Source organism: Petromyzon marinus, chromosome 5 (genome assembly GCF_048934315.1).
Source record: "Petromyzon marinus isolate PM22_M1 ecotype Great Lakes invasive population chromosome 5, UKy_Petmar_22M1.pri1.0, whole genome shotgun sequence".
NCBI lineage: Eukaryota > Metazoa > Chordata > Hyperoartia > Petromyzontiformes > Petromyzontidae > Petromyzon > Petromyzon marinus.
This window is the reverse complement of record NC_133671.1, coordinates 9,641,900-9,769,689: the sequence shown is the minus strand read 5'-3', so window position 1 is coordinate 9,769,689 and position 127,790 is coordinate 9,641,900. Positions and strand designations below refer to the sequence as shown.

Below are 127,790 nucleotides of genomic sequence, written 5' to 3'. Positions count from 1 at the left end.
TTTGAGTGCTGCACGAGCACAAACTAACAAAAATTCACACATTCCTCAAAAACATTGCCTTAAAAATAAAAATGTACTTTGTTTTTTTTCGGTAAAGTCACGTAGGTAAAATAAAATAAAACAACTAAATAAAATCACGACGTTTCGGAGGCAACACAAGCTTCCGTGACTTTACCGAAAAAAAACAAAGAGTATGAATCCTTGCAGTCACGAAAGCTTCAAATCTAGAATAAAAAAATGTATATAAGAGGCAACATTTTGGGCCAAAGACCCCTTTATAAATAACTGCCCCTTAATGAAGTAATTATCTTAAAAACAACACGCCTAAAATAATTTACACTTTACCGTCAATCACAAGGCCATATGGGAAGGAATCATTCGAGCAGCGTTGATTGAATACCTAACAAGCAAACCCTGGACCGATTTTAAAAGACTTAAGATGCCTCATTCAGAATGGCCAGACTTGCTTAAAGCAATGCGGGTGAACTGCCAAATTCTAGAGGCAAGGACAGCGAGGACAACACGAACAACTCGTTGCTCATAGCGTTGAACGGGGGCCCCCGTGGTTTATATTCGGTGTATATGATAATCCGACAACATTTGTTTGACAAGTCTTGACTGCTGGCGAGACCCAGAAGATTGAAAGCTGGAAGAGGTTTTGATTGCTTAAACGCGTGCTGTTGATTTTGTTGGTCTGGAGAGCCAATACAATAGTTGATGGACTGCAACATATTTGTATTCACACATGCAAACAAAACTGAGGTGTTGGTTATATTACCTTTGAAACAAAAATTCAAGTATATTCTCAGCTTGGTCACCAATTTCTGCACGCGCGATATAAACCCCGCACATTAAACGCGGTTGATCTTATACTAAATTTGGTGAATTCGAGGTTTTGACTCGCGTCGTGAATGTTACAGAGCACGTGGTAGACCTACGGAGTAAAATTTCTGAGAAACTGATCAAGTTGATATCGTCTGGTGTAAAATTATACCGTGGCAACCCGATACATTACAGTGTTGCAGACAGCTGCATGCGTTTCTATTATTTTGGCTGTGATGACAAACAGACGTCGGCGATTAGCTAAGACAGCTGTTTCGATCGCCTGTCTTGATTTGAATTAATATATATTCATACATTGTGGAAGTGAATTACGTCTTTGTTGAAAACAAAAAATGGTCTAGCGGTATATTGGTTAAAAAGTGCGGGTTTTTCTTTTAATTATTAGAATAGATCTTGACTTAAAGCTTGCCTGACTGCAGGAATTCATATCCTTTGGGTCTTTCGGTAAAGTCACGGAGATAGGTTAAAAGAAAATAACTAAAAACTACGACCATTCGATCGCTTGTGTTGTGATCGAAACGTCGTTATTTTATTTGAACCTACCTACGTGACTTTACCGAAAGACCCAAAGAATATTATTAGAATAGCTTATAGATAATTGTGCATAACCCTTTGTCGTGCCACTGCTCAATGAGGGTCTCATACTGTGCTGATCATAAGGGTTGTTTGACCATACTTCACCGTACTGGTTGATGCATGGTGGAGCCCAGGTCCAGTTCAGATATCACTTGCTACTTATGTTAGCTGTTAAGTGAATTGATTCACACGTCATAATTGATTAAAAAAGCAGTAATTAACACCATTGAACATAGACAATCTTGATGTTATTGGCCCACATTAAAATATACATTTACGTGAAAATATTTCCCCTTTAATGAACAATTATTTTGAATTCGCTAATAAGCTATGATATTTAAAAAAAATACGACTCGAAAGGAACATGGACAGCATATAAGATGTCCTTTTACCTTCGCAACAAAAGGCGATGCTGAGAATCGAATTCATGCCTTTATCTTTGCTAGAATTGACTTCTGCAAACCTGTGCCTTGCTGGAGTGCCCAATAAATGTATTTTTTTTATCTGCAGTATGTACGAAACTCAGACACCCGGGTTTTAACAAGATCCACGATTTTCGAGCACATTACTAATGTTTTATCATCCCTGCACTGACTCCCGGTGGAATTCAGAATAAAAATGTAATTGCTGCTCCTCACCTACAAGGTTCTAAATGGTCTTGCCCTGCCTTTTGTTTTTATGCACAAAGCTATTCCCATCCACATCAGGAAATCCGACTCTCATGGTTATTTTAATTCAGGCCTAAACACCTTTATTTTTATTCAATGGGTTTTCTTCCGGACTGATTTGATGGAGATCGTGACATTTGAACTAGTTTGTATTCTGCAGTAGCTTGCGTGGATTCCACCGATAGTTGCATATGTTTCTATTTTGTTTTTTATTTTTCGTTTGATTTGATTGTGATTGGGTTTTACTGGTGTGTCAGTGTTTTATTTTTATATAATATTCTTTTGACCTTTGATGTACAGCGCTTTGAGATTATAGTACCAATTTGAAAGGCTCTTTATAAAACTAAATTTCATGTTAGAAATTTATTTAACACGCCCCCTGCTGTTTATCGCCTCCAGGTCATGCTAATCAAATGCTTATTCTATCTTCAAATTATATATTTATTCATGCCGAAAATAAGCACGTAGAAAAACACCTTCAAACAAATGACTGAAACCCACCACCTGCCATCTCCAGCTCTGGGTTCCATCCTACGTACAGATCCATGCCCCGCTTACAGATCACAATCAGAATCTTTATACTGGTAGGAATCTGATGGGCTATAAAGCTATTTTTTTCACAGTAGGTCCAGTAGGGGCAGGTCAGTAAGTTTCAATACCCTTCTGTAAGACTGGAGACCTCACACTCACAGTGACATTGACACGCACCCAAACACTGACAGCACACCAGTCACCGAAGCTTAGGAGGAGATACTGACACTCACAAATAAACGTCTGAGCAGAGGGAAATCCACTTTATTTGTTTCCATATCTGTCACTACTTGCGTCTCATACGCTCTGTATCACGTTGTATCTTTGTGCCTCTGTATACTGTTTTGTAGGGAGGTCTTGTTAATTAATCTATTATTCGTTTTTTAGGGATTTTATTGAGTTACATTATACATGGGCACCAAAACCATACTCGAGAGTATGTCTTTCAACTATTTATTCTATGAAGGAAATCACGATAACACTTTTCTTACAATGCAAGCATTTAAAAAATCTGACCGAACAATGCAAAGAATGCAACGTCCACATGTAGGAGGCAAAGGTTAAGCGTTCACTTGAAAGTGGCTCTGTTTAGCTTCATAGCAAGTATCTTTCAGTAAGGTGACTTATTTAACTTTTGATAGCTTCAGTTTCGAGCTTATCACGTTTTGTGAGATATTGAGATGATATTTTCAGTGCAAACAGTTTGCTCAGGTTCCTTGTTGTTGATGTTGACGATGCACGATGCTCAACCGGACTGCACAAATATCTCTTGCCAAAGCTAAAAAGGCAATATTCATCTTTCGCGTGCTTGGTTTACCAGGGTGCAACCCGAAGACGTCGACACGCGGTCGAACGGACGATGACGGACAGTGTTGTTGGGCGTCTGTCGAGCCTCATGCTTCTCGTTGTAATTCTCGGTGTCACGCACAAAGATCTCTCTGTTGCACTCGAAACATTTCTAGAATCGCAGCTGTGTCGTGCGCTTTCGAGGGGTATCAATTGAGACTAGGCTCTAAAGAGACTAGGCTCTAAAGAAAGTTGTCTCTGGTGTGGACCAATCAATTTCAAGGACAATGCATATATTGTCAGTGTGTTTTTTGTTTGCATTTTGACTGCAAGTATTGTGGGTAATGCAGACATGAATCCATGTAAAAAAAGGTTTCAGTTTTGTTGCCAGAAAAAAAGGGGGAAAACCCCTATTATTATTATATTTTGGTACTGGCAAAGGAGGTCCAATGATGTACATTGGAACAAGTTTGTTCGCATTCCCTCCTCTGTCCACCAAGCAGTATAATGGTTTTCTGCACTTCGTCGATTGGCAGGTTTCATGCGGTGGGTTAAAAGTGTGGATACACCGACCTCTGCCAACATGTCGGGTCAGCGTGGAAGAGTAGAACAGATCCCCTTTAGAGGGCCCTCTATTGGAGGCCGTTCTGACAGCAAGCAATTGCAGGGTTGCACCTTTAGCCTTTTACCTTAACTGAGAAACGAACTCTACAGTGTGTGGATTTAATTAGGCTGCCGTAGGTGCTACTAAAGGTTGGTGATGGAGGAGCCGAGGTTTTAAGGGTGCGATTGACAGCTATTTGAATGGATTGAATGGAATGAAATGTCTTTTTTTTTAAAAAAACTCTCCAACGTCAGTGGAAAGCTTTAATACATTAGTTATGACCATGTGTCCGTAACATTAACAGTGAGATGTGGAGAGGGGTCACGAAAACTCTCAAAATGAATACCGGGGAGAGGAGGGCCGTATCTGAACGTGGCTCTTTCACTCCAGTGCTGTCCTACCAGACAGTCTCGCCCCCTTCACCTGATGAAGGCCGCTTGTGTTGTGGCCGAAACGTCGTGAGAATATTATTGTGTTATTTTATTTTATCAATTTATTATTTTATTATCATTCTACGTGACTTTACCGAAAGAACCAAAGAAGATTAATCATTGCAGTCACGAAAGCTTTAAATCGAAACGTATACATATTATTGGGATAGCCAGGAGGCGGATGGTGTTAGCCGCAGCAGCAGGCGCAAATATGTAAATCACTTGATATGCCGACGTCCTCTGCTTCCCTCCCTTTTGCAAATCATCATGGTGAAGTATGGTCAAATTCCGCCCCCCCCCCCCCGCGAACATGGAACGGCATAATTGAGGTTCTCATCCAGCAGTAGACGGACACAACGGCTGTCAATTTATAAATTTTCTGAGAGTTTTATATTAAAACAATTAACCTTGAGAATTACTTGGGATGGACCAGCTGGCTTGCACGGGTTGTTCATGTATACGTGTAATCCGTCTATTGCAATAGCATGCTAATTCAAGAAGAGTACGTTCTAGTTTTAAGAAATGAACACTAAACATCACCGGAGATGAGTACATTAGAATGCAGGTGGGGTTCCATCCTCATTGGTGGTCGTGGCGTTAATTCATTCGAAGTGGAGTTTACACCGCCACCACCACCAATAATTATAAAACATCCCAATCGCGTAAATTTTGTAAATTAATTTAAAAATAAACATCCCATAATTCTAAGTGGAGTTACATAAAATTTGCGCACGCATTTACAACAATTACCCGGTTGTGTTTATTTATCGGTTTCGTGGGGGGTCAAATGTATTATTTGTGATTACTGCGAATTTATTTTTCCGCCCCCTCCCTCCCTCCCCTCCCTCCCTCCCCACCCTCCCTCCCTCCCCTCCCTCCCTCCCTCCTCTCCCCTCCCCTCCCTCTCTCCCTCCCTCCCCTTCCTCCCTCCCTTTCCTCCCTCCCCTCCCATCCCTCCCCTCCCCTTCCTCCCCTCCCTCCCCTCCCTCCCTCCCCTCCCTCCCTCCCTCCCCTCCCCTCCCTCCCACCCACCCCTCCCCTCCCCTCCCTCCCTCCCTCCCTCCCCTCCCTCCCTCCCTCCCTCCCCCCTCCCTCCTCTCCCTCCCCTCCCTCCCCTCCCTCCCTCCCCCCTCCCTCCCCTTCCTCCCTCCCCTCCCTCCCTCCCCTTCCTCCCTCCCTCCCCCCCTCCCCCTTCCCTCCCCTCCCTCCCCCCCTCCCTCCCCTCCCTCCCCCCCTCTCTCCTCTCCCTCCCCTCCCTCCCTCCCTCCCCTCCCTCCTCTCCCCTCCCCCCCTCCCTCCCTCCACCCTCTCCCCCCTTTCAGTCTCCAACAGGCCAGGAACAGAACCCAGGTTGCAGGGTTCATAGCGCAGTGGTGGCGAACTGCTGCACCATCACTGCACCATCACTGCACCATCACTGCACCATCACTGCACTATCACTGCACCATCACTGCACTATCACTGCACTATCACTGCACCATCACTGCACTATCACTGCACTATCACTGCACTATCACTGCACCATCACTGCACCATCACTGCACCATCACTGCACTATCACTGCACCATCACTGCACCATCACTGCACCATCACTGCACCATCACTGCACCATCACTGCACTATCACTGCACCATCACTGCACCATCACTGCACTATCACTGCACCATCACTGCACCATCACTGCACCATCACTGCACCATCACTGCACCATCACTGCACCATCACTGCACTATCACTGCACCATCACTGCACCATCACTGCACTATCACTGCGCCATCACTGCACCATCACTGCAACATCACTGCACTATCACTGCAACATCACTGCACCATCACTGCACCATCACTGCAACATCACTGCGCCATCACTGCACCATCACTACACTATCACTGCACTATCACTACACTATCACTGCGCCATCACTGCACTATCACTGCACCATCACTGCAGCGGGCCCCCCCTGCCTCCTCCTCCTCCTCCGTGTCTGCGTGGTGACCGCTGATGCGCTGAGCTTACGAACCCGGTGAACCGGAGTTCGATTCCCCGCCCGAGAAACAATACATAACTTGTGGGGTTTTTTTAAAAAGTAGACTTTCGCGACCAATGTTATTCGTAATAAAACATGTTTTTTTATGTATGGGGGGGGGGGGTTAGATCACGTAACATAACCACGCATTGATATTTACGCGACCTAACCCCCCCCAAAAAAAACCTTTATTACGGGGGTAGACTTGGCCTTAAATGAGCACCTGGTGCGATGTGTATCAGCTGTTGGGAGACAAAGGTGGCCGGGTGGTGGTGGTGGTGGTCACCCGTCCACTCGTGTGCCCTGCCGGCCTTCATAGGGGCTCGCTAACAGTACTTGCCCCTGTTCAAGGCAGTGTTCACGTAGATTTATGCAACATATCGCTCAGCCGATATGAACATCCTTTGACGTAAACCTCAAGGGAGCTTCAATAGGCGGTACAGCAAGTAGGTTGTCGCCAGACTATGTACAGTGAGGGAAAAAAGTATTTGATCCCCTGCTGATTTTGTACGTTTGCCCACTGACAAATAAATGATCAGTCTATAATTTTAATGGTAGTTTTATTTGAACAGTGAGAGACAGAATAACAACAAAAAAATCCAGAAAAACGCACGTCAAAAATGTTATAAATTGATTTGCATTTTAATGAGGGAAATAAGTATTTGACCCCTCTGCAAAACATGACTTAGTACTTGGTGGCAAAACCCTTGTTGGCAATCACAGAGGTCAGATGTTTCTTGTAGTTGGCCACCAGGTTTGCACACATCTCAGGAGAGATTTTGTCCTACTCCTCTTTGCAGATCTTCTCCAAGTCATTAAGGTTTCGATGCTGACATTTGGCAACTCGAACCTTCAGCTCCCTCCACAGATTTTATATGGGATTAAGATTTGGAGACTGGCTAGGCCACTCCAGGACCTTAATGTGCTTCTTCTTGAGCCACTCCTTTGTTGCCTTGGCCGTGTGTTTTGGGTCATTGTCATGCGGGAATACCCATCCACGACCCATTTTCAATGCCCTGGCTGAGGGAAGGAGGTTCTCACCCAAGATTTGACGGTACATGGCCCCGTCCATCGTCCCTTTGATGCGGTGAAGTTGTCCTGTCCCCTTAGCAGAAAAACACCCCCAAAGCATACTGTTTCCACCTCCATGTTTGACGGTGGGGATGGTGTTCTTGGGGTCATAGGCAGCATTCCTCCTCCTACAAACACGGCGAGTTGAGTTTATGCCAAAGAGCTCGATTTTGGTATCATCTGACCACAACACTTTCACCCAGTTGTCCTCTGAATCATTCAGATGTTCATTGGCAAACTTCAGACGGGCATGTATATGTGCTTTCTTGAGCAGGGGGACCTTGCGGGCGCTGCAGGATTTCAGTCCTTCACGGCGTAGTGTGTTACCAATTGTTTTCTTGGTGACTATGGTCCCAGCTGCCTTGAGATCATTGACAAGATCCTCCCGTGTAGTTCTGGGCTGATTCCTCACCGTTCTCATGATAATTGCAACTCCACGAGGTGAGATTTTGCATGGAGCCCCAGGCCGAGGGAGATTGACAGTTCTTTTGTGTTTCTTCCATTTGCGAATAATCGCACCAACTGTTGTCACCTTCTCACCAAGCTGCTTGACAATGGTCTTGTAGCCCATTCTAGCATTGTGTAGGTCTACAATCTTGTCCCTGACATCCTTGGAGAGCTCTTTGGTCTTGGCCACGGTGGAGAGTTTGGAATCTGATTGATTTATTGCTTCTGTGGACAGGTGTCTTTTATACAGGTAACAAACTGAGATTAGGAGCACTCCCTTTAAGAGTGTGCTGCTAATCTCAGCTCGTTACCTGTATAAAAGACACCTGGGAGCCAGAAATCTTTCTGATTGATAGGGGGTCGAATACTTATTTCCCTTATTAAAATGCAAATCAATTTATAACATTTTTGACATGCGTTTTTCTGGATTTTGTTGTTGTTATTCTCTCTCACTGTCCAAATAAACCTACCATTACAATTATAGACTGATCATTTCTTTGTCAGTGGGCAAACGTACAAAATCAGCAGGGGATCAAATACTTTTTCCCTCACTGTATGTAATGGAATTTGAGTATTTGTATAGGGAATGTTTCATTTCAAATGAAAAATATAGTCTGTATATATAAACATTCAAGAAGGCCTCTTGAAAAAACATATTGAGAACTCAGGCTTTCCATAATTTTATCTTGGATTTTCAGTCATGATCAATCTACTGCTGGATAAATAAATAAAAACCTTGCCCAAGCCATCTCTCACGACCCTGCCATGTAATAGTGCTCCCATGCTTCGTCTACCACTCCAAAGTTTACAATAAGGACATTAAACTTCAAATCTAGATTTCAGGACGTTAAATAATTTTTGAGAAACATTAGCCCTTGTGAATTGCAAGGATATCATCGCTGAAGGTGCTCACATGGTCTATGAATTCTGATCGCCTTGTCTCCAAGGTGCTTATGAAGTCTATGAGTTATGAGCCCGTTCACAAAGGTTCACGCCAATGCGATCAATGAATTGTATCTGCCCCGTCTCTCCAACGCGCGCTCCTATATAGTCTACGAAATGCAATGTCTCGGTCATACGTATACTTATGCGGTCTATGAATTACACATACATTTCACAAAAGCGCGTATCCTGTCAGGTTTCAACCGGCTTCCTTCACAAGCGCCCCAATGCGGTCTACGAATTTGTAATTTGTATCAGCAGCCTCTCTCACAAAGCCGGGTTAATGATTTTGTGAGGGATTTTCCTGAGAGCCGTTTACAATGGCGCGTTCTATCGATCTCCATCGTGCCAGCCGTCTATGCAGTCTGCGGATTCCGTCGTTGACGTAACAACTCAGCTTATGCTGTGTACGAATTCTAATGGAGCTCCGTGACAAAAGCTGCTTATGCGATCTACTCATTCTATCCGGGCCGGCCACGGAGCTACTTACCCGCTCTACAGATTCTAGCGAGCCCCATCAGAAGGGCGCTTAAGAGGTCTATCAATTCTGTTGGTGATGTCATCGCATGCTAATACGTGTTGCGAATTCTAAAGATCAACGCCAAAAGGGGGTGGGGGGGAGGTGCAAGGCCTATGTTGTGTGCGGATTCTACCGGTGACGTCACCCCTATGCGCATACGTGGTGGTAATTCAAAGGGCGCCCTGACAAAGGCGCGCATCCGCGCTACGAATTCCAAAGCCGCCGTCCCGGGCTGCTGAATGTAGCGGCGGGCTCTGCGTCTCCTCCGCGCGCGATTCGCGAGATCGCAACGCGCGGCAACAATACAACCAGCAACAACCAAAAACAACAGCAACAACTGAGCGACAACGCCAAACGATAAAGAGAGCGATTATGCAAATAGCCTCGACGAAGATGTAAAGCTGCGCCCAAAGAACTAGCGGCCGCGCTCCCAAAAGGAGACGGAGCCGACGGGCCTAGGCAGTCGAGCCCTGCTTGGATTTGCACGGCTATTGTGGAGCTGGTTGATTGCGGTGGTGGTGGTAGCGGCGGCTGCTGCTGCTGATTGTTCTTGTTTCGGGCAGAGCGAGAGGGTGTTATCGTGCTTGCGGCTTGAAGAAGGAGGAGGAGGGCTCTGACGGGGAGTGCGGAGCCCGCATGGAGGCGGGAGCGAGGAGGGGAGCATCGCGGCTCGGAGCGCCCTCGGCGGAGAAGCTTCGCCTGGAGGGAGCGGTGAGGCGGCGATCGGGGACCGGGGTGTGGGTGGGTGGATGGTGGTGGTGGTGATGATGGTAGAGGGGTTATGGTTATGTTGGGAGAGGTGATGATAGAGGTGATGGTTTGGGGGTGATGGGAGGCAGAGAGGTGATGTTGATGATTTGGGTTGTGAATCATGGGGAGTGATGGTGATGATAACGATTAGGTGTTGGTGATGCTTGGGAGTTGATGGAGATGATTGCGGGTGAAGGCGGTATTTGGAGTGATGCTAATGCGGGAGGTGATGATGTCAATTATGGTGACAAATTGTGGTTGTTTTGCATGACTGCATGATGGGGTTGATGGTGAAATTGGGAGTGATGATAATGATTGTGGTGCTAAATGGGGGTGGTGATAATGGAGGTGATGGGGTCGGTGACGATGGGTGATGTTATGCTGACACTGAAAGTTATACTAATGTGATGGTGACAGTGGTGTGATCGTGGGAGGGATCGTGTGGGAGCAATAAAGCTGATGGGGTTGATGGTGATGATGGGGCTGGTGGTGGTGGGAGTTTCATGTTGAATGTGAGAGTAATGATGGGTGAGGATGATGATGGAACTTTTTGGTGATGGGATGATGATGAGGCAAATGCGAAGGTGATGATAATAGAAGCGATGTTCATATATTAAGTTGTCAGGGTAATGGTGAATATGGTGGAGGGGTAATGGAGAGCTATTTGTGGTGATGGTGATAGTGTTGATAGCAGGGATAATAATGGGAGATATGGAGGTGGTGACGATGATAGTGATGATGGTGAGGAATGTGATTTACCATATTGGTGATGGTAGGGGAACACTTTTGGTAATGATGGGGATGATGATGATGGGGTTAGTGATCATTAATATGGAGGTGATTATAATGGGGATGTTTCTGGTGATGATAGAAGAGGTGATGATAATGTGATGATGGTAATGCGATGAGGGTTGTGATGAGCTTGGAAATGGTTGATGTAATGGGGTTGGAGGTCGCTATCTATGATCATCGTGATGATGATGACGGTGGTAATGGTTGAAGTTGTGATGGTGAGAGGGAGATGGTTTGCATGGCAAACTAAAACTAAACATTTTACCGGGTAAGGCCCACTAAGCTATATAGCTCTTATTTAGAAACGACCTGACCACAAATGATCGCTCAACGACGTGGCTTATCATGTGGCAATTTATAGCAGCCAAATACTCCAAACGCATGTTTCTATATGTGGAGGGAAAAACCGGTGGACCCGGAGAAACATTCACGCGACCACGGGGAGAACATGCAAACTCCAAATATACAGGCATCATGGTCGGGCCCCAGGTGGTAACAGGGCGGTGATAATTGAGGAAGTATTGATTGAGGTATTTTGGCGATAGTGGGTGAGGAGGCGATGGTCATAATGTGAGAGTTGTGATAATGGCATTAAAGGAAATCATAATTATGGATTTGGTGGTGAGAGAGTTGATGAGAGGGTGATGTTGGAGAAGGCAGTGATGGAGTTTTCGGTGATCGTGGGATTGGATGTAAATGGTGATGAAGTTGATGATGGAGAAGGTAATGGTGGGGTGGTGCTGATAACGATGAGGAGGAACATGGTGATGATGAAGGGTGGTGATATGAGTGATTTATTTTAGAGTTTGTTACGTTGAAGGTGGTGGCGGAGGTTATTATGGCAGTGCTGATGGAGAAGATAACGGTGGTGGTAAAATAAAATTGTGCTTGTGATAGTGTTGATGATGGTAATGGTGGAGGAGGTAACAGAGGTGATGTTTGACGGGTGATGATTTGTATACCCTACCACAAGCAGCACTGATATAATTACCACTACGTATGTCTACTCCCATAAACAACAAACCTTTTCACCTGACTCCATCCCTCATTGAAGTCCAGGCTTAAAACCTTCCCTTTCATCTACGTCTTTAATTAGTTACGTTCCAACAACATCACCTTCTGCGTTCTTATCCCTCCACCATCACCCTTTCTCCTAGCGTGTCACTCACAATGTACAGCTTTACCACACATACCACTCATATAACCACCTCCATTAATACTGCTACTACCACGAACATTGCTACTAATGTCACCATTACAGCCACCAACAATAGCACTGCATCACCCCTATACTACCACAGCCACCAACAATATTACCTCCCCAACTGATTAGCTACTTGGCCACCCACACCACCACAAGTACCATCATCAACACCACTTTTACCTGAAACTACCAAGACTAACAATGCCGGTTCAGTGCAGTGCCAAAGCAAATACATATTCAATGACTGGCATGTGTGCATGTATAGTACAGTACCGTGTATTCTATAGTCTTCCTGTCGGGTGGAATTATCTTTTTGTTTCCATAGTGCTATATTTCGAAGGCTCTAATATTAACACCCCCCTTCCTCTCTCCTTCATATTATTATTCACATTGGCCATAATTGCATGTCTCTGTGGTTATATTTATAAACACACAAACATAAATAAGGGGGAGTGGTAGTGTAGTAATTACCACAATCGGTGGTGAATATCTGAACCAGTTCTGGGCCTCCCCTCGACCAACTCGGCTTTAGTTGAGTACCCCGGTGCGGTGTATAAATATCACCACTGAGGAGACAAAAGCGTCCGGACTTAATACTAGCCACACCAGCTTTCATAGGTGCTCGCTAACAACACTTTCCACAGAATCCCCCAAAAATCTATATTTTGGTATTTGTACAGTATTTATATATTGTTCATCCTCTTCACTAAACCTCAGTGTATATACTGTAGCATGTATTGTTATAAGAATGTGTTTACATATACACAGTGGTGCAATAGTTTGTGCACAAACTTCCAATTCCAGTCAACCAAGTTCAATCCCTCACTGTGATGCTCAACAAGCAGCTGGCTTCGGGAACCTGAAGCTGGCCTGGACCTCCGCTAGATCAAATTAGCCTAAATGAATGCCCGGTGCATTGTGTTCACATCAGCAATGGGGAGACAAAGGCAGCTAGGCAGACATGATGCTGGTGCCACCAACCCTTTAGGTGCTGTGAAAGTTGTATTAGGTGCTCGCTAACATCACTGGCCCTAACAGTATATCATGCTTAACTGGGGTGGTCTCTGTATATGTATATACCTTAATTAACAATTATTTACAGTCCTTTGTCAATCAACTGTTGGATGAAGGCCCTCGATGCCATGTAGGTCATGGGGGTTGTTTGACATACTTCGTAATGCTGTTCATTGCAGCTTGGTGAAGGGTGGGGGGATGTCGCCCAGCATTGGTTCAGATATTGCACGTCAATGACGTTAACTGTGGCCAGGAATCGAAATCAGGTCGCCAGGGTCATAGCACAGTGCAGGAAGCCACCACCACTCCACCCATTTCTTCCACATAGCTTGGACATAACTGCATGGTTAAGTGATACCCGTAAAACAATATGCCCTTTACAGTGTGTGTGTGTGTGTTATATATGTATGCAAGGCACACCTATACAGACTGGTGTTTTCTACTACCATGGCAAGTCGATAGCATTTGTGGGTTGGATTCACCCCTCTTTCTCGAGCAATGCTATTATCAAATCAATGCCTACATAAAAATTGTCTTGGTCGTCGTGCACTGCTGTTATGTCAAATTTAAAATAAACCATAATTGTTTGATTGTACACTCTGTCCACAATTTGTAAATCAGTTGGTCGCTGTTTTGATAACTGCTGGGTTTGGATTCGACAGTTGGATTCCTGCTCAACTGCCCATTAGTTTGTGCTGGGGGAGATTACTGTAATTACCATGGCACACCGTCCCGCTGCAAAGTGGACGTTAATGGTGACCCTCTGTGACATTAACATTCTTGAGAGCGTGCCATTGAGTGCTGCCTATTTCATAGCTCAATGCATAAATTGGAAAAATATGAGCTTTGCACACATGAATCGTAAATTACGTGAATTGTGAAGCGAGCACTTAAAATCCAGCTATGCATCAGAGACCAGGGGTGGCACATTTTTTTCAATGGCTTTGCAAATAAGTACAAATTTGGAGATATTAGCCCCTGCCATGGAAATATGGAATTTGCACCACTGCATTTTCACCACCAGTGGAAATTAATGATACCCAAATATATACTATTTTAGCATGTGGATACTATTATGTAATTGTCTACATACATTTCGAGTAACTGGTTGGCTTTAACTCTATTGTACTAGATTCAGTGATGTACTTGGTTCACTAATATTTATTATGAGGCTTACAGCTGATTACAAATTTAGGCCGAGCCTGCCCTATGACAAAAATCAAATGAACCTTAGATTCAATTATTGAGGACCAACAAAAAGTAATATTTGATTTGTCTATTTAAAGCCTCGACTTCATTGTTTTTCTGCCAAATCTCAACAATCAAGATCTTCTATAATGGCATTGGATTGTATCTGTCGGTGAGTTTGTGATGGTCTGTACATATTTGATAAGTGAACTGCACTGTCTCTTTAATGAAATTCCATTGGCTTGCTTATGTTTAAGTTGTGATGGAGCAATGACCGAGACAGGATACATGTCTTTAAAATATGTGAGATGTTCCAATCAATCAGTCCGATGCTTGATTTAAAAACAAGTAGTTACATGCCTGTAATCCATAAACTTCGAGATTGGTTTGGGATGAGAACGATTATAATGATATCGGTGTATTTGATGTTTGACTGCAGGGCAGTGATGTGCTTGTTGAAAGCAGTGCAGCAGGTCGTTTGTAGTGAGCCATGCTTAGAGGGTTTGAGAATTATATATCCTCATGTTGTGGGTTTCTTCCACGAATATTGTTGTTTATTTCCAGAATGATACCGAAAATCAAATCTCCTAAACATCTCAAGCAGAATCCCTCTAAAAAGTCTGAAGACTGAACATTTCCTGGGTAAACAAAGGACAGCATTATTATTAGGCATATTCATTAAAAATTATTTTTTAAAGATGGCATTGCATTGAATGTCATTTCAATGATCTTAAGTATTTTTGTGATGTGGGAAGAAATTGGGTGCCTGGAGAAAAATCCACACACGAGAACACTTGAAACTGTGCACGCATTGGTTGGAAACCTATTTGCTATATCGCTGTTGGCAAGCGCCAACAAATGGCTGGGTCATGGCGCTCCCTCGGTGCCCACCAGCCAACATACTGGGTTACATATCAACTGCTGCCTGAAGGAACACCGTTAAACATTGGTTTGCTTCCGCAGTGCTGGCAGGCTCAATGCTGCTGTGCAACCCCATGCTCGGAGCCGAACAGAGCTGAATTAAATGAAATTACTAGTTTATTATGGGGTGGGGAGAGGATATCCAGTCAACGGTGACCAAGGCTGAGACTGGTAAACTCGTTGCACATGGAAAAGGTTTTTTTAAAGCCCTCTAGGTCAACTCCTCCTTCAAACTCAGCATTTCAGCCATGTTGGCTCAGTGCCTTGACATGAACAATGGCTCCCAGAGAGACACCCGCCCCAGAGTTTGAACCTAGGGCCTCCAATATTCTGGCTCCGTGCCTAGATGCAGGCACCAGCTGCCTTAAAGAGAGGACGCTAGCCTTAGGGCTTCAACCCAGAAGCTGTGTTGTCTCAGTGCCCTGGCAACGGCAATAGCGACGTGAAGAGGGAGTGAAACACCCAGCCATGGGGCTTGAACCCAAGGCCTCAGAGGTGTTGGCTTAGTGCCCTAACGAGGGCATTATCTCTTGACAGAGAGACCCTGCCTCACGGTTTAAACCAAGGCTTCAGAAGAACTGCTTTCTGATTTATATAATATAGGCATCAGCCCGTGTCAGTGAACCAAAGGATGTTTTCAGAGCACAGTTTTGTACGGTGAACATTAAAAACTCGGCATAGTTTTTCACAAAAGTGTGGAAAGCATTTGTGGCAATGTAAAGTTTAAAGGAAGGGTGCTCGTATAAAGACATGAGGGCACTGATAGCAATAACAGTAAAGTGAAATTCCCATCACTTTTTCATTGGAAGCTATACAAGTTTCAGTTCTTCATACTCAATTCAGCTGTGAGTTCAACCTCTCAATAAAATCGGTTCTTACAGGATTTATAATCCCAGGTGGCTGGACATGGGGGTCAGGATTTATAATGTTCACATAGATAACTTCTACATTTAATCTGCTATCAGTGTTAACCACCACTTCAACCAAAATAATCATTAAACGTTTCTCCTACAAAAGCCGCACTGAGCCATGAAATAATATTTTTTATGAGGATTATTTGTGGAATATTTGGCCAATTCCTATTTGTAACACTTTCTGACTAATGTTGAAAGTGTTGATGTTTTAGCTGTGCTTGTCTTCCTTTCTGTTAAATATGCAGGAGGGCACAATATTAATCGTAAATATAATCCAGTACAAACATAAATGTTGGTATGAAGTTGTGTTGATTTTATGGACTTGGCCTCTGTAAAATCGGCCAAGTTGATCAAAACGTTACCTAAAACCTGGCTACAAAAAACAGTACTGAATGGATTCACTTGGGCGTTTGCACCATAATGGCTGAGGCGCATGGACCCCCTTGCTGCCTCCCTTCCCGATCACACGTTATGTCATCATGCGATGTCATACGCCGCGTGATGTTATCTCCTTGTGCGGCTTGAAACAAAACGTCAATGTTCAATTAAGTATTTTCATCGCGAGCGCATTTTGGAAAGATTTACAGAATCTATGCATATTTTTTCTTCCTTATTCAAGTATCCTTTTCATGGCGTGAAAAATCTAGACCTAACAGAGGGGAACACATAAGCTTCACTACACAGGCATTTCTTTGTAACAATCAGAACCTACTTGCTGCACTGCCACTGCATTAAGGTACCACTTCGTCATGTAGTAGATGTGTGCCTCACATCATCGTAATGGATTGAATCCTGGTGTGATCACCAACCCCTCCAAACTACCGGATGAAAAGAGTGTGGCATGTTGGGATTGACATCCCGTCCTGTAAATTTATTATGGAAATGTTTAAGCTTCCGATTCACCCCAGTGGACACTCACTTGACAAAGAGTTGATCGGTGTTGCTGTTTCCTTCTCTTTTCTTTATTTATTTCAATCAAATTATTATTCTTTGTCTCCACTCCCCCCCCCCCCCCCAAATTGATATGCCAATATTACTATTGGCATTATCATGCAAGATGATTAAATCAATGCGAACTCTTGTAGCCAGAGAACGGACCCAAAGGATCATGTCACTGAGCTACTTCTGAATTCACACTTCAGTATGTCTCTATCCACACCAAGAGCAGACTTAAATATGCCCTGCAAGAAGTGGTCATTGTTATTTCAACATACTGATTTTTTTTAAATCTCAGAGCTGAAATAAGAATAAGTGACAAACCACATGTAAATATGATGTTTTTTGTGTGTAGTCATTGGTGACCAGGTTGAAACTATCGCTAATACTTAAGAATTTGGTTTAATCATGATCCAAACGCAGCTGCTCAGCAGTGCTGGCTTAGTGCCCTAACAGAGTGTTATAGCTCCTGAGCCAACCAGCCACCACTATGCTACTGTTTGCTTCTGCCGGCTGGCCAGCTTAAAAAACGCACGACTGCTGCCACCACCGCTGTGCCGTCCGTTGCGCAACTCTTACCCTGTGATGCAACTCCCTGATAGTGCCTCAAGCCTGGACTATCCCTTGCCCCCTCAGTCCGAGGGTCATGTCCTCCAGGTGTGCACACTCGCCCCCACGGGCAGCACATGAACGTCAAGGCTTTTAATCGCACGTGGTGGTGGTGGCTTCGTTACAGTCTTCTGGTTTCATGGCTGTACCGGAGGAATTTCCATCTGGTACAGATACAACGGGAGGCTGATTGATGCCCGGGTGCGGTCGAGGGATGGCTCCTTATTGGTCAACCATGTTATGTATGCTGATCTGGTAATTGCTGCTCACTCAAAGGAGGAGTTGAAGGTGCTGCTGCTGAACCTGGAGTGTGCCACTAAGAGGTATGGGGTCTTACTATCAGTCCCACCAACACTAAGTACCTGCCTGGGTATTTTGTGCTACCAAACACTCCACCCCTCAACTCCCCATTGGTGATGAAGCAGTTGTGGAGAGAGTGGAGAGTTTCTCATACCTGGGCAGTGTGCTTCTGACAAGCTCCGGTTTGACAGCATAGGTCTCACTCCGAATCATTCGGGCGGCATTATCTTTTCATCGGCTGTGCAATGCTGTGTGAAAGCTACCTGGTTTGTCATTCCGCATGAAGCTTTGGGTCTTCTAGTCCACAACCATGCTCTCCCTTCTCTATGCTTGTGTGCAACATCTGTGCCAATTAGAAACATTCAGGCTGGCATGCCCAAGATTCATCCTGGGTGTAACCAGGCTGGATTGTGTGAGGAGCTCACAAATCCTTGAAAGATGTTGACATTTTCCCATCAGTGAGTGCCTCTGACAGGCAAGGCTGCATTGGCTGGGTCGTGTAGCCCGCATGCCCAGCCACCACATCCCCAAGAAGCTGCTGTTTGGCTGCATAGAGGGGGCTAAACGGGCACGATATGGGCTGGAGAAAAGATGTCCTGATGCGGTACGGGAGGATGTGCAGCTGAGTGGACTTGCCGACGACTGGTATCAGCGGTGTCAAGATCGGCCTCTATGGAGGAGGTTCGTGAAGGACGCTACTGGGCAGTTGGACGCAGTCAGCCTCCAGCAGCAACAGAGGGCAGAGGAGCAACGCTCACAACAACAAGCGGAGCGCCGGGCAGCTAAAATGCAGCAAGTTGGTGCATCTACCAGTCATCTCAGTCAGCCAACCCATGGTACCTGGGTCTCTCCCAAGACCTCCTGTCAGCAAGCCTTCGACACTTTTTTACGTGGCCTCAAAGTGCACCTCGCCTGGCATCGGTGCCGTGGTGATGTCACTGTCACTTAGTGGCGAATGACGGGTATTGGTATTGTTGGCTTCGGTGCACACTCGCCCTTTCTGAACCAGTACCTCTTTTCTACTGTAAAACCAAGCCAGGCCAGGGTAGTGCCAATCCAGCCCAGTGTGATAATTGTATTGTTTTATATTTTTATTATTTTATTGTTTCCCTTCTACGTGACTTTACCGAAAGAACCAAGAATATCAGCCCAGTGTAGTTTAGGAGTCGCCATGTTATTACACTGCAGAAAGCAAGCTGTGACATCAGTCACGTATAGTGAATGGACCAATGGGCCATTGTGATATCTTGATCTAGATTGTGATATCTTGGGAGGTCAGCAAATCATGGTCTGGTTCTGGTTCAGCCCCTCACAAATGGATAAACCACTCGGACATTCAGGGCGCCGTGCTGGCTCAGCTTGGATGTGTCAGTGGAAAAGGGATATTGGAGAATGGGTTGACTGGTGAAGAATTAGACAGGAACGCAGATCCAGTATCGCTGTTTCTGTGGTGATGATAACGACGTCTATAACACAACTATGTTGATCCTGTAAAAGGCAATAAAGAAAGTACGTTTCTAACCATATGTCCGTGTAATTTGAGTGTTCTTTATTATTTTTTAACCCAGGAAAATCTTAGATTATCAAGGCTTATTTTCAGGAGAGTCCTGCACGAGTATGTTTGGCCAATTACATTTTAAGGAGTGTTTTGGTGTGTGGGAGCAATTCGAAGTTGCGAAGAAAACCTGCACACACGAGATTATAACACTCAAAGGTTCTGCGAAGTCGGGTGTATGAACCCATGCTGACAACTCATGGCCACCTCACTGATGGCCACCTTGCAGCCCAGTGACTTTGGGAGTGGCACATATTGTGTTTCAGGCGTGTGCCACCTGGTAGTTATCTGTGGGCTTCCTCTGGATACTCGGGTTTCCTTCCACACATCCACACAAAAATTTAACTTAAACAGGGAGCTGGAAAAAGATCCCACTTTGAGACGTTACGCGAAAAAAGCTCTTGAAAACGTGGAGAAATGTTTTATATTCTTTGGTTAAAAGTGAAATATTGTAAAAGCAGAAAGTCATCACATGCCTATTGGTCATTCTTGGTGAGATTGTTTGCCTGCCATTTGTAATAGACTGGCGGTGTCGTCTTAACCTTGAACCATCGTGGTACAGGTCCAAATCACTCCTCTTTCACTTCTCTTTCTGCTTCTCCCCTCACACTGCTCCACTTTGGAATTCCTCCCCATCACTACTTTTCCCAAGTTCTTATAACCTCGCTCAATTAAATTGAACGTATTCACTCTTGTGTATTACAACTTTTTAATCATCCTGTTTGTTGCTAGCTGCTTGTCATGTTGTGCTTGTACTTAGCAACTGTGATATATATTTTTAATGTCATTTCCGGCATTTACTCAGAGCCGCCCGTGGAGAAGATTGCCGCCCCTAGAGCTCATTGAGTAACAGGCAATGAAACCCAGGCGGTGAGGATGGTGGCAGTGGCTGTGTCCCCTTCTGGGGACTGGGTCATTCGGCCAATCCCACGCAGAAGACAGCCCAGAGAGGCACTGAGCTCCCTCCCAGCAATAGAACATCCTTTGTGTCCGCAGAGAGGGCAGGGGTGAAATCGTTATGGTGATGGGTCGATCATTTACCGTGGTTCGTTTGTATGAGAGGGTCCCATTGTGAACGTATGTGCTGTTGCATGTACAGAGCAAAATTAATTGTGGATTTAAAAAAATATGCTTACGTTTGTTTTCTAGGCAAGCAATACAGCACAAATGTGGACTTCCCATCTGTTCAATCTGTATGGGATAGGGTTTCCTTCCTCGCACACGTGGCTTTTCTCTTGGTGCTCCGGTTTTTTCCTACATGTAAACACTCATGAATTGGACGATAACGCCTGAATATATAGAGGACCACAGAGCTTGGCCAATTGTTGGCACTGGCTCAATGCATCGCTACTCTCCTGCTTGTCTGTGGTCCATCACGCCTCTGGGTTTTTCTCTCTCTATGAGAGTGAGTAAATACTGTGGGCATTACAAGTTGAAGTTATTCTTATTAAAGGGTCGGTCTGTACATAGGACATTCACTGACAATGTGGTCGTTAATTTTATCGGCTGTAGAAGTGTGATGAGCGCAGTTATCCCTCTATTTGGATTGGAACACGTGAAATTCCGGTTGTGGGTCATGTAAAAATGTAATTACATATTACACTTTACAGTGTATAATACATCTGTTTTCTAATTGTTTACGATTATCTGTACATTATTTATACAAATAATAATCACCCAATCCACCAGAATGCACCCAATCTCATACAATTTCAGAAACTATTCAGGGTTGTCTGGACAATGCTTGGATGAGTGACCATCATAGATAAAACAGGTTTCATAGGCTGCTGCAGCTATATATTTTGGTTAGCAGAGGCCAGTGCAGCAAAATCCAATATTGTTCAGTACTTCTATGCTGCCACGTTAATACTTCCCATCTTCACCAACCTGCATTAACCAGCGCAGTGAAATATGGTCAAATAAGCCTGACGACCCACATGGATTGGGATGGCTGTCATCCAACAGTGGATTAACAAAGGGCTGTTTATTGCACAATTTCACATGCACATACGCTGCATCTACAGATAGTAGAGCATACAATGTATGAAAGCTCAAATGTCGATCACCCACAAGATAAAGATCCCCCAAATAGCCTAAACAGACTTTGGGGCATGCTGTTAGTGAGCACCTATGAAGGCGAACACGGCACACGAGGGGATGGGAGGCCAGCACCATGCCCGAATGCCTTTGTCTCCCCAGTGGTGATGATAGGGCATCATGGTGGCAAGATGTGAACTACTTCGCCTGGTTTACAGGAAGGTTTGGATTTGATCACGACCCCAACGCTTGTATAGATGGAGTTTGCATGTTGTCCACGTGGTCGTGTGGAATTTTTCCTGTTTTTCTCTCCATATTTGTAAACATTTTTAGAGTATTTAGCTGCTATATATCCACTTGATAAGCCACTTCGTTGAGCTATCATTTGTGGCTAGGTTGCTTCTGAAAAAGAGCTAAGTAGCTCATTGGACCATACCTGGTAAAATAAAAAATAGTTTACAGTTAGGTACTCATTTTGAGGCTGAGTCGACCTAGGGGATGCCCAGTGACCGATTTAGATAATCATAACCGGTGTTTGTTATGAGCGGGAATCGAACTTGGTTTGCTGGGTTCGTAGCATAGCGTGGTAACCGCTACCCTACCACTCCCCACAATCACACACACCCCTCCCCCCACACACGCATGTTTAATTAGGCATTCATGGCTGGCTTTTATGGCCAGGAAGTAGCTCAGTTGGTGGAACAGCAGGGCTCCCAATCATGAGGTCATGAGTTCAAATCCCGGTCAGGGTTGACTCAGCCCCATCATCTTAATCATGCCATCTCCATTCCTTGGGGGGTCGCTAAAATGAGCACCATCTGGTGGGGCTACACTGCTTGGCAAAAGAGGGTTTTATTACATCGAGGAGGTAATGGTACCAGCCACGGAAATGTGGAATTTCCACCACTGGCTTCGGACCAATGAAGTGTGATTTAGTCAGTGGGCGCTGGTATTGTTGACTGGTTTTATTTGCACATGAATGTGTAAATACGAAACCAATCCACGTTTGTTAAATAAAATGAATCCAAACGTTGCATATGAAAATACGTATATTTTATAAATGCAAATTACATGTAATATCCTTCAATTTGTATGTACTGTATGTGTTGTACGTATCATATTGAACTTCTTTCACACTGTATGTAGCTCTTTCGCACTGTACGTAGCCAACCGTGCTAATCGGAGGTGCAGGGTAAGGACGGCAAACCCTAACGGGGATGTCTTGCTCAAGCAACTGCTGACGGAAGGGCCTATACTAGAGGGAGCTCTACAGGGTCCTCTGCAGGGTGTTTTGGTCTACACTTCCACGCTGACCAGTGCCTCGGAAGCGGTGGGCATGCCCACACTTGACCCGACTATGCTCCCTACCAGTCAACTAACTGCAGAGCAGCACACCTTTATACTGCTGGGTAGACAAGAGGCGGGAGGGGAGGGATTCAATAAACTTCCCCATTGTTTCAACTGCCTCACCGAGAATTCAAACCTGCAACCTCTAAATTGCAAGTCCAGTGTGCGCTAACTAGGGCTGAACGATTTGGGGAAAATATCTCATTTGCGATTTTTCTGACAGATATTGCCATTGTGATAAATATTTTTTTAAGTCAAGCTTCAGTTCAATATTCACTGTGTAATAGATTTAAAATATGTGATGGACCATTACCACATGATACCGTCAAAATATGAACTGCTCGAAATATTCTTATTCAAGGATGAAAACTTAAAAGATATGAATTGCTTCCAACTAGTTTTTATTAAAATGTTTTAATTGAAATACAACAATAAAACATAGAACAATTGTTAAGTGAAATAAAAAAAGTTATAATAATACAAAATAAAACAATTCCAATAAGAAAGTAATAGGACTTTTCAAATCACCAAAAATCTCAGCCTTTGCGATTTGCTAATCGCATTGTTTCAAATTGCAATTTCGATTTGAAATCGATTAATCGTTCAGCCCTAGCGCTAACCATTACACCACGGCAGCATCACAGTTAAAACACGCGATACAGATTGTTTCAACAAGACAGCAAGAGCAAGATGACAAACAATCTAACCAATCATCAGGGCGGTGAATCGGTACGTGCCTTGTAAATGCAGTACAGTGGTCCCTCGTTTATCGCGGGGGATCCGTTCTAAAAATAACCCGCAATGAACGAAATCCGCGAAGTAATCAGCTTTATTTTTTACAATTATACATGTTTTAAGGCCGTAAAACCCCTAACCACACACTTTTATACACTTTTCTCAGACAGGCATTAACATTTTCTCACATTTCTCTCGTATTTAAACACTCTCAAAGTTCAAACTTTCGCAGATTTAAAAAAATAAGTACAATATTAGTAAATGAAACCAAAGATCAAAACCTGTTTTCAAGCCCAAACATTTTTGTAAATCTGGCTAGCCGAACGCATTCTGTACTCCCTTAGCTAATCAGGACGCAGAACACATGTGCGGTTCTCCCTTAGCCAATCAGGACGCTGAACACAATGCGCGTTCATACTGTACGCAGGAAAATAAAGCATGCAAAATTACACTAAAAAAAATCCGCGAAACAGCGAGGCCGCGAAAGGTGAACCGCGTTATAGTGAGGGACAACTGTATACACATTGAATGTATGTCCAGTGTCAAAAACCAAATCATCCGGAATGCATCCAAGCTCATCATAGTGTAATGAGCGACTTCTGCGACACGTCGTGTAGAGGGTACTTTTTTTATTTCTCACACTGGGCACAACACAGGCCAACACTTATTATACTCACTATGAGTGCAACACTTAGATATTAACGTCTCTACTGGCTAGACACCACCGATCACTCGGCGTGGTCCCACCACCCTCACTCGGCTACGCCGCTGGCTGGCGGGGTAACGATGATGGCGATGGAACCCCCGCAGGAGATCTTCCACGTGGGCGGACGACGGAGAGAGATGTCGGCGAGCAGCGACAGCCAGGACCCAAGAATCCCCACACGAACCCCGAGCCCCGGGTCTGCTCCCCCTTATATCCCCCCAGGCATGGCTAGGCCCCGCCTCCAGCCACGCCCTCTCGTGGAACCTTCGAGCATGTCCCGGGAGTCTCTCGGCTAACCCCACCTGTTACCTTTGCCCCAGATACCTCTCCTTCTCTGATTGGTTGTTACTTTTACCGTGCCCGTACCTGTGCTTCCCTTTCCCGGCCAGCAGATGTCACCATGTCATTACATTAGCTTGGAAGTTAAGCAAGGCTGAGCTCGAATTGTACTTGGATGGGTGACCACCATGCACAAAAAGGTTCATCATAGGAATGTGGGACTAAGTTATGGGCAGGAGAGAGTAGGTGCAGAAAAATCCATTGTTTTATCGTACTCTTATGTTCCCACGTCCATGCTCCCCGCCTTTGCCAGCCACCACTAATCGGCGTGGTGAAGTATGGTCAAATAACCTTCGCGACCCACGTGGCATTCAGAGGCCCTCGTATAGGAGTGGAGTGACAAAGTGGCTGTACATCTATTTATTTCTAATATTTAATAGACGCATGAAGACGTTACGTTTTATCTACCGTGTTGGCATTGGTGTAGAAGCAGAGGTTGGAAACACTGTACCAGTGTCATTACAAACACTGCCTTATAGCTGAAAAATACACAGTACATTAAGCTATAGTTTAGGGTTGAGTAGTTTTATTCATTGGAGCGTTTTACACATTTACGTAGACATACAAACAAACCACCACAAAGTCAGGTTTTTCCTGAAGCAGGTCTTATTGTATTTGATGATCAAATCTCACACTGGGGGAAACGTGAGCATAATAGGCGCTCACTAACATTAGCCTCCGTACCGGATCTGTAACCCGGCCGACACGGTTTAACTGGTGTAATGATATGTGTGGGTGTGTATACACATGTACGTGCTTGTGTGCGTGTATGTTCTTGAGCGGTAGTGTAGTGGTCAGCGCACTGTGCTATGAACCCAGCAACCCGAGTTCAATGCCCGCTCACGGCCAACACCAGTGACGATTATCTGAACCGGTCCTGGTCCTCCCATAGGTCGACTCAGCCTCACATGAGCATATCGTGCGGTGTGTCAACATCTCCACAAGGGAGACAAAGGCGGTCGGGCGTGGTGCTGGCCACCCACCCCCTCATGTACCGTGCCGTCCTTCATAGGTGCTCGCTAACAGCACTTGTACCAACAATCTGTTAAGGCTATACGGGGGGGGGGGATCTTCGTGTTTTTACGGGCTTTGTGCTCACGCATCTATTGCTCTCGCCCTCGCACAGGTGTGACGATGTCAGAAATGGAGGAGCACTACGACGGAGACATGGACGGAGAGACGTGGGAGGGAGCGAGCGTCATCCGCGCTGCACAGCGAGCGGGATATGCCAGTGAGTCACGGTGGAAAGGCAATACGCCTCTAATCTAGAACTCCGCAGGCCAGATTTGGTGGATTGTGCAGGCTTACTTAAACTTTTGAAAATGTGTTTTCCTACTTCTGAGCCCCCCCCCCCCAACCCTCCTCAATTACAATGAGACACTGAAAGAGGAACACATTTATTTGAAAACATTACCACGTTAATTCTGCCTTTGAAAAGTTTATAAAAGTAGGTGAGCTCCAATGGCCGGACGTGTCGCTGGAAGGAAAGATTGCCAAGGGTCGGGAATAATGAGAGAGCAGCAAGTGCTGGGTGGATTATTACATTGCAGGGTTATTGAGAGATGGCAGTAAATTGGGGAGGCCTTCATCCAGCAGTGGATTGACCCTGACTGATGATATTCCATGGGGTGGAGCACTGGTTCACACACTGCGCTATGAACCCGGCAACCTGATGTTTATCACTTGGAGACAACTTGGCATATTGGGTGCTATTGCAAAACAAATCATTATTATTCATCTGTGTTCATTTCCCAGCCGCGGCTAACATGAGTTGCGATTTAAATGCTAAATCAACCCACGCTAACCTGCCTGGTGAAGTATGGTTATAAAACCCTCATGGCCGACAGGGCATGGAGAGCCCTTTATCCAGCAGTGGATTGACAAAGGGCTGAACAGATACATATATATTTATAATTCATTTGTGCTCTCTGCATTATGTCCTGAGATGAAATTTGCAACTTTCATAGAAAGTGATGCATCACCCCACGTTAGAGAGCAGCCTCCTGTATTTGACATCACAAAGCTACTTCTGACATCTCTTAAATTGTTTCTTATGGTGACTCGGTGCATATTATCACACACCTGCCTGAGAGGTATATTTGTCATGGTAATCCAGAATAAAAGTTTTAGCTCTCATCAGCCAAATTAAGTAAAAATACAGATTTGATTTAATGAATTTACTGCACTTAATCTTGTTTGGTTACGGATGGTTGAAATGTGGATTTGAACCTAGGATCTTAGTAGTGCTGGCTGTGTGCTCAATATTAGGCCTCTGACCCACCCAGGCACATTATGCAAGTTAAAAAAGATCAAACTCACGGTGTCATGGTGGCCAAAGCTGTTTATGTCACCACACCTCGTACGCTTTCTGCCTTCTGCCAGACTGCACAGCTGTTGCTGCATAGTAGACATGCGACCTCCTTAGATCAGCCCTAACAGGATCCCACCATCTGGTCTTTCCCTTGGCCACTGGACTCGTCGAAACGACTCCATTGTCTGTCTCGGCAATTGGCTCTCCTCCATCCTTTACATTTGTAGTACTCCGCTCAACCATTTAATATATTCAAAGGCAAATTTGGGAGCTTCACAAACTGGCTGGAAAGCACTACTGCAAGTGGACATTTGTGTGGGCTGCCTTAAGTGAGAAAACCCATAATTTTATGACGAAAGTGGTGCTTTTTTAGTATCTATTTGCACTTATACACCACTGCCATGCAATCCCATAGTTTTTAATTTAATTAAAACTGATTGTCAAATATTAATGAGTTGGATAATAATATTAACCTGGTCACCAGAGACTGCACTCTAAAAAATATTCTTTCATTTTGGATTTGCTCTAAATGTGGCCTGCACAGGCTTTGCAGATATGCTCAGAGATAAGCGCTTACTCAGTACACAGCTAAATTTCAAAGTCTTAGCTTTGTCGTAAGATAGAACCCTTGAATGACAAAAGTCAAGTAAGGCCACTGATGTGACTAACAGTGCCGTGCGCCAATATGGTGTACGGTGCTGCAGTTTCTACGAACATTTGCAAATGAAAATGCTTTTCTCAGCGTGTGGATGCTGAGCATAATCGAGGTAATTGCTGCCAATTATAAGAAACACAAAGTAAAACTGAGCGACCACAGTGTTGCCTGTGTGAAGAGCTGCCCTTGCCAACACGAGCCAATGAATGACGATGACCATGGTAATGACGACGGTGTATTCATGTTCCCACAGTCAACAATGAGATGGACAACTCCTCCTCGCCATCACTGTCGCCAAAATACGAGCAAAAACCAGAGGACGACGACATGGAGAATGACAACGGGGAGGAGCTGGAGGTGGAGGAGGAGGAAGAGGAGGATGAAGAGGACGATGAGCAGCAGCAGCAGCAGCAGCAGAAGGCGGTGCACATGTTCCGCTCACGCCCTAAGATGCTCCCCTACAAGACGGTATCGCGCTCCACCAACGAGCGCCCCTTCAAGTGCAAGGAGTCGCACTGCGGGAAGACCTTCGCCAGCAAGTACAAGTTGCGGCTGCATGCGCGCATCCACACGGGTGAGAAGCCCTACGTGTGCGACATTTGCAGCAAGGGCTTCACGCAGGGCTACTATCTGACGGTGCACAAGGCGACGCACAGTGGGCCGCCGCCCAAACCCTTCGTGTGCGACGTGTGCGACAAGACGTTTGCCAAGAAGCAAAAGCTCGTGCAGCACAAGCGGCAGCACACGGGCGAGCGGCCGTACGTGTGCGAGGTGTGCAAGAAGGGCTTCGTGTCGTCCAACTACCTGATGGAGCACAAGGCGTGCCACTCGGACGTGAAGCGCTACGTCTGCGAGGTTTGCGGCAAGTCGTATAAGCACAAGCCTGCGCTGCGCGCGCACAAGCGCCTGCACTCCGACAACAACCCATACATCTGCAAGGAGTGCGGAAACATCTACGCGCGCAACGCTCAGCTCGTGGCACACCTGCGCTCGCACACGGGCGAGCGGCCCTTCCAGTGCGAGCTCTGCGGCAAGGCGTTCATCCACCGCTGCTCGCTCACCATGCACCTCAAGCGCCACTCGGGCGAGCGCAACTTCGTGTGCACGGACTGCGGCATGGCGTTCCTCGACGCGTACACGCTCAATGAGCACCGGCGTATCCACACGGGCCAGAAGCCGTACGTGTGCGAGACGTGCGGCAAGGCGTTCCGTGTGCAGCAGTGCCTGCAGAAGCACCAGCGGCGACACTCGCGCAAGCGGCCCGCCATGCCCATGCCCGAGGCGACGCTGGAGTGCCCCGTGTGCGGCAAGACTTTCCGGCGCCTGTCGAACCTGCGGCTGCACGAGACGGTGCACTCGGGCAGCATGCCGCACTCGTGCGAGGTGTGCGGCAAGTCCTTCCTGCACCGCGCCTTCCTCAAGAAGCACGAGGAGATCCACGAGCGTGAGCGCGAGTACCGCTGTGGCGAGTGCGGCCTCATGTGCCTGGCGGCGGCAGCGCTCGCCGCGCACAGAGACACGCACAGCGCCCATCACCCCTTCGGTAGAGAGCACTCTGTGTGTGTCGGAGTCGCTGTGTTGGTTTGTGTGGGTGAATGTGTTTGTGTGTGTGTGTTTTGCGCACAGAGACACGCACAGCGCCCATCACCCCTTCGGTAGAGAGCACTCTGTGTGTATCGGAGTCGCTGTGTTGGTTTGTGTGGGTGAATGTGTTTGTGTGTGTGTGTGTTTTGAGCACAGAGACACGCACAGCGCCCATCACCCCTTCGGTAGAGAGCACTCTGTGTGTGTCGGAGTCTCTGTGTTGGTTTGTGTGGGTGAATGTGTTTGTGTGTGTGTGTGTTTTGAGCACAGAGACACGCACAGCGCCCATCACCCCTTCGGTAGAGAGCACTCTGTGTGTGTCGGAGTCTCTGTGTTGGTTTGTGTGGGTGAATGTGTTTGTGTGTGTGTGTTTTGCGGTAGTGTAGCGGTTAGCACCGCCACGCTGCGAACCCGGCGACCCAAGTTCGGTTCCCTCTCACGGCCAACACCAGTGACGATTATCTGAACCGGTCCTGGGCCTCCCCTAGGTCGATTTATTATAAAATGAGTAGTGTAAACATCACCACTAGGGAGACTAAGGCGGCCGGGCGTGGTGCTGCCCACCCACCCCCTCATGCGCCGTGTCGGCCTTCAGGTGATTGTCAACAGCACTTTCCCCAACAGTATGTTAGGGCTATACAGGGGATCTTTGTGTTGGTGTGGATGAGCATTTGTGTGTGTTGGTTTGGAGCGATAGTGTAGTGGTGAGCGCACTGCGCTACATACCTGGCGACCCAAGTTCGATTCCTGCTCACGGCCAACGTCGGTGTTCAATATCTGAACTGATACTCGGCCTCCCTTAGGCCGACTCAGCCTCAAATGAGTACCTGGTGTGGTGTGTAAACATCCACATTTGAGCGACAAAGGCGGCCGGGCGTGGTACTGGCCACCCACTCCCCATGAAGAAGCCAGGGCTTTAATTTGAGATTTGTGCGTTCTGGGTTACTGACATGCTCACAGTCGTTAAAGACCTTGATGTTAGTGAATAGGCCTGGGTGAAGCTGCATGGCCAGGAGTCTTATACATTTTCTATTCACATTTGGGTGTGACTGAAATATGACTCCTATACTATTTAAAAAAAATGTTTTTACTATTTCAAGAAGCCTTCCATGGCTGTACTAATAGAATATCCATATGGTACAGATACATTGGGAGGCTGATCAATGGCTAGGTACAGTTAAAAAAGATCTCCCTGTTGTTCAACCATGTTTTGTATGCTGATGGCCTGGTAACAGCTGCTCACTGAGAAGGAGTTGAAGACTGCTCCTGAACCTGAAGCTTGGAACAAAGAGTTGAAGCTTGCCACTTTGTTGTCAAACCCTCCACCCCCTCAACTCTCCATGGGTAATGGGGTGGTTGGTGAGATGTTTGTTGAAGGAATAAACAAGAGACAGAGATGTATTCATAAGAGATATACAAACAGAAACAAGAGATGTGTTATGTATAAACTTAAAACCTGGGTTTTCGTCACCGATACAATAATTATTGTATTTCTTTGCTTCAGCCACGTGGTAAACGCGTGACAGCATTCTTGTAATTCTTGCCAAACGTCAAGTCTTGTCTTTTCTATTCATAAAAATACTTCTATGAAGGTCAAATGCAGATTGGAAAACCATGGGTAGATTCATAAGAGAATGAAGAGATTGAATGGAGGTGTATTCAGAAGGGATTGAAGATGTATGATGGAGATGTATTCAGAGGCGATACAAGGGAGAGAGATGTAGAGAGATAAAAACACATGAACGCCACTGAACAGATGTCACATTTTGATTTAAAGCTTTCGTGACTGCAGGGATTCATGTTCTTGGTTCTTTCGGTAAAGTCACGAAAGAACCAAGAATATAGATGTCACATTGTTTGTATTGAGTAGTGTCTTCACCCAAACCCCATATCACATGCCTAAGGCATGTTGAGCTGAATATCTTAATGATTTCACACGGTTGTGTCGGATGATTGAATTATTAGACTTAATATGAGTTAAACATTAATTTAAATTATTTGTTTTGCTCCTTTTACTCTTCATTAAGAAACAAATATTGAAAAATAAGCCAGATGGATACTGGCAGCATCCAAATTCCATCAAAATATTCTGTGCACCCTGAGCGTGTCGGTGAGGTGTGTGTATACATGTGTGTGCATATGTCTGAATGTGTGTAGCGGTTGTGGAGAGCGGTGGTGTAGCGGTTAGCGCGCTGCACTACGAACCTGGCAACCCGATTTGATATCCGCTCACGGCCACCACCAGTGATAATTATCTGAACCGGTCCTGGGACTCCCCTAGGTCGACTCAGTCTCAAATTAGTACCTAGTGCGCTGTGTAAACATCCCCTATGGGGAAATAAAGGTTGTTGAGCATGGTGCTGGCCACCCACCCCCTCGTGTCCTGTGCTGGCCTTCATGGATGCTTGCTAACATCACTTGCCCTTCCAGTCTGTTAAGGCTATACATGGAATCTTTGTCTTGTGTGTGTGTAGATATGTACGCGTGTATGTCATTTGTCCTATGGGATCAGTCTCTGCTGTTGTATTTGCTTCACCAAATGTTACATCCTTACTCCAAAGGGATGGTGTTTGCAAAGGTGAAACTGAGTTGGGTTGAACCTGGATGGAAGTTTTTTTACATTTGCAGCCCTATGATTGGGAGCCATGCTATGCCAGTCTGATCTGCATTTGTCCACAAACACGACCTAATTACACGTGTGTTTTTGTGTGGTCATGTTTGCAGTGTCAGTCATGTCAGACCCCGAGTTAACAGATTTATTCCAAATGAAATCCGAGGAAGAAGGATTTGGCCTGGATCAGGCTCCAATGGAAGGTTAGTGAGTGTGTGGTATCTGTGTTATTGAGTGTGTGTAGGTATGGAGAGCGATTTGCGTTTTTAGTAAGGGTGTACTAATTTGTGCTTTTTATTCTGCCGAATAACAAATACCTTATCTAGGTATTCGGAACTCAAAACCAAAAAGTATTTTTTTGTTTTATTTTTTGTATTTAATCACATCTGTCCCTCCCTCTTTATCTCTGTCTTCCCCTCTGTCTACAGTACTTCTGTCTCCAAGTGTATTTTGTCATGGGTCTCTCGGTTTCCCTCTGTCTTCCTGTCTCTCTGTTTCTTCCTCTCGTCCTGTCTTGCTCTATCGCTGTATCTGTCTCTCTGTTGATCTGTCATTCCCTCTTTCCCTCGGTCTCCCTGTGTATTTTTTTATCTGCCTCTCTTGATCCCTCCATATTACTTTATGTTTCCCTCTCTCGCATGTCTCTATATCTTTTGTTCTCACTGTGCCCCCATCCCATGTGTGTGTGTCTGTCTCTCCCTCACCATGTGCGTGTGGCCGGGGCTATAATTGTTGCTGTCACAGCCATTGTCCCCGGTGGCTCCTCTCCTTCCTTCCTGCCCGCTCCCACCTCTGGCGTGTTGGTCACATGATCTCCAGCAGCCCGCAGTTGTCAGCACTGATGCTTTGATTTTCATTTGTTCTTCCTTCGATTCGGCAAATTAAAACGTGATTGTAGGCACAGCTTTATTTGCATATCTGCATTCATGTGCCAGTGCGTAGATAGGTGTGTGCACTTGTAAGTTGTTTGTACACGCATTTGTGCGCGTGTGTGTTTGTTCGTCGGTTGCTGTAGTCTAGTAATTTGTGCACAGAATTTAATGAACTGGGCAACCAGAGTTTGATTTCTGGTCTCGGATAACATCAGTGACTAGTGACGTGTTATCTGAACCTATCATGGGCCTCTCCCCTAGGTTAACTTGGTCTCCAATGAGTAAGTGGTGTCTTTTGTCATTATTATCAATAGGAAGACAGGCATGGATCCAGTGCTGGCCCACACCACCCTATTGTTCACTAATGGCACTCCCTATATATAACGATAAAAAATAGGGGTAATCTTTGTGTCTACAGTTATGTGTGGATAGCTGGGTTTAAATTTGAATGTGTCCTAATACATATTGATTGTCTATGTGTGTGCGTGCGTGCCATTTTTCAGACGATGAAGACTTTGGCTTGGATCACGCAGACGGGGATGGGATACCTGATATGGGTGCGTCCAATACCTTTTCATTCGCCTTTATAAAAGCCACTTGTTTCAGGGCATAAATGTTCACTCTTGTATACAAGCCTTGTGTGTGGTGCTCTCATATCCACTCAACATCTTGTCCATTTTACTAGAATCTGCCAGCGATTGGGAATCCAAAAGGTTCAAGTCATAGTATTACATTACACACTTCCACATGTAATAACAGTTACCTCGTGTATAAAGCTCCCTGACCTTTTAAAAATGTAACCGCCTAATGGATAATTCATACAATGGTTCCTGCTGTCGAGGCGTGAACATCGGTAAATGAGATGGACATTTTCAGCACGTATACAACACCGTGACCAGATGTCACCATACATGATACCATACACGCCACCTTGTGGCGAAAGAAAGAACAGAAGGGAGGAAATATATAACGAGCAGTAAACATTTACACGTTTTAAAATGTCCATTGACAGACAAGGCGAGGACAGGCCACTGGAGATACTAATCACTGCACATATTTGCTCTACATTAACTAAGTTAAATATAAACGGCACACAACCCACGTGACTACCTGCTCAGAATGCACCGATTATTTTTTTTCCTCACAATGGGACATCAATTTTGAGAGCTCTTATGAGCTGGGATTCTTATTCATTTGTTCAGCCATTTGTGGGTCAGGGGCTAGCTTTTATTAATCATAGCACACTCGTCCACAGCCCTACCCTGTGTTTCTTACAAGTGCAGTTTCTTGTTATTATTTATGTACGATAATGGAATGGGCAGCAATGGCGGAGCCAGGATTTTCAGGTAGTGGGGGCAACCCCTCCAGCAATGAAAAAAGGTAGTGTTAGTAAGGACTTGTCCCTTGGTTTTTATTTGACGCGTGTGCGGCGATGGCGCAGCCATCGATCGAGGGTCGAATTCGAACCGCGTTGTGTGATCGGCATCGCTCTCGCTGAAGGTGTTGATGCCTTCAGGGAAGTCGTGTCCTGTATACGCAACTGCGCACAATTCTGTGAGTCACTTATAACTGCTTTGCCGTTACTTATTGCCAATTATGGACTCAGACTATTGTCCTATCATCTCATAGAGTCCCTGACACAATAATATGCTACAAAGTGGCAGTGGGGGTCGCAAAATACTGATGTATTACTAATAAACCCCAATGATCCGATCGAAATTAGGGATTTAGATCTGATCATTGGGGGGGGCACGTGCCCCCCCCCCCCCCCACTTTCTCCACCAGTGGTGACTGTTATTGGTTGTGAGCAGCATTAATACACTACGTAACACAATTTTTGTTCCTGGGTAGTGTTATTTCGTAATTGCTTATGCCTAAAAAGTATAGAAAATGGCTATTATTCCCCACAAACTTTGCTTTTGTGACCAGTACAGTGATATTTTGAAATTTACCTCTTTTCAATGAGAAAATGGGCGAATTTGTGTCTTTTCGTTCACATAAAGTCAGAAAAAACAACATACGAATCAAAATTTACACGTATGCACAAAGGTAGAATTTGCGAATGTAGACGCTATGTTTATACGGGAAAAGGTGGTTAGGTTCCCATGTCCGTCTGAACTCACGGGAGAAAATTAAAATGCTTCATCTTGTGGTGGGTAATTGTCGGGCGTAATACGCCGCCACCACTACGATTAAACATGTACCTCCAGTCAGGGCCCAACAGGGGGCAATAACGGGTCCGGTCTGTACTAAGCAGGACTCGTGTGTCAGGCAACCTGGGGGGCGGTTCGGAACCAGAGGGGGACACCCCAGGCCCCCAGTGGGGGCTGGGGGATTGCGCAACAATCCAGGTCCCTCTAGAAGGTTCCAGAGAGTGGGCGTGGCCAGGGGCGGAGTGACCCTGGGAGCCCCATAAAAGCCGGACCCCAGAGCGGCTCGAGTCAGTCAGCGTCAAGCCGAAGACCCAAGAGCTCGCCTGAAGACTAGGACCCTGGACCCCAAGCTCCGCCGTCCTTCTAAGGGCCGGAGCTCAGTGAGGCCAGTGGTCAGAAGGCTAGGACCCTGAGGATCCCCGGACCTGACGTCCTTCTCAGGGCCGGGTCTGAGTGGGCCAGTGGTCGGGACCCGAGGACCATGGCTGGGTCGGGTAAGCCTCCCCTAGGTCCCGTTAGCCGAAGGGCTAAGAGTGGTTGGTCCCAGTGGCTAGGGCACATTTGCCCGGAGGCTGTGCCTCCTTAGGTTGTTCGTTAGAAGGGGCCATTACCCCTTCGTGTTAGGGACCTTCTGTGTTACTGTTAAATAAATGCGTGTTGCCTCCTAAGAAGACTCCGTCTCCACCAGACGCACGAGTAAGTCTTTCCAACGATTCCACTTTTATAGCTAAACTCGTTCATTTGTTTCTGCCTTTTACTCTTGCTCTCACCTCCTCCACTCATTTGACGCTTAGATCCCATGATCGAAATAAAAAGGACCCACCACAACGAAGGCAAACGGAGTGCAAAAGGCAGCGGCACTTAAAGAGTAAAAAGCTTCAGCATTGGCCACAATCCGCTGCTGTATTTCGCGAGCACAGTACCCCCCCCCATGATGCAATGTTTATAATCGAATTTCGTGAGAGAGAAAAAATGAATGAATTTAGAGATTTCCACTGTATTTTGATTACAATCGCAGCAAGCCGGACTTTTCAGTTGGCTATCTGGGGTTTTACTGTATCGCTGGCCCAAAAATAAATAGTTTGCCCATACAGGTAGAACTTTTTTTCTTCGTCCTTTTCATTGTACGAGTCGAACTATAAGCGACTGCGTCTGGTATCGTCTGCATTTCCATATAGCAACATTTATAGTGAAACCACCAACCACTAACTCCCACACTTTGTCAAGCCCTCTTGATTAGCACGTAACTGGTCGAACAAAGGTTATTTTTCACCTACCTTGAGGTAGGAAGAGTCGGATTTCCACAATTCACTGATCCCACTAAATCCTGTTAATGTCTCCCTTGCAGACATGGCCGATCGGCGCTACCGCAAGTACTCGGGATCCTTTGTGCCGACAGACAGGCGTGCGATGACCCCTGTGAGGCGCGGCTCGATGGTCATGGACGACGGGCCCAACCTTTCTCCTGAGAAGCCTCCCAAGGCTGAGAAGGCGCACAAGTGCACAGAATGCGACCGTGCTTACGTGCATCTCTCCTCGCTTCTATCGCACAAGAAAAAGCACGAGCGCGCGGCCGAGGCCGCGGCAGCGGCGGCTGCGGCAGCTGCGACGGAGGAAGAGGAGACGCCCGCTGGCGACTCGGGAGCCGAGGCCCCAGGCTTCCGCTGCGAAGACTGCGGAAAGAGCTTCACGCGCGCCGCGTACCTGGCGAGCCACAGCCTGGAGCACGAGGCTGCGGCGGAGGAGGCCCGCTACCCATGCGAGGTGTGCGACAAGTCGTACTCGCGGCGCGACAACCTGCGGAAGCACCAGCGGATGCACGCGGCGCTGCACGGCTCGCCGCGGAAGGGCGGCCGCGGCGCAGGTTTCCTCGACAAGCTGTGCTTGAGCAACGCCGACGCGCCCAGCAGCCCGTCTTCGCCGCAGCCGCCCTCGTCGCCGCTTTCGCTGCTGCCGCCGCCCCCGCCGCCGCCCCCGCCGCCGCCGCCGCCGCCGCCGCCAGAATTCGAGTGCGAGGTTTGCGGCCGCTCGTTTCGCCGCAAGTCGCGGCTGCGCAGTCACCAGAAGCTACACATGGCGGCGCTGTGATGTGTGCCTGCGCGCTTGATGTCTCTCCCAAGGTGACACGGAATTCATTGGGGAAAATCTCCGGTGAGGCTCGGGAGTGGAAGCTTTTTAGAGTGTGACACAGTTTGGCTGCTGTGAGAGGAATTGGCGGCGGTGGTGGATGTGAAAGGATGAAAATTGTGAATCGGTGGTTTAAGCCAGATCTGTTATCATTTTATGATGATCATGATAATGTGTTTAAGACATTCGGCTGCATAGATTTCTGGTGGTTCGGTTAGGTGGTATATAGCCAGCAAGTTTATGACCCATTGTGGTGGACGTTTTCAATGACAGGCATAATGTGTGCGGTGGAGTTTGTTCTCATGAATGCTTTATTTTTTTTTTCCCCCAAGCACTGCGGTTTCCTCCCACACACTAAATAACAAAGTACTTTTGAGCAGGAATTATCCAATTCCAAGCATCCTATAAAATAGTACTTTCAAACTTAGCCTTTTTGAGTAATGAATTTCTAATTCTGTATTATTACGTTGCTCAAAAACCCACCCCATCATCTTTCATTACAAAATATACAAACGGTGCACTGTTGTGTGTTTGTGTACACACTTTGCGTTTGTGTTCGAATTTGTACACAAACACACGTATGTACGTACACATACACCTGTAGAGAAACACTGGCACCCAACAGGGAGGGGACTGCATTGCTACGTTTATGATTTCCACAAAAGTAAATCGAGGAAATTGGTGAAACGCAGCATGCAATCTTGATAACTCAAAGATGATCATTTTGAAAGGAATGGCAAACACATTTTATGTTCCTGTTATCATTTCACTTAGCTAGGTTTTACTATGAATTGTAATGCAGGCATCTAATATTGGTTGACATTGGATTACAGAGAGTGGATTTTATTATTTTTTAAACACTTCACCTTCATAAGTTGTAATGAATTGCCATGTCACACATTTTGCAGGTAGCCGGATGTTAATTTCATTGTTTCGATGATTAACACTGACCTGCCAATTGTTTACCCTCACGTGAATTGCACACCAGTCGTGATGTTTTGTTGTGTGTGCACGTGTCTGTATGTCTGTGTGTGCGCGCGTGCATGGGTGCATGTTTGTGGAAGTACGTGACTGCATAATTAGGGGATCATAGTTAAACCGAGCACCACATGTGTCACATTCCCATCCACCTGGATTAACTATCATGACATGAGACACATCAATTACTGGATTATTGATTGCCTGGGATGCTGCCATGGCGTGATGGTTCATACACAAGACTTGCAATCCAGATGCTGTCGGTTCAGTCTCCAGGTGTGACAATTGAAAGAGTGGGCAAATTTTCTTATCCTGGCACTAGCCTCTCTTCTATTGAGGTACCACCTTTTGTGCTATTCATCGTCAGCACTGGGGAGACAATAGTGGCTGGGCATACGTGATGCAGGTCATACTGCTCATCCGTGTGCTGTGCCAGCCTTGAGAGGTGCTTGCGAACATTATTTGCCCCGACAGACTATGTAGGCCAGAAGGAGGGGGGGTGGTGTGTGTGGGATGAGTGCGATTGATAATTTACCCACTGGAAAGTATGAGGATGTTATGCTGTTAATTGTATTATTAGTGCATGCGTGGGTGTTTTGATGCTGATTAGCAGGTGCATGTGTGATTTACCCAAGAATGATTCACTTGAGTGTGGTCTCATTGTAAATGTCAAGGTTAGGCATCCATTTTACTTGTCAATTCTGTGGGCCATGGGAAAACTGAAATTAAATTTGCCAGGGGCACTCGTGGATGCGCTCCCTCTTACTAACCGTGATTACATCTGGCTGCTCTTTCATGCAGCTTGCAAAGTATTGCGGGTATTTCCCAGGATACCCTGCAACCTAAACACCTGTCAAACTCGGCAGGCATCTGTAACACTGGCGAAAACACGTCATTCTATTCGGCATCTGATGCAATTATCAAGATTGCACGTGTCGTTTTCACACCTAGTAACGTTAGCGCCTGGGACGACATACATCAGCCATGAAATTCGGCGTGGAAGTGAAAAGACGACGTAAGTGCCATGCCGACCATTGCTATGGATTATAAATGTGTTATAAGTGGTTTCTATTTGTTGCGGAGTCCAGTGTGGTGTGCTTGATCCTCATAACGTCTTAACTGAGGGGAATGTCCCTTTGTTGACTGGCACCATCTCGTGACGGAAAATCTGTCGCTTGCGTGTGGCTCGCTATTGCCAAATGAATAGCTGGCTCGGGCAAAGAGATGTGATAGTGTATGCATACTTACAGCGTATAGTTTGTGTGTTTTTATGTATGTATGTGTATTTACTGTATATGTATGCATGTTTGTGCTGTATATGCATTATTTATACTGTATATACACATTGTACATGTGTAGAAATGTGTATATATGTACATTATACATATATATTTACAATATATGTGTGTGTGCATATATAGTTGATGTACAGTATTTGCTTCACGCATGGGTACATATGCCCACATTTTCATCCCCTTTCAGAAATGCGTGAAAGCTCTTTCGGTAGCACAATGGGATCACATGTTTGTTACCATTGTTTCTGCTCAAACATGAGCAGTTTAGAGGTAGAGTGGGTGACCTCATACTGGTGCCCTTGGAAGTAGTTTCCCCACGGGATGGGCATGAAGCAGCTGCCCACTGAGGCTGAGGATTTCCATCACTAAACGTGGGGATGGAGTGGTATTTCCCAGGCTGGTCCGGCCATTCACTTAGCTGGTGATCCGCAGAGGCGGATTCAACAAATCATGGATGAAATGAAAAATAATTAATCCGAATTTTGGCTGATCATGTTTGTCAAATGTAAAAAAAAAAGTGTACTTTTTTTCTCTATCTGGCCTCATTTCTGATGTTTAAGATTGCAGTATTTTTTGTGAGTTAATTGCGGCGGATTATTCGGTGACGTTTACGTGTAAACTGCGTTACGCTCGCAGGTCGGAGGACGTTGTAACTTGAAAATGGTTTGGGTGGCAGTGTGGGCAGCGAGTCCTGAGCCGAACCAGACCTCCCTGCGCTTTGTGATGCGTTTGAGTGCATTTCGTGGATAATAATAATGACGCTCCAATGAAACAACCGTTAAGCCACAATGCATTGTGGGAGAGAAACACAATACACTGCATGCACACTTTGGCATGCACGCACAAAAAAGTTACATTGTCTTTTTCACTTGATATTTTTATTAACTTTTATACTTTCAACTTTTGGTAATTTCTATCTGATCAAGCAAAGGTCCATTTGTTCATCTGTAAGGTTTTTATTTATTTATTTTGTGTGTACGAGTGCGTGCATTGACAGTCAAGAATGAGCAAGGCGCTAGCGAGAGCCTCGTGCTTTGTAAATAAGTCAATAGATTGTGTCTAAAGTAACCTTCCCCACATGGTGGAGTGTAGCGCAAACTCATACACACTTTGCATGTGAAGTTAGTCATGTTTTGGCTAAAAGGAGGTCAGGATGGTATTGTCACTACAACCCCAACAGCACCGCCACCATCACTACTAATACCACCTCCTCCAGTTCCATGTACTGTACCTTAACACTAATGGGGAACTTAACACTAACCCTATTCATAACTTTAGCTCTAAACCCAGCCTAACACTAACTCTAGCCAAATATTACCCTCACCTTATCCCGTTGCAATTTAATCCTAAACCTAACTTTACTCTGTCTTTAATTCAGATTCTGTCTCCACTTTAATTTTTCCTAAACACTGAATTTAACCCCTATTGTAACATCGTATTCGGAAAATATTGCTTCGATCCTTATCAGGAACAGCAAATTCCTCAACTATGCTTTTGCTTTGGGACGAAAGATAACTTCCTCCTTGTCCACAAAAATGTGAACGTACGAACCTGTGTGTTTGTATCACACATCGATGTCACCAATGATGCCCCTTCTCTGGAATGAGCGTGGTCAAGCGTGGTGACGCTATAAACATTGGTAAAACACTGATAAGACTTGCAATGGGGAGGAGCGAGACAGTTGCGTGGCATAACACACTAAACATCCAAACGATATTCCTGACTCTGAGCCAACCAGCCATGAGTACTATCCCACTCACTGCCCCTAACCCTGGCCAACCAGACGTCAATAATAGCCCTCTCCAAGGACCGTGGTTTTCTCTAGCATGCAATTTTATGTACTCATTGAGGAAATTGGACTAACATTCCACCGCAGGACCCTCCCAATGAATCATGTGACGCAGTGTACCTTCACTGGATAAAATTTCCGAGTATAAAAAGCCCTGTTTTCCCATGTTGGAAAACAACACCTAATTTAAACAACAATTGCTGTTCTGCAGAGGAGTTTAAAGACATTGCAGGTATACATATAGAGAGGTGCTGTAGTTTTCCACGTCAGCTATGAGAATTGGCTTGTTTCTGTACGAGGGTCGCTGCAGACTTCGTTGTCTGCCAATATAGTCACAGGTATGGAAATATGCACTGGAGATTTGGTGCTCGTTCCACCTGGCTGCTGATGCTGCTGTTGTTCAGTGTTGTAGTAAAGTGTTGCTGTATTCAGGGCTGCACTCATGGAAGACACTTAACTTAGAAGTGATTGGAGAACGACTGGCGGTGATACTTGCCCCACTCCCTTGTTTTGGTTTAACTTATTTGAGCAATACCTTTAATGACGTGGTGTTACAAATAATTACTCTATGTGAAAGCCAAGGCTGTTCGTGGCAGATTTTATCTTTCGAATTGGTCGCAAAGAGTTTCTGCCCGCAATTTCAGTCCCGCAGTGACAACTTTATAGAAGGAATGGGGACAAATTTAGATTTGGAACGTAGGGGTTGATTCAAACGACAACATTGCGAACCTGTCGGTGACACATTTCAATGCCCGAATAGTACCACAGTTAGTGATGCTTGCACACGAATGTTTACACCACCCGTGCATGTCGTGTGTGCATCTTGAAGTTGAACTGAGCGACTTTAGCACATACAGTTTTGTTTTGGGCTCGAGATGTTACGCAACTTTTTTTTGTTAAACTTTGTTGCTTATGTTTTGCAACAAACCTGTGCACACTATTAAAACTATATTAGCCAATGAGTGCACTTCTGTAACCAATTACCAACGCTATGTTAGGCCTGGACCCCACCTCTCTCATCTCGATAACCCCAACCTAAACAACCCAGTCAGTCTAGGCAGGGGAACAGGATGAGAAATTGCATCCGACATGCGTTATGAAAACTGAAAATTGTTAGCAGTTGTGGAACAAAAAACATTAAATTTAACTTACCATGTATTATTTGCATCGTTGCGTGTATCGGTTGACTTGCTAAAGATCGATGAAGGTAGCTTTCATTTTGACTTTCATTATGAAGTATTAGCAGAGCCTTTCCACTTAATTTGCAGCCCGATTCTTTTTGTTGGACTGGCATTGGCCCTTGACAGAAATTTCAAATATGTTTGATCCCAAAATCGGTGTCAGCATTGTGTCATATGCCATGTAGATATATTTAGAACTTATTTTAATCTTGACACACTTCTCATCCAAATCAACATTATTTTCACGGTGCTCCAGTCCTGTGTGAAATGGAGCAACATGAATATAATTGCTTTTGAAAGTTATATTATTCCAGAAGTTGTTGCATCATTTAACTTTGCCATGATGGATTCATTTATAAACGGAGAATACAAATATCAGATTGTAGAGTCTATCCATGTCAGAACATTTTGATTACAAATTTCGATTGGACTCCAGTTGGCGCCTTACCATTTGCGAGTGTTTTTGTTCAATCAAAGGGAGTCATGTCAATAAATTACTGGCGATGCATCGTCGGACACTCCATGTCACACCACTGATCCCCATCCCCCCACTTGTGTGTCAGGGCCATGAGACACATTAACATCTTTCCTAAGCTACATTTGTTAGTGAAGATTCTTATTGTGTTCCAGGAAAGTACCCCAGACGATAACAAAACTACTTGCCAAGTCGCATCTGTGGGCTTCTGTTGTGCAAACTTGGACATTATTATTTTATGTTGTGACTACCTATACTGAAAAAAATAGCAGGCATTCGGCATGTGGTGAACCACTCTTTATAAAGGATAAAGGAAAACCCATGCCGAGTCTTGCGTACCTCCGCTCTGCTTTCTTAGTCTATGGTAGGGAGACCAGCTAAGTGTTTTTGAATTGGATGTCTTAATCACATTTTTATTTCGAAAATGCCGCTATTGAAAAATGCAGCGCATTTAAGTTATTTGGCCAAAATGTTTAATGTCAGCTATTCCATAAGAGCAACCTGACCTAATTTTAGATGTTATCAGGTAATGTTTACGTATATAAATTGCAACGCCGAACAGTGTTACCACATCAGAGGTCTTGCTTTTCAGATGCTCGTTCTCGTTCATTTATTCAAATAGGTAACACAGGATATTTTAATTTTTGAAAAAGGGATATTCCACAAGGATATTTACTAGGCTGGAAAAAAATACTCTGATTGGTGCAAACCTGGCTCAAGAGCAACCAAACTTAGCGCTGTTCAGTGATGCTTTCCCTCAGAATTCACGAGACAATCTTGATAATCGGCAATAATGAAAACTTGGAAAAGATTAGCAGCTTATGCCAAATGTGCACAGTGCTGTTCTTTATTTAAGTTTTAAATTCTATTAATTTAGAAAATCAATGTATTGTTTGTAAAAGCGATGAAAAGTGTCAAGGTGTCCTTAATTGGCACCCGCTAATCTCCGTTTATGGCACCGAGTCAGTGGTGTATACTGTAGTGCAAATTCCTATGGCAGGGATAAAGTCGATACGACTTGACTTCGCCCAAAGTGGTACACATTTTAGCAATCCCAGTGAGGCGGTAAGAATGAAACCGAGTTAACCCCAGACTGAGATTTGAACTCGTAAACTTCGAACTGTAAAGCGGTGTTGTCGTCCACGTTTCACCGTTTTATAGTCTTGCTTTAATTCCTTGATTTGCTGACACTGTTTCGTGGATCATCCGGCGTGCGTGCAAATATCGAGACAGTGCTGGGGTCCGGGAACCACTTTGATAGTCCCAGTAGGGACAGGTGGAACTACCTGGCTGTGGTCACAAACCAGAACGCTTTCAAGACGCAGGCAGAAAGTTAAACGACACCACTGAAATTACCTCCCGTTTGCTTTCCAAGGTCATGCCCAGGTGAGTTTTGCAACCCAATCTCCCATGCTTATGGAGCCAACTGGAAGGTGTAAAAAGAAATAACAGTGATGCAAGTAACACCATGGTGGGAAACCGATATCCATTTTCAAAACTATATTATAACCTTCTTTGGTTCTTTCGGTAAAGTCACGTAGAATGAGAACAGCGCTGTCCGCCAGACAGTCTAGTCCCTTCACCTGATGAAGGCCGCTTGTGGTGTGGCCGAAACGTCGTGAGAATTTTATTGCGTTATTTTATTTTATCAATTTATTATTTTATTCTCATTCTACGTGGTGACTTTACCGAAAGAACCAAAGAAGATGAATCCTTGCAGTCGCGAAAGCTTTAAATCGAAATATATTATGACCCCTGTCGAATATTATTGTGCGGTCACAAGCCCAAATCCCGGTTTAACATTAGTATAAATAAATGTTTAGTAAATGTTTTGTGTGTGTGTGTGTGTGTCGGTAGGTATCGGACGAGCTTGTTAATGTAAACTTTTAACGATGACCGTGTGCGTGTGACTGCCTGCCGCAGTCTGCTGAATGCCCCTACATGAGCTGTTAAGCCGTGGGGCTTAGCTCTGGTCCTGTCTCAACGTGCTCGTTTCGTTAGGTTGCTGAATAAATTGTCTCAATTTGTACACCTCAGCGTGTAAACGCCACTGCCCTCTTAAGACATCCGGTTTGGGTTTAATGTCGAAAGTGAGCAACGAGGTCCTCTGGACCTTGTCCACCTCGAAGCCGAGGTGTTGGAGCCCTCGTTAGTGACTATGAAGTGAAGGTATACTTCTACTGTGTATATAGCGTGTAGCGTGCGTGCGCAGTGCTGAGACGCTCGCAGGCCGTTAAGGATGTTAACTGAAATATAAACGTGTACCCCGATGCTCAACGTTATTTATTTTTAAACACTTTTTAAAACTGACCACTGCCGTGTGCTCGTTACGAGTGTGCTTGTTACGAGCACACTCGACTCGTTTCTCGTACACCACAATTTTGAGTCCTTGTCAAGGAAATTCACATGGGCGTCTTGGCTCTGACACCCCCATGGCTTGTTCCGATAAAAGACGTAGCATGGAATTTAAAATGAACTTGCCAGTGGACGGATATTCCTGGGAGATACCTGCAAGTGTCGTATGCAAATGCTGGCATGTAATGATTCGGTTCGAATAAAAATCGATTCTTACACTCACAATCTATATATCGATTTGTACACTTACAATTTGTTCTGACAATATTCTAACTATAAAGTAATATGATATTACATTTCTGCCAGTGTAGTGAACAAAACTATACAAACAAGAAAGAAAAAGCGTTTAAAAAAACCAATGCGAATAATATGAAAACAATACAAAACATAAATTATTGAATGAAATCGCCTAAATTTGTAACAATTGAATCAGGCGCAGGGTGGAGATGTGAATTGTTACATGCCTATGTAATACCCACCACACAAATATAGACAAGCATTGCGATTCTGGAATTGTTTTTGCTATCATACCATTATCAATACTGTTGTTTAACATTGCCGGGTGATTCCAGTATTCCAATACATGGGGATTGGTTGTATCACAAGATATTGCCCAGTGTAGGCAATAGTTGCTATTGTGCTATACAGAGGTGTTGCTTGGTACCATATGCATTATGTATTCATCTGGATTGTCATTGTGAAAGCAACATTTAGGTGGGAATTGTGCATACGATAGTATGTACGGTTACCTCTGCACAGGAACATTTCAAATGGGGCCTGTAAGTACTGTGGATCGATGTGGCTGAATTCATTTGCAAATACCTGTAATGCAGTGGCTTAGGCGTTGGTGAATCGTGCAGCGATGGAGCAATAATGTGTGCTTGGTGCCTGCCTGCAGGACATTAGGTGCTTGTCAGGGGCAATGAAGCAAGTAGGTTTCTGGCTCATGTACGTGACAATTGGAGTGTTACCCCAGTATGTGCATACATTTTCTTTGGGCACTCCATTCTCCTCCCACACGAAGCAAGAATTCAGTGCTGGCGAAATGCACGAGCAAGCAGACATCTCCATGTCCATCTTCAACCTCCTTTTAAATCTATGTTATAACCGCGGCCCAGAAACATGCATTGACATTACGACGTTGGCAATGCCCATGCCATGTCGCATTAACACTGGTTCATAGGGTCATGTGTTGTAACCTATGTAACAAAAAACAATTAAACTTATTAAATTAAGTTGCATGTTGGGGAATCCCAGCCCTTTGGAATCTGATGGCATGTTACCAAGGGGAGCCTGTATGGAATCCAATAGCATTAAGCCAAGGCCTAGTTGTATGCAATCCGGTTGCATGTAAACAAGGATAACCATGTGGACTCCGTCATCATGCCCTCAACAAATGCAGCTGTAACTCAATATGAATTGTAGCAAGAGTGTAGCTGCTGAGCATAATAACATGGGATCAGATACAATGGGTATTTTTATTATTGATTTTAGTAAAAGCTACTTATTTGCATCACATTTTGCGAAGGTTCTCCTGCTTTAGTCCGTGTATAAACTGAGACTTGACCAGACTACATTCGCGGTATCGTGTAACACATATTCACCTACTGGAAAAAAATGCTGAAATGTACATTGTAATTATATTTAAAGTTCTTAGTAGCCAGTATGAAACGTATGACCGTACCATGTTAAGACGTAATCTTTAAAGTATTGTATCTATACAGGTAGAGTTGTAATTGGAATAGTTGAAATAAAACCAGTTTAATAACCTTTTGTGACTTGAATCTTTTGCTTATGTGTGTGCATGTGTGTGCTGGTGTTTGTGTCCACTCGCGCAGTGGTTCGCACACTGCTATGATCAGGGGACGACCTGGCTCTGATTCCTGGCTATGGGAAACGTCATTGGGAAGTGGTGTCTGTAGACCGTGGCAACACTGTAACAGAGGCGACTGGGCATGATTTGCTGGCCTATGCCGTGACAGCCTTTGTGGGTGCTCACAAACACCACTTTCCCCAGAACCTATACTCGAACTTATTGTATTGCACCATCTCCTCAGTGGATGTCCTCTTCGATGCCTTCCATTCTTTGGCTGCCACTCACTCCATTACTGGGGTTGCACGGTGGCGAGAAGTAAACTACCTCGCCTGGTATACAGGAGGCCGTGAGTTCGATCCAGACCCTGACGCCTGCTGCTGTATATTTGGAGTTTGCATGTTCTTCCCGTGGTCGCGTGGATTTACCCCCAGCTCCTCCGGTTTCTCTCCACATTTAGAATCAACGTGCATTTAGAGTATTTGGCTGCTTTAAATTTCCACGTAATGAGCCACTTCGTTGAGCTATCATTTGTGGCCAGGTCACTTCTGAAAAAGAGCCACAGTATATAGCTCGGTGGGCCTTACCTGGAAAAATAAAATCGAATTAAAAAAACCTACTAGTACTCCCCACCCTCTCACTATCCCGTGCCGTATCCAACCTGGTGGATGCGTCCGCGCTCGCGGCTCAGCACCTGCTTCAGGAGGTAGCCACGGCGCTGCAGTTCTCTGCCAGGGTACTCGGCCACGATGGACTTCCTGATGGCCACCACGGACTCCTCGCGTCGGCCGGGGCCTCCAGACGCGCACCGCACACAAAAAAAACCGTGCACAAGAAGAGCACGTTAAGCACACGCAGTCACTGCACGCATAGTCCGTGTGCGTGGAGGTACCATGCACCCTCACTACACACACACAGAGCAAAGACATGCATATTACAGCGATCACGCATCCAGCGGTAATGCATGCACATTGGTCGCTTCTGGACAGGCTCTCCAGGCACGAGCTAGGAGAGTGGCATCCCTGCAGCGCAACAGGTCCTTGGGCACCTAAGTCCCCAGCCCGTGATGATCTATGCCAGAAACTGTCGACGAACGCCCCCTTATCACGAACGACCCAAGCGTTCTGCTGGTTTATATAGTGAGCATATTACCGCCAGGGCAGCTCTATGACTGGCATCAATTTCCAGTCTTCCCCTGGACTGAGAGATTCTGCCGTTCGACAGATGATTAAAGTTTGCAAGCGAGCCACCGTGTTTGGGCTAGAGTCATGACTCAGCAGTGGTCGAATGCGTCGTAGAGCCTTGGTATCTGTAAAACGTTGTGATGGTTTACGCTCCTTGACGAGATCGGCGAGGTATCGCGGTTCATTTGTGGCAAGAACAACGTTGTGTGCAATGAGCGCGACTCTTTATAACATACTAGCGGTAAGTAACCCGGCGTTGCCCGGGCGAAAAAGTCAGACACACAACGTGGACTCGCACACAGACATCGAATTTCGTTGGGGATCCGGACGCCGTTGAATTTCGAGCACCATCATCACCACCACGATCCATGAGCAGGTGTCCACTGCACGTTTCGTCATGCGTTTCCACTTTCCTCTGTCTTGTGCCAACATGCTCAAGCCGTGCACATTTCTGAAACTAATTATAATTGACTAGCTTGACTACCCGGCTTCGCCCGGGACTTGGATTCACACCCCCCCCCCCCTGCCGCCTTTGCCTCCCCAGTGGCGATATGTTCACACACCGCACCAGTTACTTGTTTGAGGCTGAGTCGACCTAGGGTAGGCCCAGGACCGATTCAAATAATCGTCACCGGTGTTGGCCGTGAGCAGGAATGAAACACTACCGCTCCACCCCCCCCCCCAAACAGACACAAACACACAGACAGCACGCTAACCACTATACTACCCCCCCCACGCGCGCGCGTGTCCACAGGTACACATAGACGAGCTTGCTGCAGACACACCACGCAACTTTCAGGGTGCGTACGGCAGTAAACGACTGAAATAATCAACCAATGCTGCGCGAAGAACGCCTTAGACCTGCAACACATTTGTATTTCACTTTACCCGCTGAGATTAGGAGCACACTCTTAAAGGGAGTGCTCCTAATCTCAGCTTGTTACCTGTATAAAAGACACCTGTCCACAGAAGCAATCAATCAGATTCCAAACTCTCCACCATGGCCAAGACCAAAGAGCTCTCCAAGGATGTCAGGGACAAGATTGTAGACCTACACAAGGCTGAAATGGGCTACAAGACCATTGCCAAGCAGCTTGGTGAGAAGGTGACAACAGTTGGTGTGATTATTCGCAAATGGAAGAAACCAAAAGAACTGTCAATCTCCCTTGGCCTGGGGCTCCATGCAAGATCTCACCTCGTGGAGTTGCAATGATCATGAGAACGGTGAGGAATCAGCCCAGAACTACACGGGAGGATCTTGTTAATGATCTCAAGGCAGCTGAGACCATAGTCACCAAGAAAACAATTGGTAACACATACTCTTTGGTTCTATTGGGTAAAGTCACGTAGGTAAAAAATAAAATAACAAAAATCACGACGTTTCGGCCACAACACAAGCGGCCTTCATCAGGTGAAGGGACGAGACTGGAGGACAGCGCTGGAGTGAAAAAAGCCATGCTCAGATCACGACCTTTAAGCTGTGTGAGAAGAAACAAAGCGCCTTGACAAAGGAATTAGCATATAATTTAGCATTGAAATGGCTGAGTGATTAGCTTGTGACTGGTCACAGAAATGGCTACACACACATATACATGCCCGTCTGAAGTTTGCCAATGAACATCTGAATGATTCAGAGGACAACTGGGTGAAAGTGTTGTGGTCAGATGAGACCAAAATGGAGCTCTTTGGCATCAACTCAACTCGCCGTGTTTGGAGGAATGCTGCCTATGACCCCAAGAACACCATCCCCACCGTCAAACATGGAGGTGGAAACATTATGCTTTGGGGGTGTTTTTCTGCTAAGGGGACAGGACAACTTCACCGCATCAAAGGACGATGGACGGGACCATATTCCGTCAAATATTGGGTGAGAACCTCCTTCCCTCAGCCAGGGCATTGAAAATGGGTCGTGGATGGGTATTCCACCATGACAATGACCCAAAATACACGGCCAAGGCAACAAAGGAGTGGCTCAAGAAGAAGCACATGCAGGACCTGGAGTGGCCTAGCTTGTCTCCAGACCTTAATCCCATAGAAAATCTGTGGAGGGAGCTGAAGGTTCGAGTTGCCAAACGTCAGCCTCGAAAGCTTAATGACTTGGAGAAGATCTGCAAAGAGGGGTGGGACAACATCCCTCCTGAGATGTGTGCAAACCTGGTGGCCAACAACAAGAAACGTCTGACCTCTGTGATTGCCAACAAGGGTTTTGCCACCAAGTACTAAGTCATGTTTTGCAGAGGGGTCAAATACTTATTTCCCTCATTAAAATGCAAATAAATTTATAACATTTTTGACAAGCGTTTCTCTGGATTTTTATTGTTGTTATTATTCTGTCTCTCACTGTTCAAATAAACCTACCATTAAAATTATAGACTGATCATTTCTTTGTCAGTGGGCAAACGTACAAAATCAGCAGGGGATCAAATACTTTTTTCCCTCACTGTATGTCATCGTTAAGCCATTCTCTGCGAGGTCTTCCTCTCTTTCTGGTTCCTTCCTTTTTTTCCGAACACCACATTTTTAATGTTCCTGTTGTTGTCCATCCTACATAATGGTGTCCACACAGTGCCAGTTTCCTTCTCATCACTGCCTTGCCTTCATCATCAGGTCTCCAATGTGCAACCTGTCTCTCACTTGTTCTCACTTAATCAAAGTCAAAAATGATCTCTCGTACAGGACCCCTACCGTCGAACCTGCCCAGTTTCATCCTGCCACGTGGTCAATGGTCGACCATCGACCGGAATTGGTAGCGGGTATGGCCGACGCGGCCACCTGATGCACAAATGGTGCATCGAAGATTGCGGCGGCCTGCCAGTGCAGCCACGAATCTCAAAACCAACGACCACATTGTAATCACCTTCTCCTGTCTTCACTCCTTTAAAAGAGGAATGGGGCGATATCCATTCTGCTTATGAACAAAAATTGAGTGGATAACATACCTGTCAACCCTTTCTAAAGGACTTCCACGACGACTCTTGAATGGTGCTTCTTTATTAACTGAACCACTGCACAGCTCCGCTCCTTCCCTCTCCGGGTTATTTCCCTTTTGTCAAATGCCGTGGACGAGGCGTCCTCTCCGTCCCACCGTCGAGGTCCGCCACTTTCTCTCCGATCCCGCCGCTGGCTGGCGACGTGCCGGGGAGAAGAGGCGAGCTCCGCTGGGGGATCCGCCACGTGGTCGATGGTGAGGAGCAGATGAGCAGCGACGCAGTCCGGACCGAGGCTTCCCACACCGACCACGACTCCTCCCCTGCCTCTGCTTTTATTCCTCTAGCCACGCCCCCTCGTGGAATCTTCCCGATGGTTCCCGAACATCTTCTCCGACTCCGCCCGTCACCTTTGACCCAGATGTTATCCCTGCTTAGGATTGGATACCAATTACCCGATAGTGCCCGTACAGTTACCCCCTGATGCCCAATAGATGGCGCTCTCTCATTACAGGTGCATACCTTATTACAGACTAATTTAGACCTTATTGGTCACCCCCGTGTCCTTATAAATCTCAACGTTCATCTTACAAAATCCCATCACAAGCGAGAAACACAAATAGACAAAAACAGTTTTATTTATTTTTGCCGGTATTGAAACGGCTGTACGCCGTATGGACCTGAAACTCAAATTTCCCCGTACAAGAATACGGGTAAACCTATACAGGTTGACGGGTATGGGATAACATTTAAAATCACATGTTATAATTTGCTGTTATCCGTAGGAAAGAAGAAGAAGAAAAAAGACTTAATCGAAGCACCTAGAATGTTTTTGTATCGTTTGTCGTTGAAACGTTCCGGGCAGCACCGACTTGATATCTGTGAAAAAGAGCTGCACTACTCATCGGATTTCTCCAGGATAAATAAAGATTCTGATTCTATCACACGCACACAGTCATTCACATGCATACTGTTAGGCATACAAAACACTAAATCACATACAGTCGTATGCACTACACTTGCATGTATTAATTCACACGCGTAATGTTACACCCGAGCGGTAACACAGTCACACGCGGGCACATATGCCACCTCTGATGTTGATGGTGATACACACAGTGAACGCCTGCTAAGTCATTCTCAGTCGCATTCCATCCCAGTTGTATTCCCGCTCATGGGCAACATCAGTTTGAAAAAAGAGCTTTATAACTCATCAGATTACTCCTCAAGTCTAAAGTAATATCTGCGTGCGGTTCATCCGATTTGCGGATTATCTGGGCACCTGCGATTTTTGACATACATTAACAACTCGAGGAATTCCCTTGAAGCCCAAGTTAGAAATATGAAACAGTCCTACATTGTTATTCTTGGATATGTTTATTACAAGTCACACCGTGCTTAAACCGAACAAACATGTTTCTGCTCCTGTTAATCCGAAATCCACGCTATCGCCTCTACAGTACAGTAGTTGCCACATATTTACACGCAGTTGGCAGAGTTTGATTGACCCGGCTCTGCTGCCATAGCTGTAAACCCATCACGGTTTACCCCGTACTTTTGTACAGGGAAATTGAGTTTTCAGGTCCATTCGGCATACAGCCTTGTGATGGGACTTTGTAGGATGAACGTTGAGATTTATAAGGGCACGGGGTGATCAATAAGGTCTGAATTGTTTGGTAATAAGGTAGGGCACTCATAAAGGGGATGGCAGGTATGTAGTGGTGAGTGTAGTAATGGTGAGTGTAGTGGTGGTGAGTGGACTAGTGGTGTCTATGTGTTTGTGTTTCTCCCTTGTGATGAGACTTTGTAGAATGAACGTTGACATTTATAAGGGTACGAGGTGATCAATAAGGTCTTAATTGGTCTGTAGTAAGGTAGGGCACTGATAATTGGCAGGTATGTAGTGGTGAGTGTACTAATGGTGAGTGTAGTGGTGGTGAGTGGACTAGTGGTGTCTATGTGTTTGTGTTTTTCCCTTGTGATGAGACTTTGTAGGATGAACGTTGACATTTATAAGGGTACGAGGTGATCAGTAAGGTATTAATTGGTCTGTAGTAAGGTAGGGCACTGATAAGGGTTTGGCAGGTATGTAGTGGTGAGTGTACTAATGGTGAGTGTAGTGGTGGTGAGTGGACTAGTGGTGTCTATGTGTTTCTCCCTTGTGATGAGACTTTGTAGGATGAACGTTGAGATTTATAAGGGCACAGGGTGATCAATAAGGTCTGAATTGTTTGGTAATAAGGTAGGGCACTCATAAAGGGGATGGCAGGTATGTAGTGGTGAGTGTAGTAATGGTGAGTGTAGTGGTGGTGAGTGGACTAGTAGTGTCTATGTGTTTGTGTTTCTCCCTTGTGATGAGACTTTGTAGGATGAACGTTGACATTTATAAGGGTACGAGGTGATCAATAAGGTATTAATTGGTCTGTAGTAAGGTAGGGCACTGATAAGGGTTTGGCAAGTATGTAGTGGTGAGTGTACTAATGGTGACTGTGTAGTGGTGGTGAGTGGACTAGTGGTGTCTGTGTGTTTGTGTTTCTCCCTTGTGATGAGACTTTGTAGGATGAACGTTGAGATTTATAAGGGCACAGGGTGATCAATAAGGTCTGAATTGTTTGGTAATAAGGTAGGGCACTCATAAAGGGGATGGCAGGTATGTAGTGGTGAGTGTAGTAATGGTGAGTGTAGTGGTGGTGAGTGGACTAGTGGTGTCTATGTGTTTGTGTTTCTCCCTTGTGATGAGACTTTGTAGGATGAACGTTGACATGTATAAGGGTACGAGGTGATCAATAAGGTCTTAATTGGTCTGTAGTAAGGTAGGGCACTGATAAGGGTTTGGCAGGTATGTAGTGGTGAGTGTACTAATGGTGAGTGTAGTGGTGGTGAGTGGACTCGTGGTGTCTATTTGTGTTTCTCCCTTGTGATGAGACTTTGTAGGATGAACGTTGACATTTATAAGGGTACAAGGTGATCAATAAGGTCTGAATTGTTTGGTAATAAGGTAGGGCACTGATAAGGGTTTGGCAGGTATGTAGTGGTGAGTGTAGCAATGGTGAGTGTAGTGGTGGTGAGTGGACTCGTGGTGTCTATTTGTGTTTCTCCCTTGTGATGAGACTTTGTAGGATGAACGTTGACATTTATAAGGGTACAAGGTGATCAATAAGGTCTTAATTGGTCTGTAGTAAGGTAGGGCACTGATAAGGGTTTGGCAGGTATGTAGTGGTGAGTGTAGTAATGGTGAGTGTAGTGGTGGTGAGTGGACTCGTGGTGTCTATTTGTGTTTCTCCCTTGTGATGAGACTTTGTAGGATGAACGTTGACACGTATAAGGGTACGAGGTTACCAGTAAGGTCTTAATTGGTCTGTAGTAAGGTAGGGCACTGATAAGGGTTTGGCAAGTATGTAATGGTGAGTGTAGTGGTGGTGAGTGGACTCGTGGTGTCTATTTGTGTTTCTCCCTTGTGATGAGACTTTGTAGGATGAACGTTTAGATTTATAAGGGTACGAGGTGATCAATAAGGTCTTAATTGGTCTGTAGTAAGGTAGGGCACTGATAAGGGTTTGGCAGGTATGTAGTGGTGAGTGTACTAATGGTGAGTGTAGTGGTGGTGAGTGGACTCGTGGTGTCTATTTGTGTTTCTCCCTTGTGATGAGACTTTGTAGGATGAACGTTGACATTTATAAGGGTACAAGGTGAGCAATAAGGTCTTAATTGGTCTGTAGTAAGGTAGGGCACTGATAAGGGTTTGGCAAGTATGTAGTGGTGAGTGTACTAATGGTGAGTGTAGTGGTGGTGAGTGGACTCGTGGTGTCTATTTGTGTTTCTCCCTTGTGATGAGACTTTGTAGGATGAACGTTGACATTTATAAGGGTACGAGGTGACCAGTAAGGTCTTAATTGGTCTGTAGTAAGGTAGGGCACTGATAAGGGGTTGACAGGTATGTAGTGGTGAGTGTACTAATGGTGAGTGTAGTGGTGGTGAGTGGACTCGTGGTGTCTATTTGTGTTTCTCCCTTGTGATGAGACTTTGTAGGATGAACGTTGAGATTTATAAGGGTACGAGGTGATCAATAAGGTCTTAATTGGTCTGTAGTAAGGTAGGGCACTGATAAGGGTTTGGCAGGTATGTAGTGGTGAGTGTACTAATGGTGAGTGTAGTGGTGGTGAGTGGACTCGTGGTGTCTATTTGTGTTTCTCCCTTGTGATGAGACTTTGTAGGATGAACGTTGACATTTATAAGGGTACGAGGTGATCAATAAGGTCTTAATTGGTCTATAGTAAGGTAGGGCACTGATAAGGGTTTGGTAGGTATGTAGTGGTGAGTGTACTAATGGTGAGTGTAGTGGTGGTGAGTGGACTAGTGGTGTCTATGTGTTTCTCCCTTGTGATGAGACTTTGTAGGATGAACGTTGACATGTATAAGGGTACGAGGTGAGCAATAAGGTCTTCATTGGTCTGTAGTAAGGTAGGGCACTGATAAGGGTTTGGCAGGTATGTAGTGGTGAGTGTACTAATGGTGAGTGTAGTGGTGGTGAGTGGACTCGTGGTGTCTATTTGTGTTTCTCCCTTGTGATGAGACTTTGTAGGATGAACGTTGACATGTATAAGGGTACGAGGTGAGCAATAAGGTCTTCATTGGTCTGTAGTAAGGTAGGGCACTGATAAGGGTTTGGCAGGTATGTAGTGGTGAGTGTAGCAATGGTGAGTGTAGTGGTGGTGAGTGGACTCGTGGTGTCTATTTGTGTTTCTCCCTTGTGATGAGACTTTGTAGGATGAACGTTGACATTTATAAGGGTACGAGGTGATCAATAAGGTCTTAATTGGTCTGTAGTAAGGTAGGGCACTGATAAGGGTTTGGCAGGTATGTAGTGGTGAGTGTAGCAATGGTGAGTGTAGTGGTGGTGAGTGGACTCGTGGTGTCTATGTGTTTGTGTTTCTCCTTTGTGATGAGACTTTGTAGGATGAACGTTGACATGTATAAGGGTACGAGGTGATCAATAAGGTCTTAATTGGTCTGTAGTAAGGTAGGGCACTGATAAGGGTTTGGCAGGTATGTAGTGGTGAGTGTAGTAATGGTGAGTGTAGTGGTGATGAGTGGACTCGTGGTGTCTATTTGTGTTTCTCCCTTGTGATGAGACTTTGTAGGATGAACGTTGACATTTATAAGGGTACGAGGTGATCAATAAGGCCTTAATTGGTCTGTAGTAAGGTAGGGCACTGATAAGGGTTTGGCAGGTATGTAGTGGTGAGTGTAGCAATGGTGAGTGTAGTGGTGGTGAGTGGACTCGTGGTGTCTATGTGTTTGTGTTTCTCCTTTGTGATGAGACTTTGTAGGATGAACGTTGACATTTATAAGGGTACGAGGTGAGCAAGTTTGTGCTGTTCATTCATTAGGCGCACTCTTCAGGACTTTTGTAATACAAAAAAAACAAGACCAGTATATTCCTTACGGAGATTTCTAGTTTTCGTTCATTGACAAACTCAATTTCCTTCACTTAAGCATTATGTATAGCTATACCAGTGGGGGAGGGGGGGGGGCATAGAGATCTGGCGGGAAAGTAAAACATTAATTCAATAAAAATAATAAAATAAAATAACATTATTATTTTTTTTACAATCCGCGTGGGATCCGGGGGATCCGGATTCCACTTTGACGCGAGACCCTCATTCGCTTAACGCAGGGAACCGGATCCCACGTTACAACATGGGGTGGGGGGTAGTGGTGGGGGGGGGTTGGTGGGTGGGTGGTGGTGGGGGGTGGTGGGTGGTGGTGGGGGGTAGTGATGGTTGGGTGGTGGGGGGTGGTGGGGGGTAGTGATGGTTGGGTGGTGGGTGAGTGGGGGTTGGTATGGGGGGCTTGGTGGGGGGTGGGGTTGGTGGGGGGTAGTGGTGGTGGGTGGTAGTGATGGTGGTGGGGGAGGGGTAGTGGAGAATGGTGGGGGGGGGGTGGTTGTTTTGGCGCGATCCGGATCCCATTGATAACCCGTACGATCCGGATCCTCACTCCTGCAAGGATCCGGATCCGCGTAGCGCTCCTGACTCAGGTAACGGCGGGCCCCCCTCCCCGTCTCCTCCTCGGCAAAGGTTTCTCGCGCTCCGCGTCTCCTCCTCGGTAGCGCCGTGCAATTGTCGGCGGCGTTGTGGGGGAGGGGGGGGTGACGACGAGGAGGAGGAGAAAGGCGCGGGCGAAACAAGCGGCGGTGGCAGCTCCCCTCGCTTGCGGGCCGCCTCGCACGGGGAAAAATGGCGGCGGCTGTGGCGACAGCGCGCTTCGTCTCTGCCACCACCACCACCGCCGCCGTCGCTTCTCTCTCCTCGCTCCCTCTCCTCCTCCTCTCCTCCTCCTCTCCTCCTCCTCTCCTCAAGTCACTCCGCGCTATTCAGTCTGGGTCCCGAGTTTTAACAACAGCAGCAGTAGCAACAACAAAGAATACCTCGTCGGGTTTGCGACGCGTCAGCCCACAGTTGGCTCCCTTCACTTTCCTCCCATAGGGACGACATCGTCAGCGCGCGCGTGTGAGGAGGAGGACAGTCGCCACGCGTTTCAAACACAATTGTTGGCTTTGACAGAACGATGATGCTGACGACGACGACTGTAGTCGTGGTGGTGATGGTGGTGGTGGCGGCGGGGGTGGGGGGATGGGTATTTTCAAATTTCTGTGTTGTCAGGCCGCACTAAAGGCCACCTGGGGCTATCAGTGGCCCTCTGGCCTTGCAGTGAGGAACGCTGCTTTAGCAACCTCCTCCACCCCCCACAACACAACACTCGCTTTGTGAGGCCAGGGGTAGTGGGGGGGGGGGCACCGTTAGCTAAGCGAGAGGTAGGTGGAATGCGTCCCGATTCGGGATGGTGTGGCATTAATGACTTCGTGGCTGACGATTCGATGAGCTGGGTTCGATTAGGCGGGATTTTGTTTCTTAGGGCGAGCGGATGTCTGGGTTTTGGTTTGCGTGCTTCAAAGCAGTGCGAGGGGGGAATAGGGATTGAGGAGAGTCGATTACTCGGGGTGGAAGCGATTAATCGGAGGTAATTGAGAAAGAAATCGATTGGCCTCGATGCGTTAATCGAGAAGGAAATTGACCCTTGACATGGGGTCAACTTAAGCTCAGCGATTAGGGTTGAAAAGGGCTCTGGTCGATGGAAGTGATTAATCGAGGGATTAGTACATTAATCATGACACGATTAGTCGGGCAGATATCAAGTACGGTGCAGTCGTTTGGTAATCGAAAATGATCGATTGATCGTGGAGATGTAAAGTGGAGAGCGGTTGTCTATGAGAGGAATTGTCTGGGATTAAGTAAAAATGATTGGCTAAGAAAATGCATTGATCGTGAGGGAGTTCAGTTATCACAGGAAGGGAGCGGTCGGCAAATAATCAAATAAGATTAATATGAGAACCCCTCTTGAGCAAATAACCAAAAATGCACCCAAATCGCGTCACATCTCGGAAGCTAAGCAAAGTTGATCCTAGATAGGGCCTGGATGGGTGACCACAGTGCACAAAACATGTTATATCTCATATTCTTGGTTCTTTAAACCAAAATGTTATATCTCGTTTACGGGGCTACATGGTGGTCAGCAGAGGGCAGTGCAAAAACATTAATTATTGTACTGTACTTTTATGCTCCCAAGTCAAATACTCTCAGCCATCAGCAACCCACACTGCCCAGCGTGGTAAAGCCATTGTCAAACAATTCTCCATTGCCCTGCTAGATGGGGAAGCCCCCATTTAGTAGTGGCTTGACCATGGTTTTGGAGGAGGCAATGAATCAAGAGGCATACCTATTGGACTTAACATTGGTCAATGAGAGTCAACGCGTAATTAAAATCGTTAACATGTCAAAGATGTATGCAGTCGTGTGCAATGTTTTGGGGTTTTGTTTATTGGCCAAGTTGCACCTCTGATGAGGCCCAATTTGGTTTCGACTCATTTGAGACGTTTGTATTATTGTCATCAGCAATTCACAACTGGCTGAAGGCCTCGCATCGTCGCCATCCCACATGGTCTTGCGATGCCACAAGTCATCTTGTTTGTGTGCATGAGTTGATCTAGCCACTCAGTCTCTGTTGTGGCCGTTCTATTTGTCTGGCATGTATCCTTTGGCTGCCATTCCATCACCGGTCTCGCCCATCTGCTATCATTCCCTCCAGCGGTGCATCCCACTTGAGACATGATGTCTCTATTTTGCATTCATTCTCTGATTTTCATTTTTTTTTCTGCTCAGCATACATCCCAGCATACATTTATCCATGATTATTTGCATACGTTTTCGCTTTTGTTCCAATGATCACTATTATTGTCCATGTTTTAGATATAACATGTCATCACAAGACATTTACACTGATCGAACATCGTAGTATGTTTGTCATTCTTAATATGGTTCCACCTTCAGCTGTGACATGTCACCCCACAATTAATGCTTTTCCCCACAAGCTGTTCAGGCTTTAATAGGCAATCGTCACCCTCTGGGTTTGGTAATTTCATTAACACGGTAATTGTGTATTTTACATGTAGTCATGCCTTCTTTGAAGAAGAGACAAAAGCAAGGACAGTCCAAAGCAAAAGGTAAATGCTGGCATGCACATACACTGCTGTGCAAGTGTCTCAGTGTGCTCAGGATTGTGCCAACCCATAACTACTTGGTTTAAATAGTACTGTGGCTGAAATACGTGTGTGTACACACACCTTTGGTGGACTGTAGTCGCAAATATGAAGTTCGTAATAGCGTTCGCCCTTCTTACGCCAACTCAAGTGTTCGCTTCTGGCAATCCAACAAGTGGAGCTCCCTTTCTATTGCTAACGCTCGGCAGTAGTTGTCAAGCTGCTGCAGACAGGAGGCTGGTGACCATCTTCCCCTTGTCCAGCAGACAGCATCAGGATCAGTATTAGTGAAAAAAGAAGTGCTACACGATGCCCAAATTGTTACCGTTGGTGCTCCCGCTTTACACAGGCAATGTTATCACATACAGGGTACCATGCACACTGGCACACTTGCGTTGCACTCACCGGTCGGCTATGCACATGTACGTGATTGTAGCTGAGGCTGAATGAAGCTTTTGAGCCAGACGTGGTGGTGCACGCTATTATGTGATCCAGCGGTTTGGAGGCAAACCGTTATGGATCGTGCAGGTTTATAAAACTCAAATCTGCTGGGCTGTGAGGTGGGCAGGAAAAGGCAGCACATCAAGTGGGTTTGTGAACCCATCTGTGCAAACCTATGTTTTTTGCTTGTACTTGTTAGTCTTCTCTGGATACTCCGATTACCTACAATCCAAAAAACTAATTTTAAAGGTATTGGTCCAACATTCTCATGCATGATCCTCTTGAACAGCTCACGAGGCTTTCCTGATTACGTTAATGCCATTTACCTTAATAAATTATCTGCCTTTCATATACTTTTAATAGAGCAGGATTCTTCATCTATATGTTCCGGCTGGCTATGTAATAAAATTAGCATTTGCTGGCGGGACCACGTTATGTCATCTATTATAACATCGAATGGGGTCCGGGGCATCATAACGTCTGTACATGTGACCACTAATCTTTATCCCTTATCTACAGCTGTCTCATTTCTATTGTTTATATCTCTTTCATCTCACTAATCTTTACCTATTTATGTCTCAGCGAGCCATATATGTCGGCGGTCCACAGTTTGGTGGACCACTCCAAGAGCCTCCGCAGGCCACCAGTTGAAGAACCCTGCAATTGAGGAACTGTAGTATTTAATAAATGAGTGCACAGCGTAGTCCATCGAAGTTACCTTCATGTCATTCTCTTAAAATAGATCTGGAAAAGTTTTCAAGTAAAATGGCAGGAAATAAAAGGTACTAATAATTGAGGTCATATACAGTCATATAGTGATTTGATGGTGTACAGTGTATTATATCCCTGATAAAGAATTTTGGATGGATGACCACCATGCATAAAACAGGTGTTGTGGGCTACTGTAGGGCTATGTTATCAACAAAGGACAGTGAAGCAAAACCATGATGTACTACGTCTCACCGTCCATGCTTACTGCTATTTACCAACCCACACAAGCATAATAAAGTATAACCACATAACCAACATGACCGGCACGAAATGCGGAAGCCCTCGTCCACCAGTGTATTGATGAAAGGGTTGTACATGTACATCACCAATATTCATAATAACGCCTTGCTATTGTCATCCCAGCCGATCGTGAAGCGACTGTGCCCCCATCTGACGGAACCGAGCCACTCGTGAGCATGGACCCCAAGGCTGCCGACGCGGCCCCCGACGCAGACACCGATGGTGCCGCCAACACCACATCCACCGCCAACGACGAGGTGGAAACCGTGGACAAGGAGGCGGTGCCAGAGGGAGAGGAGGCGGGGTCTGCCGCAAAGGGGGCAGTGTCTGGGGCCAAGGGAGTGCAAGCAGCGGGTGCAGGGAAAGATGACGGCAAGCAAAAGTGAGAGAGCCTCGCCGATGTTTGCCATAATTTGCATTTTCATTTTGTGCCGCTGCTGACGTTCTTCAAAAATATACTGCGCGGTGCGATTCCTTTGTACCCTAAGAGATTCATTGTCACAGGTCCAGGTGTTATTAAATTTTGTCTTCCTGAAATGAGAATTTGTAGCACACAAAATAGAATGTTATAGTTAATTAACATTTCCGGCTATTTAGACTGAGCAAAACTGTGTGCCGTGTGTGGCGCACACGAAGCCCATGGCTGGCGTTATCAGTCCCCTCCACATTGAGCCCAAAGGAGCCCAATATTGACAGGAAGCACAGCAGAGGTGCTTTTGAACGCATGTGCCAGAACACACTGTAAACTCTACTGTATACCCTTAATGCAAACGCTGCACAAAGTCAGTGAATACATGCGTGTTTAGTAACAATACATTTTAATCCAAGTGTCATCTCCTTTTGGTAATTACTATTGGTGGTCTCAAGCCGGTGTGAAAATTTAACTATTGTACTTATGGTTGATTTCATGAGAATTCTTCACACCAACCTGCACTGATGAGCGTGGTGAAATTATAGTAAAATAAACTCCACGACCACATGGCATGGGGAAGCCCTCATTCAGCAGTGGATTGACAATGGGCTGTTCACACATACATGAATGTCTGACCTACAACTTATCCCGCGTGTTTCTGCTATAATGGCTGCGAAGGTTTGGCTTGTAAAAAAAGTGAGATTGTCATCTATCTTGTGTGCAGGCGCCGCATCATTCCTTCCTGGGCCAGCCTCACGAGCTCCCAGAATGCACTGGTGCAACGCGGCACATGCCGCGTTGCGTCCAACCGACCTAAGATGGCTGCCATCCTGACCGAGGCGCTGCAGGCACGAACACGCATACACACGGACAATTGCTCGTAACGCGCACACAGTCGGCCCGTCCATAACATTAGCATAACATGCATGCATGCGAGCTTGGACTATACATACATTTAGAAATAGGGTCACGACAGTTGATTAAAAGAGATTCCTACCCTCGGTTCAATTCTCTATGCATCAAAGCTTGCGCATAAGACACGATTTATCATATGCCATTTTTGTCAATTACAATACAATTTGGATTTATATAGCATCTAAATACGACCGCATCTCAGAATGTATGCACTTGTTTACTATAAGCTAATGGAATGAACGAGACAGAACATACAACACGTGCAGTTGCGGCAATAAGAATGACACCACAGTACAACCCAGTCAAAAATATATATTAAAAATTTGAATCGCGACACCGATTTGTGACAAGTTATCGCATGCGTGCTCATAGGCATGTAATGATTTGTCAACTTAAAATACATTCCTATACTTGATGTATGCATTGAATAATGTGTGTCTGACAATTATTTATGTGCATTTTATACTTTTAATGAAAAGCATATGCTCACGTAATTTTTAAGCTCATGCCACAGACAAGACTCCAAATGAGACCGGGAAAAGATAAACAATCCAAATAATATGGCAAAAACGGCACCAATTAGATTGTTAAATCAAATCGCAACCTCAGTGTGTGTGTGTAGTCATGGACTACGCATGCAATGACTGCGTGTGCTTACGCGCGGATCTTTTGTGCACGTGTTTTTTGTGTGGCGCGCGTCACGGCCGGTGGTCCTGGTCCATGCGGGGTGTGACCAGGCTTGCGCGCAGCGCGGCGGGGCGTCCGTGGTGGCCATCAGGAAGTACATCGTGGCCGAGTACCCGGGCCTGGGACTGCAGCGCCGTGGCTACCTCCTGAAGCAGGCGCTGAGCCGCGAGCGTGAGCGCGGACGTATCCGCCAGGTGCGATGGGGCGGATAGCGTCAGGGTCGGGAGTGCGAGTACGGTTTTTTTTTTATTTTACTAGGTAAGGCCCACTGAGCTATATACTGTAGCTCTTATTCAGAAGTGGAAATGTGAAAGACAAAGGGAGGTTGTGAGGGTGAAAGAGTGATACAGCGTAAGCATGAGGATGAAATTGAGGATTTGGCAATAGGTGATTGCATGAGAATGAGTGAGTGTATATGGGAGTTCGATTCCCGCTCACGGCCAACACCAGTGAGGAATGTCTGAACCGATCCTGGACCTCCCCTAGGTCGACTCAGCCTCAAATGAGTACCTCGTGTGGTGTGTATTCATCCCCACATAGGTTCTTGCTAACAGGACTTGCCCCAACATTATGTTAAGGCTGTAGGGGGGGTCTTTCTATATGTGTTGTGTTGGTGGTGCATGCTTGTTTGTGGAAGGCAAGCTGGTGTGAAATGCTTGGACAGTGATTTCTGTTCATGTCCAGTGTGCTTATGTATGTTCATGTGCTTGTGTGTGTATCTGTGTGCCTTCATAGGCGCTCGTGAACAGCTCTTTTCTCAACAACCTGTTAAGGCTATATGGGGGATCTTTGTCCTTGGGGGAGCAGTGCCATAGTAGTTGGTGCACTTCACTGAACCTGGCGACTGGGCTCTGTTTCCTGGCGTTGGATAACATCAGTGGAAAACCAGTCCAGGGCTTCACCTAGAGTCACTCAGCTTTAAATAATTGCAGAGTGCGGTGTGTAAACAGTCCACGTAGGCTGTAAATGGCAATTGTGTATGTGTGTGACTTGTAATTTTTTTGTTCCTTCCCCCAGCTCACAGGAAAAGGGGCCTCGGGCCGGATTGAGCTGTCCAAACCAAGTGCCCGTGCAAATGGAAAAACGGTAACGCACTAAGCAGCACACATCGCACAGCACCCCCCCACCTCCAGCCACCAGCTTCACTTGGCCTTTATTAGATCCTCGTCGCGTGTACCCAGGTGAGCGGACACGAGGGTTCGTGCTCCATCAGTTCCATCGATAGGTTACACGACGCAACTGAGTGAGCTGACGAATTTACTTTAAATATTTAGCGGTGTGCAATCATTTGGAGAGATCTGAGAATGCACCGTGTGTCTGGGTACATTGAGCACTCCTAATTTAACTTTAGTCAATGTATATTAACTGGTGCGATGAGTTTAAAGACTAAATACGTGCATGATGATTTTGGAACGAGTAACACATTGTAAAAAGGAGGGCATAACCCTGGAAACAAGTGGCTCTTGTCGGTAATCATATTGGCTCTGTACCTATGACTGTAAGACATGAGGTCAAGCTGTGTAAGTGAGTAAATATCACATCAAAGTGACTGGTTACATCACTAAATTTACAAATAAAAACATGGTGAACACCACAATATTCACTGCATTGCTTTAAAGGATTTTTTCTTAATAAGGAATATTAAACCATGTGAGACACAGTCTCGGTGTGGAGCTGAAAGACAAGAGCGTTTTTTGTGTTATTGCCTTTTAAATAACGTGAGAAAATGTTAGAGATTACATAAAGTTCACATGTGATGCCATTGAATAAAAGTACACCACTGCGTGCCTGTGTCAGGAAAACACTCATTCACAATTTAATTGAAAATCATGGCCAAATTGTTCTCACGTAACTCAGGTCTCTCCTGCAAAAGAGATAATGAGCTCTCACCTGGTTTAATAAATTATCAGAGTATCATCAGATACATCATAGTATAGGCTGCTCCACATTGTGACCACATTTACATCTTTAGAACTTTCATATATCCACGTCACAGCAGCAAGGGGGAACTTATCCACTCCGTAGTAAGGGTGAGTCTAACCACACACAAGTTGAATGAAACCTGATGCAATTGGAGAGAGAGAGAAGGTGGTAATGTTGGAGCAACACTTCAGACATTTCAACGTGTGTGTGTCTTTGTATTTATGGGTCCCTGCAGGATTTCTTGCAACAGACAACGACTTGGTGTCTAAAAACTTTGGGTGAAGGGGGTCACACTGCATTGCCCTGGCCATGAGAAGTACAGAACATCAGCCTATCCGTCTGTCTTGTAATGTACGCAACCGGCTGCAGTGGGGGATCGGCTACACCAAACCGCGTGGCCTGTCTGGATCATGGCTCCCCTTAGCAGTAGTACCATCGTTCTTCCATCAACATTTGTGTGTGCTTGCATGTTCTCACAATGTGCGTGTGCATGCCTTTGCCGTGCTGCATTTATGTCCACATGTGCTCAGTGAGTGTATACCATTTATTCCATGCAAAATTTTGTTTAGGAGCTTTTTTGCATCATCCACCACAAAAGTACAAACTTAAAGGATTTTAAAGGACGTGTTGCTGCTGAGTGCATGTTTGTGTATGCATAGGTCTTGTATTTGGTGGTGTGCGTGCACTTGTGTGCGTGCAGTGTGAGTGCTTGTATTTGTGTGCAGTGGTTTAACAATCTTCGACCCAGGTTTAATTTCTGGGCGTGGATAAAATAGGTGGCAAGTGGTATCTACAGTGAGGGAAAAAAGTATTTGATCCCCTGCTGATTTTGTACGTTTGCCCACTGACAAAGAAATGATCAGTCTATAATTTTAATGGTAGGTTTATTTGAACAGTGAGAGACAGAATAACAACAAAATCCAGAAAAACGCATGTCAAAAATGTTATAAATTGATTTGCATTTTAATGAGGGAAATAAGTATTTGACCTCTCTGGAAAACATGACTTAGTATTTCGTGGCAAAACCCTTGTTGACAATCACAGAGGTCAGACGTTTCTTGTAGTTGGCATACAGGTTTGCACACATCTCAGGAGGGATTTTGTCCCACTCCTCTTTGCAGATTTTCTCCAAGTCATTAAGGTTTCGAGGCTGACGTTTGGCAACTCGAACCTTCAGCTCCCTCCACAGATTTTCTATGGGATTAAGGTCTGGAGACTGGCTAGGCCACTCCAGGACCTTAATGTGCTTCTTCTTGAGCCACTCATTTGTGGCCTTGGCCGTGTGTTTTGGGTCATTGTCATGCTGAAATACCATCCACGACCCATTTTCAATGCCCTGGCTGAGGGAAGGAGGTTCTCACCCAAGATTTGACGGTACATGGCCCCGTCCATCGTCCCTTTGCGGTGAAGTTGTCCCGTCCCCTTAGCAGAAAAACACCCCCAAAGCATAATGTTTCCACCTCCATGTTTGACGGTGGGGATGGTGTTCTTGGGGTCATAGGCAGCATTCCTCCTCCTCCAAACACGGCGAGTTGAGTTGATGCCAAAGAGCTCCATTTTGGTCTCATCTGACCACAACACTTTCACCCAGTTGTCCTCTGAATCATTCAGATGTTCATTGGCAAACTTCAGACGGGCATGTATATGTGCTTTCTTGAGCAGGGGGACCTTGCGGGCGCTGGAGGATTTCAGTCGTTCATGGCGTAGTGTTACCAATTGTTTTTTTGGTGACTATGGTCCCAGCTGCCTTGAGATCATTGACAAGATCCTCCCGTGTAGTTCTGGGCTGATTTCTCACCGTTCTCATGATCATTGCAACTCCACCAGGTGAGATCTTGTATGGAGCCCCAGGCCGAGGGAGATTGACAGTTCTTTTGTGTTTTTTCCATTTGCGAATAATCGCACCAACTGTTGTCACCTTCTCACCAAGCTGCTTGGCAATGGTCTTGTAGCCAATTCCAGCCTTGTGTAGGTCTATAATCTTGTCCCTAACATCCTTGGAGAGCTCTTTGGTCTTGGCCGTGGTGGAGAGTTTGGAATCTGATTAATTGCTTCTGTGGACAGGTGTCTTTTATACAGGTAACAAGCTGAGAATAGGAGCACTCCCTTTAAGAGTGTGCTGCTAATCTCAGCTCGTTACCTGTATAAAAGACACTTGGGAGCCAGAAATCTTTCTGATTGAGAGGGGGTCAAATACTTATTTCCCTCATTAAAATGCAAATCAATTTATAACATTTTTGACATGCGTTTTTCTGGATTTTGTTGTTATTATTCTCTCTCACTGTTCAATTAACCTACCATTAAAATTATAGACTGATCATTTCTTTGTCAATGGTCAAATGTACAAAATCAGCAGGGGATCAAATACTTCTTTCCCTCACTGTAAAGCTGTCATATGCTTTACCCAGGCTGACTTGGCTTTCATTGAGTACCTGGTGCAGTGTCTAAAACATCAGCTCAGGGGAGACTAAAGGTAGCCGGGCATGGTGCTGACCACACCACTCTCTCTTGTTCCGTGGCGATGTTCGTAGGTGCTGGCTAATAGCCCCAGCATCGCTGGAGCCGCACTGAGGAGTCGTAAGCAAGCCCAGTTGAGCTCAAGAAGTGCCAAGTTGCTTTTCCACTGCAGAATCTGAGCTGTTCCCCATGCAATGAACGAGTGAAGATGGTTTTCTATGACTCGACGACATTGTGTCCTCACAGTGTACAGACTGACATACCACACATGCAATAGATGTCATTAGTTTCACCGCTGCCCCTGCTTTACCCTGAGCGAGATTCAGACATCTTGTGAGGCAGGCGTATCACAGTTTCGTTCCAGCTCGGCATGCCAAATCGCCGGTGTAAAACAACCCCTACCGTGAGGGCCCTGCGCTAGCTCGGCTTGGACTTGCTGGTGGAAGAGGCGTGTACGACTAAACGGGATCTTTTTGCATGTGTGTGCAATGGGGAGCGGTAGTGTAGCAGTTGGCGCACTGCGCTATTAACTCGGCGACACCGGTTCGATTCCCACTCATGGCTAACACCTGTGGCGATTATCTGAACCGGTCCTGGGCCTCTCTAGGTCGACTTGACCTCAAATGAGTAACTGGTGCAGTGTGTAAACTTTGCAACTCAGGAGACAAAGGCGGCCGGGCGTGATGCTGGCCACCCACCCCGTCATGTGGAATGTCGACCTTCATAAGTGCTCACTAACAGCATTTACCCCAACAGTCTGTTAAGGATTTTAAATTTTGATTTAATGCTTTAGTGACTGCAGTGATTCATATCCTTGGTTCTTTCGGTAAAGTCACGTTGAAGGGAAACAATAAAATAATAAAATATATTTAAAACAATAACATTCTCACGACGTTTCGACTGCAACACAAGCAGTCATCATCAGGTGTGAAAAACCAACGGCAAGAACATTTGTTAAGGCTTTACGGGGGATATTTGTCCTTGTGCAATCACCAGGGTCCCCAGGCAGTCGTTCCTCCCACCAAGCTGGAGGATGCCCTGCCATTGGCGTTTACGCGCGTCTGCGTGCCCAAGGAGGCATCGGTTGCCTTTATCCGCAAGTACCTGCTGCAACACTATCAGCACCTGCCCGTGGGTGACAGGTGAGCAACTGGACTTATCCGCCTCCAGCACATGCCACATCCAACTACTGCCGCGTTCACCCGTCCTCATTCAAACACAAATGGCATGTTTCTGCAGTGCTCACGTCTGCTGGGGAGAGATAATCACGCGTTGTGATCTTACAAATGACTCCCTGGGTATTTCGCTTCTGCTCTTCGGGAGACATCATTCTTTTTTAGCGCCCTGTAACGGCTGAGGTGGACGTTGATGTACCAAGCCCACGCAATGCAATGTCTGAGCAGCCACTCTTCAAGTGTACGGAAAGCAGCATTAAATGGTTGCTCACCAAAAGTTATTTGTGTGAGTTGCATTGTGCGTATGCAAACACGTGAGTACTTGCATACATAGGAATATGTGTGTATATACATATGTTGAATGTGGGGGAATAGTGGTGTCAATAATTCGCACACTGTAATCTGTGGTCCTGACCACACGGGTTTGAAACCTGAACATTAATCACACTTATTAGCAACTGGCAACTCAACTTGGCCTGGGCCACCCATAGGTAAACTTAGCTTAAAATTAATTCCTGCTGCGGTGTAATCTGCATGCTTGTATGGTGCATCTCTTTGGTTGTGGCCAGCATTCCCTCATTTGTGTTCTGTGTATTCCTTAATAAGTGTTCCCTAACAGTACCGTTCCAGATAGCCTAGCAGGCTGAATGGGTGGGAAATGATTGTTGTGTGTGTGCTTCTATCTAGACCCACCATGCTGAAGCAAGCTCTACAGCGCTGCGTTGGGAAAGGGCAGCTGGAGCAAATCACAGGCAAAGGAGCTTCTGGGACATTCCAGGTTCCGGCCTGCACACAAACCACACCAAGTTACACACAACCAAGTACAATCATACACAACCGCACACAATGATGCACCACCATGCACAGTCACACACAATCGTATGCAAAGACAAAAACAACAAAATCAACCACACAAAGAAACAACTGCAAAGACAGATCCCCACTATAGCCTTAACAGACTGTTGGGGCAAGTGATGTTAGCGAGCACCTTTAAAGGACAGCACGGCACACGAGGGGGTGAGTGGCCAGCACCATGTCCAGCAACCTTTGCCTCCCCAGTGGTGATGTTTTCGCACCATACTAGGTACTCATTTGAGGCTTAGTTTACCTAGAGGGGAGCCGCAGGTCTGGTTCAGATAATTGTCACTGCTGTTTGCCGTGAGCAGGAATCAAACTCGGGTCGCCGGGTTTGTAGCAGAGCGCACAAACCAATACACTACCATTCCCCCAACACAACTGCACACAACCACACACAATCACGCACAACCACTCCCAATTACATACAATTACAAATAATCACACACAATCACACAACAACAATTTCATTTTTGCAAGCTTTGAGAGCTTGGCTACTTTAGAGAGGGATTTAGCAGTCACATTACAGGGGAGGGGTTTTCACGAGGTGGCGGACTGTCAATTCATTGTTCTTATTTCTCGGAGACTAGCGGGAAGTACCCGGCGTTGCCCGGGCGAAAAAGACACACACACACACACATCGACTTCCACACACACAGACATCGACCCACACACACAATCACATCGATGTCCACACACACATTTGGACTCAAACACACAGACATCTACTTACACACACACACACACACGGAGTTACACACAGACATTAACTTTAGACACACACACATCGACTCACACGCACATACATAGCCACACACACATGGACCTACACACACACACACATATGGACTTGGACTTGCACAAACACACACATGGACTAACACACACACATGGACTCAAACACACACACACATATCGACGTACACACACACACACATCGATTCACACACATCGACCCACACACAAACACATCGACTTGCACACACACATCGACTTAAAAACCCACATGGACTCACGCAGAGACACATTTCGACGTACACACACATCGACTGACACATGGACCCACACACACATACAAATCGACTTAAACACACACATACATAAACTCATACACACATGCATATGGACTTACACACATCGGCTAAGACACACACATGGACTGACACACACATCGACTTAAACACACATTGGCGCACACACACGGACTCGTACAGACACAGCTCACACGCATATATGGACTCACACGCACACATGGACGTACACACGCACACTCTAACTTTTATATAGACCAAAGTTTGTAAATAACAGTTTTCTATGTACGTGACTTGAGCCAAAGAAGCAAGGGAGAGGGGAAATGCACGCGTGTATAATAAGTAAATATTTAAGAGCGACTGCGAGGGTGTTCAGCCATTTTGGTGCAAACATTTGCCACGACCAAGAGCGGCAAATAAATGATTGGAGAATATATAGAGTTTATTGATAACACTGAGGTAGTTTATATTTGAGTTTTTATTGGTTTACTATATGGTATTCATTATATAGTGTAGTGTATACCCAGTTACTGTTAATAGCTCAGCTTATTGAAGAATATATTGAGTACATTTATTATATTGATGTAATTTAGACTTAGGGTTTTTCACATCGGTTTACTATATGATAGTCGAGTTGTTGAGTTGTTGCAGCCCCTTTGGCGTCCATGTACTAGGTGCCTCTGTAGATGTGTAGGCTTTGACTTTAACATAGCTATTTCTGACAAGTCACAAGCTAATCCCTCAGTTAATTCAATGCTAAATTCTCCTGTTTGATTTATACTAGGTGCCTCTGTGGATGTGTAGGCTTTGACTTTAACAAAGCCATTTCTGTGACCAGTCACAAGCTAATCACTCAGCTATTTCAATGCTAAATTCTCCTGTTTGATTTGTACTAGGTGCCTCTGTGGATGTGTAGGCTTTGACTTTAACATAGCCATTTCTGTGACCAGTCACAAGCTAATCACTCAGTTATTTCAATGCTAAATTCTCCTGTTTGATTTGTACTAGGTGCCTCTGTGGATGTGTAGGCTTTGACTTTAACATAGCCATTTCTGTGACCAGTCACAAGCTAATCACTCAGCTATTTCAATGCTAAATTATCCTGTTTGATTTGTACTAGGTGCCTCTGCGGATGTGTAAGCTTTGGCTTTAACATGGCTATTTCTGCGACCAGTCACAAGCTAATCACTCAGCTATTTCAATGCTAAATTCTCCTGTTTTATATGTAAACCCCTTTGTCAAGGTGCCTCGCTACTCTAAACCAGCTTAAAAAGACGCTATGAATCTTAACGTTCATTGAAGCTCTGTCGTCCCGACGGGTCTGTTCCTTTCACCTGAAGAAGGCCACTTGTGTTGTGGCCGAAACGTCGTGATTTTTTGTTATTTTATTTTCACCTACGTGACCTTACCCAATAGAACCAAAGAGTATGGATCCTAGCAGTCACGAAAGCTTTAAATCTAGAATTGATAATTCCCCTCTCAAACGCGCGACTTGGTAGGGGCCCTCCCCCCCCACTGAACACGTGTGAGTTAGTAGGGTCGAGCACGCGCTATGTAAGAAATTAATAACCGAAAACAGCACTAAATCGGTAATTAAACTACTTTAAAGGTGACGGACGTGAAATCGGAATAGCGCTGGCTCAGCACAGGGCTTATGGCGTGGTACCTGGCTATTTTTTTTAAATACGTAAACCCCACGGTTTGCGAGCCAAATCCTTCGCAAGTTTCGGCCACACACAGACAGACAAAAATGTCTTTTATAGGTAAGATTTTGTCTTGGAAAACAATGAGTGTAGGACTTGGATGATGAGCAGCGAGAGTTTTTAACTATGATGAATTAAATTCAGGCTATTACACAAACACCTGCACACGTAAACAATCTTGTGCGACATGCGTGTTGTTTTTCTGCCTTGCCCAAGCTTGGGAATTGGTGTACTTGTGCAATTTGAACTTATATATTTGTATTTTTTTGTGATTTGCTTACAGTTACCTATACTTTGCACTCCTATTGTTTTATATTGTTTGTTGTAACTTCGTCCTGCCCCTACTGGACATCTGTAAAAAAAAAGAGCTTCATAGCTCATCAGATTTCTCCAGGATATCAGAATAACTGAATACTGCAAATTGTTAGACATACAAAATACTAAATCACATAGTCGTATACACACACACACACACTTGCCTCCATTCACACGCTTAACGTTACACTCAAGCAGTAACACAGTCACACGTGCAGACACAGATGCCACTGCTGACGTTGGGGATAAATGCACGCAGCGAGCACCTGCTAAGTCATTCTCCACTGACCTGTCCGTGGCATTTTCGCCTCGAATGCACATCTCTGGAAGGATGCCAAATTCCTGAGTTCAAACGTTGCAGAGTCGATACTGCATTTATGATGTTCGGTACAAAGCGGGCGGCACATTTCGTTGAACAGCTGTACCCCAGGCCCTTGGTGACACCAGGAGATCTGTGGAAAAGAGCTTTATAGCTCATCGGATTTCTCCACGTTACATAAAGATTGTGATCTCCCCGCCTCCCTCACGTCTGTCCTCGCTCTCTCACTCCGTGCCGCCCCCAGCTCTCGCCCAGGTCTCCGTTTCCACGGCAGCCACTGGAGCGCGCCATTTCAACGGCGATTGTGGCGATGAATGAGCCCAAAACGGCGTCCGCCACGGCACTACGCAAGCACTTCGCTGCGGATGGCGTCAAGGGTAAGGGCTGCGTGGGCGCTGCGACGAATAAAAAAAAAAGATCATTGCAGATGTGGCCCCCGGTTGTCACAGAGGGTTAAATGTTGTGAAGAGCACCGAGCCGGCACCGCTGCTATCCTAGTTTTGAATTCAGGTGTCAGCCACCTATCGTCATTGAACTAACCTCGCAAGTGTCGTGAGTTGGTTGTTTTAAGCCTAGTCACTAATGACTCTCAAAGACAATAATCCCACGCATAGCCTTAACAGAGTGTTGGGGCAAGTGCTGTTAACAAACACCTATGAAGGCTGGTACGGCACACGAGGGGATAGGTGGCCAACACCACGCCCGGCCGTCTTCGTCATCCCAATGGCGATGTTTACTCACTGCACCAGGTACTCATTTGAGGCTGAGTCGACCTAGGGGAGGCCCAGGACCGGTTCAGATAATTGTCACTGGTGTTGACCATGAGCGGGAATCGAACTCGGGATGCCAGGTTCGTCGTGCAGCTCCCTAACTTCCAACCTACCACTCTCCATACCAATGACTGTACACACACACAAATATTGTGTTATTATTTCAGCCAGATGCTTTTTCGTCTTAAAATTCAAATGTTTGATTTGATTGACAATGTGACAAGCGCTTTGCTGTACATGTATACGGCTCGGTTGGATAAAGAAGAGGCCGATTGAAGGGATCACAAAAGCAGTTCTGACCTAATCTTCTGGGAAGAAAAAATCCAACTTATATTAAAAATATTAACAACCACATGAATAAAAACATTCTGGAGTTTGAATGAAACTGCATTGTTGCAAACATTGGAGCTTTACCTGGTAATATAAAAAATAGTTGAGTTTAGAATCTTACTTCTTCCTCTCTTATTTGACCTTCGGGTTGGAAAACTGTAAAACGTTAAATAGCTTGGCACTTTTGAGTCACTTACTATCCAATTAATTGATTGACCTTAATTATTGGAGATCTGGTCTTGTGAAAAATATGGTGAGTTGTGGGATTTTAACTCTGTGACCAGTATGGATATCTACCTACAATGAGCATGAATTTCAGACTGTTCTATCCTGTATTTCTGAAAACACAAAGGCTAAACCAACTTGAATTGTGCCTTTTTTCCTCTGAAGTGTGTTTTAAAAGTTGTATTTAAATTTCCATTGTATGTTTAATAATAATACTAAAGTGGAGACTAAAGTGGAAAAGCCTGAACTATATGAAACACAAACATTGTTTAAGTTTTGACTTTTAACTTCCGTGGCTGCAGGAATTAATATTCTTTGCTTCTTTCGGTAAAGTCACGTAGATAGAAAAATTATAATAAAATATATATATATATAAAAATAATAATAAACCAAAAAGTATAATGTAGACTGTAGCCTGGTTCTTAATCGGCGTGAGTGTACTGGCAGTCTATAATGTAGACTGTAGCAATGGTTATTAAGCTGGGTGAGTGTACTGGCACTGTAATGTAGACTATAGCCTGAATTTCACTGTATTAATGGCAGTGATGCTTGCACAAACTAGGTCATAAAATGCCTAACTTAATGTCACTGTAGCATTGTATTTAACTGACCTTCAATTAGCCTTTTGCCCGTCCTAGGACGGAAGCTGTAATAATAAAGATGTACATTTACGTTTTCTTGTGTGATTGTAGTATGTATGGCCACTCTTTGTATATTGATTGATGTGTTTTTTGTGCGTGTGTACTTATGTTTGTGTGCAGCCCACGTGCTGAAGCGCGTGCTGCATAAGTGCGTGCGTAACGGCTGGATCGATCAGATCTCGGGTCACGGTTTCAGTGGAACCTACCGCCTCGCATTCCCGTACTACCCCAGGTGCACCACACACCTATACCCTGTGCCTCACAACCACACGGTGCATGCACACACCCACATCGTACATACACAACCTGCACAGTGCATCCACACCGTACATACACAACCACACTGCATCCACACACCCACATCCCACACCTTACACAACCACACAGTGTATCCACACACCTAAACCCCACACACCTTACATACACAACACACAACCTCGTATACACCACGTATCTCCGCGTACCTGCACGTACCCACATGCTCACACCTCACACGCACACTCGCACAGCGCCTCAAACACACGCACATACGTCACACTTCGTGCTTCCACTCACGGTGCACCCACACTCTAACCCTGTATCTGTGCATCTCTGCAGCCCCCTGATTCTCTTCCCAGAGGACAAGGATATGCTGGAGGGCCGAGCCGGCCGAGACACAGATGACGACATGGAAGATGCCAACGAGGATGAAGAGGAGGAAGAGCATGATGAGGAGGACGATGATGATGAGGACGAGGAGTCTGAGAGCGACTACTCTGAGCCAAAGCATACTCGGGCACGCAAGAGGTGCGACGGCTCATCCCCTCTCCTGCGCCTGCTGTCGTAACAATATCATCGGCGCAATAATTATCTTAACGGTGGGATTAGCAAACCAGCGCTAAGCCTGTTACATTAACAAGACCTTTAGCACTGACATTAAGGTTGGTGGAGCAACCGAAGGACGAATACACTCGCCTTCAAGGCTGCTGTCACAACAATAGCTTTAGCACCAACGCAGCGCCTGCTATAGTCACGCTCATTCATCACGTGTAGCCGGCGAAGGACTGTTGCGGCATACACCCGTGTCCTCGGTGATTTGTCCGATCCACGGATCGGGGTGGGGGGGGGGGCGGGGCGGGCGACCACGGGGGACGGCACCATTCCTTTGATGGTCGCAATCCACTTGGAACGTCAGCCGCCAACTGAAGTGCGCTACTTGCTGGAGTTTGCGCGTCACAGAGCAGTCGCAGCCCTGACCTTACGCCTGTGCCCCCCAGACCTCGCTCGGTGCTCGCCAAGAAGACCCCGCGTCGGTCCTCCGCATCGTCGGGCCGCGCCGCCCACGGCCGCAAGCGGAGCTCGGCCGCCAGGGCCCGCGCGCCGGCCAAGCGCGGCGCGCGGGCGAGCCGCTCCGCCGCTGCCCCGCCAGCCGCGGTCGCCACCCCTGCCAAGCAGGTGGCGTCGCGAGGCAGGGCCGCCCCCGCCGGGCGGCAAAAACGCGGCGGCCGCGCGTCACGCGGCGCCGGCGCCGCCGCCGCCGCGCCGGCGCCCCCCACCGTCGCCGCCAAGGCTGCGACCAGGTTCAAGGTCGCTTCGGCGAAGGTTCCGGCCAAAACCGCCGAGCCCAAGGCTGAAGCCGTCGCCAAGAGCGACGCGACGCCCAAAACCGCCGGCAAAAAGCAGGCGGCGGCAGGTTCTGGGGTCGCTAAGGCGAGCAAGAAAGGATCTCCGGCCGCGCGCAAGGCCACCGCCGTGAAGGGTGTTGTTGCGGCGTCACCCGCACGAAAGATGAGGCCCAGACGGCACTAGGCCTGTACGACGGCGCAGCCCCTGGTTAGAAAAAGCCTTGAGGTGTCTTTGATACAGTTTTTTTCTTGTTCTTCTTTAACGTTTCGTTTTTTGGGCCTTCATGAGTGATATTAACATGTCCGGTCTCGTTGCGTGCGTGTCGCACGCTAGTTTAGCGGCACAACGGTGGTATTTTTTATTTTTTATTATCTTGTTTGAGCCCGGCGTGCTTTACAACGTACACCGTGGCTCACCGACGATTGAAGGTGCTCTGCGTGCGCGTGTGTGCACGCGCGTGCGACTCGCGCGCGTGCACATATTTGTTAGGATTCCTCGGGAGTGCCTGGTTTGGGCTCCCGGAGCCCCGTGGGATTTTGTGCCGATCCAGGCCTCTAGTCGTAGCCACACCACGACGAGTAATCGAGTAGTAACACAATTGTAGTCATGTTTATGTAGTTGAGATGTCCCTTGGTCCTTTTCCCTGAGGCTGTGTGAATTCCACTTAGTTACCAGTGGCCCATTATTTTTTTAATGCACTCCCTCTCTAACCCCTTTTATGTCACAGTATACAGTCGCCGCTAATCTTCCAGGCAAATTTTGTTTGCCTTCCGCCGGCATACATTGGCCCACTTGTCCCAATAGTGATGCAAAAACTTTTTTAATGTCCATTCTAAAGTCAGTGGACGACATAATGTCCCCTCTAAAAAGACATGCATTCACCCCTGACATTAACAGTGAATGCATTGTCAGCAGGGCAGTGTAGAGATTGATATTATGGTAGAACACATTGCCAGACAAATGTTGTGGTCTTCTCACTGCTAATTCCTGGTCTCTTCTGTAATAAAGGACTATGATTGAAGGGGATCCTATTTGAAATAGTTTTGTTGTGTAGTTTTATGCTGCCACCCTTCTAGCCTCTGCTGATTATAGGAGTTCTGGAATTACTTTTTATTCTCTCTGTTACATGACTCCCATAACAATAAAAATTGTGACATCGCGGTCGGTGATGAACATACAAAATAAATCGGTTCTTGCAACGCATTTATTTGTTAACCTAACATGCCAACGTGTATCACTTTTCATAAGGTGGGTGAACATGGACGAGTACACCAACATCTGGAGAAATATTTAGTAACTCTGGAGAGTTTGGTGTTCATGGCCAGGGTTGTGGCTCCCTCAAGTTAATCGTGGCACTTGGTGTTATGGTTTAGTTCAAATCCCGTCACCCTTTTATAACCATCCGCATTGTGCGTGTCCTGTGAAAAGCAGATGCTAAAACACTGTCACCGTCTGCTGTGTAAGGCCATCATCGTATGCAGGCCCCCACAACCAGAATTTTCTAAATGTTAAAATGTCCGTCTGTTTGATAGTTTAGTTTTTAAAAGTAATCATTTTCATTTACAATGCTTATACATTTTGTATACTCTGTTATTTTAAGTATGTATTGCTACTAATAATACAGCTAGCGTTTTGTTGTAAGCTTCACCTAGAGAAGTGTGGTAGAAGCTTGCTGCCAGCAAGGCAGAAGAACGGTATCGATACGGAATGTCTTATACCACCCTTGCTGCGTTACATGTGTACGATTTTATTGTGCGCGTGTAGTCAATGACTTCGTTTTGGCATTGACAACATGGCTGACAGGTTCAAATGTGTTCACACGGATAACGAAATGGTTGAAAGTTAAATAAGAACGTCACAGTCGTGATTTTGTGTGGCTTGAACTTCCCGGTATGTTCCTGTTGCAGAGTTATTTTTGACCTAATTTTAGGGAGGGATTTTATATTGGAAGGATATTGTTTTAGCTAACTCCAATTAGCACGGTTGGCTACGTATGGTGCGAAATAAGTTCAACATGCATACATACAGAAACACGAAATTAAGCTACTTTGGTTTTTGTGGTGTAATTTTGATAACCATACCTTCATTTTGTTTGCCGTTTCAAAAACCATTATATAGGTAATAAGGTTCAATTGTCGAACAATTGTAAGTCAGAGGGCATTATTATCTTGTTTCCCTTAGGCATGTGTTTCAATAAAAACAAGTCAAGCATGGAATGGTTTTAAACTTTACTAAGCCTCGTCAGCTAAGTTTGACCGCATTAACCAATTCCAATGGATGCCCCCATTTAATGGGAAACGTTGAACCAGTTTCAAGTTCCAACTTCTCAGTATCATCAGCAAAACATAGCTTCAGAAACCAACACGGCATCAGTAATGTGAAAGGATACTAAGCAAGCTGTTGTTCGAGCGTTTATTAATGCCATTTAAGATCCATGTTCTGTATTCATCACTGTTTGATATACCAGTGATTTAAAAGGGAAAGGCTGTGACCGGATTTCTTTAACAATGGTCGAGAAGCAACCAACGTCCACATTTGACCAAATGTTCAAGCTTTGAGAGGGGGACCTACTCCCATTGCTCTGCGTCCACTTCCAAACTGGGCAGTTGTGATGATTATTAGAGCGGTTGCTCCAAATATTCTCACTTCATTTCTACACGTGGTGTGGAAGCATCTGAACAGGCGTCAATCTCATCATTTCTGGGCTGCATCTTGAGTCACCGCTTATGCGCTGTACTACTAAAGTACTCTGGAGAAGCCATCCATTCTGGCTGAAAGGCAAACGGTAAACTACCGTTGTCTCCCCCCCGCAGATGTTTAATGTATTAAAATAAATTTGCCGGTCTCTCTCTTGACAGCCCTAGCAAGTAAAATATCATGTAAAAGGCAAGTTCGACAATTTTAAATCAGCACGGGCAGTTGTGAAGAAAAAAAGAATCCAACACTATTAAATAGTTATATTGAGACACCGTCCTAAGTGATAAAAATCAGATTTTGGAAAAGGGTATGATCATGAAAGAGGACACCACAAATGACACAATGGCTTCATTGCTTCCAACAGCTATTGCCATTTCAGTACTCAGCAATTTGTATGGATTTTTTTTCGTCTTCGCTGGCAATATTTGGAGGGGAAAGGTCTGGTGCCAGAATGTTATTTGCATTGCGTGAACGTTCCAAGTTTGGCATTCGGTACCTTTGTATTGGCATAACCTGGGCGAGTGTCTGCCCTGCCCTGCCTGTCATTACACATTCACCTTGTAAGGTGTAGCCCCAGTTATTACTGCATCTTGAGCTTTTTTTAAGCACACTTTCCAAGACAACAATGTTGCCGTAACAGGACAAGCTATGCTGAATGCTGTAGCAATTATCTTAATGTCGTGATCGCCCAGACTTAATAACAACGATAACAAACTACAAACTCCCTCCCTGCTGTGATCTATTAGAGAGTATTTAGATGTGTGAAGGCCCACATATAGTATTGTCTTGACCAGCTTGTGTTTCTTAATTTTCCTTTGTGTTTTTGTAATACGCTTAGCAAATGCATGTGAAGTAGTACATACTAACCAATTGTTTTAGTTCATAAAGAAGCATTAAACTTTGACATTTGATTCCATTCAATGGTTCCGGAGTTTATATGGTTTGGTGCAGAGAGATTGCAAATTCATGTTGCTTACAATGGAGTGAGCTATGACGTTATTTCTTTGCTCTCAGTTTGGATTCTGACCGAGTTGCACCTCTATCGTTGTATTGACACAGGAAGCTGTACACAGCGATTGAGCCACCATTAAATAACCCATTTACCCAAGTAGAGTCCGTTAATGGTCTCAACCCACTTACCTATGACCACAACTCAACCATTGAAATTATCCGCTATGGCCTCCCAAAATTGCTCATCTCCATACTCGAGATACAAAATACCTGTACCAGACTCGTCACCCACGCCAATAAATGTGACCACATCACCGAAAAACTCGTCGCTCCATGGGCTCCAAAGCCAAACCTGAATACATTTCAAGATCACACAATCTCCAAGATTTTTCAGGGACTCGCCTCTCCCTACCTCTCCCCTCTCAACTCAATGAACTCCTCTTCACGGACTCGTCGCTTCATCAAACAAGCCCCCTGTCCAACGTTTGCTCAGTAGGAGGTCGCTCATTCCCCTATGCTGCCCCTTCGTCTGGAACTCCCTCCCACAGCCATTAGTTTAGTTTCATAGTTTCATTTATTTGGTATAGCCCTGTGAGCCATTCGGCTCTTGAATCGGGTGCAACCGCAACAAACAAAAAAACAAAAACATGAACCAGAAAACATCTTAAAGTGACTGTGCATTTGCAAACAGAAAATCCAGGAAAAAACATAAAAATTTTCCTGAAATAACACTGGCTGTGGATTCCCTGCCCTTTATTCAAGTCCAGCCTTTTGCCCCCCCCCCCTCTGCCTATAGCTGGTTGTATCTACAACTTAAATATGCTCACTATATTTGTATTTTCTTGCGTTGCAGTCACATTTGGACGTTTTTAAAACAAAAGATTGTATGATTACTGTTTTTTTTTGTATGATTGTACAATTAACCGATTTCAGCCTTCCCCCACCTTTTGAGGGCCCAAATGCATGAATATATCAGATGAAATGCAAACCACTCTTCACAGACGACGAGACAGTGAACCAAAACTAAAACCCCCCCACCCCCCGTCAGGAATATTTTTTTAAAAAAAGCCTTTATGTATTTATCGTTGATATTTACATGTTTGGTTCATATATACAGGTTTCCCTTGCTTTCTGCGGGTTCGGTTTGCGATTTCGCATATATGCGGCAAACCTATTTCTACCCATAATTCGCTTCATGAGGTTTGAATTCACTCACCTGCGGCTTTGCGGTCGGACGTGGGACAACATTGTGTGTACTATATCCACCGCGTGTACTGTGTGCACTACTTGGCAGGCAGCTGTCTCGTGCAGTTTCGCTTTGTACGCCCTCTTTTGGAAAGCATTTACCGCATAAAACGAGGGATAACTTTACATGGTACATGCTGTCCTAAAGTATGGCATTTCCAAATAGAAAAAAGGTGAAGTGAGTCTTAAATAATACAAAGCAAATTTTTTGTTTATGTAATCCTGATTAGACTGACGTGTGAGTATCGAGATTATTCAATTGTTCACATTTTAAAACAATATACGGGGTAGAAATCCACAAATTTTATGGGTGGGTTTTGATCTTGGGCCCCCATCCAAATTTATATTGCAAATTGACCTGTCTAAAATGTTCAGTGTTACACTTTGTAGGACAAAGTAGAGCAACAGAGCCGAGGATCTGTCATATACAGTATGTCCAATACAATAATCGGGGATCAGGCAATGCAATTATTGTTTCCAACTTCCAAAGTGCCCACACGTTAAATGTATTATTCGTCAGGATCAAACATCTGCCAAGTTTACGAGTTCAGGACCTTCTTCCACTGAGTTGTGTGGTTCTTCCTCCAATAGATATCTTATGAGTTCCTTTACTATTAAAAACCCTCTGTTTACTGTAAACTGTGTATCAGCCAAGCACTTTGGTAGTGCTTGCTTCGCCCTGAACTCGGGTGAAGGCATCATTCGCCATCAATATATTCATCCTCGATGATGGTCTGCAAGGCAGTAGATACGCAGGTCGCCACCTCATTGCAGCTTGACAACAGCATTCCTGGCTTGGAGATGATCTTCTGTAGGAACTTCACAACTGAATGCACGTGTTACAAGAGACGTTCTGTTTTTCTCCAAAGTTGCCCCCGTGTGTAAACACAAAAGTTGTTCTGCTCAGCTTTGCGTTGGTCCGAAGCCTATAGTGTAAATTCCATATTCCTATGGAGAAAGTCTGGTTACGTATATTGTCAATTTGACTGCCATGGAATTGTAACATGGGACACCGATAACATTTTAACATGAACATAATTTTTGGTGTTTTATGTTCTTGTTTAATTTCCTTCCACAACAGGTTTGTATAATGCTTATAAGATCTAAATTCGTTTACAGATGTGCTGGCATTTGTCAAATCAAGGGAGGCGATTCCGAACGTCACAGGAAACGAAGCAATATCGAATGGCCCCGAACAACTCGAGTGGTGACTCAGGATTCGTGAACAATATTGGTGCGGCCAATATCAACTCACATTAAAATCTGAATGACAGTATGTTCATTAACGTAACATCCACTCATCTCTATTCTTGTCCACATTTACCTACCCAATACGTACAACTCTGTCCCTTGCCTACATCTCATATCTATATCTCATGTCATCTCATTAGAATTGTTTAAACATTTTCCGCTTCGTGGCCCCCATGGGCGAGTTCCGCCACTGCCCCCTAAATGTTCCAGGAATAATTTTGTTTTTAAAAAATGCCTTTAAACGATTCTATGTTCTCTAATCCACGCGCTCTTCCTTACGTCTCTCAATCTATATCAGTATTGTGTGTGAACACGCACACATATACAGATACATAATGTTGGCCCATGCATACATGTATGAGCCAATTACGCTTAAAGCAGCCCATTCTAACCACACTACGACTAATGCACGCAGAGGCCATTACGCCAAGGTCAGCAGGCAGAGCCAACCCCTGCCTCCCCTCCTGAACAGCAAACGTAGCAAGTTACATAGTTTCCCCTCGTTCGAATCGCACGCAATTACATTGTACGCGCTCACAAAGACAAAGATCGCCCGCATAGCCTAAACAAACTGTTGGGGCAAGTGCTGTCGGCGAGCACCTCCGAAGGCCGTCGGGGCACACGAGAGGATGATTGGCCAAACACCACGCCCGGCCGCCTTTGTCTCCCTGCTGGTGATGTTTTACCCGGTACTAATTTGAGGCCGAGTCGACCTAGGGAAAAGGCCCAGGACCGGTTCGTGTAATCGTCACCGGTGTTGGCCGTGAGCGGGAATCGAACTTCGGGTCACCGTGCTTGGCAGAGCTCTAAGTTGTTGCACTACCGCTCTCCACACAGACAAAAACAAAGACACGCCAAAAAAACAAACCGACCCCACATTCAGCCGTGTTGGCCACGAGCAAGCACTATCAGCGAGCATCTATTAAGGCTGACACTGCACACTTGAAAAATGAATTGCTGGAGTCAGCAACCACGTGCGTCCGGCGCCCGTCTTTGTCTTCCCAGTGCTGATGCTGACAATGTAACAGGACCGGGTGTTTTCTATTTTGTAAAGGCTGACGTGACCTCGAGGCGGCTAAAAGTCGCATTCAAATGCCGCTTGGCCGCTGGCTGGTGGCGATCTGTAATCATGGACAGACATCGAAGCGATGCTTCATTGGGAATCTCGCTGTCGTGCACGAGCCGTTGTCATGCCCATGAGCCGTGTCTCGCGCCAGGATGGATCGGGTGGGTAAGTAATGTTAGCGAGCGCCTATTAAGGCATATGGGGCCGTCCATAAATGACGTCACGCGATTTTGGACGATTTTTTACCCCCCCCCCCCACCACCACTAGTCACACGGCGTCACAAAAAGTCAGACCCCCCTCTAAAATATGACGTCACAAAGCTCTGCCCCCCCCCCCCCCAAAATAAAACATGCTTCAAATCGCTTTAAACTATTGTCATTGTAGTGCGTATTTAATGTGGGGCTGCACTCTGATGTTGTAGGAGAAAACATTTATTAAAAGGTTTATTTAATTAAGTAGAACGTGTTGTCTATATTTATTTAAAGTTGCGCATTTTGATGTGACGTCACGTTTCTCGCCCCCCCTCCCTCGTCACACATCGTCTGACCCCCCCCCCCCCCCCTAGGTGCGTGACGTCATTTATAGACGGCCCCTATATACAATACAAAGAAAAAAGATCCCCCATATAGCCTTAACAGACTGTAGGGGCAAGTGCTGTTAGCGAGTAGCACCTATGAAGGCCGGAACGGTACACGAGGGGGTGGGTGGCCAGCACCACGCCCGACCGCCTTTGTCTCCCTAGTGCCGATGTTTACACACCGCACAAGGTACTCATTTGAGGCTGAGTCGACCAAGGGGAGGCCCGGGACCGGTTTAGATAATCGTCACTGGTGTTGGCCGTGAGCGGGAATCGAACTCGGGTTGCCAGGTTCATAGCGCAGCGCGCTAATCGTTACACTATCGCTTCCCACCCTATATACAATATACACACATACACATTCAGACAGAAGCACTTGCCCACGTCGTATATAAACTTAGCGTTCACAAATACACACGGCACGAGCTCACAGAACACACAGCGCACGTGATACACGTGACACGTGCTCACAGAACACACAGCGCACGCGATGCACGTAACACGTGCTCACAGAACACACAGCGCACGCGATGCACGTGACACGTGCTCACAGAGCACACAGCGCACGCGATGCACGTGACACGTGCTCACAGAACACACAGCGCACGTGATACACGTGACACGTGCTCACAGAACACACAGCGCACGTGATACACCTGACACGTGCTCACAGAACACACAGCGCACGCGATGCACGCGACACGTGCTCACAGAACACACAGCGCACGCGATGCACGTGACACGTGCTCACAGAGCACACAGCGCACGCGATGCGTATGCACACAACGCCACACGGACACAGCGTCGGCGTCAACTTAAAGGTGACGTATAAAAGCGCAGCCCTGCAATTGCTTGCTTAGGGGCCATCCATTTAGGACGTACGCAAAAAAATGTGTCAACACTTAAACCCCTTCCCCCCTCCATGTACGCACGCGGACTTTTTACCCCCCCCCCTCCCCACCTGCGTACGAACGCCTGACGCACCCCCCCGCCCCCGAATCCTATAGAACGGCCGATATTTCATCCACGCAGAAACGATGAAGGATTCATAATATCGACTTTAAAGCTTTCGTGACTGCACGAATTCATATTCTTTGGGTCTTTCGGTAAAGTCACGTAGATAGGTTCAAAGAAAATAACAAAAACTTACGACGTTTCGATCGCAACACAAGCAATCATCATTGAACCTGACCCATTTTCTTCTCCGGATGACGATCGCTTGGGTTGCGATCGAAACGTCCTAGTGTTTTTGTTATTTTCCTTGAACCTATCTACGTGACTTTACCGAAAGACCCAAGGATATTAATAATATTAACTTGTTTAAGCAAACAGATCATCCACCCTCCGGACTATCTAACTCATTTGAAGGCCAATGTAGACAAATAATTATAGAGGCTTCACCGCCTCCCCCCCCCCCCCCGTTTCCTATGCGTCCGCACATTGTCAGTAGACCCCCCCCCCCCCCCCCCATACTCAAGCTACGCATTTGGGTTGCCCCACTCCCCGCTCCATGCGTACTAAATGGATGGCCCCCTACCCCACTGCTACAGCGGATGCTCTAGAGAGCACCTAAAGTCTACCCCCCCACCCCAAGTGGTTCTCAAAGTGGTGGTGCCCGGATAACCAGGGAGGGCCGAGTCGGTCCTCCAGGTGCTCCCCGGTAGCTGTGGTGCAGACGCAGACCGATTCGGACAATAATGACGATGTTTATTCTACCTTTTGTTTTGGACATCAATATTTTACTCGTGATATTTAATTAAACAAAGTAAAGTTAGGTAAACTACTCTGATTAAACTACCCTAACCCCAACATATTTATGTCCCCCCCCCACTACTCCTAAGAAAAAAAAATAACATTATAGCCGCGTTAAAAAAAATGGTATGTATGTTCCGGCAATGTTAATCATCTTGTATTAGTGGTATTTAGAGAGATAAGTGAATGCGTTTTGTCACCAGGGGTGGTGCGGGCTGGGTGGAAATGTTTGCATCAACCGAGTGGTCCGTGAGCCACACACGTTTGAGAAACACCGCTCTGTAGGATATGTGTACCCCGTGGGTGACGAGATGTTAACTACCTCGACTGGTATACAGGAGGTCGTGGGTTCGAACCCGACCCTGACGCCTGTACATTTGGAGTTTGCGTGTTCTCCCCATGGTCGCGTGGATTTTTTTTCCGCGTTTTCCCTCCCACATTTAAAAATCAACGTGCGTTTGGAGTATTTGGCTGCTGTACATTGGCACACGATAAGCCACTTGGCTGAGCTATCATTTGTGGCCAGGTCGCTTCTGAAAAAAGAGCTCTGTAACTCAGTGGGCCTTACCTGGTTAAATAAAGATATTTAAAGATAAATAGTTAAAGATACATCGTCAAAGATAAATAGTTCAAGATAAAGAGTTAAAGATAAATAGCTCTTTCGCACCGTACCCAGTCAACCGTGGTGATCGAAAGTGCCCCGGGAAGGACACCAAACTCTCCCACGCTAGCCAGACGTAGAATCACAACACGCCGACACAGTACGTGCACCCATAACTACAAACACTCAACACGTGCGTGCACACACGCGCACACGCGCGCGCGTGCGCACAAGACGCACGTGAACACAATCACGTACGGACCCGCAAGACACAGGGACACCGCTTAAACCATTACACGCGCAGATAGACAGCGCACGGATCGACACACACAGGTGCTGCTCGAGGGCGCTGAGTGGCCAGCGCCACGCCCGGCCGCCTTTGTCTCCCCATTGGTGATGTGTTTTTTTTTTTAACGCACGGCACCAGATACTCATTTGAGGCTGAGTCGACCTAGAGGAGGCCCAGGACCGGTTCATATAATCGTCACCCGTGTCGACCGTGCTACGGGAATCGAACTCGGGTCGGCGGGTTCGCAGCGCGTCGTGCTCACCGCTCCACTACCGCTGCTACCCAGACGGCGACACGCGCGCACGCACAAAGACAAAGATCCCCCGTGTAGCATTAACAGACTGTAGGGGCAAGTGCTGTTAGCGAACACCTGTAAAGGCCGGCACGGGCACACGAGGGGGTGGGTGGCCAACACCACGCCCGGCCGCCTTTGTCTCCCTAGTGGCGATGTTTACACATCGCATCGGGAACTCATTTGATGCTGAGTCGACCTAGGGGAGGCCCAGGACCGGTTCAGATAATCGTCACCGGTGGTGTTGGCCGTGATGCGGGGAACCGAACCCGGGTCGCCGGGTTTCTAGCGCAGCGCGCTAACCGCTACACCACCGCTCCCCACACAACAACAACAACCATTCGCCACGAAGTGGCGGTGACGTCACCACGACGCTTGTGCCAGGCTATGTGCACCCCGAGGCCACGTGAAGTGTCGAACGCCCGCTGGCAGGAGGTCACGGGGCAGACCCAGGTGCCACGGGTCGACTGACTGAGATGACTGGCTGATGCACCACCTGTGCCCCCTACTGTGCCAACCTGCGGTGCTTTAGCCACCCGGCGCTCCGCTCGTTGTTGTGAGCGTCGCTCCTCCGCCCTCCGTTGTTGTTGGAGGGCGACTGCCTCCAACTGCCCAGTAGCAGCGTCCTTCACGAGCCTCCTCCACAGAGGCCGATCTTGACACCGCTGGTACCAGTCATCGGCAAGCCCACTCAGCTCCACGTCCTCCTGCACCACATCACTCCATCTCTTCTCTAGCCCGTGCCGCGCCCGCTTAGCCCCCTAAATCCGGCCGAACAAAAGCTGTTTCGGCATGCGGTGGCTGGGCATGCGGGCTACATGACCCAGCCATCGCAGCCTTCCACGCCGGAGGAGCTCACCGATGGGACCTTGCCTAGCTCTTTCAAGGATTTGAGCTCCTCACACAATCCAGTCTGGTTAAACCCAGGATGGATCGTAGGCAGGCCAGCCTAAATGTTTCTAACCGGCGAAGATGTTCCATTAGGGGGGTCCACGTTTCGCAAGCGTAGAGAAGGGAGGGAATGACCGTGGCCGAGAGGACCTGAAGCTTAGTGTGGAGCGACAGACCAGGTAGCTTCCACATAGCGTTAAAAGATATTGCCGCTCGACTGATTCGGAGTGAGACCTCTGCTGTTAAACTGGAGCCAGTCATAAGCACACTGCCCAGATATGGGAAACTCTCCACTCTCTCCACAACTGCGCCATCACCGATTGGGAGTTGTGGGGGTGGAGTGTGCGATTGTACAAAATACCCAGGCAGGTGCTTAGTTTTGGTGGGGCTGATGGTAAGGCCCCATGTCTTAGTGACACGCTCCAGTCTCAGCAGCAGCGTCTCCAACTCCTCCTCTGAATGAGCAGCTATTACCAAATCATCAGCATACATAACGTGGTTGACCAATAGGGAGCCATCCCTTGACCACACCCGGGCATCGATCAGCCTCCCATTATATCTGTACCATATGGAGATTCCCCCGGTACAGCTATTGAAGGCTTCACGAACTACGTGGTCAAAATAGATGTTAAATAATGTGGGAGCCAGAGGACATCCCTGTCGCACCCCAAGGTGTACAGGGAATGGCTCGGACTCCCGGCCACGTAGTTTTACCCGGGCCCGCTCACCATCATGAAGGTCCTTAATGATCGTGAGCAGAGGGTCAGGTACTCCAAAAACACGAAGAACAACCCAGAGCCCAGGCCTACTGATGGTATCATAGGCCTTGACCAGGTCAATAAAGCAGAGATGTAGGTCTTTTTGGAATTCCCTACACCTCTGCTGTAGCAGACGGACAGAAAATATGGCATCTGTGCAGGACCGCCCTTTCCTGAAACCGCACTCGCACACACGCTTGGCCACGCACTCACACACGGACACACGCGCACACGCGCTTGGCCACGCACACACACGCGCGCACACACACGCACACACGCGCACACACACGCACACACGCGCACGCATGCACGCGCGCACACACACGCACGCACACACACGCGCGCACACACACGCACGCACACACGCGCGCACACACACGCACACACACGCGCGCACACACGCACACAGACGCACGCACACACACGCGCGCACACACACACACAGACACACGCGCGCACACACACACAGACACACGCGCTTGGCCACGCACTCACGCACGGACACGCATGCGCCAATAGCGGGAGCGAGCGAGCGAGCATCCTCGCTCATCAGGGATGAGGAAGGAGGAGGAGGGAGCTGATGCCGCCGCCGCCGCCACTGCCACTGCTGTTGCTGCCACTGCTGATGCACCTCCATCTGCCCCCCTCCCCCCACACACGCGCGCGTTTCCATCTCGTACGTACGCACGCACGCGCGCGTTCCTGAATGAATGAATTTAAGACGGAGATTCGTTCGCCGTCCATGAAGACGAGGCGACGAGAGGCTCGCCGTGGAGAAGACGCGGAGAGGTGAGATTCCCGATAGTGGAGCCGGGGTGGGGTGGGGGCGTTGGAGGAGGATAGGCGCAGCTCCTCTTGTGCGCATTTTACAGCAGGGATACTATGCAGTAGCTCTCCTCCCGCTTATATATACGGTATATATACACACACACCGTATTCGTATATACACACATACACTATATCATGTATGTATTTTTTATATTTGTAAATACGCTGTATAGGGTATATGTGCCTAGACTTTCAATGCATTATTATTATTATTTGCAATGTAATGCGCGCGTTTCGCAATGAGTGTGTATGTGTGCATCGCTGGCGAATATTCGAAGCCGGCACTGGGCCTCCCATAGATTGACGCGGCCTTAAACGAGTATACCTGGTGCGCCAACAGTCGGCACTTGGGAGACAAAGGCGGCCGGGCGTGGCTCTGACCACACCGACGCTAACAGCACTTGCCCCGACAGCCAGAAGAGCCTATACGGCGGGACCTTTGTCTTTGCGCAATGTGCCTATGTGCCAAGCCTTGTAAATAGGTGGCGGCTGCGTCTTGTTTTGTGGACGCCTTCGTCCAACAGTGGACTGACCATGGCTGATGATAACGATGCATTTGCCAATGCCTTCATATTCCAACCCAACGTATATAGCATGCGACCGCGTGCGCGTGTGTACAATACAATGTATGTGCCCAGTCTTCTTGTAACACGATACACACCACGCGACTATGTCTATATACACACAGCTATAACGCCATTTATCATTCCACTGCTGGATCAACGACTCCCCCCCCCCTCTCTCTCCAAGCTCTGTTGTCGGTCATTTGTGGGGTGGGTGTTTTGTTGTAAACCATACTTCACCACGCTGGTCAGTGCGTTGGAGAGGCCCTGTGGGATGGTTCAGATGTTGTGGCTCGTCACCACAGCATCAATGGTGCCTTCGTGTGTTCCGTGTGATTTACATATACAGTGCATCCTCCCATACAGCCTTTTGATATATTTGTTGTTTACTATACAACATGTGCCGCTAAATACGCGCGTCTTAATGTACACCATATTTATATGTGTACGTGTTATCGCGAATGTGTCATAATGTACGTGCCAGACGGTGCCTTGTCAATGTACACTGCAGTGGAACAGCGCGTTTGTGTTGCACATTATTGCTATACCAGGAGCGAATGTCTGAACCGGTGGTGCATCTCGTCGCCTAGGTAGACTCAGCCTGAAATGAGCACCTGGTGCGGTGTAGTAAACATCAGCACTAGGGGAGACAAAGGCGGCCGGGCGTGGTGCTGGCCACCCACCACCACGTGTGTTGTGTCGGCCTTCATAGGTCCTCGCTAACAGCACTTGCCCCTACAGTCTGTTAAAGGCTACACGGGGGATCTTTGTCTTAATGTGCACTATATGTGCGTGTATAATGTGATGTATATACAAGGGGTGTCTGTGTGTTTATTAGCGCATGTCCATGTGGACACGAGCATATTTGTCACAATACAAAGACAGCGGTCACCCGTGTAGCCTTCACAGGCTGTTGGGGCAAGCGCTGTTAGCGAGCACCTATTAAGGCCGGCACACGAGGGACTGGGTGACCAGCACCACGCCCGATCGCCTTTGTCTCCCTAGTGGCGATGTTTACGCATCGCACAAGTTACTCGTTGGCTGAGTCGACCTAGGGGAGACCCAGGACCGGTTCAGATAATTGTCACTGCTGTTTGCCGTGGACGGGAATCGAACTGGGGATCGCCGGGTTCGTAGCGCAATGCGCTAACCGTTGTAACTCCCCCCCCCCCCCCACACACACACACGTGTAGTGTTACACACGTGTCGTGTTACACACGTGGACAGGGGTGTCTTCATACAAATACACGTGGGCTGTCAATGTGCGTGTGAGCGGTAATGGTAGTGGTTAGCGCACTGCGCTTCGAAGCCGGCGGAATCTTTGTCTTTGTAAGCTGCATCACGCAGGCACATAAATGCGTATCTCACCGTGCTCTACAGTCGTGCTCATTATTTATCCGGGAAAACCTCACTGAGTCTCTGACACTCTTTTCAAGAGGCGCCTGCCCCGCATTGAGATGTGCATGACCAACTCCATGAACGAGTGTTTTTTGGGATGGAACCCGCGTATACCAGGGCGAAAACACTGAAAAAGGACCGCACAGATGGAAGCAAAGATCCAATGTTGGCACTGCCACTTTACTGGCAACCACGCAGTCCAGGTACCATCCAAAATCTAACCAGGGTCCAAAACCTGCTTAGCTTACAAAATACGAGATCGGGGGCATTGGGCGTGGAATGTGTGTTCTAAAGTGCACAATGCATTGTGCGTCTCTTAATGTACTCAGGGCTTCATTGAAACCGGAGCTGCCTGGGGCTGAGCTCCGGAAAATGTCTCCACTGGGCGGGGCCTGGGGGAGGTTGGGGGTTGGGGGTATGCCTCCGAAAAATATTCCATGAGAAATGAGATCTTGATGATAAATATGTATGTGTGCGTGTAGGTGTATTTGCACGTAACATATAGAATATAGGCTAAGGAGGGTTGATATTTGTGAAAGTATATGCATAATGCAATGGGTGTGCTCCGGGTTTAATGTCGGCCGGGTCAGCGATCTGGAAAATAGTTCCACACCCGGCACACAACATCCAGTCGCGGTGGATAGCGCACTGAGCTCTGAAGTCAAAATGAGACATTAATTCCCCACCACGGCTAACATCAGTGCCGATTTACACCTCAACCAGTCCTGTCCCCCCCAGCCTTCCCCCTCGCCCCCTTTACCAGCTAGCACTGAACAGAGATGTGAAACAACCCCCATCACTGCCACCGCTTGGGGAGGCCTTCATCCAGCAGTGGATTAACATGAGAGATAATATTATTACGTTTTGACTTAAAACTTTCGTGACTGCAGGAATGCATATTCTTTGGTTCTTTCGGTAAAGTCACGTAGATAGAAAAAATATGATAAAAAATAAAGTGAATAAAAAAATTAAAACAAAAACACACTAATGTAGACTGTAGCCTGGTTCTTAATCGGAGTGAGTGTACTGGCAGTCTATAATGTGGACTGTAGCCTGGTTATTAAGTTTGGTGAGTGTACTGGCAGTCTATAATATAGACTGTAGCAATGGTTATTAAGCTTGGTGAGTGTACTGGCAGTCTATAATGTAGCCAGTACGCTCACCGAGGTTAAGAACCAGGCTACAGTCTACATTATAGACTGCCAGCACACTCATCCAGCTTAATCATTGCTACAGTCTCGATTTTAGACTGCCAGTACACTCACCAAACTTAATAACGAGGCTACAGTCCACATTGTAGATTGCCAGTACACTCACTCCGATTAAGAACCAGGCTACAATTCTAGATTTAAAGCTTTCGTGACTGCTAGGATCCATACTCTTTGGTTCTATTGGGTAAAGTCACGTAGGTAAAAAATAAAATAACAAAAATCACGACGTTTCGGCCACAACACAAGCGGCCTTCATCAGGTGAAGGGACGAGACTGTCTGGAGGACAGCGCTGGAGTGAAAAAGCCACGCTCAGAACCAGGCTACAGTCTAGATTAGTGATATATTTTATATATATAATTTATATTCACTTTATTATAATTTTTCTATCTACGTGACTTTACCGAAAGAACCAAAGAATATCATATGATTCCGTTTGTGTCCCCCAGGAATGCCTCGCGGGGTCACATGACTCTTGTTTTAGGTTCCTGCTAAGATACTGAGCGCCACGGTGGCGGGTGTTCACTACCCCGCCTGATACACAGCAGGACCTGGGTTCAATCCCGACCCCTGTGTATTTGGAGTTTGCATGTTCTCTCTCTCTCTCTGTGGTCCCTGGGGATTTTTTTCCGGGTCCTCCGGGTTTCCCCTCCACATTTAGCATCAACATGCGTACAGAAATTATTCACAAAGATCATTTGGAAAATTAAAAAAAACATACTGGTACAGTATAATAAACATTTTCTCTATCACATTCTTTAATAGGGCTAATACGGTATATATCAAACGCCCAGATTTTGTACACTACGACAATGCATGTAACTCACTGTAAAATGATGCAGTCATCCAATCTCTCACAAACCAAGGCCGAAATAAACACATTTTTAAAAAATGAAAACCTTTTGCAAGGATGGAATGAATTTCGATTTAAAGCTTTCGTGACTGCAGGTGTTCATATTCCCTTCCACGTGACTTTACCGAAAGAACCAGGAATAAGGATGGAATAACTACACCGAAGAGTGAATAATGAAAGCAGCAGAATACAAATCAGGTGAGCCAGGCAATGAGATACCAAAAATAATGCACCCTTGACATGAGAAAGGAGAGAAAATGAAGGCATAAACATATATGGGAAAATATTAACCATCTCCGATCTGCTGGTAACATTGTAGGACAACCGTTGTAAATAAATTACAGGGAAAAGGAACGTAACAAAGAAGGCTTCAACTACACAAGATAAACACGAGCAACAACAACATTCTTCTACTACAGAGATCCACCTTTGTATGTTGGATTAGGCCACGTGGTCTCACCCAAAAAACAAATATGGAGCATTGCATTGGCTACGCAACCCTACGTTGTAAATGTTTGTACAAAAGGTCTGCTAGATAACATCTAAAATATTTCTCGGAGGGTACACGAGTGGGAAACATCAGAGAATGTATACCCCGGACAGTTATTGAAGGCAGACCTGCATCAACGTGATACAACAGAGAGCAGGTTGGAGCGCTGTAAGCTGAAAAAGCAAATATGTGCCGAGCCAGGCGCTGTACCTCGAGTCCGTAATTAGACGTGACAGTAAAACATAATTCTACATCGGATCAAAGATCGCCCGTATAGCCTCAACATACTTTTTGGGGCAAGTGCTATTAGCGAGCACCGAAAAAGGCCGGCACGGCACACGGGTCGGTGGGTGGCCAGCAACACGCCCGTCCGCCTTTGTCTACCGAGTGGCGGTGTTTTAAAAAAAAACTGCGCCAGGAAACTAATTTGGTGCCGAGCCGACCGAGGAGAGGCCCAGAAGCGGTTCGGATATTCGCCACTATCATTGATCGTGGCCGGGAATTGAACTCGGGGTAGCCAGGTTTGTGGTGCACGCAGCACACTGCGGTCACCGCTGATGCCACAGCTCAGTAAATTTATTCAAAATATAAGTATGGATATGTTTAAAATTACTCATTGTACTTGATTGTAAGGATTTGCAGTGCTTTCATTTGCATTGTGAGTTTTAAATGTTAGCCATGATTTACATGGTTTGCTGGCTTGTTGTTGTTGTGTGTTAAATAGATTGTTCAAGGTGTTCGCAGCTAGCCAGAAATGTCAGCTAAGCCGGACCAAGTGCTCTCCTCTCGTGTTAGTACGGCAAACGGGAAGGCGGGTGGGGGGGGTGTTACACTCGCATGTGTGTGTGTGGTTCCTATGCGGCGAGGATCTTTGTCTTTGCTCTGTAAAGCACAGCGCTTGAAGAGGAGCGGTAGTGCGCTACGAACCCAGCGACCCGAGTTCGATTCCGGCTCACAGGCCAACACCCAATGACGATTATCTGAACCGCTCCTTGGCCTCCCCTAGGTCGACCCAGCCTCAAATGAGTACCTGGTGCGGTGTGTGTAAACATCGCCACTGGGGAGGCAAAGGCAGGTGGGCGGGCGTGGTGCTGGCCACCCACGTGCACCGTGCCGGCCTTCAGAGGTGCTCGCTAACAGCAACTTGCCCCAACAGTCTGTTAAGGCTGCACGGGGGGATAACAAAAGTACAATCATCGCAGTCAACCAAGCCATGCCACCTGCTGGGTTTGTCCCGTGACCTGTCAGCGAGCCTTCGACACTTCACGTGGCCTCAAAGTGCACCTAGCCTGGCACAAGCGCCGTGGTGGACGGCGGCTGTTGTTGGTCTGCAAAGCATACACCATGTATGTGTAAATTAGACAAATTACAGATGGAACCGTCCAAACTTCGCGTGTGTGTGTGAGACTGCCCGAGGGCCAAATGTTTTCCCGTAAAAAAAAATCTGCACTGAATCCTATCCGCAAGCGTCACTAACGCGGCTCCACCGTGACTTTTTTGGGATTCAATCGATGAATTAAATTATCCCATAAAACATCTGCGTAAAAATTAATGAACGTTATATAGCGATGCTGGGGGTCGGTTTGCGGCCGCTGTGGTGTCGGCGGTGGTGGCAGTTGTGTGTTGTGGTCCTGTGCAGCGATCACTGCCGCCTCCTGGTGAAAGTGATGTTCGCGTGAAAGCTGTTCCCTTTTTCGTCTCTCCATCTCGGCGTTACTTGACTCATTATCAGGGGCGGGGATGGGTGGAGGGGAGGCACTTTGGCCGATGAGGCATCATCAGTGTGTGAGAGCCGCCACACATTTGAAACACCATTGTTGGGTTTGGCAGCATCACGACGATGATGATGATGATGACGGGGAGTGTGTTCACACGTTGTGTAGTGTCGGGGGCCGCACTAAAGGCCATCAGGGGCCGCCAGTGGCCCGCGGGCCTGGCAGTGAAGAACAATGGTCGATCTCATATTTTTGTTCTTATTACATCCTTCTCTCATTTATTTATCTGAAAACATATCTCCCATTTATCTCTCTCTCTCGTATATATCTTTCCTCTCTGTTGTACAACACAGTATCTAACTTGTTAATGGACTGCCCCTTGAATGTCTCTTCTGAATAGATCTCCAATCTCGTCATTAGATATTTTATGAAGAATACATTTATTGTCTAGGAGCATGAACCATCGCGCAAACTCCGGTCATCTTCGCAGCGGCGGCTTTTGGCCGAGCCATCGAACAAAGACGGGCACTGCATCGCGCGCTTTCAGACGCACTTTTGCGGTCCGTCTGGAACGCTCTTCCTTACGATATTAAGAAGCCACTGGAGCTATGCAACCTTAAATCTCGATTGAAAACTAATTTCTTTAGAACTGCTTTTTGTGTGGAGTTTGTTGTCCTTCCCCCGTACCTCTGATTAGCACGGTTGGCTATACGGGGAGTGCGAAAAAAAAGTTCAGCATACATTACATTTCCTGTCTCACCGTATATGCATCAGGGAGCGGTGTCACAGTGTTTGGTGCGCTGCAGTACAAACCTGAGCTCGATTCCCAGCCATGGCTGACATCTGTGGCGTGTGTTATCTGAAGCGGTTCACAGCCTCCTCGAGGTTGACTCAGCCGTAAAATGAGGAGCTGGTGCAGTGTGAAGCAAGGGGTTTGTCGGGCACGGTGCGGCCCACACCACCCCATTGCGCATGGCGTTGATCTTAATAGGTGCTCACGAGCAACTGCGGTAATCTACTAGGCTTAAGGTTAGAGTTTTGTCGTGGACAAAGTTAGGGCAGTATTTATTGTAATTTGAATGTCGTAGGTCGTGACATATCTGGTGAACAAATCCTCAACAAATTTGTCAATAACGTTGTGACCTAAAAATAATATACTGGAACAAATAAGACAACATTTCAGGCAATGGCCCTCCGCAGCACAGGGAAACCAGAGAGATAGAATATAATAATAGGGTTTTAAAACAGAGAGCTAGAGTTAATAAGAATTGGAGAAGGCACAACATCATGAGGTGAGAATTACATTTTTTTACAAATTTTCTGTTTACCTTTTTTCAAAAGAGGCATATGAATAGTTACTTAATAGTTATTGAGTACAGGTCAAACCCCTGAATAATCAAAGAGTATAAAACAACGTTATTTATATTAATAGTAAAATTATAACACGTTGATGGCATGTTGCATTGTGGGAAGGTATGCTTGTGTGAGAACAAGGCCCTATCCACCCAGCAGAGCATCCCTGGGCCCAATCACCACCACCTCAATAAAAGGGACTTAACTGCTCAATATTCTTAAGGCAGAGAAGTCTGAGAAATTAAATGTGATGTGGAGTACAACATATAAAAAAAATCACATTTAAACTAAGAAAGGGTAATGTTTGTCTAGCACTCCGAAATAAAGCTATTTTTAAGTGAAGTTGCGTTCTATCAGTCCTGCCGGCTGAACGGTATTCAGTTGAATTATGAGGCGACCTTCTGTCCTTAATCTGGTCTCATTCCCATCAGAGATCAATGCAACGCCATCCACCAACATGTTATGTACGGTAAAGAGGGGGTACTTGGCTGTAAGATCGGCAGTTCATCAGCATTGATTCAACCAATCCTGAGTCTGCTTATGAGACGCTGTATGTCGAAACCGGTCCAGAGTTTGCCTGACTTGAAATCAGTGGCTACTGAATTTATGAACTCCCAGAAGGCCGAGCAGCTGATGGGTTGTGTAAGAAATACTTTGATGTTTATTTTTTATGTGTAGAGACAGATGTATGAAGAAGACATTGCTTGTTTATTTAGTTATTTATGTTCTCCACGACAACGCGAATCATTATTTTGTGTCGCAAGGTAGGTCACTACAGCATATGATAGATCACTACTGAGTAGAAGGCCAAGGTCACGATCAACTGAATGTCCAAACACAGTCGCAGACATGGAAAAAGGTTACTAAACTTAGCTGCTTGACCAGGACAGTCACAGTTTTATCATTCCTGTTCCCCAAAGCATTTGCGAAAGGTTACTATTTCTGCTGGCTTAATGCTTGACTCCTATGTGATTAGTATGTGCAATGGATGGGGGCTACCCGAGTAGTGGGCGGGGTTAGCAGGAGTAGGCGGAGCCTAGGGGCAGGAGGCAGGTGCCAATGAGAGAGGGCCTATTCACAATGGTGGCCGGGCTAGTTGCTGAGTGGGTGTGGCTATTGAAAAGTGGGTGGGGCTGCTGGAGGGAGGGACTGCCAAGCTCGGCACATGTCCTGTGGTTGAGCCTTCAAGAAATTGTGTAGTTTTGCAGACATGTAAGCTACGTGTACGTGCATCCAAGGGAGATGGCATTTAAACAATGTGTGCTGCGTATACTTATACATAAATTATGTTAATTTCAACAATATACACTACCTGGCTGTTGTTGTTTTATCAACTATGGGCTGTAATCAGTTTCGAGTTTGACCATATTTTAGCAACTCACTCTACAGGAGGCAAATTACTTTTGTTCACAGATGATAGGGAACTTTAGGTTGACCTTGCCGAATGGGTAAGTTTATGGTTTTCAGATGTAAGTTATATTCATATACTCCATTGTTTTTGTGGAAAATGTAAGCTTTCTGGCCTCTCTAAAACAAATTTTGTAATTGAAATCAGTCCATCGGTCGCAGTCTCCATGTACAGTACAGGGTGGTCCAGATGTCTTGTGACCCCCCCCCCCCCCCATTTAATTCTCAAAAAAATTGTATTGTTCAAGTAAGCTTTATTTAAACATAAATTGAATAAGCAAAGAAGGGAAAAAATCTTAGGGGGCAGTTAATCTGGACCACCCTGTTGAACACGATAGTGGAGAGGCAGTGAAGCAGGTAGCGGCATTGCACTATGAACCCAGCGAGCTGAGTATTAATCCTGGACAGGGCCAACATCGGTGGCGAGTGACATCTGAACTGGACCTCTGCTGCCACCCAATATCCCCTGCACCAACCCATGCTCTGACAAGCGCGAAGTGAAGTGACATAACCCCCTAGCCTGATATGGTTTGTGGGAGGCCTTCATCCGGCAGTGGGTTGACACGGGGCTCGAGATACCGTACGAATAGAAACACAGCACCAAATATGATGCCACTGCTGAGTCTCAAGACTTATTCATGAGGATCTTACTTTGGGATGTTCATGGGGAGCAGCAGTGTAGCGGGTTAGCGTGCTATGCTACGAACCCGGCGACCCGAGTTTGAATTCCCCGCTCACGGCCAACACCAGTGAGATCGGAAACCGGTCATGGGTTTTGCCTAGGTCGACTCAGCCATAAATGCGTACCTGGTGTGGTGTGTAAACGTCACCACTGGGGAGATAAAGGCGTTCGTGCGTGGTGTTGGCCATCCGCTCCCTTGTTTGCCGTGCCGGCCTTCATAGGTGCTCGCTAACAACACTTTCCCCAACAGTCTGCTCAGGCTATACGGGGGATCTTTGTTTGGCCAAGGCCTGATGGAGTACTTCTGGGAGGATACAATGGGGCCTACGGCTGCCATATATGGCCGAGGGAGCGCTCCCTGGTGACAAATTCAGCACATGCTGAGGACAGCAGCAAAAACAATTGTAAGCTGTCACTAGGAAGGCAATTCCAGCAGCCAGAATAGAAATACGCCAGGAGTTGACGATAATGGCTATGTTGTGCTGATGAGGCCCAATTGGAATGAAAGCGATTCATAGTTGCCTTGTTATCCTTCTGCTGCCTAAATGAATGAAAATGCACTGCGTAAGCTTATTTGAGCTGGTGGCCATCACTAGGTTGTTGTGCATATTGGCATGCAGAGGATGCTGGGATGCTGACATGTTTTGGTGTTTAATTCACCTATTTGTGTGTGTATATCATTTAGCTTTGGGTTGCACACATTTATTTCGTGTTGAATTGTCCCTTCAGATGGAATAGTGCTTAAACAGTATTTTTCGTCAACGGTGCTGATAAAACTCAGAAAATCACAACCGGTTTGGTCCAGGAAGCCCGGGCTGCTGGACTTGACTTGTTGTTTTATGTTTCCACGGCGAAACAGATCCTTGTACTGGTAGGAACCTCCCTGGTTACACCAGCCCACAGGGGATTATTGTGTCCGTCCGTACATCGTGCATCCAGAAATGGGAGGGGTGGGGCTGGGTGGAGAGGGGAGGGGCTGGGTGGGGAGGGTGGGGCTGGGTGGGGGTAGGAGGGGTGGGGCTGGGTGGGGAGGGGCTGGTCACCCCGTGGTGCCCTTATAAAACTCAACGTTTAACCTATTCACGCTGGCTTGTGCCCGCCCTCACAGTCGGGCATATTTGCGGAATACACCACGTGGTGGTGCCGCCGTGTGACCCTGGCCATTGTTTTTTTTTTCGAAGGAAATAATTAATTCCCACGTGCTTTCACTAAGTTCATCCCACACATCGGTGCACCGCTCACTGTGCTGTGTTACAATTGAACGGGTGTTCTGGCACAGGCATGCCTTCTCGAGGTGGGTTTGGTAGATCAGACAAAGGTCATCGTGAGCAGACTGACAGCCTGTGGAGGCGTGAAGTGGGTAGGAGATGGCGGTACATAAAATGCGTATCTGATCTGCCTGCGCCAATATTGAGTGTTATCCCCATAATTTCTGGGGGACTTTCTCTCGGCACTTTGGTGTCCTCCCACATGCAAAATGCTCATTTAGGAATTGGTCACACATGCCAGATGGGAGCGGTGGTGCAGTGGTTAGGGCAGTTTACTTTCAACTCCCAGCCACGGGTTTTCCTTCACCAAACCCGTGCTTACCAACGTGGTGAAGTATGGTTAAACAACCACCTCGTGACCGACGCAGCTTGACCGAGGCCTTTATCCACCCAGCGGTGGATTTACAAAGGGCTGTACAAACATTCAAATGCAGGACTGACGTTGAAAACAAGTTTGAGACTTTGGGTAAATATATTCAGTTACGAACTCAAATGCCTCGCATATGGAGCTCCATAAACGTCTTGATTAGTGATAATTTAGTATTCACGACTACAGACCTTGTGTTAGCAGGGGGCATTTTTTTATTTTTAATGCTGCCGTGCATGTCTCTAGGTGCTGGTGGCTCAAATGCAACGCCAAGGAGACAGCTACTGAACTCAAACTGCGAGTTGACAAAACGTGAGTTATTTGCTTATTTTACATCTTGTTAGGTGCCCAAGTCTAACACCTATAATGTATTCATACTGTAATGAATAACAATGGGTCCAAGTTCAGCATTTCAAAATATATTTGTACGTTTTGGCTGCCCTTCATACTCTACAGGACACGCATATTTATATGTTTATACACACACACGTTTATCCACTTATGGATACCCCACTGATATGACTCAATGACTTCAGATTACCACATCGTTCCATACTGAAAGAACATCACACGGGCTATGTTACGTGACCGTTATCAGGAGAAAGCTTATTATTTTGGTGAAGCTGCATTGGCAGTGGTACATAAGCACAGATAAAGACAAACACATTAATCAACAACGGATGTGTTGAGGGCACCATGGTAGCGAGATGTTAACTACCTCGCTTGGTATACAGGAGGTCGTGGGTTCAATCCCGACCCTGACGCGTGTACATTTGGAGTCTGCGTGTTCTCCCTTGTGGTCGCGTGGATTTCTCTCCAGGCCCTCCAGCTTTTTCCTTCACATTTCTAAACGAGCGTTTCGAGTATTTGGCTGCAATACATCTCCACATGATAAGCCACTTTGTTGAGCTATAATTTGTGGCCAGGTCACTTCTGAAAAAGAGCTGTATAGCTCAGTGGGCCTTACCTGGTAAAATAAAAAAATGGTATAGTTTAAGAACACTGTGGCCTTAAAAAGGGGAAAAACATCTATAATGGGTGACGTTTTGGGGTAATGGCCCTTCCTCTCAGCACACTGCGAGTGAGACCCGAGAGACAGAGACTCAGGAGAGTGTTGAAAGATTTAAGACTGTACTTCTGTAGAGACTTTGAGTAAAAATATTTCAATGCGAGGTCTCCCTATTATTTGAGTGGGGTGTCTATAAGTGGATCACCCTGTATCAAATAATTTTGTCCTAGGGAATTGTACTTCACAAAATGCACGAATGCACGTCGTTGTTGTTGTGTTAACTAACTCGCCTCTTATTTGCTGCCCGCTGTGTTTTGATGTTGCAGTTGTTGCTGTGGCGACATCACCAGGTGGGTGGCGTCCATTTTGAAATTGTTGAGCGGGGAGAAGGGAAATGGCCGCTGGGGGCCCCAGTCTCAAAAAAAGCCTCGAATTGTTGAAGATGACCTTTCCCAGTAGACATTGAACGTTGGTGCGAACGTGGGGCCAAAGGTTTACTGGGTTTCCCACTTTTTATGAAAGACTCAACACATCGAATTTTCAAAGATGTGGGTTTTAACAAGATGTTAAATCCCTCGCCTGGTGTGCAGGAGGTCGTGGTTTTGTTCCCGACCCAGACGCCTGTATATTTGGAGTTTGCGTATTCCCTCTCCCCGTGGTTGCGTGGATTTCTCTCCGGGTACTCTGGTTTTTACCACTCCACATTTAAAAATATGCGTTTATGGTATTTGGCTGCTCTAAATTTCCACGTGAAGAGACACTTCGTTGAGCAATTATTTGTGGCCAGACCGCTTCCTGAAAAATAGCCATATAGCTCAGCGTGCCTTACCTGGTAAATTTAACCTGGCAAAATTTTACCTGGTAAAATTTAAACAAAAAAAATCGGCAATCAGAACATTTTACCTGGTAAAATTTAAACAAAAAAAATCGGCAATCAGAAAATGATGCTTGTGGCATTTTTATTCGTGATGTAGATGATTTGGACAGCCTAGTTACCATGGTAACCAACGTTGTAAATGCTTACATGCTCAATGAAACATTGATATGCTCAATGAATGTGCCAAATAAAGTCTCTCCAAGTCCTAATTCAGGGGCTGAAAATCCGCATGTGTCCATAGCAATGGCAATGGAGCTTTCATTTGAGGTGTAAACATATGCGAAACAATTACATTTTTTCCAAATTATCGTAAAGTTTGCAATAACCCATAAAAAACATGCAAACGTTGACCAATGCTTAATGTTTACCAGGAATGTACAAATACAATCTCTGAATTTTGTTTCTGAAATTGTCTGAAACTTACCAATTGTGCACCATGCGATATAATATAATTTCACATAAAGGAAGCCCTTGAAAGCTATTATTTGAGGTTGCATTGCATCTCAACTTTGGGGGAGCATGTACTCCACTGCTCCCTATTTTGTCATGGCCATGTGAATCACCGCTGATGTTTGTTATAATGCAACATATGATTTTGTGTTCCGACATGGCGGTGGTGGTGGTCCTTGCTTTTGCTTTGTTTTGTGTTGTATGTATGCATGTATGTTGAACTTGCAACCATGCTAATCGGAGGTGCGCAGTGTTGCCACTGCTGCTGTTGTTTCCATTGGCTGATGTTGGTGCATGTGCTGCTGTTGACATTGCTGCAGTCATTGCCCTTGCCGTTATTGCTGCTGACGTCGCCGCCGTGCCGTCCTTGTCAAAGATTCGCCGACACAATGTACGTGTACCGACTGCTTCCAAATCCGACCCCTCCCCTTCCCCTCCGTCCCTCCCCTCCCTGCTCAACCAACCCTCCAGACTTGGGCTCCGACCCGCCCCCCCGCCCCCCTTCCTGCTATGACGGTCGCTGGCGGCAACGACGGGACGGCCGTGCACGGCAGCACGACGGCCATCTACAGCCAGTCGCACGGCAACTACGCGCAGCGCGCTCAGCTCGGAGACGGCAACGAGCGCGTGGTCATCAACGTGGCCGGCATGAAGTTCGAGACGTGCGCGCGGACGCTCGCCCAGTTCCCCGACACGCTGCTGGGCGACCCCGCGCGACGCGCCCAGCACTTCGACCCCCTGCGCAACGAGTACTTCTTCGACCGCAACCGGCCCAGCTTCGACGCCATCCTCTACTACTACCAGTCGGGCGGGCGGCTGCGCAGGCCCGCCAACATCCCCTTCGACCTGTTCTCCGAGGAGATCCGCTTCTTCGAGCTGGGCGAGGAGACGATCCAGCGCTTCCGCGAGGATGAGGGCTACATCCGCGAGGAGGAGAGGCCGCTGCCCGAGTCGGAGCTCAAGCGCCAGGTCTGGCTGCTCTTCGAGTACCCCGAGAGCTCGAGTGCGGCCCGCGTAGTTGCGATCGTCTCCGTTGTCGTGATCTTGGTCTCGATTATCATCTTCTGTCTGGAAACGTTGCCACAGTTTCGGCAGGACGGTGACGATGAGTTAGAGACCAACAGCACTATGGAAAGTGTACCAAAGGCCAGCTTCGCAGCTGACCCATTTTTCCTCGTAGAGACGGTATGCATCGTGTGGTTTTCCTTTGAGCTCTTAGCACGGTTTTTGGCCAGCCCGAGCAAACCCGCATTCTTCCGCAACATCATGAACAGCATCGACGTGGTGGCCATCATGCCGTACTTCATCACGCTCGGAATGGAGCTGGCCGAGCAGCAGGGCAACGGTCAGCAGACCATGTCGCTCGCCATCCTTCGCGTCATCCGCCTGGTGCGCGTCTTCCGGATCTTCAAGCTGTCGCGCCACTCCAAGGGCCTCCAGATCCTGGGCCAGACGCTCAAGGCGAGCATGCGCGAGCTGGGGCTGCTCATCTTCTTCCTCTTCATCGGCGTCATCCTCTTCTCGAGCGCCGCCTACTTCGCCGAGGTGGACGAGCCCACGACGTACTTCACGAGCATCCCGCACGCGTTCTGGTGGGCCGTGGTCACCATGACGACGGTTGGCTACGGCGACACGGTGCCCGTGACGGTGGGCGGCAAGGTGGTGGGGTCGCTGTGCGCCATCGCGGGCGTGCTCACCATCGCGCTGCCCGTGCCCGTCATCGTGTCCAACTTCAACTACTTCTACCACCGCGAGACCGACGTCGACGACTCGCACTCCAACGTAGCGCAGTCGCCGAAAAACTCCGCAGTTAATTACCCCTCGAATGAGTCGCTGAAGAAGAGCGCGCCAAGCACACCGGTGCACACGCCGGGCTCCGTGAGCTGCCACTCCGTGAGCAAAGGCGACAACACGCACACCCACACGTACGTGGCCAACAGCTATGAACATAAGTGCCAGCCCACCGACGTGTGAACGACCATGTTGTTAGCGCGAATGTAAGGTTGCTGGTTTTGAGTTAATTTGATGCTGCAACTTGTCAGTCGTGTGTCATTGTGTTCGACAGGACTCTTAACATCGCCGTTGGTCCCTTATTCATTTCGATGCCACATTTACGCTGTCTGCAACAAGATGGCCGCCTTTCCACAATCGCTTTAACCGTGACGTTGAAAACAGGCCGCGGCCGTTATTGTGCACAAGCTTGTGGAAGACGCTTCATCTGCGATCACATGATCCCAACGGAGGGAGCTGTGTATACGAACAGACGCTCCTTGGGAACGTTTGTAAACACTCCATTGTGTGCAAGTGCTCCAGTCCGCAGTAATCAGTGCTTTTTTACTTGAGATTTTGAAAGATAAGTCAAGGCCTCATTTGCGCTCTTAATAACTCGACTACAAAAGCTATTCCATGATGTTTAAAAACTTGAACGTTTTTATTCTCATCCCATTACCAGCAAACTTTCATGGTTTTCACATGCTAGATCCTGCTTCTTTGGTAGAATCTCAACAGTGCTTCATTTTTTTTATTTTTAAAGTCTCCATCGCCATTATTCGCAATTGAATTTACACTTGCCGATGTATGAGTATCATCGGTTACACTTTATTGCAGTTTACAGAGGAGCTTTTACCACCCCGGTCCTCATACTCCACCATAGTTTGGCTTTACAATCATTTCCGTGCAGTACATGTGACCATAAACAACTTAATTTGAGGATTAAGATGTTAACCACGAAAGAGTTTGATCGTAGGGACTGCAACTTTCAAAGCCCTGGCGAAATGCCATCACGTAACATCATACACGCACTCAGAATATCTACAAATCGCGATTGTAATGTTTCGGTTGGTTGTTTTGCTCATGGTTCGTGGGTGTCTGTTGATATGTTTTCACTTCGTTAGATTAACTCCATGCATTGACTGCAGCGGGGCAGTGTCTGGGTAACCTCACTTCTTTCGCAGCATGGGAGGACAGTGGTTAAATGGCGCTCCCTCAACGGAGGGCGACCGCTGCCTGCGGTAGTGTGAATGTTGCCCTTTACGTTTGTCACGGACTACGTGTTTCAACGTTTAGTCAGGATCGAAGCACGCACGTGGTGCTCCTGACAAAAAGGGTAGTGGGGCTTGTCATGAGTTTATGGCTCTGCCACCTCTGGCCCGACAGATGGCACACTGACAACGATGTGACGATGATGATGACCGTGTAGACACAAAAGGACACGTATTTTCCCTCGCTGCTCTTCCACCTCGCCTGGATTACTGACCCCTCCCCCCACCCTTATCCCCCTCCCCCCCACCGCCTTTAAAAAAGGTCAACCATAAAGGTCATACAAGGGAGCATGCACATTGGTTCCAAAATTACAATATCCAAACATAGAGCTCGCACATGACAACGCTGTCCTATACACACACACTGCATGGACAGCCCTCTGTGAACCCGCTCCTGGATCATGGCCCCTCCTCACTGTGCAGGTCAACACGGTGGTCACTGCGGGTTGGTCACGATGGTGAGCACGGTGTGTGGGAGCACAGAAGTCTAAACACGACAATCGATTTGTTTTCTTTCCTGTACAACCCTCTGCAGCACTGTGCACTGTATTAATGTAATTCACTACTGGTCACACAATTGAGCCGCAATCCTGCACAACACAAATTATGGGGCCAAGAAACGTAAAAACAAGTACAGCCCCTATGCCCTTGAATGTCTTGCAGCTGAGTGCCATTGGTTTGTGATTCGACAGCTTGCTGATGATTCTCGGTGAAACGAGCAGCCCGACGTGGCTGCCAAGTTGAAACCCACGTATTACGTGGAAGGTCAAATTTCTTAATTACCATGCATTATTTCGATACTTACATTAACACTCACATTCGTATACATTCACCGACTCGTCAAAAACATTTCTCATTAATTTACACACTAAATTTACATTTTGGCAACCATGCGCAGTACATTTTTCAAGGTCTTATTGACTGTCAGAGCAAAGTTCCGTTTGTGAGCACCTATAAAAAAATACAGTCACAGTGCACAAAGGATAGCTGTGGCCAGAATCATGCACATCTACCCACTGTTTCTGCCCAGGTCCTCATTTATAGCTGAGTTGATCTAGGTGATGCCCAGGCAATGTCCAGTAACCGATTGCCAATAGCCAGGCCTGGGTAGCTGGAGTCGTGTGCAGTGTTTGAACCACTAGACGTCCACTCTTTGTTTGTATGTAGGACACGCACAAGGACTCGTATACACAGGGTACACAGAAACATTCACGTATACTACAGTATGTAGAATATATATTGTGAACCGGTTCATAATAGCAATCACAGTGTCATCAGTTGATTGGCCAATTGGGTAGACTCAATTATCAGAAATAGCCTTCCTCTTTGCTGACTGCACAGGTCCCAACATTAAATTATCCGTTATTTGGTCTGCGCCGATCATTAACTCTGGGAATCCCTTTAGAGGCATTACATATCTAATGCCGGAACATCATACGACTAACCACACTTTAAAAAAATGTACCTGCAAAGGTGTTACTTGAGCAAGTAAATAAACATGCGCACATTGATAAAGTTTTGCGTGAAAAATTTGTTTAGATTTTTTTTTACAAAAAAGCACAAGTCAACCATTAAAGTCGGGTGCCAAGGCTGCTGAAAAGTAACATTCCTGCTTTCGCGTACGAATGTAAATAATGGTGAAACTCTGAATTCCACGCAGTTCTTGGGCCACAGCAGTGACCAGACACTTGGTTGAGAATTTTAACAATATAAAATCCCAAAAATGTTTAGCACAATTGACGAGCAACACTTGCTCACGAAATTACACCGGGATAATATTATCTTACGTAAGTTTCCCTTGCCTTTAGTTTGTGCATGTGCACGTCCCTGCCTCCTGTAAAGCGGAAGGGTAGTGAATGCCCTAAGACTTGATCATTTAAAATAATTTGCCCAGTAGATGCCCATTGCATGGTTCCCAGATCCCGTTGGGTGGTGCAGTGGTAGAGTGCGTGGCTTGCCATCTAAAAGGTTGTGGGTTCAAATCCTCGTCAGGGATTGATAGAGTAATCATCCCTCTGGGGTGTTTACAAAATGAATACCAATTTGTGGGGAATCAACGGTGGTTGACCTGTGGATACATTTCGCCCCCCCATCACAGGAATGTGGAATTTCCACCGCCACTGGCTCAGGACTACGAATGGAGCACTAACCCTTGCTAAATTGAGCAGGAAACCACCACATGGGCCAAACATCTCAACTGAAATGTTAACCAGAAGACCCATCCGTGTATGTAGTTACTTTGCCTTTTCCCTTGATTTAGAGTTCTTTGCCGTAAATGTGGGCAACGTTGATGAATTCTACAGCACTTAACCATGGTCAACGTTTGGCCAAGATTCACAGAGGTACTGATTTCCACCAGCAAGAGAGGTACGGCATTAATGAAGAATGTGAATGGGGTTTACCCTTTCTGGCAATAAAAACAGGTGTTGAGATGTTCACACACCAAGTATATACTTGATTTGAAGCTTTCGTGACTGCAGGAATCCATACTCTACCTACGCGACTTTACCGAAAAAAACAGAGAGTACCAAATATAAACCTTTTGCAAGGAATCACGTCTGAATTAATCACACGTACTTTTGGTGAACATGCCAACAAAAATGTGCTGATGATATATGCATTGTCCTTGGTGAGGTTAGGCCATAAAGAAGGCTATCTCTGGTGTAGGCCAACCAGATTTAAGGACAATGCATGTATTTTCAGAGCATGTTTGTTGGCATGTTCACCACAAGTACGTGTGGTTAATGCAGATTAATCCAACAAAACAGAAAACCTATTATGGATGACATTGGTCGCGAAAGCCTAACTGTTAAATTTTCTGTTTGGTTTTCGAACATCTTTACACCTGTTTTATTGCCAGAAAGGGTAAAACCTATTATTATTTGTCATACTTTGATACTGGCAAAACAGGCCCCATAATACGGCATTTACGATCACCATCACGTGACGAGTATGCATATGTTCAGCAGTGTTCGTTTGAGTAATTGATCGAGTCATGGACACACACACTCTCTCTCTCTCTCTGTATACCCTGCCATGTGGGGTTTCCACCAAGACAGTTTCGTAACACACATCCTGTTAATTTGTTTTTGTCAACCAACAAAATCCACCGCTGGATGAAGGCCGTACATCTCGTGGGAGTGACGTGACCATACTACATCGCACTGGGCAGTGCAGGAGGATGTAGGCAGGGAGCATAGATGCTTGAGCATAGAAGTACAGAACAACAATGGTTGTCTTCTTGCCACCACAGAGCACAGCTCCACGTCCATTTACTGTGTTCCGGTTGTATTACCATCGTATAACGGTCAGGCTTAGGGCTTGAAGATCATGCTAACATCGCTTGCATGGAACACCCATATGCAGATGCCTGCATGAGGCAGTACCAGCAGCAAGTCGTTTGGCTGACTTTTGTGAATATAGTTTGAGTGTTTTTTTTTCTCCCTCGTACGTCCCGGGTTTTCTCCCGGCAATTCAGTTTCCTCTCACAAAAGCAACGAACGGTCACACAAAGGGAATTAGCTAAACATTCCACGAAGGGCTCGCCTGGGCAGTGGTGTTGGGATTCGATTATGCTTTCCGAGCAGATAAAAATGCATGAATATTGTTCACACTCTTTGGTTCCATTCGGTAAAGTCACGTAGGTAAAAAATAAAACAACAAAAATCACGACGTTTCGGCCACAACACAAGCGGCCTTCATCAGGTGCACCTTGTTCACACCAACCCAAATGTAATGTTGAGTTTAAGCGAGTTTTACCTCTTGCTGGAATAATATAAATCCGTGATACACATTGGTTGAAAAGCTCTGTTGGGGCCAAAACGTCTCCAGGGCAATACTTTACTTGGCATATTGAAAATTTCGACAAAGACGACGATGATGACGACGACGACGAAGATTATGACGACGACGATGATGATATTAAGTTTCTAAACCGTTTACGCGTGATGAGAGCATGCTGCCTTTGCGGCACACCCAGTACCTATATTCTGTTGCTGACGCCAAAGTGTAACGTTAGTCTCAGAATGTATCGTCTCGTCCAATTTAATCGCTTTCAAAGCACTTAATATAGATTAAGGCAGCAAAACAGAGCTTGCTTAGAATGCATGAGAAGCGTAGATTTATGTTCCTGGATTACGCTAACCCAGATCATCTGCCAGGTGCGGTAGAAGCACTGATGCACACCTGAATCCGGCGATTTGGAGGTGGCATTGGTGGGTCACTAAGAGTCGAGAGCCACGATGGTGATAATGATGATAATGATGTTTTCAGTTTGTGAGTTGGTGCTTATAAGAGGGCAGGAAGCAGCTGTGGGTGGTCGTGGTGGCTATGCACGTGACCTGTGATCCTGTATTGTGCAGGCTGTGAGGGTTGGTGCATCACTGCACCATTGATGTGCTTCTCCGTGCACGTGGGCATCATTGGTGCCAAGCCATGGCATGCCAGGAGAAGGCAGTAAAACAAGTGGAATAATCGTCATCTAGTTCCGTCTGTACGGGGATAGAGTGTTGCCCCCTCGCACACGTGTGTATTCTCCGGGTGCTCCGGTTTCCCGCCACTTGTATAATAAAGGCATAATTAATTAGCTGCAAACAATTTAAAATGTAAATATATTTTATAAGCAAAACCTTTACGAAAAAGTATGGCTTTCCTGGATAAATAATTAGATCCTAAATTACGGTGAATTGACTTGTGAAAGGCTTGCGTGTGTGATGTTTGTGTGGGGTTTTCTCTGGGCACTCCAGACACGCACAGAAAAACCCACTAGAATCAGGAATTCACAGAATAAGCAGGCAGGGATGGCCATTATCCGAATTACATGCCATTTAATACGCAATTTCACTACATTTGTAATTGCTATCTAAATTGCCCACCTCAAAGTAATTGGTGATTTGTATCTAAATGACATGCCACAATGTAAATTGCTAATTCTCAATACACTGCGAGAGCAATTTTGTTTATTTGAATTTAATATGCCCACTTCTGCACGAAAGACAATTCTGACTAAGTGAGTCAACCTTGGCCGTATAAATAAAATAAATAACCCTTAATCTGCCTTGCGAATTTCGCTTTCCAGTCCGGTACATACAAATGAGATAGAGAGAGAGAACGAAACAATAAATATCATGCAATAGGTTGGCAAAATCATCTGGGTTGGCACAATCACACGAGGAAGCAACGTTTTTTTCGTGTTATGTTTAGTGAGTTGTCCTTCTCCCTCCATCTCCGATTGGCACGGTTGCCTACGTACGGTGGTGCGAAAGCAGTTCAACAAACGAACTTACATTTCTTTCCAATGGTTTACGTGGAATTCATTGTTGATGGCTCTGCAGAAAGGGCCATTATCACAGAATGAAAGCCCGCTGAATGTTCTTCTCTGGCAAAAAGGCCGTGTTTAATTCGTGTTGGTCGGCGGGGTGGTGGGGTTAGGGTTAGATTCATGGAGGGGGGTGGGGGTGGTGGAGGGACTTTTAGGGATCGCTGGCTCAGACGACCCCTGAGGCAGGGTACGCAGAGCGGATCACCCACATGTTGTCGCTCACGCCACCGATTTGTAGAGAAACGGGGAGAAAAAAAATCGCTGCTACTTTTTAAAACACGAAATGCACTGTAATAAAGGGGAAAACACATTGTTATACTCTATGCATAACCTATACGATAATATGACGATATCACGTAGACGCGTCACAAACAACCATATTTAAGCTCGCGCACACGTGTTAAGTGTACTGCGTGACGTGACACATTGCATGTGACCGGGGGAGACAACGAAAATAAGAAGATAATAAATACGAGCTCCGTTCAAACGACACCACTGGAGTGAGAGGTGAATTGACTGCGGGCATGGGAGGGAGCAACGTTGAGTCTGGGACGCTGCGCCAACCGGGTGGGAAGTCGTCTTGGGTGACAGCGGACCGTGCCAGTCGCTGAGTTCCAGAATTTCAGGGGTCAACACTTCTGTTTCTCCCAAATCTCCCGGTTACAATGCGCGCAGGTGGAATGAATCGGCGATTGGAGCCACAGAGTCAACGTGGAATGGACGATGTTGCATGACTCCTGGGCTCCACCGGAGTTAGGTTCACCGAGGGTGGGCCGATGCGAACGGAGCCGCTGCCGGCGAGGGGCCTGATTAAGCCAGTGCGGGACCTGTAGAATGTGTTAATAAGGGTTAATATCAAATCCATTAATTTGTAGCTTGCATAGTAAAATAATTGCATTTTTTTCGTTCATTTGCTATACAGACGGATAATGCGACAAATCGCTAAACCTTAAACACCCAGTCGTTCATAAATGTTGAAGGCGGTATAGTACTATAGTGATAGAGCAAGTGCAGAATCACTGAACCGGAATTGATAGCTTGTAAGCATTTAGCGCGGGGCCCTTGAAAGTGCGGGGCCCGTAGCTACTACACATGTAGTAGCTACTACACATGTAGCTACTACACGTGTAGTAGCTACACATGTAGTAGCTACACGTGTAGCTACTACATGTGTAGCAGCGACTACACGTGTAGCTACTACATGTGCAGCTACTACACGTGTAGCTACTACACGTGTAGCTACTACATGTGCAGCTACTTATGCTGCTCCGATAACCCGGCACTTTGTCGGCGCATTCCAGTGTCTCGTTGAATCCAGCTACGTGCGTGACGACCTGAGACTGGTCAACCCTAGGTGGACTTTGTCCCCTCCTCAACCTGGAGCCACGAACCACCCCACCCCACCACCGCTTGGGACCATGACACATGACGGTCGTCACCCGCCACCCGTCGCTGGCGATTGCCACCGGCGACGCGTCTGTGATGAGAAACGATGACAACTTAATAGGGCAGTGTCACAGAGTGAATCAATGACGGACAACGATTGGTCAACAAAGCACAACACAACCTCGGGTTGTCGTGTGACAAACCCAATGCTGTCATCTGATTTAGAAGTTGCGATCTAAAGTTGACCACGAGAGGGCTCGACTTGCGATGTTTGCCCAATTTGGCCAATTAATTTTGTTTGAACGAGGAAAATGGTGACGCTACCGCCGTCGTTGGTGACAGCTGCTGCCAACGGTTGTCCTGACATTTCTAGAGTGTATGATGGTCTTGTATCACGTGCTGGCACAGTGAAGGGTTGATGGTTATGTTGGGCATTGACTGGGAAGTGGGAGAAACTGCCATGATTTGTTTCATGGCTCGTCCTAATACTGTGGGTTAAGAGCTGTGTGGGCTAATATGATGTGAATATTAAAATAAAAATACTTGCATATTTTTGTAAAAAAAATAAGTAAAAAGTAAAAAGAAAATATGGTATACTAATGCACGCTATGTTTGTAAATAATATGGGTTCGATTTTTTGGGGGGGGGGAAATATGAAATGGTTACCATCTGCATGTCTTTGTAACACACGTGTCACTTAAGACCAAAAAAAAACATTGATTTCCTATGATCCTATGAGAGTCTAACAAAAAAATGGGACCAGAGGTTGCACGTGGGCTGAGGATGCTGGTAACTGCTGTGTTTTACACGCTGAGAGTTGCCACCACTAAACTCACAAATTCGTTATTAAACCTGCGCGCACACACCGTCATGGTATAATGAATGTTGCACTTAATTTTTCCCAGCTCTGAGCATTTTCCAGATTTGTCCGATAGGCACAGAGAAAACACTTAGGTAATTATAACGTTGGACAAATTAGTGTGGCGTTTGTGCAATATGGGTTGTCCCCTGAAGGATTAACGACTCACCCCGTTAAACATATGGATGGGCAGTGTTGGTTGGTGGTGCATAGTGCCAGAGGTAGTTTTGTTTCCCGAGGATTAGATTTTCAGACGCCCCAGACCTTAGAGGATCTGTGAACCCTCTAAGGTCCACGTCCGTTACATAACGTACATTCAATACAAGAACAAAGATCCCCCGCATAGCCTTAACATATTTTTGGGGTAAGTGCTGTTAACGAGCACCTATGAAGGCCTATACGTACACACACACACATGGTCTGTATCACGCACGTGTATGCACATTTACATGTTTAGGAGAGGCTCCAGCGGGTGTCCTTTGCTCCTCATGTACGTAAACTGATATTTTGCACACCTACATATGCTCACACAGTTACACATGCTCATACACACACGTCAATGCACCTATACCACTGGTGGAAACACGCACGTACATATTCACTTGCTCATTCCTTCATTCACACGCACGCATTAACACGTGCATGTTTAAAGCGTGCGAGCATCTGCACGTAACCGCTCTGACGTTCACACACGACTCGCAAGCACTCGCTGGCACCTGTTCGGCATCCACCAGGTGAACGCCATTCACCGGTATGCCAGGCAATTGGAATATAACATTTTTGCGTCTCTTTCAATTGAAAATTCTCCACTGCGTGTGTTGGGCTACGCGGAGCAAGCAAAAGGCTTTGTTCACAACTTGGCCGTGATGTGCCTACTCACGCGCGCTGCTTGGCTTGGACCTCATCCATCGGTGAAGTTGCCGTTAAATTTCGATTTAAAGCTTTCGTGACTGCAGGGATTCATCTTCTTGGTTCTTTCGGTAAAGTCACCACCACCACCACGTAGAAGGGAAACAATAAAATAATAAAAATAAAACATAAAATAAAATTCTCACGACGTTTCGGCCACAACACAAGTAGCCTTGCTCTACTTGTGTTGTGAATTTTATTTTATTGTGTTTTATTTTTAGCATTGTATTTCCATTCTACGTGACTTTACCGAAAGAACCAAGAAAAAGTTGCCGTGTTCGCCTGGGTTTCATTCAGCCGTTGCCTGCGTGCCGACCTTGGGTCAAACTTATCGGCCATCGCATGTGTCTTAACCCGAGTTTAATTCATGTTATTCTGTATTTAATCATTGCGAATCTTCTTAACTTGTCGGCAGCAAAACGCATGTCAACCTGGGATGTAACTTATCAGCCATCGCATGTATCTTGACCCGGGTACATTGAATCATATTGTCCTGGACTCAAATTATGCTAGTACGGGTTATTTTTTTATCAGCCATTGCCTGCATGTTAACTGGGATGTAACCTTTCGGCCATCGCACGTTTCTTAACATTGGTTTAATTTCTCACGTTCATTTGGATTTAAATGACGCTCATCTGGACTAAATAATTATCAGCTAAATATTGACTTAAAGCTTTTGTGACTGCAGGAATTCATATTCTTTGGGTCTTTCGGTAAGGTCACGTAGATAGGTAAAAAAATATAACAAAATAAACTACGACGTTTCGATCGCTACAAAAGCGATCGTCATCAGGAAGAAAAAAAAGAGGGGGACAGCTGCTGAGGCAGAATGTTTTAAAGGTTTAAAATGAGCGTAGCCCAAGGGTCATGAACGAAGTGGGCGGGGCTAGTGATGTCAATGTGATAAATTAGCATGTCAATGTGATAAATTAGCATGTCAATGTAATAAATTAGCATGTCAATGTGGGATCGGAGGGCGACGTCTTTGAACCTATCTACGTGACTTTACTGAAAGACCTAAATAATATAATTATCAGGCACTTTCTGCACGTCGAGCTGGGTTTAACTTGTCAGTTTGGTATTCTTTTTAATTTGGTTTTATTTTATCAGCCAAAAAATGCATGTTAACCAGGATGTAACTTATCAGCCATTGCATGTGTCTTAACCTGGTTTAATTTCTCATGTTCAATGGCGGAGCCAGGATTTTCAGGTAGGGGAGGCAACCCCTCCAGGAATGAAAGAGGAGTTGTTAGTGAGGACTTGTCCCTTGCTTGTTACTCGACGCGTGTGCGGCGATGGCGCAGCCATCGATCGAGGATCGAATTCGAACCGCGTTGTGTGATCGGCATCGCGCTCACTGAAGGTGTTGATGCCTTCAGGGAAGTCGTGTCCTGTATACGCGACTGCGCACAATTCTGTGAGTCACTTATAACTGCTTTGTCGTTACTTATTGCCAATTATGGACTCGGACTATTGTCATATCATCTCATAGAGTCCCTGGCACGTAATAATATGCTACACAGTGGCAGTGGGGGTCGCAAAATGCCGATTTATTACCAATAACCCCCAATGATCCGATAGAAATTAGGGATTTCGATCGGATCATTGGGGGGGGGGGCACGTGCCACCCCCCCCCCCCCCCGCACTGGCTCTGTCAGTGCTCATGTTAATATGGATTTAATTTATCAGCTTAAGACCGCATATTGACCTAGGTTTCACTTATCTACTTCCTGCACGTTAAGCTGGGTTTTAGCTTGAGAGTTTTAGCTTGGGGGTTTACCTTATCAACTGCGTACTGCGTGTTGGTCTGGGCTTAACTTATTCGCCATTGCCTGCATGTTAATCTGGGTTTGTCTGCTGTGTATTGAATGACAACCTGTGGTTTAACTTGCCAACTCTGCTGTTTGCACGTAAACCCTGAATTTAACTTATCAGCTCTTGATTGCTTTTTTTTTACTTTTTATTATTATTATTGATGTTTGAATTTTTAGTTTATGTCTTGCCTTAGTTAAGTTCCATGAAATATACAGATCGGGAAAACATGGACAAATCACGTGGAACAAAAAGCTGACGAGGACGCAAAGAAGCACGCTAGAGGAGCACGCTTGGAATCACACTGCGACGAGGACGTGGGTCACGGAACAAATGAATATCGGGGTTTAGTCGCTGTCTATTTAACGGCCTCAATTGCGTCTGAGATGCGAGGTTGGCAAGCGAATGCATTTGCAAGCACTGTCTTGTACGTACGTGTGTTCTTGTGCCTACAATTCATCCACGGTGCACTCACATAACACAATGCACTTGGCGGCATGCATTTAACTATAGAATCTGCATGCACGTAACATTCACTCATACTGCATAGTACATACACGTATGTACGTGTACAGCTTCTTGTGCTAGGTGACGGTCGCCCATCCCCATGCTAATTCGTGGGGGTTATTTGACCATACTTCAGGCTGGTCAGTGCCGGTTGGTGAAGGCACGGAGGGAGCATAGGCAGACAGTACAACAACCCTGACCATGTAGCAACACGTTAATACATACAGACTACATAAAGACAAAGATCCCCCGTATAGCCTTTAGAAGACTGTTGGGGCAAGTGCTGTTGTACGAGCACCTACAGTATGAAGGCCGGAAGGGCAACACGAGGGGGTGAGTGGCCAGCACAACGCCCGACCGCCTTTGTCTCCCCAGTGACAATGTTTACACAGCACCCGAGTATTAATTTGGGGCTGAGTCGGGAGCGGTGGCGTAGCGATCAGCGCGCTGCGCTACGCTACAAACCCAGCGACCCGATTTCGAATCCCGCTCGCGGCCAACACAAGCGACGATTATTTGAACCGGTCCTGGGCCTCCCCAAGGTCGACTCAGACACAGATACACACACACACGTATGCGTTCACACACGTGGGTGTTTGTACTGAACGATGTCACACAGCACTGATATTTCCCTATCACACACACGAACGTCTCTGGTTGTTATTATTGGTCTGTGTTATGATTTGCGCATGTGCACGCGTGCTTGCATAGTTTGCACTTAATTACAAATGAAACGTATAGCATATATTGCGTTCTCGATGAACAATTATTCATAATAAAGAAAATGAAGCATGGATCTATTTGGGAGTGCGTGTGGTTTTATGCGGAGGGAGTTGTATCTGTGGTTCGCTCGAATTTTCTTCTTCTGCAAAGTTGCACTCATTTACCGTATTTCTACACGGATTATAAGACAGCGCGCCGGTGTTTAGAGTGTTACAGAAATTTAAACATATATATCACCCCGCTATAGCGCTGGGATTCATCACGAAAGGATTCGGCGAAGGACCTTTGCCCCAAACGCGTGACCTCTTGCGAGAGATTGTCGCATGAACTGCCCTTGCTGTCCTGACACCCGCGTCTCCGAGTGATTTTTTGTGTTGTTCGATTCACGTGTAGAGATTTGCGTCACTTTGCCGACGGCGCACCCTGACGTGGGTGGAGATGGACAATCGGGAACTAAAACAAAGCCCCCTGATTGGTACTTAACGGGCCTGGAAAGGGAGAATTGATTTTGAAGCAGGTACATTGACGGGGATTGGAGGTAAAAAACATTTTTTTTTTACAGAATCAGCGGGGAAACGGAGAATGATTGACAGGGGCGTTTGTTTGTGATCCGTGCGGTGAAAGTGGGAAGGTGGAGGGAAAGCAGGTGAAGGAACCTTCGAGAAAGGGGACTTGAGGGACAAGGCCAGATTAAGATTATTGTAGGACCTAGGCACTTCTGTTTCGAAGGCCTTCAGTGATAACTTTCTACAGTTGGTTACTAATGCTGCTGCCCTATGTTAGTGTTACCGCCACTGTCACTCGCTTGCTTGTGTCAAAACAAAAACACCATATGAAGATGTTGTTGCGAACTTTGCAATGAAAAAAATGTCGAAAAGTTCATCACCGGGGTTTAATTTCTCCCACCTTGTGAAAAAAAACAACGTTGACATGACTCTGTCCTTTCTATATATTTACAATGTGCCTATCCTTGCTATGCAAATATATTTATTCAATAATATATCTTGGTTACATTTTTTTTATCATAATTTAAACAAACAAAAAAACCATGATTAAAATATTTTTTCGTAGGCCCCTTTCATTTTCGTAGGCCCTAGGCACAGCTCCTACTGTGGCCTATTGCATAATGCGGCCCTGTTGAGAGAGATATGACGGGGGAGGAAGTGGGGGAGTTCGGGTCTTTCGCAATGAAGGGAATATTTGAAGACCCGTGTGTAGTAGTCTCGTGCACTTGAACGGCTTGATTCCGAGTGTGAAGCGGCTAACATGAGTATCAGCGCCTACAAATTGTAGGTCATGGTGGATTGTGCTCTTCAAGGTGAGGGAGGAACAGCTGCCCTTAGTGGCCTCGGGGTCACTTTCGCGAGTGATGGTAAGTGGGAGCGGTGGATCAGCCGGCGGATCAGTAAAGTGTCCGGGCGCTGTGCCGCTCCCGTGGTAGTGAAGCGGAAAGCTGAGTTCTCGAACAAAGCTCGCGGTTCACAGGTCGATCTACGTTCCCACGCTCACCTACTATGGTCACGAGCTTTGGGTAATGACCGAAAGGATGAGATCGCGGTAACAAGGGGCCGAAATGAGATTTCTTCGCAGGATTTGTCGGGCTCGTTCTCCGTGATCGGTTGAGGAGCTCGGTAATCCGGGAGAGCCCTCAAGAGTGGAGCCGCTGCTCCTCCTCTTGATCGATTTTGGAGCCAGTTGAGGTGGTTCGGGCACCCGGCAAGGATGCCCCACGGTAGACTCCCCCTGGAACTCTACCGGGCAGCACTTCCCACTGGGCGAAGATCCCAGGGCAGGCCCAGGACCAGGCTGGCAGTGGGACTATGTCGCTCGGCTGGACCGGGAACGCCTGGGAATTCCCCAGGAAAGGGAGGTCTGGACCGACCTGCACAACATGCTGCCGAAGCGACACCCTCAACTGAACAAGCGGATTGAGAAACGAACGAACGTCTACCTCTCTTACTACACGCGGATCACTGGGGGTGGGGGGGGGTGACCACAGGGAGGGCGACGCTACTCCTTTAACGGTCGTCGGAGTTCCACTTCGAAACGTCGACCGCCAACTGTGGTGGGCGCAATTAGTCTGCAGGAGTGTGCGCGTCGAAACGGGACGACGCACGTCCACAAAGTGACCACCACAGCCGTCTCCCTCTCGAACCCAAGCTTCACAGTCACTCGGAGACCGGGTCACGGATGGAACGGTGACATTTCCGGCGAAGCCGAATCATGCATAAGCCCCACCAGACTTTTAGGAGCAATTTGTTGTTAGCGAGCACCTTTGAAGACCGGCACGGACGACGAGGGGGTGTGTGGGTGGCCAGCACCACGCCCGGCCGCCTTTCTCTCCCTAGTGGCGATGTTTACAACACCGCATCAGCCACTCTATTTGAGGCTGAGGCGACCTAGGGGAAGCCCAGGACCTGTTCAGATAGCTGTTACTGGTGTCGACACCGCGAGCGGGAGTTGAACCCGGGTCGCTTCAAACACACACAACTACCGGATTATAAGACGCACAGCCCGAAACTTTTGCTTGAGTTTTTGGCTGCAATAAAAAAAAGTCCACTTGTTTCAACACGTCGGCTTTCGCGACCAACATCATCCATAATGTGGATGAGCAACTTGGTTGAGCTATCATTTGTGTCCCAGGTTGCCTTCTAACAAAGAGATACACAGCTCAATGGGCCTTACCTGGTCAAAATAAATAAGTAATATTTAGAATACTTTTTTCTAAACACGCTTTAATTAAATGTACCGTACGAGTAATGTAAGAATTCCACGGCTCCAGGAAGTGGCCCAGAAGCTTGCCACAACGTAAGGGGACCGTGGTGATTGACAGCCAACGTCAGTTTATCGTGGACAATTAGACCCAAGCCGAAACATAACATATAAAAAAGAATGTTTAAAAATATTTTTTTGATTTTTAATGATAGAATATAGTATTGTCATCAGTACGACACAAGTATACCAAGTTTGCAGTCGATACCACATTGGGAAGTGGTTAAAATTGAGTTACAAGATTTGAGGATTCAACGACAACAACAGAGTGAGTTAATAGAAAGCGTGTAATAATACAAATTTTCTTGCTGTGGTTTTCACACCTGATGATGATTGCTTCTGTTGCAGTCGAAACGTCGTGAGAATTTTATTGTTTTATATTTTCATTATTTTATTGTTTCCCTGTCTACGTGGTGGTGACTTTACCGAAAGAACCAAGAATATGAATCCCTGCAGTCACGAAAGCTTAAAATCAAAATACAAATCAACTTAGTCTAACAGTTTTAGTTTATACACATACCACAGAAAAAATGCATGCGAGAGGAAATAGTCGCGCCTGGCTGACAACTTGTCCTGAAGGAGGCGCTCTTGCTTCGTGCCGCGTGTCAATGTCAAGCACGACGAAGCAACTCCCCCACGCAGCGCCGGAGGGGCGAGCAACTCGCTCGTCGTCGTCGTCGGCCACACGGAGGGCGAAAATGAATCAACTGGCGGGACGGACCCCGGGGTCCCGCAAAAATCAGGTCAATAATAATTATTATTGTTGTTGTTGTTCAGTCCGCCCACTCGTGACCCCGCCAGCAACGCTCCAACAAGCGCCCAGACTCTTGCCTACAAGCGCCAGCAGCAGCAGGCGGCGATCGACACGATGGGCGCCACCCCACCGGTCAGCCGTCGATCCTCAGCTTCTTTGCCAAGGCGAGCCCTCCGACCAAACCCCGCAGGCAGTGAATTTAACGTGTTTTGTGTAATTTTTCAACTTTTCACGAAACTTAGTGCCCCCTAGTAGCTCTCGACGAGGCCGATCGATTGACCACTTAGCTTTGTTGTTGTCGGTAAGGCAACAAGACTCGTGTCGCTACTCGGTTTTTCCCACCCCGGGGCAGCGATGGGACCCCGGGGTCCAGCCAATTGCTTCAAATGAAGGACCCTTTTAACTCCAAACATTTTCACGACGTCAACAACAAACAAAACAACAACAAAAATCTGTTCATGTAAAATTAATTGCAAAACGCTTCGGCTGTTTCGGAACATTGGTGGGGTTGGGCGTGGGAGAATAAAAAATTATTTGTCAGTTAATGTCGTGAGGCTATTGTTAATAAATAACAATGATTAAAAAGGCCGAACACGCGACTATGAAGCTGCACGAGTCAAGGGGAGTGGATTGGAGAGTAAAGTTTCCTGTCTTGCAAGTCGAGTGCCGATAAAGTACAGATGCATTGGCGTGCAGCTGCGATAAAGTGCATCCTGGAGTGTCCCGTTAGAAATGATGCCAAGAGCCTTGTTTGGGTATTATAAGCGCAACCCTTGGTAAAAGTACCCATTTGATACGCGCAACATTTAATAAAGAAATACGCCCACCGGACTCGTAAGCCCAAGGCGGCATGAAAAACACGTCAGCACGCACATCGGTAAAGAGCAACAGTGAATATGGCAGGTACAACAACAGCCGCTCCTAAACGTGATCATCTTGTACCGTAGGTACATCACTGCAGAGCGCGCATTACTAGGACACGAGTGAAGCACCCAACTGAAGAAGGAGAAGGAGAAGACCCACACTGTGGACAAATTGCACCACGATACATTGGAAAACGCGCTGGCGATACACGCTAATTAGGTGGTGACGCGTGGTGTAGCTGTGGAGTGTGCATGCGGTGTAACTGCACAAGGACAGGGGGGGGCGCAGGAACCGGGCTACAAAGAGGAAGGGGAATTTGAACAGTGATGAGGGAGGCCTCCATGCCGGTAAACATAAAAACCGTTGACCATTATCTTTTTGTTTTTTGTGAGGTTTTTTTTTCATCTTCCCCCCGAATGAAAAAGGGGCTCCATTACCCGTGCGTCTTTTCCCGAGTGCGTCTCAAGTCGGTGACCTTCCATTCAGGATGAGTTGTCGGGAGAGAATGCACTGCATCAGCCATCTCCTTTATTCATAACCCCATGTGCTCGCTGAAAAAAGCAGGCACAGAGGAGTTGCACATCGCCTGCACGTGGCCGGCGATTTAACTTGTGCTACCCCGACGACCTTCGACATCGGTCCTGTATTCACATGGAACACGAGTGGCATTCGAATGGTGCCCCCGTGTGAAGATGCAGGGGTTTGATGCGTGATCGGCAAGCCGACACTCTTTCTCTTGATCTCTAACTCTCCAATAATGAAGCCTTCTTTCGCACTCTACATCGCCAATTTTCAATTTAGATTGGAAAGCGCATAGCTCCAGTGGCTTCCTGTTATCGGAAGGAAGAGCGTTCCAGATGGTCTCCAGAAGCGCATCTGAAAAGCGCGCGATGCTCTATGGTTAGACTCGACCCCGCCATAGGGAAGTGGAATTTCCAACCCTGGCTCAGCACCATAAACGCGAGATTACCGCCTGCCCAAAGCACCTGGTAGCCGCGTGAGTGCGAGTCGACATGGGAGAGGCTCGGGATCGGTTCAGGACGATCGCTACTGACTTTTGGTCGCCAGGTGTGCAGCTCAGTGCGATAACCACTGCGCTAGCAGTTGCCACATCCTATACACACAACACACACGTGCTGGCACACCCCACACACGACACACACACACACGTGCTGACTCACTACACACGTGTTACACACTGCACACGTGTTACACACTGCACACACGACACACACACACGTGTTACACACTACACACACGACACACACACGTGCTGACACACTACACACGTGTTACACACTGCACACGTGCTACACACTACACACACGACACACACACGTGCTGACACACTACACACGTGTTACACACTGCACACGTGTTACACACTGCACACACGACACACACACACACGTGTTACACACTGCACACGTGCTACACACTACACGCGTGCTGATACACACAGAGGATAACACGCGCATGCGCACGAAGCCCCCCCGCCCTCACCCCCCCCCCCCCCAGCATCGCCTCGTGTCCTTCTCCTCCGCGCTCCGTGTGAAGCTGCGCAGAGGAGGAGAGAGGAGACGCGGAGGAGCGGTGCGCGAGAGAGCTGCCCGTGGCGGGACGTCAACCCAGGTGCGCGGCGCCTCCACGCATTCCAACGGGTTTCCATCAACATCCCATTAACCCCGGGCTCCGCAGTGCCATCGCTGACCCGATATTCCAGGCTCGTTCCGAGTGCCTCTCCATCATTCCGTAACATTCCTGCATTCCCGACTGCATCCCATTCCATTGCATTGTTCCTATGTTCTTCTCGTCCTGTTGTTGATGCTTCCGTAACAAAAAAGGATTGCAATGTCCCCGTTTCCTTCCAACACCAATCAACCGTAGACCATTCTCATCCAATTATCCTTTGGATCACTCTCGTGCCACACTTTCAATTCACTTCTCGCACTATTACTCCCGGCCCCCGTCAAAACCCATTCAATTTACATCTCATCGCAATATTTCTGGCTCCATCTCATCGAATTACTACGATTGCCATCTCAGCCTGTTATTCCCGGCTTCATCCTGAATGGAGTACTCTCCATATACCATTATATTATTCCCATTTCCACTCAATCCTGTAACTCCTGATTGTGTCCCATTGTATCACTGCTGGCTGCATCCTATCATAATATTCATATTTCCAGCCTATCCCATAACGTATGGCTTTATCCTAATTTCCCCAAATTCCGAAAGACTTGGGAAACAGTGCGGCTCTATCCCCTATCATCCCAATATTCCCAAATCCACCCAAAAAAATCCAAGATCTATCCCATTATTCCTAAATCCATCCCAGGTATTCCCAGATCCATCCCGACATTCTCAGATAAATTGAAATTTTTTCAGCTCCTTCCGAATATTTCTCGATCCATCCCGATATTCCGAGCTCACTCCCATTTTTTCCAGACCCATCCCATCTTTCTCATATCCATCCCAATATTCTCAGATCCATCCCAATATCCCCAAACCCATCCCAATATCCCCAACTCCATCCCAATGTCCCTACGTATTTCCAGTATCCTCAATCCACTCCGTTGTTTTCCACGCTTCAGTGGAGCCACGCGCCCTAACGCACGCAACTGTCGGATTTGTCGCGCACCTAGAAGTTCTCACTGGAGGCACGTGCTTATATTTCGTGTGTACATTTGTAAAGACCGGGGGCGACATTGCACACTTTATCGATGGGACACGTGCGGAAAGGAAGGTCTCGAACCCGAACTTCGACAGGGGGTAGGCAGTCATTGCAGCGTGCATAACACGCGTGTGTGTTCAGTCGAGTAGTGGTAGGTTCTGAGCAGTGATAGGTTCTAAGTAGTGATAGGTTCTGAGTAGTGGTAGGTTCTGAGTAGTGATAGGTTCTAAGTAGTGGTAGGTTCTGAGCAGTGATAGGTTCTGAGCAGTGATAGGTTCTGAGTAGTGATAGGTTCTGAGTAGTGATAGGTTCTGTGTAGTGGTAGGTTCTGTGTAGTGATAGGTTCTGTGTAGTGATAGGTTCTGTGTAGTGATAGGTTCTGAGCAGTGATAGGTTCAGAGTAGTGATAGGTTCTGTGTAGTGGTAGGTTCTGAGTAGTGGTAGGTTCTGAGCAGTGATAGGTTCTAAGTAGTGGTAGGTTCTGAGTAGTGATAGGTTCTGAGCAGTGATAGGTTCTGAGTAGTGGTAGGTTCTGAGTAGTGGTAGGTTCTGTGTAGTGATAGGTTCTAAGTAGTGATAGGTTCTGAGCAGTGGTAGGTGCTGAGTAGTGATAGGTTCTGAGTAGTGATAGGTTCTGTGTAGTGATAGGTTCTGAGTAGTGGTAGGTTCTGAGTAGTGGTAGGTTCTGTGTAGTGATAGGTTCTGAGTAGTGATAGGTTCTAAGTAGTGATAGGTTCTAAGTAGTGATAGGTTCTGAGTAGTGATAGGTTCTGAGTAGTGATAGGTTCTGAGCAGTGGTAGGTGCTGAGTAGTGATAGGTTCTGAGTAGTGATAGGTTCTGTGTAGTGATAGGTTCTGAGTAGTGGTAGGTTCTAAGTAGTGATAGGTTCTGAGTAGTGATAGGTTCTGAGTAGTGATAGGTTCTGGGTAGTGGTAGGTTATGTGTAGTGATAGGTTCTAAGTAGTGCTAGGTTCTGAACAGTGGTAGGTGCTGAGTAGTGATAGATTCTGAGTAGTGGTAGGTTCTGAGCAGTGGTAGGTTCTGAGTAGTGATAGGTTCTGAGTAGTGGTAGGTTCTAAGTAGTGATAGGTTCTGAGTAGTGGTAGGTTCTGAGCAGTGATAGGTTCTGAGCAGTGATAGGTTCTAAGTAGTGATAGGTTCTAAGTAGTGATAGGTTCTGAGTAGTGGTAGGTTCTGAGTAGTGGTAGGTTCTGTGTAGTGATAGGTTCTGTGTAGTGATAGGTTCTAAGTAGTGATAGGTTCTGAGTAGTGATAGGTGCTGAGTAGTGATAGGTTCTGAGTAGTGATAGGTTCTAAGTAGTGGTAGGTTCTGAGCAGTGGTAGGTTCTGAGCAGTGATAGGTTCTGAGCAGTGATAGGTTCTGAGTAGTGATAGGTTCTGAGTAGTGGTAGGTTCTGTGTAGTGAGAGGTTCTGTGTAGTGATAGGTTCTGAGTAGTGGTAGGTTCTGAGTAGTGGTAGGTTCTGTGTAGTGATAGGTTCTGAGTAGTGATAGGTTCTAAGTAGTGATAGGTTCTGAGTAGTGATAGGTTCTGAGTAGTGATAGGTTCTGAGCGGTGGTAGGTGCTGAGTAGTGATAGGTTCTGAGTAGTGATAGGTTCTAAGTAGTGATAGGTTCTGAGTAGTGATAGGTTCTAAGTAGTGGTAGGTTCTGAGTAGTGATAGGTTCTAAGTAGTGATAGGTTCTGTGTAGTGATAGGTTCTGTGTAGTGATAGGTTCTGAGTAGTGATAGGTTCTGAGTAGTGGTAGGTTCTGAGTAGTGGTAGGTTCTGAGTAGTGATAGGTTCTAAGTAGTGATAGGTTCTGTGTAGTGATAGGTTCTGTGTAGTGATAGGTTCTGAGTAGTGATAGGTTCTGAGTAGTGGTAGGTTCTGAGTAGTGATAGGTTCTAAGTAGTGATAGGTTCTGAGTAGAGATAGGTTTCACCCACCCACACACACACGTGTGTGTGGGTGGGTGAAACACGTGTGTGTGTGTGGGTGAAACACGTGTGTGTGTGTGGGTGTGTGTGTATGGGCGAAACAATACACGCAAGAGGTGATGTTACAGACGGATCCACGTATTGTCCGCGTATTTATTTGTGTTGCAGCTACATCTCGTGTTTTATGCGGAGGTTGTGTTCTTGGAAAAAAAAACGGCGAGTGACTCAAAATCGCGAACATTAAACAGAATTTTAACGAGGCCAAGTTCACGAGATCTTCAAAATGGTGCGCGAGAAGGAGATGCTAATGCGGCCCGCGCTTGTGGTTGCTATCTTACCCACAGCTGTCATCCCGTACGATTTACCCCGCATTCTTGTACAGGGAAATTTAGTTTTCAGGTCCATACGGCGTACAGCCGTTTCAATATTAGGGCAAATTTTTTTGTTTATATATATTTGTTTGTGTTTCTCCCTTGTGATGGGACTTTGTAGGATGAACGTTGAGATGTATAAGGGGGCACGGGGTGACCAATAAGGTCTGAATTGGTCTGTATAAGGTAGGGCACTGATAGAGGTTTGACAGCTGTGCGTGGACGCTTGTTGCACCTCACGCGGCATTCGCTGCCGAACTTTGCTGCCCCGACTGACGATGAAGCTCGCAGGGTGCGTCCCCGTGCACCGTGGCAAACGCGCTGGAGCGCGTTCTTTCAATAGCAGTGCACGCGCGCGCGCACAACCACAAATATAAAGCATGAATTAAAATCTAACGGGCTACTCCAAAATCGCGTCGGGTAAAACGCGAGGCGACTGCGTTAAACGTCACTCCACAACGCGAATGATTGAAGTCTCCGAGTTATGTGTTTACGCAAT

At 46.4% G+C, this 127,790-nt stretch overlaps 4 protein-coding genes across 6 annotated transcripts in view; all 4 read left to right on the top strand.

Annotated features, from left to right (window-relative positions):
* Nucleotides 1-9,600: 9,600 nt before the first annotated feature.
* Nucleotides 9,601-46,949, top strand: LOC116939035 (uncharacterized). Its single transcript, XM_032946910.2, has 6 exons — nucleotides 9,601-10,157; nucleotides 25,920-26,024; nucleotides 28,013-29,302; nucleotides 32,068-32,157; nucleotides 33,330-33,383; nucleotides 36,328-46,949. The coding sequence occupies exons 2-6, from the start codon at nucleotides 25,928-25,930 to the stop codon at nucleotides 37,065-37,067; spliced, it is 2,271 nt and encodes a 756-aa protein (XP_032802801.2). The 5' UTR covers nucleotides 9,601-10,157; nucleotides 25,920-25,927; the 3' UTR covers nucleotides 37,068-46,949.
* A 10,066-nt stretch (nucleotides 46,950-57,015) lies between these two features.
* Nucleotides 57,016-80,130, top strand: HP1BP3 (heterochromatin protein 1 binding protein 3). Its single transcript, XM_032946909.2, has 12 exons — nucleotides 57,016-57,143; nucleotides 59,616-59,666; nucleotides 61,278-61,536; nucleotides 62,291-62,414; nucleotides 63,219-63,362; nucleotides 64,186-64,254; nucleotides 68,545-68,690; nucleotides 69,411-69,501; nucleotides 73,191-73,323; nucleotides 75,033-75,144; nucleotides 75,510-75,698; nucleotides 76,169-80,130. The coding sequence occupies exons 1-12, from the start codon at nucleotides 57,032-57,034 to the stop codon at nucleotides 76,698-76,700; spliced, it is 1,962 nt and encodes a 653-aa protein (XP_032802800.2). The 5' UTR covers nucleotides 57,016-57,031; the 3' UTR covers nucleotides 76,701-80,130.
* Nucleotides 80,131-89,278: 9,148 nt separating this feature from the next.
* LOC116939033 (potassium voltage-gated channel subfamily A member 3-like) lies at nucleotides 89,279-117,991 on the top strand. Of its 2 annotated transcripts, XM_076061408.1 has the most exons (5): nucleotides 89,279-89,677; nucleotides 101,268-101,333; nucleotides 102,357-102,380; nucleotides 102,621-102,709; nucleotides 103,829-117,991. In XM_076061408.1, the coding sequence occupies exon 5, from the start codon at nucleotides 103,868-103,870 to the stop codon at nucleotides 105,329-105,331; it is 1,464 nt and encodes a 487-aa protein (XP_075917523.1). In that variant the 5' UTR covers nucleotides 89,279-89,677; nucleotides 101,268-101,333; nucleotides 102,357-102,380; nucleotides 102,621-102,709; nucleotides 103,829-103,867; the 3' UTR covers nucleotides 105,332-117,991. The 2 variants fall into 2 exon arrangements, with proteins under 2 accessions (XP_075917523.1, XP_032802798.1); XM_032946907.2 differs by lacking the exon at nucleotides 102,621-102,709.
* Nucleotides 117,992-123,817: 5,826 nt separating this feature from the next.
* The window catches only part of LOC116939032 (potassium voltage-gated channel subfamily A member 3-like), a 20,281-nt gene continuing 16,308 nt past the window's right edge, over nucleotides 123,818-127,790 (top strand). For both annotated transcript variants that reach the window (XM_032946905.2, XM_076061398.1), the window contains exon 1: nucleotides 123,818-123,936. The gene's annotated coding sequence lies outside the window, so the exon portion shown is untranslated. The remainder of the gene's footprint in view (nucleotides 123,937-127,790) is intronic.

Bases quoted from the DNA above. Each gene is read 5' to 3' on its own strand.
- LOC116939035 (XM_032946910.2), top strand. From the start codon at position 25,928: ATGTCAGAAATGGAGGAGCACTACGACGGAGACATGGACGGAGAGACG. The intron at 29,303-32,067 runs GTAGAGAGCACT...TCATGTTTGCAG, and splicing joins CAGCGCCCATCACCCCTTCG to TGTCAGTCATGTCAGACCCC. The intron at 32,158-33,329 runs GTTAGTGAGTGT...GCCATTTTTCAG, and splicing joins GGATCAGGCTCCAATGGAAG to ACGATGAAGACTTTGGCTTG.
- LOC116939033 (XM_032946907.2), top strand. From the start codon at position 103,868: ATGACGGTCGCTGGCGGCAACGACGGGACGGCCGTGCACGGCAGCACG.
- HP1BP3 (XM_032946909.2), top strand. From the start codon at position 57,032: ATGGTGGGGGGGGGGTGGTTGTTTTGGCGCGATCCGGATCCCATTGAT. The intron at 61,537-62,290 runs GTGAGAGAGCCT...TCTTGTGTGCAG, and splicing joins AAAGATGACGGCAAGCAAAA to GCGCCGCATCATTCCTTCCT. The intron at 63,363-64,185 runs GTGCGATGGGGC...TCCTTCCCCCAG, and splicing joins AGCGCGGACGTATCCGCCAG to CTCACAGGAAAAGGGGCCTC.